The sequence below is a fragment of the Pezoporus flaviventris genome, unplaced genomic scaffold (assembly GCF_033815535.1).
Source record: "Pezoporus flaviventris isolate CSIRO_AGI_PZ_B2104156 unplaced genomic scaffold, CSIRO_AGI_Pfla_v1 ptg000006l, whole genome shotgun sequence".
NCBI lineage: Eukaryota > Metazoa > Chordata > Aves > Psittaciformes > Psittacidae > Pezoporus > Pezoporus flaviventris.
Genome location: NW_026892554.1, coordinates 14897076 through 15018971, shown reverse-complemented (window position 1 = coordinate 15018971; position 121896 = coordinate 14897076). Strand labels below are relative to the sequence as shown.

General features: G+C 40.2%; 2 protein-coding genes and 1 long non-coding RNA gene across 7 annotated transcripts; 2 read left to right on the top strand and 1 right to left on the bottom strand.

The window, feature by feature from the left end:
- Nucleotides 1–216: 216 nt before the first annotated feature.
- AQP9 (aquaporin 9) lies at nt 217–26801 on the bottom strand. 2 transcript variants are annotated; one of them, XM_061447065.1, is made up of 7 exons: nt 26705–26801; nt 26293–26421; nt 15037–15163; nt 11373–11510; nt 8744–8862; nt 6935–7152; nt 217–1588 (listed from the first exon to the last, which is right to left on the bottom strand). In XM_061447065.1, the coding sequence occupies exons 2-7, from the start codon at nt 26392–26394 to the stop codon at nt 1426–1428; spliced, it is 867 nt and encodes a 288-aa protein (XP_061303049.1). In that variant the 5' UTR covers nt 26395–26421; nt 26705–26801; the 3' UTR covers nt 217–1425. The 2 variants fall into 2 exon arrangements, with proteins under 2 accessions (XP_061303049.1, XP_061303050.1); XM_061447066.1 differs by lacking the exons at nt 26293–26421; nt 26705–26801 and adding an exon at nt 26142–26286.
- Nucleotides 13514–30409, top strand: LOC133266024 (uncharacterized). Of its 2 annotated transcripts, XR_009742231.1 has the most exons (4): nt 13514–13661; nt 15381–15521; nt 22271–22376; nt 30337–30409. It is a non-coding gene; the product is annotated as an uncharacterized LOC133266024 (long non-coding RNA). The 2 variants fall into 2 exon arrangements; XR_009742230.1 differs by lacking the exon at nt 13514–13661 and having other exon boundaries at nt 15323–15521.
- Nucleotides 30410–35533: 5124 nt separating this feature from the next.
- ALDH1A2 (aldehyde dehydrogenase 1 family member A2) lies at nt 35534–91726 on the top strand. 3 transcript variants are annotated; one of them, XM_061447062.1, is made up of 13 exons: nt 35534–35659; nt 61596–61700; nt 61876–62016; nt 63621–63750; nt 68666–68727; nt 71465–71593; nt 71727–71840; nt 81140–81242; nt 84141–84325; nt 85069–85233; nt 85660–85817; nt 86612–86686; nt 90307–91726. In XM_061447062.1, exons 3-13 carry the CDS (start codon nt 61942–61944, stop codon nt 90377–90379), a joined length of 1269 nt encoding a protein of 422 aa, XP_061303046.1. In that variant the 5' UTR covers nt 35534–35659; nt 61596–61700; nt 61876–61941; the 3' UTR covers nt 90380–91726. The 3 variants fall into 3 exon arrangements, with proteins under 3 accessions (XP_061303046.1, XP_061303044.1, XP_061303045.1); XM_061447060.1 differs by lacking the exon at nt 35534–35659 and adding an exon at nt 36713–37232; XM_061447061.1 differs by lacking the exon at nt 35534–35659 and adding an exon at nt 37598–38206.
- Nucleotides 91727–121896: the final 30170 nt, after the last annotated feature.

Genomic DNA, 121896 nt, shown 5'->3' with positions numbered 1-121896 from the left:
TGACCACAGTGTTTCCCAAGCTGCTTCTGTGGATAGCACAGAAGAGCAGAAGAGCACAGGCTGTTACTGGCAATATGAAGGGTTCCTCCCTTCAGGAGTGAAATCAGAAAATAGTGTGGAATTCTAGGAAGTAGAGTTGAAGGAATACAAAGGGAAGAACACCCTAAAATGAGTGCATTTAACTAGTACTTTTGCCATGAAAATAGCTCAGGAGCATCACTGAATAGGATGTCTATTTATTCATGATCAGCCTTGTCACGCCTCCTCATATATATGAATATATATTAGAAATGAACTTTGATATAATCGGATACATGCAATTCACAATAATTAAGCAGAAATAAATTCGTTTTTCAAGGCTGGATATTTAGGAAGTGGTGTATGTCCAACCACTTCACTTTAGTTTTAGTGAGATAGAGCCCATACTTCAGAACGTGTGGAGTTGGCCTTCCTTGGGGACTTCAGATCTAGGACTAGTTCTGAGATCACTTTCTAATTTTAATTACTGCTATCAAAATAAAAATTACTCCCACAAAGCAGATGAAATCCTCCCTGACCCCTCCGGAAATCAGCAGCAGCAGGCCTCTTTAAGGCGTATACAGACAGGCCTTGTGCTGACCTCTGAGCAGGATAAGCTTCTGTTGCTGGCGCTTCTCCACAGGAATGAATTTTATCCAGAAAGAACAGCAGAAGAGGTTTGGGTTAATATTCTAGGTTGGGTTTTTAATATTGGCTAGCATAAAGGTCAAGTAAATGGTTTAAACATAACTGAATATGACTGCTATGAAGAACATGTGCAGAACTACAGCTTTGTCTCTTTGGTGTTGATCTTATAACACACAACTTCTACCTTTTGTGATCATATTCTGAGTTACTAAACCTCATCACTGAGTTCATTCCTTGCTGTTCAATTAGTGGCTCCATAAAAATTTAGTAAGTTATTTAAAACTACTTCAATTGATGTTAAGGTATTATTTTTAATTTTCAGATAAGCCATTCTTAAATAATGGCTATAAGAAGTGAGTAATGCTCTTGCCCATTAATTCAGCACTTTAACTGACTAATCTGCGTGCAGTTTTGTAACAATAGCTCATCTATTTTCAGGTAATTAGGCAACATGATTAAGATCACGTGTGGAATTAACAGGTCAGTACATCCTCTCACTAGTTTCATCTAGGAGATAATTTGATCTGAAAGCCATATGAAACAGAACAATTTACCCATTCTAGCCCCAAGTTCTCAGTTTTGAGTGTGGTCAGGCTGATATTTCATGGGAAGAGGTCAGCTGTGAACTTGACTTCTATATGGATATTCTCCTTTGAAATGTGAATTTCTAATTGAGGCATAAAGGTTTTATAAAATGGTCCAAACAATCATTTGCATAAAAATTGCATAACAAAAATGAGAAAGAAAATGCTTCACTTCTTACTCCATGTTGGTCAGTTCGTATTTATCATGCATGTCATTTTCTTCTCCTGGCTCAGTATCTGAATGATGAATTTCAATAAAAACAATATAGATCACTGCTCCAAGTATGCCTCCCAGCATAGGTGCAACTGTAGGGACCCACCACCAATTATTTCCAGCCCTGTAAGGAAAAAAATAAAACAAAGAATTAAAAAAGAAAATTATTGGTCTTCATTACTCTAGTGAGCGCCCTACCTTATATTTGGCAGTGAAAAAAATAGGGTGGCCTGACACTGGCTATATACTATAGACTTTTCTGTTTAGTCTCACTTTCTGTGTAAGGACGACACTCCTGTCTGTCCTGCCCATGTTGCGATTGAAATGCTAAGTACCAACCACCAGGCATGGTGGTCTATGTGCTGTACTCGCAGCTTAGAAAATCAGGCCTCTCTACTGCATGTGTGCTTTGGGGGCAGGGGATAATTTCTCCCTTGTGGAAAATGAGCTTCATTGACTTGCAATGAAATGAAATGAACAGGGACGTACCTATTGCACAGCAACCTTGACTGATGCTGTTGCCAGATGCTCATGAATAGGTTTTCAGGAGTGATTAATGCAAATGTATGTTGCAAAAATGGTTTATGTCATCTGCATTGAGATCTACTGCAATAGTATATACAGTCTTCCTCTTGACAAGTATAATAGATTATACCTGATTTTGAGTATATTTGCCTTAAGGAATGTAATAAAACACAGTGACTGTAAAGTGGATTATACTTGGAGTGGTCAAGATTCAGATTTCATGATGTTGTGTCTTATCTCTGTGTTTGAAATGTGGGGTCTTTCAGTAAGAGGTAAATAAGCATTTAGAAGTTTCATACACCTAAAACTTACTCTTTTTTACAATTGCTGTGTTTGGGAAGCAAGCCTGGCATACTGGCTCCACTGAGCTGTTTACATTCCCTTTGCACAATTTTAAATTTTAATGAACTTTTTTAAAGAAACAAGTCCACCATTAAACAGTATAAACAAAAAGTAACGGCCTCTATACAGGAGATCTGGGTGTGTAGACTTGCTCTCCCTTTCCCAGAGGTCCACATTCAGACAGTAAATTACCGAGTATTGGTTTCAGAGTACAGCCTTTCTTAACTGTACTGGTGAGTGAAGGTGTTTCGATTTGATAACATGCTGTATTAATTGAATATGCGAGTCTGCAGTGAAAACCCAGCCAACTTAATTTCATGCACATTGAAAATGGAGAAATAACTTTTTCTTCCAGAAATACAGAGATAAATTTGTCTGTGAGAGGAACTTTTAAAACTCCAGGAGAGCTTTTAAATTGTAAAAATGATTATTCAGCACTCAGTTGTATAGATTTATGCATAAGTGAACTTGTGGTTAATTCACAACACAAGAATAGAACAGGAGTAATATCACAGTGCCCTATTGATGTTAATGTCATTCCTTGTTCAGAAATGTCTTGGATGTGTATGTTTTGCCTTTGGAATTACTTATATTTTGCCCTGAGGATATAAAATAGCTCTTCACATTGTTCTACTGAGTTTATAGATCTGTTTGTTGTTGAGTCATAAATGTCTGTTGAGCCCCTGAATTTCTGGAACAAGCATGGACTAAGGTTTTATTGACTTACTCAGCACAACAGAATCTACAATCAAGTATTTGCATGTGTTTCTCTGTGCCCGTACGTGTACGTGGGCATATAATGAAGGTGTTTCTTGGCAGGTTTTTATCTCTGCTTGTCCCATGAACTGACGTGTGCCTCGTTGGCTCCTGCATAACCTCCAAGTCATGGCCTGTATTTGCAGCAGCTGCTGTCAGCTGCACTACAGATACCCTCTGCTAAGATGATTGGGTGTGAAGTCCTTATGGAGGGTGATGCCAAAGCTGAAATGAGATCAGGACCAGCTTAGTTACGAGTTTCCATGACACACAATGCCCTTTCATTGACACGGGAGCAAGAGCTCTTTGTGGCAAGCATAGATAGCTTCCTGGAAATAACCTTAGTTCCCTTATACCCTTGCTTTGCCCAAGCACACAGCTTTGCTGCTGAGTTAGCAGGAAAACATCCAGCTATACCTCTTTCATCATCAGTTGTTTTGCAGTTGGGGAGAGCAGGAGGGAGCTGGTTGTGAAGGGCAGGAGTGGCACTTGGCTGAACTGCCACGATTTCTAGGAAACTACAGTGTATAAGCTTCATGGGCTGAGAACTTTGGCCTGTTTTAGACTTGCAAATACATGTCTCACTTAGCCAACTACTGCAGGATGGTGAAATAACATTATTTGCTATAAGAAATGCCAGGATAATTCAGGCATTCCGCAGTGTGGAAGGTGCCTGGCTACCGTTCGACCGTCCAGGAAAGATGCAGCATATTTCAGAGGCCGCTTTGCCATTCTGTCTATTGCCTGTGCCGGCACTAGGTGCGTGTCCCGACCCTTTCCAAAGTGCAGTTCTGTCTAGTCCGGGCCCGGAGCCGCGGCCACGAGGTGTCAGCGTTACCGCGCCGGCGGCTGCCGGGCTTTGTCCGCCGCGGGGCCGCTCGGAGCACGGTCTCCACGATGGCGCGCTTCTGCCAGCGCGGGTCCGACCCGGCCTCGGCAAAGGGGCTACAGCACCCCTAATAAACTAGGGATGAGATATTCTATGGCTAGCCTCAAGTGCTGGTGGGAAATACAGTTCTGTGGAGCCGTTTCTCACTTGCTCATTGCTGTTTCGTGTTCTCTTATGCCTGGTATTTTTACTCAAAGCTCTGGCTGTTTTCTCACTACAGACAAAACTGCTATTCCAACAACTTCTCTTAAGCTTCCCAGGATATTAAGCATGTGATTAAGAGATTTCTAGGTATCTCTGTGGTTTTAGAGCAAATAATTAGAAACATTTAGGTCTCTAAAGTCAGTGGTTGGGAACTGTCCTCATTATTAGAAGTATCTGTGACACCTACTCTCAACAGGTTGAGGAACACTTTGTAGGAACCGGCCACAGCGTTAACTACATCTATTCTATGCAAAATGGCGCTCTCTAGGGTGCTGGTCAGACACTGCCCTTCCAGCTGCAGTGAGTCAGAACAGCTTCTGATGAGAGCTCTTAACTGAAACGAATGCAGTTGCTCTGGCTATGGAAACCACGCCACAGGCTGTGTCCCCTGGCTTGATTCTCGGGGAAACTGCTCCTTCAGGTAGGTGCCGTCGTGCAAAATGTCTTAACAGGAACACTTAGAAAAACCCCGCTCAACTGCCTCCTTGTGCTCTGGACAACTCTGTGCTCCAGCAGAAGAGCTTCCCTATGGTCTAGTCACTGTTCCCTGCCTGAAAACATGATAAAACCAGAATTTACTGGACCTACAAGCACAAAGAAGGATAGAGGGGATTTTTCTCCCTGTGAACTGATTATCTCAATGTTTACAGCATTTGCTTGGGATCAGGGTGTAGAGAATCTGATACTTCTGTATCTGATCTGTTCCAAAGTGAGGCTTTCCTAGTGGTCCCTGGCTGCCCTGTAGGCAGCACTCAGGGCACTCGCTGACCTGGACAGAGTGACTCAGTCAACCTTGTGAGATGTTTCCATTTTCACACCAGTGTATATTCAATGTCTCTTCAGTACTTCCTAGTGCTCGGTTTGTGCAGCACTCCCCTCATGTCACTGTGGACGTTTCATGCTTAGGTCCCACTTCCTGGGCATGCCTTTTACTTGACAGCTTGAGCACCTGTCTTAAGGTTGTGAATTCCAGTTAAGCTGAGACATCCAAGGTTGAGCTGTTGACTGTGGCTGCATCACGTCAGTCTCTCATGCATATGTAATGCCAGCAGAACATCAGGCAGTTCAGGATCATAGCTACAATCAGTCAGACTTCTCCCATGGCCTGTAACTGTTCCAGAGCTTCCAGCTACCTAATCCTGTTGTATCATTCTCTTGAACTTGGTTATAAGAGTTATAAGGCTGTAGCCTTATAACTGAAGGCAGGGAGGGAGACTTCTTCCTCAATTTATACACCCCTGAGACTGCTGTAAATTTATTCTGGCAATGACCTGATATTTAATCTCTTTTTTTTTTTTTTTTTTTATGTTCCCATTTTAAAATTTTCTGGTATGGCCCTTACATGGGGATGGGATGCATTTCTTCTCTGTATATAAATCCTAAAACTAAATTAGGGACGAGCATGTATGTGTTGGTACAGATGTGGAGTTTTCCTGTAACTTCTTAAATTTAAATGAGTAATTTAAATTACTTTTGGGGAGGAGGGAAGTTCACAGGTATTCTCTGACTTGACCTCAGTACAATCAGGCTTCCAACCTTTTCAGCAATGTAATAGTTCACTTCGTAATATTACAGATTACACACATGACACTATAATTAACATCATAGTTAACAACTATTTAGGCATGAGAGGGGAGAATCCTGAGTGTAGAGTGTCACTGTGTGCTGCTATTTGTTAAATAGTGCAGTCTAATGATACAGTGGAGAGAGACCTGCCAGGGAGGAAGAGTTTGGAGGCGAGTGGGCTGGTGAGTGACCTCCTGCTGCAGCTGTGTTACGGCCAAGCTTTGGCATGGCTGTGTGCCCATTTCTGCTGTGCTGTGCCGTGCCTGGCTTTTCTTTGTATGAGAAAAGCCTTGCTGCTGCTCTCCTCTACTAAGGCAAGTGATTGATGTAGATAGAAGTCGTACTAAATAAATACAGCTTATTTGTACTTGGTGAAGTAGCTAAAATGAAATCTCTATTAACCAGAGCTCTCTAGTGGTCTACAGTACTTCTGGGGATTCCTACTTGTAAATAACTGGAAAAACAAACCATACAAAAATAAACCAAAAGTTCTAGCTCCTGATGACAGAGTACTCTGACTTGGATATCCCAGAGTGCCTCTTACACTGGATATGTGTAAGCTGTGGATTTGATGTGCAACTAATTAGCTGTGCGTTTGGCCAGCCAAGAGTGTGTGTGTGCGTGCGCACATCCATGCACAGGGATTTGAGAGTGTGCTCTGAAATGTGGGAAAATGAAGGGAGCTTTCTTTTATTCACTCGTTTGCTCCCAGGCAGGAAGTCAGGCTTTTAGATTGTTGTATATTTCGGCAGTAACTCAGTAGTAATAATAGGCTAAATCAATCTGATATGTCTGTGTTTTTTTACAGCACCCAATAAATATTTCCACGTAACTCCTCATGATGATTATTATGTTTTCTTTCTGAAAGCTGCAGGACAAGAGAAGAATGCACTCTTACATTTTTAGTGACCTCTAAGAATCTCTAATATGTTGGGAAGGGTCTGCTTGGAACAGTGATTGATACTAGAGATAATGCATGTTTCATTTGCCTTAGGAGCAGGAAATCCTTTATAAAGCCCAGTTCCTAGAAGATGTCTGCCTTAAAGTGCATGAATAGCCTTTTCTGGTATGCAAAGAATTACCTGTATGTATATAAAGTATGACTTGGTACCATGTTGAATCAGGATCTTACTTTCCTAAGAAGCAATTTAACCAAAAGCGTTTTACTTCATATCCAGGCATACTTACGTGAATACTTCCATCCCCCATCCTGCAATGGCTGTGAAGAGCCTTGGGCCTAGATCCCTTGCCGGGTTCATGGCACAGCCACTGTTCATTCCCAAGGAGCAAGTAAGAACAATTATAAGAAGTCCTACTGCAATTGGCTCCAGGCCCTTAGGTACACTGTTATTTCTGCTGTCAAAAATAGCAAATATAGCCAGAAGAAGAACAGCTGTTGATATCACCTGCCCAATGCAAAGAAAAAAATATTGAATAAATATGTGCAGATTCCTTCCAATAATGAAAAGAGGGGTTATGGCAGCTCAGTGGATTGTGGTGGCTTAGACCTAGTATTTAGATTGACCCCACTATACAGAGTAGCAAAATTTGGAACCCTGTGCCTCTCTACTTCGTGGTAAGGTATCTGTGCTGAAAGAAAAAGATCAGAAATGTGCTGAGGACATTAAGGGGAAGGGGGGGAGAGGCAACAACCTAGTCTCTCCTGTGTGACATCTGATGCTTTGTTTCTAGTTATTTTTTCCCTATGAAATTAACAGTTCTGTTTGCGTGACTTTTGGTAGTTCTATCAGTTACATTGGTATCAAAATGTTGTATGTGACTATAGCTTACACTGATAATTTAGACTAAGTATGCACCACTTTATCCAGATATTGCATAAAGTAAGGGAAAAGTGAAGTCTGCAAAGTCAAAACCAAGCAGCTAAAACATTAGGAATTACCTAAATTAAGGTTGCACATGTAACTGTAACATGAACTCTGTATTGCGGATGCTAATTGAGCTGATAAAGGAAATTTTCTTGGCATTACTTTGATGGATGTGCTGCTTTGCTTAAACACCTTGTAAATATCGATTTTGCTAATAATTAACTTAGGGGGAAGCGGACAAAAGTTTCAGCCATGTCAAAGCATTTAATTTCTGTACTGATTTAAAGAAGCTTGAGTTTGGGTTTTTTATTATTATTTCAGCTGGTTTTAATTTTATTGTAAACCATCTGTGGGTAAAAAGCTCTCACAGAAAAGGCTGTTGGCTTATCCAAGAATCAGAATTGTCCTTCTTACAAAATTTCAAAACAATGTTTGCATTTTTTTGAAGCCAGATTGCACAGTCTTCAAGTCCTTTACGTGAGAAATTCCTGTGCCCCAGCAATCCCTAGTTCTTCGTATTTACTTATGTGGTATTTACTTCTTGTATGTCTGAAGAGGGCAGGTAAATTGTTTAGAAGTAGATAGAAGATACGAAACTCCATTTTTTTTTTCCCTGTTGGATAAGTGGCATTAGAGGATACAAATTGGAAATAAAGGGGAAAATTTTTTCAAATTCAGTCATTTCAAAACAAACCAAATAATACAAATCTATTTGCAAAGTGACAGTTGAAGAGGAGGCTTGTGGTAGCAGAAAACTCACTTGTTCAAGGTGTGTAAAACTGGCTGCTTAAGCTTTACTTAGGGAATAACAGGTCAACAAAATGGACTGGATTTTGAGGTAAATGGACATACCTCTGCTGAAGTTTATGGAGAAACATTGATTTATTCTGGGGAAAACCTCTTTCACATATTGCATTAAAGACATTCAGAGTACAAAAATTAATATGATGTATATGAAAAGAACAACTTTAAATTATCTTGCTTGTAAAATATGACTCAAATGTGACCCCTGTGAAGGGCACTGCATTATCATTGCTATTGTACACAGTGACATACAAGTAAAACAGGGAGATTCATCATACCTGTTAGAGATATGTGTATTGTTTCTTACTGTTTGGTTTTAGAGTTCTCAGTATGTTTATTTTGTGGACTTGAGAGTAAGTGCACTTACCTGATCTGCAAATCCATTTATGAGGGACAGATATGGAGCTGGATATGTTGCAAAGATATGTGCTGTTGCGTTGGGTCCTATGACTTCAAGTGTTCCATTGCTATATTCCATAAAGGCATCTGTAGAAAACAGCCATTACCTGGTTGCACTTCTCTGTGAACATTAGGTTTTCTAGAACTAGAATGGATGTGATATGTCTATGTACTTCATATTCTCCGCTGAAACTAGTTGTTTTTTCTGGGAACGTAGTTAACAGATTTGAGGTGATGCACTAATTATACCCTCCTGTCTCATCTCTCCTCCTGTGCCTTGAAGTACTTCTTTTATGTATCACAGCTTTCTAAATGTTGCTGTTGTTTCCTCTCCTCATTGCTCCAAACTCAGTGCCAAGGAGCATTTTCTGATTCTGAACACAGTTGCATTACTCTGGTAAAAGGTGCTGTATTTGACACAATGCCCTCCCAAAATGCATCCAGCCTCTTTGTACTGTTGTGGATTCCCAGCTACCAGGAATTACTGCTATTCCATTTGACAGCTGAGCAATAATGGCTTCTGGGAATGAACTCTCCTGAGAGACCTCCTGTTTTTCACTGTGTGGGCCTTATACCCTGCTATGCTAGTCATCCAAGGTGTGAGGAGAGATGCTACCCCCGAATCTTCAGTTCTTAGTGTATTTTTATAGATATTTTAAATACATGTATCTTTATATTTGTATATTTAAAGTATATTTCAATAACATGACTTCTGCATCAGAATAATTTGCTGCCTTGGCAAGCTCTGAAATGTTAGGAAGACATTAAGGTGAAGCACCCTAAAATCTGCATAGGCAGACATGAATAACGAATACTATGCCTATATTTCACTAGTGGATCCATTGATGAGGTGATAGTTGTGAGTAAAGAAACAGCTTCCCACCTACCGTGGTAAGCATGGTTAGCTTCTCTTGAAGCTAACAGGCAAATCTATTTCTCCTTGCCCCTGTTTTTTCTAGTTTTGCTTAAGGCTATGACATGGGTGCAGGGAACATTTAGTTGTTTACTTGGTTGGTCAGGCGCTCTCATTTGCAGTGTCAGATTATCTTGTTGCATTTAACTATTAGGGAAAAAATAAGGAAAAGAAAATGTCTCAGCTGTGAATTACTTTGTACACCTTTAGAAAAGCCTCATGTTTAGTAGTTAAACATGTATATTTCCTCACTCTTTCAGGCACACTGCTGAAAATGAAAGCACCTAGCTCAAATATCTGTATATGGGGAACATGGAGGTTTTGAGCTCCTATGCCTTTTTCTACCCATGAATTTTCAGTGGACCTTGATAAGTGAATGAACACTCTTCTTACAAGTTGCAAGAAGGAAAAAAAGTACTGAAGAGGGTTGGGAGTTAATAGGAACAAGAGGAAGGCAACATTGGTCTTGATCAGACATAGGGGTATGAGAAGATCCATCACTCCTGACTAACAAGAAGTCTCTAACCCTAGCCCGAAGTTCCTGATCTTGGCTTCCTATCCTACTGCTACCCTTTAGCAGAATGCAATGAATTTATTTCCAACCATATGTGCATGTTGACGTACTGCTGCGTCATGGCTGCAGCCCTAAACTTGGCTGTCTAGCTTGAGGAAGATTCTAGAAAATCCTGTTCTGGAATCCCACAGTTTCCAAATTCTAACGCTAACCTTAAAACAAACTCTTCCCCTTTCTCCCCATTCCAAATCCCAAACAAACTAACAAACCCCCCATCAAACTCAGGCCACTTAAACAGTTTCCTCAGTTCCTAAAGGTTTTTCTGTTCATGGCTAGTGCTAGCACTGAGTACCTAGCTGATACACAATGGGCATTTCCATTTTCATTTTTCCTCTGTTGCTCTTAGACCCAGCACTGTCTGCAGACATAATGCCCATCAGAGAGAGGCCTTGAAGGAGATGGGCTGGGTTAGTACAAGCAGTTTTGGAGTAGGTGGTTGAAGCAACTGATTGATCCAGCTGTGTGGATTCATCAAGTCAGGGAGTCTGTCACTATGTTTTTTCCTTCTGTGGCACTCTGTGTAAAATCAACAGCCTCAAGGATAGGGGTAACTTCCCCCCCCTTCTTTTCTTCCCTTCTAATATGTGACCCTTTTACCACTGTACCTGGAGTTCATTGCCTTGGAGAGCTACCTCTCTAGGGTGGCCTGATGTTTAGTCAGGGGGGACTTGATCTCATATCCTGTAACCTCGATGAACGATGTTGGTGATACTTGCCTACAGGCACTTGGATCAGGTCTTTAATGTTTCTAATTTGCTTGGAAGATGAATAGCCCTATATCCTGGCTATTAAGTAATTTAAAATCCTTACTGAGAAATACATGATCTCAAAGTATCTGATTTCCCATGAATAATTTTTCTAAATTTCAGAACTTTTCCTGAATTATTAATGTTTCACGAGAGTTGTAGGATACCCGGAATGTTTGAGCCTTCCCTCTCTTCCCCCTGCCCCCCCCCCCTTCCTTTTTTCTTCTTTATGGCTTTAGCGTCAATCCTGCCATTAGCCCTGTGTGAGCAGTTCTGTGCCTGCTTGGCATTCATTGAGAAATTGGGGCCTTAGAGACTGCCTGACCTCTAGTTTGTCCTGTGAGCATGTCTGAGGTGTACTCACCATAATAAATCCCAAAGACAGCTGCTGCTCCAGTGAATGCTCCCAGGAGTTGTGCTAATATGTAAATTGGTAATTTGGTCCATCTTAATCTTCCAGTCACGCACATGGCTAATGAAACGGCTGGGTTTATGTGACCACCTGAAAAATGAATCACAGAATAAGTCATATGGATGACTCAGATACATGAGAATAGGTGAAGGATTCGTAAAAACATAGATGCTTTTGAGCATGAGACTAGTACATGCTTTTCTAGCTATTGTTTTGCAATTATAGCCTGACTGCAATTAAACTGAAACAAATTACAGGGGAGAGGAGGAAAGCCACCACGATCTAGCTCCCCTCTTAATGTTTGCAGACTGTGCTATTTATCAAACTGCTGTCCTGCACTATATAATCTATAGACAACTCTTCTAGAAAAAGCTTAAGTCTGCCCTATTGGTTGTGATGGGAGGGTCCATCATTCTGCACATATTCTCTCTCCTTAAGTCTTTGGCTTTTTTTTTTTCAAGGGAGAATTGTGGCAGCAGAACATTCATTCAGTTTAGAGAGCGTGTATTAAGATTAAGGACTATTACTGGCTTGATCATATATCTTGAGGTAGATCTGGAGTACCTTGGGTTTAAGTCATGTTTATGACCCTGTCTTCAACCGGGGGTTACTTAGGAAGTCAGTTTTCATGAATATAAAACAATGTCAGGCCTGTCTAGCTTTGTGCTGACTGTTGGTGAGCTATGCCTAGGTAGGATCTGAGGACCGCAGTGTGTAGTTCTTCATCACACGTTTTCATCAAGCTGTTACACCCTCCAGAAAGGTCCATGACAAGAAAACTGGTAAAGTATTTGTGCTGAAACTGAATTATATGTCCTGTGGTGTTTTGGAGTAGCTACATATAAACTCACACATGGAGAAGATTTCAGTAATACTGGAATTCTTTGTGACAATTTTAGTTTCTAAAATACATCTATTATTACGTCATGTGCTGGTCACTTCCCTCAGTGTCTTTTATCAACACAGGAAAAAAAGTGTTGAATGCCTTTTTTTTTAATATATAAATATGTAGTTAATATTTAAGAAATGCAGATTGCCAAATAAACAGATGGAACAATACTCCAAAGTAAAAATACAGTAAACCTTAAGTTTTGCAAGAACATAGCAGATCCATTGCTTACCTTCCAGGTGAAGTCTCACTTTGGCCTCATGGTTATTGGAAAAAAAAATTAGCCTTTTTCTTTAATAAAATAACTAAAAGAGTATGACCTTTGTCTGTCAAAGGCTACTGATGGAGAAAGGGCCTCTATGTACAGTTTCTGTGTTTGTTTGCACTTCAGGTCAGCAAGTATTATATTATGAAATCCAGGCACCTTTGATACATAATGAACTGACAAACACAGATAACAAACTGGATAAAACCTTCTTTGTATCACTTCCAAAACTCTGACCTAGTGGCATCAGGCCTGAATTAATTTTGAATTCCTCACTGTATTTCAAATTCTTCAGCACAGAGCAAAGAGATGGCTGGCACCTTATTTAACAGCCCCTTGTGAATTTTGATGAACTGTTGTTTTGTCTTTTGTTCTTAACTCTGCCTGGAATTAATCATCTTCCTTTCTTTCAACACCTGATACTGTTCCCCACCTGTATGATGATTATGATGGGCAGGACAAGACATAAATAATAGAGATATCTAATTAACATTGCATCTGGAAAGGAAAAGTCTAGTTGAAGGCCAAATATGCTGACATAAGAGTTAAAAAGAGTCTTGGTTCCCGTGCCACTGATAGTGTCCTGGTTTAAAAAAGAACCAAAACACTTTGGATAGCATGTTCCTGCATTCTTTTGTAGCTCCAGTGATCACAGTGATCCAGACACAGAAGATTAGGTGGAGAAAAACAAAAAGGGAAATTTTTCTAGATAAGAGCTCAAAATCACCAAGTGTGCAGCCTATATATTTTATAGTACCATAAAGAACTGATGCAAACTATTTTAGCGACACTTAAACATGAAATGTCATGACCAAAAAGCCACAGAACTTGCTAACAAATTCTGTATAGCACCTGATATTCTGAAATGTCCACTAGTAATCATATGCTGGATAATCACAGCCTATTGAAATATCTGTTGCTATTCTTTTGCAAAGAAAATGCACTGTCTGCAGAATCCTTTGTCATGGGAAAAACACAGGAAGTGTAATACTGCAACATCTACAACTGCTCTGCCCTGCTGGGATTGAATTATTAATCTTCTGTATAATGGAGATTAATATCCCTTACAGATGCAAAGGTAGGGCAGGTTAGTGTCTATACAGGTTTGGGTTTTTTTCATGATACTGCATTAGAAGGGTTGTAGTTTAGTGTTGTAGTTTAGAGATGTTCAGGTAATAGGAATTAACTTCATGTTGTATTAAGGAACCATTCTGCTCTGTTTCAATGACAGGAACATGACTGCCTGTTTTTCAGTACCTTAAGCACTTTCTAATGTGAACTTAAAACTTCCTTGTGCACAGTGCCTTTGTAAAAGAATTTGTCAAAGAGAGGAGAAATGGCCGCACTGATTTCTGCTACAGCAGCTATTTATAATGGCCTATTTTTATCTAGTGATATCTGCCCAGATCTGCTTTACCTTTTTTTATGAAGGGTAAGAAATGCCTCTATGAAAGCTGGAGTACAAGGGCACCATTTGCTATAAGAAAGCAATACAAATTCCACATGCAACATGGAGTATTGTCTATTATAATACATAACACTGTAGTATTATGTAATGCATAACACTATTATACAGAACACTGTATACATTAGTATGTATTATAATGCATCACACTATATAATTCATTACACAACCCATCATTTTCTATTTTAAAGGGAGAATTTAAATGTTAAAACCAGTTATGCTAATGTTTCTGATATTAATTTGGCTAAACTGAATGGTGGAAATAGGAGAATAAGCACCATCCAGTATGGCACACATAGATACTGATCAGTTATCCTAGCTACAGGCAAAAGAAAGGCTCCCGACCCATATACACTGAGGAAATAATACAGCAGAAAGAAAGGGGCAATGACAGTACATTGACAGTGCATCGGAGTTTATCCCTAGTACTCGGTATTTTTTGCCTTTTCTGCTTTCTGTGATCTGCTGCTCTCTGAATCAGCAGACAAACAGGAGCAGACTTGCTATTGCCTAGTCATATGAAAGGAAGAGACTGCATTCTATAAGGTGAACCTTGCTCATTATACCCATTAGTGGGTCATTCTATGTTCTTCCAAGCTGGCAGCCATTTTAGCTGATGCCTCTACTGGATTCTGTAAGCTTTTCATGGTTATTTCCTTAAATGCAGTGCCTATCCTGTCCAGGATCAACTCTATTGACAGAATTTTCAAAGCAAGACCAAGCAGACTTCTGGCTTGCATAGACTATTTTCCATAAAAGCCAGACATGTGCCAATTTTGCACACTGTAGTTCAAATCAGAATTTGGTGGAAGATTTTGTCAAATGCAAAGAATAGAAGGAAACAAGAACACAAAAGATTTATGAGCAAAATTCTGATGCAGACTTTCCTGCTATTGCTGAATACATAATTGTTTATACCACGAAATGTAAGTAATTTAATAACATAGCCTTAAAACTGTGGCAATAAGTGCTATATAAGGAAAAAAGAGTCACTTACCAGAAACTCCCCCAGACACATACACTGCTATGGTGACTGCCATTGCAAATCCAACCGATACCGTCATAGGCCCACCATGGACTCCTCGGCTAAGGACAGCCTGGCCCACACACCCACATCCAAGCATCTATATTTTGAAAGAGAAATGTAAAACCATGTGTGTGTCTGTCAAATGTTGTTGGTTAGTTTGCAACTTCTTTTGCTGTCCAGATGTAGCTGAAAATTTTGTTAAATATTAAAACAGTGCTGGAATTTGAGATTAGTAGCATGCATGCCATTGTTGCCTTTGCTGCAATGAACATTTCCTTTTTTCCCCCTGCTCTGTGACCATGTTTGCTTGTAAGGACCTCTGTCTTCCCCGGAAAAGAGCTTTCAAGTACAATGATGGGATACAGATCAGAGTTTGGAGCCTAAACAAGATCTCACAGCCTCTACAACAACTCTCTGTATCTGAAAGTGAAGAAAGAATTAATTCTGTGTGGTAAGTTTTTTTGTTTCCAGATTGTTACAAGCAATGAAAAATTACTATACAACTTATGAAATACTGTTCAGAAAGCTTCTAATGTTTAATGCTGAAACTCTGGAAGGAGACAACTGTCTGGAAATCAGAGTATGTGTTACTGTTATGCTGCCTTGATATCATATATTACTTTATCAAAATATTTCACTGGCTCTGTAGCTTGAACAATTAATTGAAGTGGAGATACCTGAATAATTCACACTGGAGTATTCTCAGTGGATTTAAACTAGCTTCTATTTTATGTTGGTTCTCAGAATGAAATTCAGCAGCACATTTAAATGTATGCTAAAGATCCTATTTATCCTGTTCTAAAGCTTCTGCTTAGCTTCAGGTGTGCATTTAGGTCCTATTAAAGTTGGTAGGAAAGATTTTCAGAGTTACAAAAGCCTTCAGTTTAAGATAGACTAGCTGATCGTTTTCTGCCAGAAATCAGTTTGTGTCTTTGAAAATCTCCTTTTTAAATTTATGCCCGAGTGCTTTGTTGAAGGACCCAGCGCTCTGTGGAAGATATCAAATATCTGTAGTCAAAAAACCTTTGCTTCTTTGCAACTGTAAGTGATCTGAATTGTACTGGGACAATTCTGGGGTGGGACTAGATTTATCCTGAACCTTAATCCACTTTGATGTTAAATCGGAAATATATAGATAGGTATATAGATATATGTATCTATATGTGTATCTATGTACTTTGGTGGTACATGGGAATCTGATTTTTTTCTTCTTATAAAGTCATTCCATCTTAGTCTGTGTAATTGCTTTGGTTAATATCCTTGCTTTGCTTTAGTATTCTGCCATTACTGCCAAACTACAACACTGCTTGTCACCAATGCCTGTATTACAAATATTCTTTCTAACTCTGCATATTTAAATACATAAAATCTAGTTCTTTTAGAAATCCTTATTTTCAGTTGCAAGGTAGTTGCATTCAGAAACTGCAAAGTAATGGGAAGATCTCTCCTGCCTTAGAAATAGACTGTACCAAAAAGGTTTGGTGATTTAGGTTTAACAAGCAAGTCCTGCTAGAATAGCTGCAATTTAAATGGGGGGGGGGGGGATATCATATTTTTGTTCCCAAGGGTTTTAACTAACACCAAAATGTGACAGAAAAGCTCTCAATAAAATTATGCTCTTAACCAGCAATGCAGACAGAGTTTCTGTTATGAGTGCCCCAAGATTGTGTCATATACCCAGGTGCAGTTCTTGCCTTGAGGTTATAATTATGTAAGCAAACAAAGCACTGGCTGGTGCCAAAGTGTTACAGCTGTCAGGTTAAGTAAAGGTAGGGTGGAGGTAGATAGCAGTAGTTTATTGGACTGTATAATTGAAAGTTGCAAGACTTTGCAACTTGACTATGCCAAGCTGCAGTCAACTACTGTGCAGAGGATGACATATGCACTGTGTACACTGAGATGCAGCCTGCATTCAGGCAAGCAGTTAGATCCGCAAGCATGCGCTTGTGTTCTAAAATGGCATAGACAGTTGCAGATACAAAGAAAAGGATATTCTTTTGAAAGTATTACTAAGGATGTTATAAGAAATAGGAATAGGGGAGATGGGTATAAAAAAGGGTAAGGGACAATAACATCTCTGTGTATCAACTACAAATTCACAAGAAGAGGGAAGGAAATAAGAGAGGGAGGCTCTGGCCTCCCTTCCCTAATTACCAGAACTGAGAAGAATTGTACAGAAATAGCTGTGTGTCACTCTTGCATAATAACTTCTGCTCTGCATGTCATAGGGAAATACGCAACTACAGATGCTCCATTTTTGTGCTTAACTAGCCTCAGAAAGCTCAGTCTACAAACAAGAAAGCATGCAAGCCAGCTCAAACACAGCTGCACTGGCTTCTTGCTTGGTGGATGTTGGTGACTGCCTGCTCATGAACACTATTGCAGGTCCAGTCAGAGTGTGCCCATTTTGGGATGGGGAAACTGGGCACTGAGCCTATAAATTTGAACCATGTGACACTAATATTTTCTCCATCTGCTGTCATTTTTAGGAAGAGAAAACTTTTTCTCATACCTACTGTAGCTAGGTTGACATAACTGGAAACTATCGCCTAATCATGTAATTACAGGGGCAGCAATTTAATACCCTGTGAATCTCTGCTTGGCTGAGTTAAGACTGACTAGATCATCAAGTTGTAACTAATATTCTAAGTTTCTAGGCCAAACTCAGCCATCAGCTGCACCCACACAAATTCATTGAATGAAGCACAAGGAATCAGTGGGAATTTAATTTACAGTAGAATATAACCAGATCTCTTTATCATATCTTAGGTTACTAGGCTTTCATCTTATCAGTTGTCTATAGCCTGACCTGCTTAAATTGAGTAGAATAGCTTCAGTACTAACTTTTGTTCACAAAGTAATGATATTACTGTCATAAATAACACGTTTGGGTGTGGAATAGCTGTCTGCACATTCCCTGCCAAAAAATCTTGCTTTGTACACATTAGAGCCTTTTCTTTGTCATGTGTAACAAGGATAATGTTAGGAAAGGAAAACAACTGGCCTCCAATGAGCATAATGTCCTGTTACTCCCTGAAAGCTTACAGAATTTTATCTCTACCACATTCATCAGAGCATCTAAAGATCATTTTGTTTCCATTTGTGCTATTTTCAGGATTTTTGTAAATGCTTGTAATAGCATTTTTAGTGTAAATAGGATTTCCTGCCACATTGGAATGCAGAATTTTAGGTAATTTATTTTTCTACATGGCCTATAAAGCTTTAGACATCTTAAAGCAGAATGCTTATATAAAAATAAGTTCCCTTCTGATCAAACAGATCTGGTGGTAGTGTGCACTCATAGCCATACACTTAAACATTACAGAAGCAGTCAAATCTCCTGCTTTTTAACAGTGTGGAGACAATGACAAGTTTTTTGTTATATCTTGTACTTCACCAGCTGTCAACTTGTGGTGAGGGTACCACAGATGTCCCTGCAGGCAGATACAGCCTCAGTGGCCACACAGCTGGATGTTGCTCTACATGAATACAAGAACTCGGGGTGCTACATGGAATACAGAATCAGCAGTTACCAAAAAATAATGATAAGCTGTTACAATTTCAATTGGGAAATCCTAGAAAACCAGTTCACAATTCCCATTTCAGTCAGTTTTCAGGACTCCCTCCACCAATTCACAATTTTGTGAGGATGCCTTTGTTCAGGTAAGGCAGCAACCCTGCCCCTTTCCCATGTCACGCTCCCACCTGTGTTGTCCTGCTGTTCCCCAGATGGGCATTTCCTACTAGCCTATTGCCTGCTCCCCTTTCACACTGGACAGCCCTGAAGTACTGCTCTGGATTCTGCCACATGTGCTTATGTTTCTGCACAGTGCTGGGAAGGGGATGGACCCTCAGGAGCAGTGCAGTGAATTAGGCTCAAGCTGTGTGCTTGCAGTGAGCGTCCTGCTATCCTGAAGCCACCTGTTCCAAGTATGCCCTAGTATTTCACTTCTTAGGCAAACCTCTATGACTTCTCCAAGCAGCCAGACTTTAAATGGCCTATTTATGCCCTTAAAAGCAAGAATAGGGGTAGGAAGAGTCAGAAAGTCCCTTGGAGACTGGAAGAAGTGATTGTTTTCCCTTCGCTGCAGGTAGGGATCTCTGACCAGAATTGCCCATGAAAACTTTAGAAGTTATTTGTGATTGCCTCTAGCCTTTTTTCCCCTGCTCCCCCTTAATATGCCCATATACAGTTAGTTTGAGTGTTGCCTACAAAAGTAGTAAGTAAACTTTTCAGATATGAGACAATTTCTAAATTGATGGTGTCCTCCTAAAGGTCTTTAATTTGGAGTGTGTTTTAGAATTCACTTTCATTTCCAACCTCTTAAATTCTGAAGCAGGCTTGCTTTTTAAATAATCTATTGCATTTCATAATAAGGTATTTTATAAAGGATTAGAAACTTTCCATACAGAGCCATATTTTTGCTATGTTTGCGTATTACGTAGGGCCTTGGTTCAGACTGGGCTCCTAAACACACTTTCAATAGAGATGGTAAGGCTAACAGCAATGTGTTAGATATATGAAAATTCAGGCCTGTAGCTGAATGAATTGAATGTGCAAGCTTTCAATTTGCAGGAAGCTCCTGTTCTTCCAGGAAAGAGCAATCTTTATCTAATTTCATGTTTAATATTTGCTGTCTTTTGTTAAATCAGTACTAAGAATTTTAGGTGAGATAAGATAGAGTTTACCAGTCACGTAGCTGTTAAATACTTTAAAAGCACATGCCTCTTATTTTATCATTAATTAAATATTTTGGTGGGGATGGGAGGATTTCTGTACATTATGATTTAATCAAACTTGAAGTAATAAAAAAATCACTATATCCATTCTCCTGATGATCTAGTGGGATATAACCAATATCCTCTGGGGTTCAAATGGATTTCCCTTTTGAAACCATTTTTTAATGACAGACAGCATTACTTCTTGGAGACAAGAATGTAGATTTAGTAAGGTTTTGGATGAATTGTGTATATAAAGCTTTTAAGACACACATAAAGATCAGGCTCAGATTGCTCTGTGGGAAAAACACAGTGAAAATATTGAGGCACAGACTGTGCTGTGGTATATAAGCTGACACTTTCAGATTTTTATTATTCCTTTTGCACGTGCAATAGGAGACAAATAAAAGTTTGAAATCACCTAGAGAGAATGCAAAGGTCTGTATTCTCTTGTATTTTATTATGATTAATATTGTACTCTTCATCCTGAAATGCTAAAGTGCTTTTCTTTCCTGAAGTCTATATGGCAACTGGTTTGAGTCAGTTTCTTCAGTGAAGGTTATTTTTATTTTCTTACTATGTTGTAGGAATTCAGGAGAGAAAGCAAATGAAATATTTCACATTCAGATGCAAGCTTTCAGGAGTGAAATGTGGCCCCTTGCAAAGGGGCTAGGAAGAAATGGCTAGACAAGGGAAGAAATTCTTACCTAGTGTCTTGAGGAGAGAAAGAACCTATTCACGTGTTGCTTCCCTCCCAGGTTACTCATTTATTCTTGAGTTGAGATGTGCCTCTCTGCTTTGCTTCCTACACCAACTGAAAAGGTTAAAATCTTCCTGTACTCTTAAAATGTGTTTAGTCTCTGTAGCAGTGCTTGGGGTATTATCTGTACTATTCAGACATAGTGCAGGAGCGGGCAAGGCAGCACGGCAGTTTCTGAGAAATAAGGTTTTCTGTCTCTTAAGAGTGTAAGGGTACATGTAGCTTGTTTTACTCTTTCCTTTGGGTGCGGGAACCGGGTGGTGGGATCTTTGCTGTGTCCTTGCGGTTGGAGGTGCATGGTTATGGGTAATTAAAGCCTCAGCATGTTGTCTTCCTAAGCTGTTTTCTGTTAGGAAAAAAAACCCACCTTGAATGCTTTTAATGTTAAATAACCCTTTGGGTCAGAGAAACTGTGTTAAGTTTGCCTTGGACTGGGAGAGCTCGCAAGAATTCTCTTTTATCCAAAATGATTTATTGAACTGTTTTGATCGCAGAGATACAAACTCTCTGTATGGCATGAACTGCACTTACTGTCTTTCATTCTGTTCCCCAGCTGTTTGTCAGTTTTTAAAATTATTACTTTTATTATCTTTTTTTATTTGGCAAAACCTGAAAAAGCATTCTATAAATTTGTGTCTAAAACACAAATACACGTGGAAGAGGATTGTTTGTGGCTGTGCCCTTGCAGTTGAATGTTGGAAGGATGCAAGTGTTCTGTAGGGACTTTTAGCTGAGCCTCAAACTTCATCCCTATAGGTGCAAACTTTCTGGGGAGGGGGGAAGTATCTACAGAAAAAGATCTTGGAAAACTAATTCCAGCATGCTGGAGCCCTGTGGTTAAATGAGAGCTGAGGGTAGACACTGCTCATTTGTAGCATTATATAATATTTAAAAAGCTGTTGAGTGGCTTATCAAAATACCAGTTTAAGTTTTAATAACATTTTTAACTAGTTTTGACAAACTGAAGTTCACTGTCTAAGAGGCAATTATATAAGATTCTGTACTCCAGGAAGTTCATTGCTGACGGCAAACAAGGTAGCTGTCAAACTGCTGCCATTCAGTTTTCTACCTTAAACAAAACTCATTGTTTAAGCAATTTCATCCTATACAGAATCTTCCTTTCACAAAAACTTAGAACATGGAATTTATCTTTTTTTAAAAACTTAGTATTAATTTTTTATTAAACACTTACTTAAGGAATGAATTATCGAAAGCTACATTTGCTTTCATGTAATAACATTGTGTAATGAGGATTCTAATGTATGCTATATTACTGTGCTGTATTGTAATTAACATGCACTGGAATGTAAGGCCATAAAGAGATATGGAAAAGTTGCGTAAATTTTAATCTTCTAGACTAGGCAAATCCATGGAATGTCATATTTACAAGATTTTGCAGGCAACACCCAAACTCCACAACAAAGCAGGAGTGATACTTACAAAACTAAGTAGTCAGAATATGAAAACAAGATAAAAAGGTTTTGATGAGCAAAAGATAAATAGCCTTCCTTCTCATTAGTTGAATTATTTGCAATATGGGGTGTCATGCATTTGTTTCATGCTCAAGCACTACACCTTTACACACGCAAACAAACATTTGCTTCAGTGGGAGTTTCGCAAGAGGCTCCCCACCTCCAGCTGGAGGCTAAGCTTTAGGGTAGGAATACTTGCACTACCCACCTGTCTTTACATGCTAAATGGAAGCCCATGTTCTGTTTCAACAAGGAAGCATACACTGTTCTGGGCTCAGGAGACACTGGCTCCTGTGCAGCTTCTTTCTGGGAAACTGTGTTTGGTAAGATGCTCTTAAGAGAGACAACGAAATAAACAGGTGAGCAGAACTGGTAAAGGAAGCCACGTGGCCAATTTGGCATCTCTCTTTTTTTGGATACACTTAATGGCATAAGCCAGAGTAAATCCTGTTTTGTTTGAGAGCAGTGCAGCCAAATTCCAAAGTGTAAATATGGAGAGAAGGATGATTAAAAGCAGAGAGGCAGTTGAATAGGTGAGTTGCAGGCAGGCTCACTGAAAATTCACATAAACCATCTGCCTGGTGCAGCATGGCTTCCTGACACTCTTGTGCCTGGCACCCAGATGTTGTCCCGCAGAGGAGCCCCAAGAGGAAAAGCACTGAGCCAGGAGGCATGCTGGAGAACAAAAAGCTCTCCAGAGAGCTCTTTCACAAGGTGGCCTCAGGCAGCCCCAGATACAGGCTGAGGCTATATCAGAGGCTGGGAAATGTGTGTGTGCACAGTGGCCTCTCAGACACCATGAACAAAAGGGGTGGGTGTTCTCCCACCTCAGGAATCTATTGCCTAGGTATAGCCTCGGGGGGGGGGGGACCAGTCCCACAAGTTGTTTCCAAACACACTGTGTATACATTGTCTATAAAACAGTTGTACTGTTTTCAAATGTTCATTGAAAACTCTGTGCGTAGATTGTTGTGGGGATTTTGGTTCGGGTTTTTTGTTTGGTGTTTTTTTTTTGATATTTACCCTAAACTACAAATGGTACAATTAAACTTTAGGGGTTTGCCACGTGACATCACCAAGGTAAATACAAGAAAGGGGCAGAAGTTCACAGATCATTTGCAAATACCCAGCATAATACATGCTCCCTGTTGCCTGTACTGCAAATATAACTTAGTGATGTTAGAACTGCATTGCTCCATTTGTTTCATAGAAATCACATAAGAGGTGAAGTGTAACATTTTCTCAGGTTGATGGAACATTATAAAGTGAACACGGTATCCAAAGCTCATTGTAACCAAACTTACATGCAATTTGCATCTGGTTATGGACTGTATAATTTGGGGTTCCTGCCCCGGTTCTTGTTCCAGAGTGTAATTAGGGAAGCTGTGCTATGCTTGGGGAGGCTTGATGCTGAAAGAAATACGTGTTTCCCAGCAGAATGTCTAAGCGAAATAGCCTACTCACCAGCAGGATTACCCAGGCAGGTGGTAACAGCAGCTGCTCTGTATACCATCAGATCTGCCTATACAGCAGGGCACTTCCAGGTTCCTAGGGTTTAGTGTTTCTCACTGAACCCTCAGGGGTTGAAGGCAGGTGCTTTGGTAAGCAGAAAGAGAGGATCACACACATTATCTGTATTGTCAGGTTGTGCAGCGCAAGCAGCTGGTTCAGATAACCTGACTGTGACATCTCAGGAGGGATTACTCGGGAGCATCTCCAGTCTGATCCACTGAATTGAGTATCCATTAATGGTCAGTACATTTGCTGTGATTCTGGATCTCACATTCCACTTTAGTTTCTTCTGAAAAGAATTCAGTTTATGTGCTCTGAAACCATGCTGCAAGGCAAACCACAGCATATTAAGTAGGGATGACCAAGAAATGCTACCCAAACTGTAAACCCACTGACTTTCTCCAGGCCTGTTGTCTCAAGTCTGTTTAAGATCAAGCAGAGTCCTCCTCACCCACAGGTGAAGGCTTGAGGTTTGTCTCAAGTGACTGATTTTATTTTCTATATATCCTGAAATTAATCTTAAAGTTTCTACGTTTTCCAGTTTGGGGCAATAATGTTGCAAGGTTTGGGTTTCCAAAGATGGTAGTTCAAGCTCTACTCAACATTACAGACCACAGGCTATTAACAGTATGTGGTCTGTGATTTTGTTCTCCAGAAAAAAATAGAAATAAGTGATTTGGAGGACAGAATTACACCCAGCTAACTTCCAGAGGTGCTAGGTTGGTGACAGAATTAGGTATGGTCAGTTAGCATTGAATTCCAGATGAATTCTGTTGGTAATAGAAAGGCTCATCCTTGCCTCGCTCCCTGGCATGGGTGCTCCCCACAGGCTATAAAACCCATCACAGTGACATAAAATGGATTTCAGCAAAGATCTGATTCAACTGTGCTGTAAGCTGTGGACTCTGGTCTCACTTTCACTTTGTAACAGGAATAAGACATAGTAATAGGATGGTGGAAGAAAATTACCACTTCTTTTGCATACACAGTATCTGTTTTTCAAGGATTTCTGCTCTCTGACTTACCATGTGCCCTTTTCATTAGCTCCAGTCTAAGTTAAGGGTTTAATATTTATCTGTTCTTAAAGAGAAACTACTTACTAGCTGACAGAGACTGAAAGCAATAGCAGTAAATAACAGCAAAGTCAGTTCATTCACAATAAATGTTTTGTACTGCCACTAACTTGTGCAGTCTAAACACACATTGAGATACCCAAGCACTGAAAAAATTGCTTTTTAATCCATGTGAGGCTCTTCTCTGTTTTAAACCAAGGTTGAAATCAGAAAGGGTAAACCAGAATTGAGAAACTCGGATTGTCAACAATTTTATAGCTTCATTTTCTACTACATTTGTGTGGTGAATACACTAGAAAATGGACTCTGGATTTGCATTTCCTTCTAGTCTTGTGCTGCAGGACATTAAATAATAGCATTTGTGGTCTAATCTGCACTTTAATATGTTTTCTTTACTTGCTTAATTGTATTGATGGACAGAGGAGGATGATCTTGCGTTGAGGACAGAGTACTGGAAGTCAGGTGATCTGGGTTATATTCAGAGTTCTGCCGCAGGCTTCCTGTGCAGTCTGCTGTAATCAGGTTTGCTAATATATCAAATGAAGATAATGACATTTCCCCTCCTTACCAGGGTGTTGTGACACTTAATTCATTAATGTTTGTAAAGTGCTTTGTTCTCCTTGCTTCTAAATGTGCTCCTTACTGTAATGATGTCTTATGGATGGTATTAAATTTGAGAATAATGTTACTTTAGTGCCTGTGCACTTCAGCTGGCTGAAGTGTAGTAAAGACCATTATTTTCATGTATTTTATGAGGTACTGAAATTTTTTAGATGACTTACTTGAAATTTAGCTAAAATATAGTTACAGTTGTAAAACACACTGTCAGTGCTATGCCTGCTTCTTTTTATTTCCTTTTTCCTCTCTCTATGAAATATTTAGCAATAAGCAACACTGTTTTGTTCAGACTGAAAGGACGAAGAAAGAGTTTGGCATGAATACTCTAGCTGCTCGACTTCCAACTCTGCTACTGAATCTGCTCTCTACCCTGGTAAATCACAGGGAAAAGCTCTGTGTCCCATTGCAAAATACACAGAAAAACTGAGCAAGAAATTAAGTAAAACTAAATCTGAGTATATGAAAATGAGGAATTTTGGCATTTACCTAAACTGTAGCTGTACCACAGGACCAGGAAACTGTATAATTTATGTAGTACAGTTAAACCAAAAGCCCTCTGAATGTTTGGCAGTGCAACTTCCAATAAATTCACTGCAAATCACACAGCTAACTTTCTATATTGCATGGGAAAATAACTTGGCTAAAATTCTCTTAATGTGAAATACAATGTATTTGTTAAAGCACATGGAAGTTGTGCACAGAAGTGGAACTAGAATAAACTGCTGAGCTTTTTCAAAACAAAAGCAAGCATATTATTAACATTCATTGTGCGTACTTTGATTTTTCACAATGTGGTAGCTCACTGAAATTTTGCTCCTAGATGAAATCAAATGCTTATTAAACAATTATAATAAATACAGCTATCTTTTTTTAATAGCCAGTGATAATTACATCAGATGAAGAAAGGAATTACAAACTTACCGTAAATAGAAGCAGTTCATTCAAGGCTGTACAATGTTTGTCAGGCAGTAACCACGCTGCTGGTACAGTACAAGAAAAAGCATACATGTCCCCTTACAAGCACTGCCCAGCATTAGATTAGTAGGAAGAAAGGAAAGCAGCTGACACTTACTATCAGTATAAAAGTTCCCAGGAATTCTGAGAGGGCTTCTTTAACCAAGCTGTTCTTCAAGGCAAATTTCTCCTTTAAACTCCTTTTGCTTTTCCGGCTCATTTTGGCTTCCTCTATTGCTCTGGTGCCCTAGTTACAAACACACACAAATTTTGTTCTGTATTTGTCCCTGCTTCAGCTGAACTTTGACACTTTTACTTATACATTGAAATATGAGATATCATCTTGTACAGCCAGTGAAATCATCTGACTGCAGGCATTGACAGAACCAACTCAACATGCCCTAACAATTCATCATGAGTTTTCCATCCTGTGTCTTCTGAGTACACTTCTATTTTTACTGGCTAGATAATACCAGTAAGTTCACAACCAGAACTCTTCTTTTTTTCTTGGAGAATGGATTAATCATTACCTTTTCTGCTTTCCGGTAAAAATGAATAAAATGTTGCTCCTGTCACCTTGATCAAAAAGAAAGGCAAAAAGAGAAATCACAAAGTCAGACACCAAAATAGGGTTGAAAATTTCCCTCTGACCTAGATTGGGATTTAAACCATGCTCTTATTGGCTGTCCAAAACCTTTTCAAGGGGAGGTTGTGAAAGAGTGAATGCTTTAGAGAATGCTGTGCTCTAGCCTGTAAACAAACACTTCTATCTTGTCATTTCTGCGGGATTTCAATGACTAATGAAGAATCTTACCTTGGCCTGTAGTATGTTGAAATTGCGTATCCACCCACAACCCTCTTTTTGGATTAAATGCCTTGCTCTCTAGTGACCCGTCCTGTTTACAGAAGAGCAATGAGGCAGAATAAATTAGGAACATTTAATGAAATCTCCTTCGGTCCAGCGGCTCCCTATAATGCAATATAGGCAAGTGAGGCACTATATGTCTCCAATATGTTTAGCTTAAAAATGCATAGATGCTATAGTATGAAGCATGATAATATTATGTTCCATGATCTTAAGACGTGAAGTTGCTGAATATATCAAAGAATCAGACCTTCTAGGAAAAAAAAAAACAACTCTTAATCTCTCAAGTGTCTTGTATGGTTTATCAGATGTGATACTGACTTGACTAACATGCTGTCTGGGTGATTTACAAGTTGTTTTTGTCATTTGACTCGACACCAAAACCTTAGCCCAGTTTTGGTAGGTTGTTTTGGCAGATGTAGATGCTCAGTGCCTTGGTTTCTGTGTTTCCTAAACCTTTTTCTCTTTGGTGGTAAATGTGTTCAGGTCTGTCAGTACTGCTGTCTGCTGTGAATAGGATGGAGCTTTACAGGACTGGGCAAATGGGTTCACTTCTGTTACCCCATCAGTGCTCTTCCTTGCCTCCAACTAGGACCTGATGTGTGTTCCCTACATTTACCACCAGTTCCATTTTTTAACCATCCAGTTCACCCCAGCACCCAATTTTAATCCTTAATCACTCTTCTGTGTCCCTCTACTCACCTTTCTCTGCCTCCACGTTTAAGTACTGCCCTGCCTTTAGTGACTGAGAAAATGATGGCTTTGTGGCAAGCAAAGCTAATGTGTTATGACTCCATTTGTACGAGTGCTGCATGAGCCACGTGAGCACCTGTGCAGCAGCAGGGATGCTCTTGGGCAGGAGTGCTACACGTCCTGCCTGTAGTGCAAGTCAGCACTTGCACAGACAGCTGAGAGCTGACTCTGGGAAGCCCCTGAAAATAGCCTGTGTTGTACAATGCTTTCAAAACCTTTACCCTACACCACTGCAAAACAAAGATATTATTCAGGATGTTAATTGTCACAGCATGCTAAAGTATATGTTTATTATGTCTGTGAGAGAAGTCTTTCAGAATTATGTATACAGTAGGGCTGAGGGAGGATGCTAGGGAGGCCATTCATTACAGCAGGAATGAGATAAACCACTTCCTCTCTTCCAGGAAAATGAGAAATAAATAAATATGCTTATAAAAGCAATTTTTAGTTGTATGTCCATAGCAATTCTTTCTTTTTGTGCAGATGTAGGTCTCCCTCACACAGCAGTATGCAGATACCTCTTAGTTTAGTTTCATAACAGGTGTGAAGGCATTAATGCTATTTTTCAACTAACAGTAGGGCAATAACATGTCAGAGACATAAAGCTTTACTCATTTGTCCAGATCATGTTAGCTTCCTTACAACAGTTGTCTTTAAAGGGTTGAGAATCGGCACAAATACACATATTTTACATTTGCTTCCTTCAAATTTTCTTCAATGCTTTATCGAATTCGTACGATTTAACTCCACTAATAAGAAGCATGATGCTAAGTTAGAACAAAGGTCCTTCTCATTTCCATAATCAGATTCAAACAGGTGCTGTATGAAAGTATAGGACATAGTACATAGGAGATGATTGCTCCCTTGGTAAATCCTTCCAGCTTTTGCCAATTGTCAATTTAAAGTCTCTGCTACACTTTGGACCCATTTTCAAATAGAAAAGGGGACAGAACAGGAAATTTGAATTAAGTTTCTTCTTTTATTGTATTCAGAAAAAGGTTCTCAAGACATCTCCCAAATCTAACAAATGTGTACCTAGCATTACAAGAAAGACAAGTAAAATGTAAATATAAACACTGTGAAAGCTTTGTCCTTAATTACTAGCCCATATGATCCATGCTCTGTGTCACTGCCTTTTAGTCACAGGCAATGGGCCACCTGGTTGAACAATGGAAAGAAAATACACTGTGATTACTGTTTCCTACTGATCTCCCTCACCTGGGCCCTGCTCCCAGAGCCATAAAGGTAAGGACAGTGGCAATGCCACCCATAAACATTGACAGCTATGTTTTCTGAGGGAAGAAAATGCAGATGTTCTTCAAAAATTGAAGTTCATGTAAGCAAGGAGCATAGGAATAGGATGAGGTCTGTCAAATGCAGACCCACAACAGAGCTGACCAAGAAGATTTTAAGATTTTGCCGAGAATGTGGAAGAACTAACATAAACTCTTTTCAGAATCTATCACTAGAGGAGTCCTGCAAGAAAGTAGGTAAAGCAGCAGAGGCTGAAAATGTAGAGGAAGTGTTCAAGGTGCTTAACTCCACAGCTAAAAAGCTGGAAGAATTATTTGCCCTGCTAAAGAACCAAACGTTAGGTGGACTGAGGGTGAGGAACTGTCCTCAAATGAATTGTCAATAAGAAAGACTTCAAGAGAAATTGGTAAGTTAAACAGTAACCAATTGCTGGAGCTGTGTAATGTTTCCACCAAGGATTCAAATGTTCAGCTACTGAAGTGCTAGTGCCAGTGGGTTGTTTTTTGCTGAACCTCATCCTAATGCCAGCAAAATAGAACATAGGAAATGTACCACTGATCCACTGGTGTTTCAAAAGAGCCCTCCAAGGGTGATCATGGACACTACAAAACGGTCAATGTGACTTCTATGACAGGAAAATTAGAGGAACTAATGTCAAGAATAAAATCATTAAGACACACAGATAAAGCTCTGTAGAAACATCCAAAGGATTCCATTAAGGGAGGGTGTGCCTCACAAATCTATTGGCATCCTGTAAAGACATCAAAAAGCATGCTGATGATATTGTTCATGCTTTACATGTGATCAGTGTAACCTTAGACTGCAAAACTAAGACCCTTGGGATCCTTACCCAAAGGCATTCTGGACTGAACTATTTCTTCTCTTGCCTGTATTCAAGCAGAGCAGGAATTCACACAGTGTATATAACCTAACCATTTTTATAGTAATCTTCACTCCTATAGAAATAGCAAAGTAGAGAATTATGCATATAGCTCCCACAGTTTAAATCCCATGGGTAGCAGCATATACTGTGCAGAATTTTTAATAGCACATTATTCAGAGTATCACATAAATTGTTATTACTGATGTAATAAAACCTAAACCAACACAGCTGGAGAGACCAAGGCTATAAATACACCATTTATTTTTTTTGTATTGTGACAATATGGGCCAAGTTATTTTTAAGCTTAAATCTGATTTTAGTTCAATTGGGCAAAGTCTGACTGTGTACATCTACTATAATTGACATCCCTGGTCAAATGCCTTTACCTAATTTATGTTTTCATACAGAAACTGCTGCAAGGTCCTTAAAGGATGTTCTATGGCTTATGGACTGATGCTGCTGCTGGAGGACTCAAAAAAAAAAAAAACAAACAGGTGAGGAAGTTCTGAACACATTGTAATTCAGTGTTCTAAGGTTTTTGAGTATGTTAACCCCCCTATTTCTTTAGTTCTTGTGTTTTCTGATCATCCCTCTGTCTCTGCGGTAGTCTGTGGTGAAAAACTGCTCATGGGGGCAAACATTTGCAACATGCAGCTCGGGTCTAGCTGAGCACACCTTGGAGGGCAGACGAGATGACCTCTTGAGAATTTCTTTGTTCTTTCTTCTCTGTGATTTCAGTGTCACAATAAAACACTTCAGATCATGAATATGAGATCAAAACCACACAACATACGTATGTTCCAGGCTTTTTGCCAGTGATCTTTTAAGGCCCATTTGAGAGCTTCTTGAAGTCCACTGTTGCGGACACTAATTTCAGGGAGAATTAAATTGGGCATTTTCTAAAGCAGGACCCAAAACTTTTCTTTGTTGGCAATTGGCTGGGCACATTATTGGGCCTCAGTGCGTAACTGATGTTACTACATGTGTATTTATGTTGCCTATAGTTATATAACTGAGGACAGTAAATTGTCGGTATATAACATGGGCCCTGAGAGCTTCCAAGCCAGTATAATCTCCGTGATAGCTGAGCTTGCACAGTGGGGCACAGATAATATTCCACACCAAAATGCTGCAGGACAGGACTGTCAGTGCTGGCAAAACGTGAATGTGTTAGCGAAGTGCAGTACAGATGTTGCGGGCACCAGTGTTACGTGCTGGGCTCTGCTTCCTTCTGAATTTGCTGGGTATGGCTCTAGTATAAACTTATCTGGTAGGTTACAGTATGAGAACGTCTGACTTTCTGAATGCATCTGGAAAAAGATCATTCCAGTACAAGAAGAATTCTCTTTTAAGGAATAGATCAGTTTTGTGCAGACAAATGCTTTGGTGCAGCCAGTTCCCTGTTTTTTTTCTCTGCGTATTCCCTCAAACAGTAATGTACACAAGCAGTAAATGTAAGGGAGGATTATTGACAGCATGTTCTTTTTAAAATAACTCCTTCCTTTTCCAAATTCCTTACAAAAAGTTCTCAAAATAGAGATAAAAATTTAAATTCAGCTTTGCTATTAAAAGCAAAAGATATCTTGGTAAATATATCTTTGCAGAGTGGAGAAAACCTCAAAGTATATCCAACACGCTTTGCAGTGATTGAAGACCTACTGTTTTCTTAACCCAAGTGGGACAGATTATCAAAACCTTTCATCTTTCTACAGGGCACAGATTCCCTACAGCAATGAGACTTATGGCTACTTGTAGTGTTGTGAAGAGCAGGAGATCTGAACCTACCTAATTAATAAAAGAAATTTAACATGAACGCCAAAGATAATGACAGATTTGACTCCACTGATAGGTAAAGTATCAGTGTTTGGCAAACAAACAGATGTAGCTAAACAAGACAGCTGATTTGTGGTTCTGAAACTTGTTTGCCATCAGGAAAGTGACAGTTTCCTGTATCTTACCAACCCACCTCCCTGCAGCTGTCTCCCACTGACATAGCCCCCTAAGGATGCCATCCAGTCACGTTTTGAGTCTCTGTTGAAGAAATACTTGCTGTAAGAGCTGTTGTTGCTGGTGCTCTGTCCCTTCTCTCCTACAAGAGTTTGTTTTGCCTCCGTGCTCCCCTCATCCCTTGTCCTTTAGTAGGTGAGTTGCCAGTCTGCATGGTTTTCGTTCTTTTAATTCCCTTTAATTTAATTTCATTTAAACATTTGAATGTTTAAATTCTCGGTCTTTCCAGAAACATAAGCTTTGCTTCTTCTTACATACTAAATACTAACTATATAGATACTAAATTTATCTCAGGCTCATGTATAAGGCTATTGGATTGCCAGGTCCAGTTCCTTAGAACTCACCAGTTAAGATTTTTTAATAAAAAACCCTGTTCTGGGTTCCACAGCCGACCCCTTATAGGGTGTACTTAGGAGCAGACCCAGGCAGCAGTCTTCTGTTACTTCTGTGTGGTATCTATATTCATGAAGGTAATGAAGCTATTAATTGAATATGTAAGTTCAGGTAATTAAATATAAGACTTATTTCTTTAGTTTAAAGGGTAACAATAAAAAATTTAAACTTGCAAACTAAATCACACATTTAGTGATGATGAATGTGATCTAGAAAGTGCAATATTCCAATATGAATTAGTTAATTGCATCCATTCATTAGGTGATATACATTAGCAGAAGGTCAATCCATTTGAAGCTTGATGTGTTTTACAAATAATAAATTCAAACAGGTAAATTGCAGAGAAATTCAAAATAAAAAGTTTTTTTTATACATTTAAATTCAGAATAGAATCCCCACAACCAAGAGCATATTGCCTGTAACTCCTCAGTTAAGGGCACACGTTCTTTATCAGCCGTCTCCCAAGGCAGTGCCACTCACCGCCATGCATACTCTGCAGGAGAAGAGGGGTGCTGTTTTGCAGAGGCTGGGTTAAACCACCCCACTCACAGCTGTGAGTTGCTGTGTATTGCTGTGTGTCACTGTGTGCAGCGTGGAGACCAGCCGAGGAGCAGCATTGAGCTGGGTGGTCTCAGGAAGCCTCAGACTAAAGGAGTGGTACCTCTGGCTCACTCCATACATGGCAAAACCAGCCTTCTGCACAACAGCCTAGTAGTGACATGGTACATTTCGACTGGATACTTAACCTAACTTTTTAAACCAACCCAAGTATAAAGTGAGCCAAACACTGACAGTTTTTCCAACTGTATTCACTTGATCACTGTCACTGGAGTATTTGTGGCTTCCTTAAATCCTTAAATTTGAGTTTTAATTTAGGACTGACTTAACCATAGCAGCAATCAACACTTCTACTGGGTATAAAATGGCCAATATCACAGGTAAAAAAACTTATCCATTTGACTCATTTTTAGGAAAAATTATGTTAAATGAAGTTTTCTTCTTTAGCCATTCCTGGATGTTCAGTAATAAAAATGGGGTTTCTTGTTATCAGCATTTATTAAAATTTTATGTTAAAGGTAATGTAGAAATAAGGAAAATAAAAGTAGATTTTCTTTTGTTCCTTTAGAACTTAAAATATGTCCAGACTTAATCATTAATAAGATTTAGAATAGTGAGACAATCAATTCACTGTGATATCTGAAAAATGTCTGAAATAATATTTTATAGGATAATCACAGTATTGGGGGGTTGCTTTACATACAGTATTGCTTATGTGTATAACAGTATTTTTACATTATATATATAAAGCATCTGTCTGGAGTAAGGACTGATACCATCCTGCACACAATTCAAGGGCCATAATTCTTAAGAGATTTCAAACAGTGAGCTGCTTTCAAATGACCAGGCTTAGAGACATTTAGAGAATTGATTCAATTAACCTAGAGGGAAAAAGTGCTATAATGTGTGATTTATGTTTGCAGATAAATTAAAATACAAGTATCTCTTGAAGAGCATTTGCTGCCATCATGGTCAGTAATGAAAATAGCAGGCAATTAAAATTGGACACCTGAGGCTGAAGCTTTTACTGTCCATATCAGAAAATGAAGTTGAGATTTTGTAAGTGGAAATCTGAGCTGAAAAATAACTTAGAGGAAGTTTCTTTTCAGTCCCTATTTTTCTTCCAAAAGTGGTTTCTAAAGTACATAAGAAATAGGAACAGGCATTTACTGAGGCAGGAGGCAAAGGGTACAGAAGAGCAAGCTCTCTCAATCAACACTGAATTTGTATGAGGACCTAGGGATATCCTTGCTAAATGGCAGTGGGCTAGCTGAGAGAAATATATATAAAAGAAATTATGGGTCAGATTGAAATAATTTTAGAGCAGGTTTTGAAGCTGATCTTGAAATGAATCACTGGAAGTGTCTGACAGAATTATGTGATTCACTTCATGTGGGTGACAAAGTGCTTGGAGTCAGGAGCTCACTACAGAGCATAAGAAATGATCACAGATTTGAAGTAGCAAGAATGAAGAGCTCTGTCCATTTCCATGGTGTATCAGAATACACTTTGGCACAGCTTCTCTGCCCAGAAGAGCTATGTGAGATACAAATAGTTTCACCCAATTCTCTAGTGTTACAACTTCCTTTAGGCAATGGGGACACAGTAGTATAGAGCAGAAAAATACCAGTACTCTGAGCAGGAATGCCTTGATTACATCTGCATTGTCTTTGAAATCACAGCTGTGTCTTTTGCACCCTCTCTAGCTACCAAAGGTCCTGTTTCCATCAGACATTGTTTTTATAAGCAATGTCTAGGTCCTTGTCTATAAATAATAACGGTTTCTGAGGGTGAGTTGAGAAACTGAGACCTGTGAGTGAAACAAAGATGTTTCTTCAAATTATGCATTCACATTGATCTAAATATAAGAATAAAACTCTTCCAGAATGATTGTGATCTTGCCTTATATACTAGCCTAAATTCTAATACTAAAGTAAGAAACAATTGCTTGGTTGTTCTTTATTTTTTTGACAGCTATTTCCTCACAAAGTATGAAGGCAGCAATATCTTTGCCATTACAGTCTGGAACTGAACATATTTGTTTCCTGGTTCGCTAAGTAGGAGTTTAATTAAACCCATTCAATTGAGTGAAAATAAAGCCAGTTTGACTCAATTGCCAGTCGATACAGTATTAACAATTCACAAAAAAAAAAACAAACCAACAAAACAGAACAAAACAACCCCAAAACCAACCCGGAACTACAGGAGTGCAATAAGAATAAGTGGTTTCTCTGTTGTACATCGGTGTTTAGGGACCGCAGAACTCGGGCTGAACCTGGGGTGTTGTTCCTGTTCTTTCTTTTCTTGGCAATTGTTGGACTCACTTTTTTTATTTCACAAATCAATTAGTTTACTTCTGTATTCATTGTTATTGCTGAGTTATTGCCCTAATGTCCAAGGGCGGCCATCCCTCCCACAAAGAAATTGCACTAAATATCATTCACTTGCAGGATTTGAAGCCATGACTCAATCTGCCATCATAAAGTAGGCAGAGTAGTGCTGAATCACTGAAGCAGCTCAGCAAACTGGACCCACCAGTGTGACCAGCATAGTGTTACAGACCTCGCTCTTAAGTCTGTTCAGTTAAGTTACTGTTGTACTTAATGAGAACTCACTTGTAGCCTTTGTGCTAAGGCCTCCATCATTGTCTTCCAGGATGGTGGAAGAGGAACTGTGTTTGGCCACTTGATGTCAGGAAGACAGAACAGCATGGCTGGCATGTTCTCCTGGGGAGCCCCCTGAGGCTGGCTGTAGACCAGAAGCCTGCAAACAGTAAGTGCAGTGCTTTTCGTCACTGGGGAAGGCTAGTGAGGTGTAGGTAGTGAATAGCCCAACCATAGTCTGCTTTAGTGCTTTTGCAAACTGAATTGCTTTTAGATGTAAGAGGAGTGTGGTTTGTACGGCAAGTAGTTGATGGAGGTTGACAAAGCAGCTCCAGATTATGTGGGTTTGAACTGCATCTCCACATGCACTGGAATCCCTTCTCACCAAAATCTCCTGAACCTCACTGACTTGATTCAGTAATGAAGCTGTTGCAGGGTTTCCTCATTCCTGAATCTGGTTGAAACACAGTCATTTTTTAAAGAAGCACATCCTCAGGCTGATTTATTTTACAAGAGCTTTCAGAAGGTGTCACCCTCGTGATGAAGTGCTGGGTCTGTGTTGCCAGGGTGCCATTAAAAATTGAATTTCTGCCGTTTAAAAGTCTCACTCATCCCCAGTGTCACAGTTCGACAGCTCTGCTGTCAATGTCTGTAATGTCGCATTACACACAGGACTGTGGATCCATTTCCTGTCAGGGAAAAAGGAAAAAAAAAAAAGATGAAAAAAGAGAGAGCAAAACCTGCAGCCTCCTTCATTACTGTGCTGGAGGTACACAGAGGCGTTTAACCCTCAAACAACTTAAATGGCACTCTGTATCTTGTGAGGTCTTTCTGGGCACAAGCAACCTTTGTCCCATGCTCCAGTTCAAACACTCAGAGAACAGTGGGACAGACTTTTCAGTTGTCCACGAGCTTGTAAAACACAGAACAAGGAATATCTATGGAATCAGCAAACTGATACTTAACATAATCAAAATATGGCCCTTTCCCATTGCTTACTCTTGGCTGGGTCAAAAGAAAGTCGTGTGGTGTATTTGTTTTGCTCTGTTTTGCCAGCTTTAGACGGCCGTAACTTTGGTGTCTTTTCCCTGTTGATCTGTCTGCGATGATGGTTGGCAGTGTTTGCGTCCGTAAGCAGAACCTTACTGATTTCGCCTCAAGTAACAGAAGTGGTCTGGGCTCTGTGATTTCTGTCAGGAAGTTTTGACCAGGGGGAGCACAGGGCTTTGTCCATGAATTCCTGATGTCCCTCAGCCCAGCCAGGGAGCGAGCTCCAGCCACGAGACAGTGAGTGGTGGCTCCAGCTTGTGTTTGGCTGCTGACCCGCAGTAACCCACTGCAGGACGGTGCCCAGCCTCTTGCATCAGTTGGCCTCCTCCTACCAGGGCCCCCTAGAAATAATGGCTGGGAACGGGTGGCTGCTGCTTGAGCAACTGATTCTGCCCTTCGGACCTCTTCCTTTGGCAAAGCGCTTCCCAGCGGGCAGAACGCCTGAGCCGGGCCGCGGGCCCTGCCCCTGCCCCTGCTCCCACCTCCTGGTCGCGTCCTTCCCCGAAGGGAGCCTGGAAGCAGAGGTGCCCCCGGGCGCCCCCGCCGCAGGAGTCCCGCGCTCCGGGCTGCCCGGCTCGGGAGCGCGCTCTGCGGGCAGGCGCGAGGCGAGGGCCCCCTGCCGTGGTGCTGGGCGGAGGTCGCGCGGCCGACAGGGGGCAGCAGGCGGACGGGGATGGCGCCGCCGCGGGCAGGTAGGGCTGGCGCGGGGGGGGATGTGCCGCCGCGGCTGCGAGCGGGACCGCGCGGGCGCTGCGGTGTCAGCTGCGGCCGAAGGAGAAGCGGCGCGGCCGGGGAGCAGTGGGCGCGGCTGGAGGGGACGGGAGGGCAGCGCCGGCGCCAGGTGCTGGCCGGGGAGCGGGGTCGGGCGCGCTGTCCGCAGGCGGAGGCTTCGCCCCGCCGGACCCGTGCCCTCGCCGCTTCTCGGGCTGGGACCTGTGAGGGGCCACCCACCCACCCGGCCCGGCCCGGCCCCGCCGACTGTGCAGCGGCTCCGCGCCCGGGGCCGCGCTGGGAGGCAGTGTCGCTGCCGGGTCTCCCCCCCCCGCCCCGGGCCCCGTTAGTGCTTCCCGAGTGTTGTCCAGACTCCCCCGCGGCGAGGGCTCCTCACGGGATGCCCCGGTCGGGGCGGCGCGGGGCCGGCTCTGGCCTCCCCCGGACGCGGCGCCTCCCCGCCGGCACGCAGCAGATGGGGGGAGGACACCGAGGCTTTGGCGGCCCCCGCTCCCCGCCCGCGCTGACCGGGCTCCCCAGGCCCGCTCCCTGAGCGCGTCTCCCCGCGCGCGGCGGGGGAATCCCCACGCGGGGGCTGCGGGGCGCCGCGGCTGCGCCGCTCTGCGCTAGGTAGGACGGACCTGCCCCCCTGCCTCTGCCCTCATGTCCAATAAGAAGAGACCCGGCTTGACACCTGCCTATATACAGAGGAGGAGAGCAGCATCTTCAGCGCCGGTCTTTGGAGGGGGGGGTGGGGGCACCAACCCAAAACACATCAGATCAGAGCGGGGGGCTCGGTGATACTATATAACCCCCCCCCCCCCCCCCCCCCGAGACTATGACTTCCAGTAAAATTGAGATGCCAGGGGAGGTGAAGGCAGATCCTGCAGCTCTGATGGCATCTCTGCATCTGCTGCCTTCTCCCACTCTCAACCTTGAAATCAAATACACCAAGGTAAGTTGTGTTCGTTTGTTCTGGCAGGGAAGTTCACGGCTTTCCCTCCAAAGGAGGGATTTTACTTAAAATCAGTTTTATTCTGCCCTACCCAACTTGAGTGTACAGATGAAAAACTACTAAAAGGCTGCCTTGCATCTGTAATAAAGGAAACGGATTCTTAGCCCTGTAATATCTGAAAAACCACAGGATAATAGAAGAGCAAATTAGATCTGCTGGGACTGGCTTTGCCACTTCTCTTTAAATGCAGTATTTTCTACAGAGCTGTTGGGGTTTCTTTTCAGTGCAAAATCGGTATTTCTCAAGTGCATTTCAGTGGCATTTGATGTACTTCAGAGGAAGTTACTGTGCGTACCTGTATGTCTCAATCAGAAAATAAAAACGTTTTCTTTCCTGAATTACCCTGTGTGCCCAAGGGACTCCTTTTCAGTTCCTGGAGGACTTCTAATACTACCAGGTTGTTACAGCACTGGAACAGATCTCTGCTAACTTCTGTGATGCTTGAGTACACCCTTGAACAATATTGCAAGAGGGCATATTTTTCCTACTAACGTTTAAGACTGATTTTCGTAAAGAGAAGGTTAAGAACAAACCCATTGGGTCAATGTAGAAAAATCTGCTGGTTTTCTATGGTGTGTTGTGGGACTGAATTGTGGTTGTTAATGAAAATGGACTTTAAGAGCAGTCATTGGTTTTAAATGTAATCTGAATTTTTAAATTTGTTTCTATATTTTGGATCCTTGCATCTTTAGCATCTGTAGTTAAAGCCTGTTTTCGTTTCTGTTGGAGAAGTTTCAGATATATTGTATAAACAGATTACAATGTGTCAGACAGACTTTGTTTCTAATTACTGAGTAACTTAATAGGAAAATAAGCACATCAGCACTGGAAAAAGGTGATAACATTTTTATCTACTGGAAATACAACTTCAGAAGCTTTAAAGCTGATAGCAAACTCATTTTGGCTGATGTAGTGTATTTCTTTCCTCTGTATCATCACTTTAAAAGCTTTTCATCTTTTCTTGTTTTTTTCAAGCGGGTGCCAAAACCAATTTGTCCTCTAATTTGTTACAGCAATTCCGTGTTCTAGAAGAATGTTCTGAGGAAAGTGAACTCTTTTAGGTTTCATTATGTTTCAGTGCAAACTCCAATATGCAAATTAAAACACGCTTAATGTTTCTTGAATATAATTTCTTTGAAAATGGTTTAAATCTTGAATGGAGTTACTTGATGTTGTGTGGTGTTACACTTTGGAAGGAGTCATACTGTGCAAACAGTGTTTGGCATGAATTTTGCTCCTTGCTGGTTTCAGTGTGAGTTGTGCTTCAGGAGCATTTGGTGGATACTCAAGAGTAGTATCACAGTCAGTTTGTACAGTAACTGTGCTTGTGTTTCTCTGTTCAAATAATAGAATTGGTTCTAAAAATCTTGGGAAAAGATAACTTATCAGCCGTCACATCTTCTGATCAGTGAGAACATAAACTGCATAATTCAGAATATATAGTGCCATCATCTCCAAAATATGCAAGATGTTACACATTTTATACTAATGAAACAAGGAAAAGAAAGTTGTTTTATTTCAGTATTAAGCCAAAAACAACAGCAGCAAGATTCCTCTGAGCTTGGTTTTGAGATATCTAAAAAATAACTCCTGGTTGCTTTTGACAGAAATTTGGTTTAAGACAGGTATCAAATATTTCACTTTGCCGAATCCTCTGTCTCTGTTTTCCTGTCTCTCTCTTCCCTCCTTTTTCTCTGCAGGAAATACAAGTGATTTATAGATAATTGGAGTCTTCAGCTTGGAGTCTTGTCTTGGGCAGGACTTTTATCCAGGATCCACTTTCCCACCTATTACAAAGAAAAACAATCAAAAATGAAATAATGGATTGTAACTCGATTCTTTCTTTGGGGGGAGTGGTCGCTTCATGTCTTAAATGACAAACAACTTCCATAAACAATAAATAACATTAGACTAAAGCACTTCAGCAAAAAAAAACCCCTCCAACAACCCCAAACCTTGTAAAATCAGACATCTGTAACCATTCCTAGAGCCTCTCTCCTGCTTGTTAGCTGAGAATTTTAAATACACAACCAGGACTCAGAACGCTCAAACTCTTGACTACAGCTGTCTCTGAACGTAAAACCTTAACCATTTGGGAGTTAATTCTTTATGAAAAATAGAGGTACCTGTGAACACTTGAACTGAGTGAAGTAATTTTAAGATATGTTTTTCCAATTAAATTCCATTTATGGAATTCTGAAATTGGGAAATAGTTTTGTTAGGATAGAGAATGTTAAAATTCCATGAAATGAGATTTGTTAAAGATTTGTCCTATGTGAAACAGAAATGGAGAAAAAGTAACTGTATTATTCATTAATCTTGAAAATACTGCGTTTTCTATGGGATCGCTGTGAGAGCATCTTCCAAGAACACAGATAAAACAACCACCAAACGTGTAATTTTCATTTGTTCGATTATTTGGCACAGTTACTGAAACTTGTGAAACATTCCTCTGGTGGGTTTCCTGACTTGAGCAGAAAATCGTGTGTGTTCAGCCCTTCTGATCTGTGCACCTGACGGAGCCGCAGAGGTGATGTAGTTTTTCAGTGGTCAGAAACAATACATTTGGTGATAAAAATTGTTTCTATGCAAGATGTGCAGCAGTATCTATTGTGACCTCAATACTGGCAATCAGCCTATGCTGCTTTAAAAAACCAACCATTCAAAATGTTTTTCCTAGCTTTTTAATACCTTGGCATGGTCTCTGTGAAAAATAAAGTGTGTGAGATGTGCGTGATAAGAATTGGTGGACAGGATGTGAACCAGACATGAAGACGAGTGTTCAAGCACACAGGGTTAAGGTTTTTTTGTGAGGCTGGCAAGTACTGAAACTGCTACATGCAAGATTGCCTCTTTTTTCATTGGAATAACTCTTTAACTCTCCACTTCTTAACATTAACTTTTGGGGAGGGGTTGCATCTACAGAACGAGGCATCTTCCAGTATTGCACGGAATTGGGTTATTCTACAGCCCTGTGGCACAGCAAGCCCTCCTTCAGGCTTGTCAGGACTGTGTTGGCAGTGCTGTGCTTTATGTGTTAGCAAGCATGCAGGTGGGAAGGGGATCCAGCTCTCTGGCAACAAGTCCGACTTCTACAGGTGTCATCTTGATGCCAGGAACTCTCAGAATGGGCTGCTCCAGGTCTATCAGATGGGTGAGATAAGCTGTAGCATGATACCCAGTAAGGATACGTTGTTAGCATGTTTTGTACAGGAAACGCTCCTGAGCTGGTGGCTCTGTGAACCTGATAGATTCTGTGGGTGATAGGAGGATTCTCAGTTTAGGATTATATTGATGCCTTCCTCCTTGATGCTCTTACAAAAACTCCATTCTCCCTTCTGAGACCTGATGGTCTCCCAAGTGTATGACAGTAGATGTGGAATCAGCCTTTGCAGTGTTTTCCTCCTGCTATCTCTGTTTGAGGGGCTACAGGTGTTTCCACAGAATGTAGCTATCCTTCCTTTGTTATGGCATAATCAAATCTGCATTACAAAGTATTTTCATAGTGGTTTTAGTAAGTCACATTGACTTCAAAAGACAGCTTGGTTTAAAACGAGGACCCTAGGGCTCTGTCCTGTGCTAGCTGTGCCTCTAAATCATGTAACTGAATGAACAGACATCTTCAGTTTGCATCACGCTGGGGACACTAATCCAGCTGGATGTTTTGTTTCTTGCATGCCAACTGATTTAAGTCTGAGAATGAATTGAAGAATTGCAGTCTTGAGAGCTTTTTATGAAGAGGTGCTCTAAAAGGGTGAAGTTACAGCGCTGTGGCAGTGAAATGTACAGGAGCGTTTCTGTCAGGAGAGCCTGTGAATTGACTGACAACTGGGGGGGTTGTCCTGTATAAACGTGTTTGCCTCTACTCAGACTTCATAAAATCAAGTCAGTCTAAAACCAGATGAAGTCTAAACTCAGACCAGGTAAACTACCCAGCACTGCAACAGAAAACTGTATACAGCAATGCGTACAAAGTGTAGGCAAACTCTTCTGGGTAGACAAGAACTAACAACTACATTTCAAGTTCTCATATGGTAAGTTTTTGGGCTTAAAGTGTTTTGTTACTAAGTAAGTTTCTGTATTTTCATTCCCATTGTGCTTTCTTGGCATTAATGCTGCGGAATGCTATTACAAAGTCTTTTTACTAAAATTTCCAGTACGTATTTTCCAGATAAAATTCTAGACTGATATTAACATAGGAGGCAGGAAGTCTATTTTATTTAGAATAACATAGAGAATCCATGTGAGTTTTTGACAAGCTTTGGCAAAACTCAGGTAAGTGATGAATACATGCTATTTCCCATCTCTTTCCCTGAGTGAGCTCACTACTTTAATGCCTTCTGAAGTTAGATTCAGTGGCTGATAGCTGAAGAACTCAGTGAACCTTTTGGGTCAGCTCAGTGAGCGCTGTCCAATTGCAGAAGATGGGCACAGAAAAATCAGAGATGTTTGCATGAAGAGCAGACAAAGAGAACAGCTACTTTTCCCCTTTATGGAACACTTCAGCATCTGATGCAGACACTGGGTATGTCCCTCTGTATCACCACGTGTGACATTTTAGGGTATATACTGTGTTTAGGTTTATTGCTGTTTAAGTCTACAGTTGAATTCTCTTCTAGTGTATTCATACTTTGTGGATAGTATTACAATCCATTATCCCATGTAGCAATTGCAAACTATTTACGCACTTCTTTCCAGTAACAGCCTGGATATAGGATCCTTTCCCCCCAGACCTTCAAGGTCTTCAACAGAACCCCAATGTAACCAGCTTTTGCATGAGGGATCAAGAAACAATTGTAATCTTATGTGTATTAAGTCCCCTGTCTTTGCTTACTCTTCTGCTTCTAACTATGTTAATTCAAAAGCATTAAAAATACTGAATCTACCAGGCTGAAACTGGCAAGAGCTAGGTATCTACTGCAGATAACTGCTGCATTACTGAGTAGGTAACAATTGGAGCAGTAACCTCTCACAGTGCTGAATTTTTAGGGAAAGACTAAATTTTTAGGGAAAATGCAATCTGGTTTAATGCGTCAGGCTGTATGGTACTATACTGATGGGTAGGGGGAAATTTTCCTCTCCTTGTCCGGTTTGTAAGGTCAGGTAATACACTGAAAGACAAGAGTTGCACAGTTAGTGTTTTGCTCATCTTTGCAAACGTGTATGATTTCAAGTATTCAGATACAAAAGATGCATATAATTACTTGCACACCAGAAGCAGAAGGTCAGTAATAATCAGAGCACTTGCATGAATTGAAGAGCAGCCAAATTCGTACTGCTGCTCTGAAGCAAAGAGAGCAGAAATGTGACTACGGATCCCTACTTTCTGATGATGGATAGGTCCCAGTTTTGGATGCTCTCTGTATTTGGCTGTCCCTGGAAAGAGTCTCATATTCCCTCCTGTTGGGTAATTCACTTGGAAGTATTTATGATGCCTGAGAGACATCAACTTGATAGCCCAGTGGGCAGGACACTCATGAGGAGAAGTACAATTCACATCTTAGCTCTGGAATACTCATGATGTTGGACAGAGCAAGGATTTGTTCCAAGATCTATGGCTATCTAAGCATTGACCCCGACTGTCGAGCTGTGATAACGTCTTGAACACACACTTCCATTTTGACAAAAAAATTAATTCCCTTCTTTAAATCTCTATTCCATTCTGTCCTTCAGAAACCTCTCCCATGGAAGTTCACCAATCCTGGTACATTTCTATATCAAACCTCTCTCTTGATGTGTCCACATTTTCTGATAAATCCCAACAGCCCATAATTCTTGATGATCTCTGCTCAGATTGTTCATCTCCCTGTCCATGCAAGATTATTCCCAACAGACCTTAACGGGCTCTGCCAGTGTGAAGTTGTTCACTGCCATCAACGGCTTTGGTTTTGGGAGCACCACACAATGGAACCACTGTATCCATTTCTCTTCCCTTCTTTACAGTGCTCATTAACAGTTGCCTTCAATAAGGTGTCCATAGACACTGCATGTCACCAGGGACATAGAAGGATCTAAAAGTAATTTGAACCCTTCCTTCCAACAGGTTTTGCTTTGTATTTACTATCTTTGGCAAATTTCATCTACCCTTGAGTTGGTCAAATGCTTTTTAACCTCAGTCCTGGTGCTATTGAGTACTCAGATCAGTCTGAATATTTTTATCTGCAAACTATGTACCTTATATTAATGATCTGCAAAAGCAGGTGAACCAAGATATTGATTGCTAGGCACAGTAATGAAGGGGCACCTTGCTATTAACCTCTTTCCAGGGAGAATTATCCATTTATTTCCAGTCTTTTTATCTTATCTCTTAACCACTTTTTAATCCATGGCAGGACTTTATCTTTCACCATATGGTTACTAACTTTCCTTAATAGCCTCTTGCTAAGGACTTTATCATCAAAAGCCTTTTTAAAGTCTAAATAAATTATATCCACTGATTCATCTCGGCTCCTCATTTGACTATCTTCCAAGGAATCTCACAGGTTTACAGAGATAATTGACAAAAGATGAGATCAGTGGTCTGGATCGTAAATTCTTAGATTCTGCATAAAGTCACATTCTTCTTTTCCAGTTTTGCGGCTAAGCCTGAGCTGTAACTTTGTGCTATTTGTTTTCTGGAAATTGTTTCATTTTCTTCACTCCTAAAAAACCACAACTTTTTAACTGTTTGTTTGGGGTTGGGTTTTGTCAGTTTGCTGGTTTTCTTAAGATCAGAGCTCACTCTGTGAAACAAGAAACCAAAACATCAGTTCAGCTGAAAAAGATGTCAGATGAAAGATGCACTTATGCAGAGGCAACATTATAAGGCAGTTATGAGCACAGGCTGTGTAAAGGTTTAAGGGATCTTTGGAAAGTTGCAGTTCTGTGCAGTCTTCTACTGAGGAATCCTCAGACAAGCATTGGTGTCTGTACTCAAGCACAAACAAGCGCATAAATAGCTATGTGAAGACTTACTGTGTGAATACTTATTACTAAGCATTACATGGAGAAAGGTGAAATCTAAAATGTGATTGTCATCTAAGGGTCTAATGTTCATTACTTTTGTGCTTACTCAGATGAATAAGAGGTATTCCCATCAGTCTGTGAACACCTTGTTGGTTTTCCCCAAAACACAAGTTCCATACTTCAGAACTTGTCTAAAAACATACCAGCATCTCCTGTTACTTTTAGTGGCAGTCTACCTTTGTGACATGAATGCCACACATCAATTTTAAGTTATGCAGTATAACTAAGCTTTAGGAGCACTTCATTACTAAAAGTATGATCTGTGAAGCCACATCAAAGAGTTACTGTGATAGCATTGCTCCAACTGACAAAAGGAAAAAAGGGCTTCATACTTGCTCACTTGAAGTCAGTTCCTTCCCCAGCAACCCTCATGAACTAGATTTTTACCTCATGGCTTGAAACATAATACATTCCAGCTTTGCTGGACTGAAGTGGGAAAATACATGCACATCAAATTCTGTGACCCAAATGAGAATGTTTAAGGTCAGCTCAATCTCAGCTGACCTCAGCTGGAGATTAAAACACAAGGACCGCACTGACCACTAAAGTATATAGACCTTAATCTTTGAGGGATTCATAGGTAATGAAGGTGTTGAACTCGGAATCTAAAGGGATACCAGTGGGACAGCTGTGGAGAGGCCTACAGCAGGTGTTGTGGTTATAGAAAGGATATACTTTGCTAATTTCCATGTGGATTTCCAGTATGCCCCAATATCAAAGATGTGAGTTACAAAAATCCATTTGGAAAGCCATAGAAGAACAGGCTGCAGCCTAGTTGCTGAACTCAGATGAGGAGAGGATGCCAGGGAGGCACTGTCCTCTGGTTATCTAGCAGTGATTACACAAAATCCCTTAGTTCTGACCCAGAAACTATCAGAAAGTGCTTTTCCCTGCAGAAATTCCAAACACATGTGTTTGTTTGCACACGTAAAGGCTTCCTTCTAAAGTGAGACTGATTTATTTACAAAGCAGAACTATTTACTATTTCAGGTATGTACAGGTATTATTTAACTGGCATGTAAAAGGTGATTTTACCCTCTTGTGACTAGGTCAGCATGACTTAAATTTGGCCTCCTAGAGCTGGTCAGAACCTCAGCTCTACATTTCATCTGAAATAGATCTCACCAACTGGAAGTTCCTTCCAGGTCTGTGCTATGGCATGCTTCAGTGGGAAAACCACCCCTTAATACTTCATCATCATCACCCACCACCTTGGTATACCTTTAGTGGCTTTTGAGCAATTCCTGATGCCTCAGCTTTTGAAAAGTGCAAGAACTGAGATGCATTAGCGTTTGGGATTTCTTTCAGGAATGTTATTTCAGCTCTTTGCAGCACAGCTGGGCCTGGAGCACCCTTGTCTTGGACATGGCCTTTAAATGATCTTCAGTGTACTGCTGGTGTTAGGTTTCTGGTAAAGATGATTCCCTAGAATAAATATTTTACCTGTCATCTTCTAGTGTTCGCACCAGTGGCTCTGCTTTTCTTCCCTTGGCCCTACAACACATACTAGATTTTGGCCAGAAATTTAATCTACTTTGGTACAGCCAAATTAAGATCCCTTCAAATGAGCTGCCACCTCTAGAAACACCTTCAGTCTTCCTTCTATACCTTTCATAGCCAGGTTGGTTTTGGAATCCACCGACTCTCCCCCAGCTTATATATACTTATTTATTTAACTTAGGCTTCTCTGGGCTGTTTTAATTGTGTTACCTTCTTGGTATTTTTCTTCAGAATACTTAGTAGCAATTTTTGATTTTTATTTTGTGTTTCTCTGCCTGTTAAAGTTAGCACTTTGGTCCTTTTTTTGCCTGTATTTCCTCTTTTATCTTCCTGCTTAGCCACCCCATTTATTTTCTTGATTGTGCTTCCCGTTTTTAGCCTTGGGAATGCAAATCTTCTTTGACTCTTTCACATTCTTGAGCCTCCATGCTGATTCTGTGGATTTTAATTTCCTAGCTTCAAGCAGGGAGTTTCTAAGTTACTTCCTCTCTTAAAAAAATCTGCTTCTTGAAGTTTAGTATCCCAGAGAGTTGGGCTTCTTCATATGTTTCTCTCCTGCAATGAAGCTGAATTTATTTATATGGTAACCACTTCTCAGGGGTTCAGAGACAATTTTTAGTCCTTGACAGGACTGCGTCAAACATTCATTAGGTTGGAATACAGAAAACTCTGTGTTCCTTGGACACTATCTCAGTGCAGCTCTCACCGGACTATTACGCAGTTACTTCTGCACCAGTCTTATTACCTTCATGTTCTTTTTCCACTTTAGTACCACTTCAGTGTCATTTCAGCTGCTCTTATCCAGAAGTCAGTACTTCACTCCTGCTGTTATGCTTCATGAACTGGACTGCCTCTATATCTGTGGGTCTGCATTATCTGTTTTGTTTCTCTTCCAGGAAATAACCACGCAATTCCTTGCACACAGAGCTATTTGCCCCTCTCTGTGGCCTGACTTTTCCTCCCTACGTAGCTTGCACCTAGAAATCATGGTATGCCTCTGATAATTCTCATACCCTTATGTTCAAAAAATGCTGTTTTTTTCCTGTGATACAACCCAGCTCACCCATACTTAGATTTCTTATGCTGGTTTACAGGCACTTGTCCTTTTATTTCGTAGCTCATGAAAATTGTGATCTAGTTAGTTGAAGAACACTGTAATCTTTTCAGCTCAGCCAGTAAAGCACTTCCCATGACATTGAACCTCACTCTTATTTACCACTCTGTGAGTGTAAAAAGTCCTTAAAATAGAAATTAAGTTTTAAACTGCCTTTAATACTTCTTTACACTCTCAAATTGATTTGAGAAGGCATTTATGTAATTGCCAGTTGGATATACAGATCTATTTATTTTTCCTTTTATGGAGCCACTTCATTTTGGTTTTGGAAACATATTTAGAGTTTATTTTAAATATTCTTTGCATCACACATAAAAGCAGTGTCCTGATTCCACTGGGTGTTTTCAAAACTTACACATTTTACACTTGCTTAAGTGGGTTTTTTCAGCTGTAACAGAAATAGTTGAAGTTTATTCTCGAGTAGTTAGAAATTGCCAAGAAATGACCACCTGCCTTTCCAAATCAAGGGCTGTTTTCTTTTTTTATTGTCTCATTTCTTCAGTTGGGATGTTTGGTGGCAGCAGTCCTGTACTGGAATGGCCTGCACCAACTTTGGGAAACATGCATGTGTGTTTTTGAGGATGTCTGGCTAAGCCTTCACCCTCTTTTCCATCACTGCTTGCTGTTTTGATGGTCTTCCTCTTTTTGTCCTTATCACACTTTCATTTTCACAGCTACTTAATGGTCTCTTCTCTCTTTTGTGATGGCTATGTGATGCTCTTTTGCTGGAGATGAGCATCAAGCTCTGCTTTTTCACTTGTCCATCTGAAATTGTGATGCTAAGACTAAATGGGGTAGCTGTGCTGATGATGACAGTCTTGGTGGTCCAACCCTTTGACAGAGACTTTAAAATCCATTTGCTGCATTACTAAAGATGTTTTTAGCTAGCGTCACTCAACTTCAAGTGTTAATATTCTGCTCCTTCTATCAAAGCTTTTAGCAAGCATTAATTGATTCAGTCTCACTGTAAAACTGGTGACAAGGCTCCTTCACAGATGGGGGAGTTTAAATTTGTGGGAGTGTAACCATGACTAACTCAGACAGTAGGTCAGTGTCAGAGGCAGGATCTTTTGCTAAACCAGCCAGACTACTAGAAGATTAGCCCTCTTTTTCTGTACCTACTATTCTGTGAAATTGAAATACAGATGAATTTCAGAGCCAGTCTACACATGGGTGCATGTCTACAATTTTGTGTGGTATTCATCGCACACTTCTCTGTGTGCTCACCTATACATGCACACAGTATAGATGAAAAGATCCCTTTCTTTGTGCTCTTCACTCTCCTTGTGCCGCTTTATCATATGTCTCTGCTGTTATTCCCTCAAAAGTCGCCTGGGAGGCAGTGCCCTCCTTGCTGGAAGATTTGCACGGTGAGTTCAAATGCAGCTGGAGCCTGCGGTGTTGCTCCCCTCGGTATGTTTCTGATAGGAGGAGTTTTTCCATTGGTGCAATGCAGTGATGGTATTGGAAGTCCTGGTTGTTGTCTCTGTTACTATTTCTATTCACTTTTCAAAGGCTCTGATTTAGTAAGGCGCTCTAACGTAGAGAAGGCCTTGCTATTTAGATGACAACCAGGAACCCAGTGCAGAACATGCCCAGTGACTGGTGCAGCACAGCTCTTCCTCCCATCAGCCAAGACAGTTTGGATTCTAGGTGAACCACAGATGTGTTCATGCTCTTGCTCTCTGTCTCAGTTTATTTCTGTCTTTGAGGGAGCAACAGGACAAATCCTTGATAACTTATTTCCTGCTTGGAAGCCTTTACCTGCTTTCCTAGAGTGGTTCCCTGTGACCGGGAACCTTTGTAGTCAGCTCTTCCAGCTGTTTGCCTAAATGGTCTTCAGGGAGACTAAAAGCAGTGAACCTGGAATAACAACATTTGACTTCAGCTAGGTCCCATGAGAATTTAGTTATTACTTAATGGATTGAATTGGCGACATACCTTATACCGGATAACTGCCAGAGGTTGCATGAAATTAACCTTCACAAATGGCTAGTTATTGGTATACTCCTCGCAGAAAGCTGGGCATTGGGTGACATATGTTCTCTGTAATTAATATTGGGTTTTATACCTTTACGTGCCAATAGTATTTGCAATGTCTGGGTGAAAAATCTCTCAGATTGAAGTCTCAATGGTGATTTTAGCCATTTAGTGATCATGTGTCATTGTGTTCAGTACACTGAGCATAAATCCTGTCTTGTAAACAGCAGGGAGACTAATGAGGTTTGCCCACATTCTGGTATCATTACAAGGGGTTCCAGCAGAGAAAAAGGGAATTTGGTTAGAAAGGGGAAAAGAAACATGAATTCTAAAGGAAAGTTGGGGGGGAAGAGGGGGAGTAAGTGGATCCCAGGACTTGCATATATGAGCATTTGGTTTTTAAGGAAGGTTTTTTTTATTGACAAGACTTATAACCTCCTTTGCTTATTTAAGGAAATCTCTGTATAGTTACATTTTGGTTTTGCCTTAGTCCATGTTTTTAGTGCTACATGTTTGGCAGAAGTTGAGGGTCATGTTTTTAATTTACACACTCAAAAGTTACTAGTCTGCTTCTGTTTAAAGGTAAATAGAAGAGTTCATTTTTCATGCAGGCCCACATATCTCTACAGAATAGCTTGCCAGTCCTATAAAAATGCTCAACTCTATTAAATATTGGCATTATTTTGCCGTTTTATTTGCTTGGGACTGTAATCAGCCCTTGCAAGAACACTTCACATCCAATTTTAGTCTTAGCACCACAGTGTACTTCGGGGTGTAAATTTGTCAGGTATCCAAGCACAGCAGGATACTTTGACAGCTTAAGCTCAGTTCTCCCCAATCAGCCTTATGAATAATAAAAAGTGGAATGACCCATTCCAGTTTTATATATGTAAAGGCAATGGCTTATCAACAGAAAGAACTGCAGAAGTCAGAACTGAACTCTGAGGAAAGGGAATCCAGCTAAAGGTTTCCTCTCCAGAAGAATATTCTGAAGTAAATAAATCAGTGTTTCCCAGGGCTTTTTACTGAAAAGAAGTTCCAGCCTGAGAGATTTCATTGCAGCATTGAAAGAGAGGAGAGGTTTTGGGCTCCTTTGCATCTTCTTGAAGAGCAAAAAGGGTTTATAAATCAGACTTCTGGGGATTGTTCTCTCACAGCTTCTTCTAACAAACACAACAATTTGTTTTAAAGGCTTTCACCACAGATGTCATAAGTGGTAATCCCTATGTTGTAAGTGGGTACTTAATGTGATTTAACTTAATGCTGATGATGCAAAGCTATTCTCTCCCAAAGCCCATTAAGAACATCCAATTTTCTGGTAGACTAACACTCCTGCTTACTATCGTAGAGATAAGTGACTGTTTAACCAGAACAATAGGAATAGTTTCAAAGCAAGGCTGCAAAACTGAGTTGCCACAAAACCCGATCTCTGTGAAAACTCAGACTTTGAATGACAATCCAGTCACAAACTGGATTTTTTTTAATTATTTTTTAGGGGTAGTTTGAATTTCTGCATGTACAAATATGTACATAACAGGCACTTTCAGTCACCTTAATAAGCATTTGGTGAATATAATTTATGATATTAGTAAGCATGGTCTAGGTAGAAAAGGGCCCAGTGCAAGCTATTTATGTAAATGAAATAAGCTGAAAAATACTGAGTTTTATTCCACATCACCTGAAGTGCAGATAATTCTAAGAGTTTATCCAACATAATGCTTCTCATACTGCATGCTTATGTATTTGTTTGATTTCTTGTGGATTCTGTACATGTAGAATGACGGGAAAAGAAATGTCAGTGGCATCATTTAGCAAAACATGCTAAGAGTAGTATTTGAAGATATTAAGGATGCAAAGCAGAAGTTAGGGCAAACTTTCCAGGAGCCTAAGGCTGCTCGCTTGTGTCCAATATAGAGTTAGCACTTTGCAGGTCAGTGGCTCTGCTATTTGTCTCTGACCTAAAAGATCTGGAGTTCTTCACATCAAAACCAAGTCTTGCTGAGCTGAGATCAAACGTGTTAAGGTAAGGCTCTTGCCAGTGATTTATCGTGCCAGGGAGGGTGATCAGGCCATAAGGGGCCACTGCAAATGAAGCTGACATTCCAGAAATTTCTCATGTGTAGTTACAAAGTAATTTTCTCAGACAGAGCTTTTAAGGCAAAATAGATTTGTCCGTTGTATTTTTCTGTGTTGCCTACCTCTGAAATCTTAGTAGTATTTACTTATGCAGCATAGCTAATTTCTAAGTAATGCCTTGCTCGTTGGTGCTAAACATTTAAAATGGCAGTTACCTACGAGTGATGATCTGCTAGATACTTTTAAATGGCAGAACATGTACAAATAAATAGATCACGCTGTTTTATGTCACGCATAGTGAGCCCACAAGATTTGCAATGCTCGAACAATGCAAAACACAGGAAAACTATACAGAGCAAGACTGGTTTTGTTTGTGCAAACCCCTCCTCATTCCCCTCGTTTCAAACGAGTGGAAGGGTTTCCAGGATCAAGTTCTTACCAGCCACAACTTCATTAAAGGCAGTGACAGCCCAATAATTGATTCTGTAAACAAATACTCCCTCCTCTGCACTCCTGGGGGGATGGATTTTTAGAAATCTTTCATTATTTCTTCTTTTAAGTTGCAGTGACATCAAGGATCATAAAAAAACTTCATGAAAAAGCACTGCCATCCTTACCCAAATCATTCGGTGATGGCTTTTCTTTGTCATTAATGGAAATGTAGAACGTACTTAATCTTTAATCATTGTGGCTTCAGACACAATGTTTTCTGGTGCAGTTAAGCAAGACAGTAAATGTTCTTCTCCAGCAATTAAAGAGAGTCCCACAAGTGAAAGGATAAGTAAAGCTTAGGAGCTTAGTTCCTTAGGAATACATGAAATATTACCCAAGCTATGGGAAAGGGTTATTGCTCCTGTATTGTGCTACTAACAGCAGATAAATTCTTCATTAACTGAAAAAAGGTAGAAGTTACTTTGAGGAAAGCTTTTATGTGCTGTAAGTGAAGTTTCTTCCCACAGGTTTAATAAGGCAGCCAAAAGGAGTAAAATGTTTGTGGCGGGTATAGTTCAACGGGCAATACAATGTGAAGTTTCTTCTCTTTAGATTAATTTTCTTGAACAACCAGAAATAAATTTAATCCCTTTAATGAGACTGAATAAAATAACGGATGCTGTATCAGCATGTGGCACAGTGAGAAACTGAAATCGAAAAGGGTATCATCACAGTTTGGCAGCCTGGGTTTTGTGCAGGAAATATTTTGGGGGCTGGGGGAGGGAAGTAAGCATGCTACTGCATGTTGTTAAGATTTATTTAATCTTCTTAACTAATTACTCACACTTCCTAATTCAAAATCATACAAACAAAAACGTTTAGATAAGATGGGAGTTTTTTCAAATGGGTGCCCCCTACAGTTTAGAAAATAAACAGGACAGGTTTCCCCGTCTGATGTGCTGCCATTTGCAAAAGAACAGACCCAGCTCCCAGAAAGACAGAAGACTAATTAAGACAGGAAGACAGGCAGGTCAAACATTTGGTGTGAGGGATTTGGGACATAGGGGAGAAAAAGTCATGTTACATTCCACTTTCACAGCAGACTGACAGAAGGTTTCAAGCCCTTTCTCTGATTCCATTTGCTGCTTAGGGACCCTGGATTCCCCCAGCTTTTCCTCCCAGGCACACCATTCCCCAGACCTCCAGCAGCTCTGAGCTGGCTCAGCGGGGGCTCACTCTATCTGCCTTTAAAAAGCACCCAAACAAGGTGCCTAGATGAATGAGCCGGACAAGCCCTTACAGGGAGAGGGTGACTGAGCACGCTGGAGGTGGTGGGTCCTGTCCTGAGGGGGGTACTGCTCCTTCTCCCACCCCACCGGGACTGGGAAGAGTCTGAGCTCTGCATTAGATGCCGCTGTTAGGTGCTAGATTCTCCCACAGCTTATGTCTGTCACGCTGAAGTCTGGCTTCATTTGCACATGCTGAAATGTCACTGAGATCTTGATGTAGTCACCTATTTTAAATACTTGGCTTCTGATCCAAAGTCCACTGATGTCAAGGACTGTTTCTGATTTCAGTAGTCTTGGCACAGGCCTTGCTGCTTGGAAGTTACATCCAGAGAAGCTGAACACTCCAGTCTTCTCATCCAGACGTGTACCCTTGGCACAGGACTCAAGTTGCGTAAACTCAGTTCTACTAGATTTCAACGTACTGCTGTGCTGACAGCAAACCAGAGCAGCCTCATTCACTGCTTGTGCATTTTATTTCCAATTCCACTTCTTTATCCTCCTGCTGTAGTATGCTTGTAAATGTTTAGAATTCTCCAACCCTCTGAGTACAGGTTGAAGTTTGGACTCTAGATTTCTTAAGTGAATTTTCAAGCTTTGGTTTGTGAAGGAAATCCCCATTTATGACAGACCATATCTAAAAGCTATGGTATTATCTTCCGGGCTCTGAGGTCAACATTTGAGGTCCAAATGAATTAAAACCCAAACACCCCCAAACACAGCTTTAGAAAAGGGCTCTTCCTTTTCAAATCTTTGGGGTTCTTTTGGCAGATGGGGGAGGTGTGTGGTGAGGAGAGGGAAGGGGTCAGGACATCCCCCCAGCAGCCAAAGAAGAAAACTAAAAAACAACATGTTCTGGGGTTGTTTGGCCCTCACAGCCTCTAGAGCAGGTGTCAGGTTTCCAGCAAAACAGTTTTGTCCCCCAGTACAAACACCCCTCTGTTGGCTGTTGCCACTGCTTTCTTTTCATGTGCTGGGCCCCAACTCAGCTCCCACTGAAACCAGTTGGATTTTTCCTTTCATTTTCCTTGGGGTGGGATTGGACCTCTAGTGGCTGAAAACCAGCTCCATCCGCAGCAGCTTGCTTGCTCAGTACAGCATTACTCATGTACGGGTGGTTCACTGTTAACTCTTAAAACAATTACATTTCCTCCACAGTTGAAAGGCATCTTATTACAAGAACCAGAATGTGGGTAACTTCAGCAGGACTAATGATGCTCTGTGGTAACTATAATGAAGGACATGATAACCATTTCTCCTTGCATGCTCGAGCCAGCCTGCTCTGATTTATGTAGGTGCATTGTTTGCAAGTGATGCAGTCATTGGCACTGCCCAGTGAGAAGCAGGAGAAACATCTTCCACACTGAGATGTCTGGGGAGGTTGGCATCAAAGTCTGTGGCCCATTACTCATGACTTGTGAACTGCAAGCAATGAGCAGTAACTCTTGCTGTTCACCTGAACAATCCCCTTCTTAAAATAAAACCAAACAGCACTGCTGATGAATCGCTGGCCAGTCAGCAGTCAGTCTGCTGGGGTTGCCTTTTACTTTCATAATGCCTAGATATAAACCAGGTTTTCTACTGATTCCATAGCCAGCTGTTGGTTTCTAGTCACTCCCAGGAGTGCCCTACTACACGCTCTGGCTAGAATGTGAGATTTGTTGTATCAAGACAGCCATAAAAGTGAAGGAAAACAAAGCTTGAGAAAATAAACAAGCTGCACCTCTGATTGGCAATCCCATCTACTTCATTCCCTTACAATCGCGCTAATCATTAGGACTCTTGAAATATTTCCAAAGGAGAGGAAATGAAGTTGCCGAGATGGGAAAGGATATGAAATTTCCTGACCAGACTGAGGCACAGGTGCCCGGTATCTGTGATGTTATGCAGTATTTACCAAGGGAAATGCTGCTGCTGGATTTTTTGCATGCCTCTAAAATTGTTGCTTGTCCCCCGCACCAAAAAAAGTGTCATTATGTGTTTCTTAATGCCTCCAGCTCTGAGAAGATGCTGAGGGCTGAACAGCTGTGATTCTTTTATAAACTACTTTGGCATCTGATGCCCCCTCCCCCATCCTTGTAGATTTAATGTCAAAAGCTCTCTAAGGAGAAAGTCACATATGAAAAAAAGATCTTTGATGGAATGAAACTATAACCAGCTACTAAATCAATTGAGTTAGGAAATTCCTATTCCTTCCTCCATTCATCCAGAACCAAATCTCCTGTGGAAAGCCATTATTATTTGGATGTTAAAATCCTCTTCCTGTACCAAAAAAACATTCGTGTAGCTGCAGCAGCACAAAAACCTTGTTTACTAAATCCATGGGAAAATAATTCCACCTCCAAAGAGCTGAGCACGAGGCCACTGTCTGTCCTGCGGCCCAAGTTCCTACTTGGACATCTGGGGAGCCTGAAGAGAACGGCTCATGACATCACCACGAGGCAGTATCGAATTTAGAATGTAGATCATCGTTTCACTCACACATCATCTGAGAACATTTTCGAGAAAGGAAATGAAACGTTACATTGTTGCCACCTGTGTTGATTGCTTTTACCAGTTACAGGAGCACAGATTACTGTTTTCGGTATGTTTTAAGGGAGGACAATATAAACTGAGGCAGCGCGCAGGCAGGAAGCCCCAGTGAGGGAAAAATCAGTGCCATTTTCCAAGTCCAGGGCTAGCCCCTGGGTGAATATCAGTGGCAGTCTGCAGTGCCATGAAACCAAATCTCATTCAAGTAAGAGCTGCAAAGGAGGTATAAGTTCTGTGCTCCATTTTAGTTGATTAATTAAATCAGTTGGTAGTTGTTTAGTACTTCCTCAGAGATAATGAGTGATGAAAACACAAAATCCTACCCATTTTCTCCCTATTCTAAGTTTTGCTACTACTGCATTGCAGATTAGATTCAGACTGGTTTTGTATACTCTTTGAACACTTATCACTCCTATTACCTGTATGGTTTGAAATGAACATGAAGTTGCTAATTATTATTAAGCCAACTGGGACAGATGGCTATTTAAACAAGATACTGTAGCTGTTTATTTGCAAAGCTTAATTTGCTTTGCTTTATGCTAAAAACATTTACTCTTGGCTTGGTTTCAAAACTGGGCATCCAAAAATGCTATTGAACTCAGTGCATAATGCTTTTGAAATGCAGATCTTATGCAAAATGCAGTATATGATTTCCTTCCAACTACATGTCAGTAGGACCTCAAGGTAACTTGAATTTTTACATGGTAACTTTGAATTTTTCTTTTCCTTCGCATGCTTTTTGTGTGATGCAGTATCTCAAAGGCTCTCAACACTCCTGTGCCCTGTAGGATGGGTCAGATTGCTTCCTTGATTAGTCATATGGAACTCAGTTACAACAGCAGGTGTATGTAATAGACCATGGGCAGAATTTGAACCTAGCAAATACATGGTGGGAGCATTTTCTTGCAACATTCTATGAAAAGGTCTGTGAGAACAAGTGTGTGTGAGGAAGAGGCTACTGTCAGTGCCAGAGGGATGTGCCTGTATTTTTAAGAAAATGCCATGCCCTCTCCATCTTTCACTTGGGAAAGGAGCAGAAATTATCAAGACACCTTTAGGTTAGGATCTCATGGGAATGATGATACTTAGGGCACGTTCACAGGGGCAACCAGGAGCTTCCAACCATACCTGCTATGTGGTATGGAACTTCCCATCCTGCACACATACACACCTCACTCACCCACTGCCTTAGCTGCTGCCCTGTTCTGCCTGTTGCCTTAGGCAGCATTGCTGGGGAACAAAGAGTATCTCATTTCCTGCTTAGACCACTGTACACCAACTACAGTCAGATTCCTCACTTACAAGAGGCATTCTGTGTTTTGGCAGTTGGGTTTGCACTTGGCCAAATCACTGTACTGACAGGGACACCAGGAAGGTTTGCCTTCTCTCTTCCTGCTCTGACATTACTGCAGTTATTGGCTCTACTGAGAGTAGATGGCAAACTAAATGTTCATATGCTCCAGAATTTTTCAAGTGTTCCCTTCTTCTTTCCGTTTTGACACAGTTTTGTTGACAGCACCCAACTGGCCAGATTATTTAACTGCTCACAGTACCACATAACAAATACATGGCATACAATATGCTTTTCCTTACTGCAAATCACAAAAGGTAACATTAGGACTCAAACAAAAACAAATTACCTCAGTAACTCCTGGAAAACTCGAGTGGTTAATCAGTTACCTTTTATTTACATATATATGCTTAATGCTGAATTAAGCTGTAAAAACCAAAGGCTGATTTATAGCCCCAGTCAGCCTTAATTAACATTGATTCCAGGGGAATAGTAAATGTGAATAGCCTTTGCAATTGAGGTTGAACAATGAACTCACTGGGTGTTGTCCAATTTGTAGCATGATTTACATGGAAGCAAGCCCTTCTTTTTTAATAGGGTTACCCCTTTTTCATGTGTTGTTTAGGTTGGGTTATATATAATCCATAGATAGGAAGATTTGCTGTCAAATATTCTCCCTGATTTAGAGGTAGCCTTTACCATGGTCACTATAAATAAGGCAGAAAAAAACCCAATTTGAGGCTTTGCAGGGATTCCTTGTTCTTGCAATGTGTCATCACTTGTCCATTCCATGGCATATTTACGAAGTGGCCATAATGAAAGTCAGATTAAATGTACAGGTTATATACATTTAATCAACAGCCATTGGAGTCAGTAGTGCTGGAAGAGTTATAAAAGCCCCTGTGAATGCAAATTTATTGCAAAAGAATCTGCGTCTTGGTGGTAGGAATATCTGCTGAATGGTACTACCTGACACAGAACACCTAAAACTTTCAAAAGTGAATTATTTAAGTGTAAGGTTTTGCTTGTAAAGCCGCCAGCTGCTGGATTTCAAGACTTGAAACCGTTCCAAAACATGGGACTAGGTACTTTATTTGTGCACTGGAGTAAATACTCTGATTTTACTGCCAATTTAAATGTGCTCAGTTTACAGTAATGAGCTTGTATAGGCAATACCTTGTTTATAGAAAGTGGAACAGGAAGAAACTAACATTAACCATTAACAGTAGCAATTTTTCTTGCCTTCAACTCTAGCTTTATGCCAAATAGATTCTTCCCATGTCCTATCTGAAATACCTGTTACTGTTCTTTTTCTAGATCTGGGGGATAAATGCAGTGTTTGATAAAATAATACACTTTGTAGTTCCAGTCAACTTGAATTGCAACACTCTTTGTAATTCCGAGGCATTATTTTAGTCCTATGGTCAAATGTATTTTTAGAACAAACACATCCTGTGTATTAGCAAGCCTGATGATAGGTGTTCATCCCAGCAGAATGTAGTTAACATTTTAAAATCTTTTTTAAAAAGAACAGACCACTTCTATAAGGGAAGAGTACTCAATTGCAGTTGCTACCACTTCTCAATTTCTTATTATATTCTTATATATAAACCTGGTTTATTCTTTCAAGACAGATCACACAAGGAACCTATGTCTTTATGTACATACTGTAACCTAAAACAAACATCCTTACATCCCCTCTGGCCATCTGCTTCTGAAGCTTTTCTCCCTTTTCCTCCCTCAGCACACCCACGCATGCTCTGGGCCTGGAGTTAACTTCACCAAAAGCATGACACTAAAATCCTTCCACAGAGGTCAAAGATCTCAGAGTTTCCTGGTTTCACTTACAGTTTAAAAAGTGACAATGATACACTAGAGGATTTTGGCTTATGGTATTAGTCACTAGAAATCACACTGGTGATTCTTTCTTTATTTTACTCTGGCTGGGTTAGTTCCAGAATGTCCTGATGGGGACCAGTACTTTGGTTTGCAGAGCAGTATAATCACTGAGCAGGAAGATACCACCCACGGACCTTACCGTCCAAGAACATGAACAGGTTCAAGATAAATGCAGTGTACAAAGAAAGTGATAGATGGGTAATGGTGTGGAAGGTCCTGGGTGCAGCTACCTCTGAAAACCAAAACAAAAGGAGAGGAGCAGGGGTAAAGAAAGGACAGACTCTGAATGGATGGAAGGGCACACAGCAAAGTGGCTGAGGCTAGAGGCACAGGAAAGATGAGGAAATACAACAGAAACAACCATACAAGTAAAAGCACATGTAATTGTTGGCTCTGTGCACAACCGTTACATTGCCAGGCTCTTTTCTAGGCAGGCACAGGTTCCTTCTGCCCATGTCCTGACAGCCGGACATGAGTCAGCTCTGAACCAGAAGCTGTATCACTGCAGTTAGTGTGGCACTCAGCCTGAGCTAATAAGCCCTACTGAGAAGAACACAGCTACATGACTTCTATTTGGCTTGGAGAGTAGGTTGAGCAAGCCCATGTCTGATAACAGAAAAATCTATAGACCCATCTTTGCCTTCATATGCAAATTGTGTGCAATTTCTTTGCTTTCTTTAAAATACAGAGGCATTTTAAAGTGTCCTCACCATGGTCTTTTCTTTTACCGTCACTTCATACCCTTTGGTGTTGCAACTGTTCATCTTGAGCTTTCTGACTGTATTTTCTCTTGGCTGCTTTTTTTGCTCCATTAGTTGGGGGGGTTCCCAGTTCAGTTTCTCTTCATCATGACTAGCTGTCTACTTGTTTCCTTCTTTCCTTGCAGGTATGTTAAAGCTTTGGTGATCCTCTTTCCTTAAATACCCAGCATGTGATGTTTAGTCTGCCTGATCAATGGGACAGTTTTTTGTCCCAGCATTGATGGTAGTTTTGTGGGGAAATTGGACCAATATTTAATTTGTTCCTTAGCCATGATCTAAAAAGATAGGTCAGTTTCTATAACCTGAGTATCTCTGACTGGAACTGAGTCTCCTGAATCTTTCAAAGGGTTTCCCTTTGCTTTCAACTCATCCACACTCACAGGATCTGTATGGGGCATGGGACTTTGCTTTGCTTTAGCCAGAAAAAGGTTCCTGTCTCTGTAAATACAATGTAATCCCTCATGCAAAACAGGGTGGTGAACATTCTTTCTATCTAGGGATAGATAGAAAGATATGGATAGAAATTCACTCCTGCCTCCAGTGAAGTCAGTGGTAAAATTCCCATGCATTTCAATGAGGCCAGAACCTCCCCTTACACATTTAAGGGTGTATTTCATGGAATACAATGAAAGAATATTGATACCTCAACTCCAAGGAATCTGTATGGTGCCTGGACTTTTTGAACACTTTAGTTCTTAGAAAGATTTCAAGGACAGAAAAAGCCTGAATACCTGGAAAACCTTTCACTCAGCCATTTCCTGGGGTGACCTTTTTCATGTTTGCTAATAAATAATTGCATCCTGTTCCTGAAAGTCATTCAGAAGAAAATAGCTGGCACATATGCAGCTACCAGTAAAAAAATCTACTTTAAATAAACTCATTACCTCTCTTAAGACAGCTCTTGTCAGCACCATTAAAATTCAAGTTTAGCTTGCCCATGACAACAGAGAGTGAATTTAACAATTTCCATTGTTCCAAGCAGATAAACAAGTTAATTCTGTGCTGCAAGCCATCACTGTAGCCATAATCAACTGACTGTGTATTGAGGAACTGTGATGTTTGAGATTATTCAGTCTTGACTGGGTTGTATCAGTGACCAAATGTTTACTTACTGAGCTGAGTGATTACTCCAAATCCTTGTCTTGTCTCCAGCAGTTTCAAGGCTGTTTCTCTGATATAGGTAGTTCTATTTTGAGTTTGTATGTTAGAGTTTTTGAAGCAAATTTGAATGGCAACCATGTTAATTAGAGTTTGATGTTTCTTCTATAGTGATACTGCCACAGAATACAAAAAAAAAAAATCACCTTTAGCCTGAACTCTTGAACACTGTAATTTTCACAGGCATAAATAAGTTTCAACTCTTGTGTTAGAATCTGCATTTTTTTCCCCAGGAGTTGTTAAACACTTCTGTTTGTGCATGCAGGAGAGCTGATGGCTTTTCTTCCTTTTCTAGATTTTCATCAATAATGAGTGGCAAAATTCTGAGAGTGGGAGAATATTCCCGGTATATAATCCAGCCACAGGAGAGCAGATCTGTGAGATCCAGGAAGCTGACAAGGTAATGAATCCCGTGAATGGGCAGACATGTATAAATGGATCAAAGCAACAGGTCCAGAATAGCACTGTTGGACAGTATTAATCACGATTCCAAAACCCATCATGTGATCAAGCAAATTTTGTGAGCCTTTTACTGTTTCTTACCTCAATGCCTTTGTTTTTTTTCTTCTTAACAGGTTGATACAGACAAAGCAGTGAGGGCAGCTCGCCTTGCTTTTTCTCTCGGTTCAGTCTGGAGGAGAATGGATGCATCAGAAAGAGGCCATCTTTTGGATAAGCTAGCAGACTTGGTTGAAAGAGACAGGGCAGTTCTTGCTGTAAGTGCACATGAAAAACAACAGCCCAGTCACCTGTCAGTTTTATCTTCTGAGAGCAACTAGTTCATAAATGTATTAATGTGACTTGTATTTGAAAACTACACTCAGCTTGATGGCTAAGATGGCTGTCTACTTAAGACCTGATGCAAAGCTCATAAAAGTCAACAAGAATCCTACAGTTGACTAAAATGAGCTTTAAATTGGACATCAGACAAACAAATGGGTGTGCACACATGTGGGTACCTGTCACGCCTGCTTGTAACATCTCTGAGATAAAAAATGGAAGGCTAAGTGATCTGTGCAGGCATTAATGAAATGGCAGGTGAAACACTTACTGACAGTCAACTGGTAACAGCAATACCGCACTATTTCACTCACATACGAAGCCGTCTAAACAGTGGCATTGTTAATGTTGTTTTCCGCATGTCAAGTGCTTTGAACTAAGCTGGTGAACATCTTAATTCCAGCTTTGTCAACACTTAAATCATCTTACCACCAGCATATACTGTAAAATCACCACAGGCAGAAGGAAGTGCACAGCAAATCAAGTTTACTCTGCCTGTCATTCGATTTTTATTTCTAGAGCCAAGTTCTTTACTGAATTGCACTGCAGGCAATGCTATTAATTGCTCTCGGGGATATAAGTCAGTGCAGAATTAGGCTTCCATTCTTCTCTATAGAAACTCATTTGACGGTTGGTGTGTTACACATGGGTGTACTTTACCCGTTCTTAATGATTTCTATTAGACAGCAATTGAGAATGAGTTAAGCTACTCAACATCTTAGGATATTTTATTGGATTATTTTTGCTAAATGATATTAGGAACCCCTAAGAGGATCGCTTATAAGATACTTTCAAAAATAGGTATATTAACTTAAAAATAAGGACATTAGCTTGTTAATTTATGAGCTTCCCTAGAGGAGGGTTTGTTTATTTGATGGCAATAAATAAACTGGCTGTACAGTATAGATATCTCAGACCTCAGCAGGAGTCTTGGCAGCCATATAGAGAAAATTTTATATTCACATCAATTATATAAAGAGGGATATGTCCATTCTTCTCTTTATGGATTCAGATCATTCATATAGGGTTACAAGGAGCCCCTTCTCAGCTGTTATCATTAACATAACAGAACTGAGTTTGACAGGCATTTTTATCTTGGCTCCTGATTAAAGCAATCTAGCAATTATATATCTGGACCAAACACAGTGGCTGTTAGGTCCAAAATACACACAAGCACACGTACATGTATATGGATACACACACAAACCCACAAGACGGACACACACACACATAAACACACACGCACATGTTCTTAAAATCACAGTCATTCCAGAGTACTCCAGAAAAAAACAGATTTACTTTTTTATGGAAAATGGGTTTGGGTTGTTTTCTTTTCATGTTTGTTTGCAAAAAGCACCAACAAAAGGGATCATATCATTGTTCTGAACCTTCTGAGTGAAGACTATGCCAAAATATAACTGGTGGGTCTTCATTAAAATCTTTGTTATGATTGAAGAACTGTTAAGATGCTGAATACTTAAGTACAATATTCTAGAAATACTACTGTGCTTATATCTCTTAACTTTTTCTTGTCCTCTAGACTATGGAATCACTGAACAGTGGCAAACCTTTCTTGCAAGCTTTCTATGTAGATCTTCAGGGAGTCATAAAAACCCTGAGGTATTACGCTGGTTGGGCAGACAAAATCCATGGAATGACCATTCCTGTAGGTAAGGGAAATTAAAGCACAGGTATGCACCTAGATGTTCTCATGGCCAAATGACTTAGAATTACAGCTTCTTGAAAGGTGGAAGGGAACCTTGTTTTGGTCTTAAAGTGTGTAGTTTGTTGCTGAATCAAATATTTAAAAGTCAGCAAAGGCTGGACTCAATGACCTGCTATTGTGCCCTACATGCACATCCCAAAGAGTGTTTTTTTCTTTTGTGTGTGTCCATCTGAGAAGAAACTATCTCAATAGCTACATTTAAATATTGTTACACTTATAAAAATGGATGCAGTATAACCTGACAGATACCTTGGAACACATGAAAATAGCATTAGCTGTACGTTGAAGAATGGTATGCTTATATATATATATATATTTTATATATGTATTCTTACTGCCTATACAAATCCTTTTACTTGGGACTAACACTGGATACAAATTCATTTATAGTTTGAGTTTGTAACATTACTATAGAGAACTCTGCGTACTTATCAGATATATTTTGTCTTATTTGCTTCTTCCAGTTATTCAGTGGGATATATTTTATGTTGTATGTGTGAGACAAATGTTCATAAGTGCTAGGAAATTTGTTATTCTGCTCTTATTTTTTTTTTTTTGTTAAAGAGATAAGAAAAAATCCTCACAATTACTTTTATTTAACAAGTCTCTTTGTCCTGCCCCTCCCTCCCAGCTGTTTTACAAATACAGGCTGCATTTCTGTTGTGAACATATTCATTTGCAGTCTGGACTAGATGTACCAAGTGCTGTAATTATGCAAAATGGCACATCAAAGAATGATTTTATGCAGGTGCAGTCTTTAGGATAAATGTGCTCATCTTTTACCTGCATAAAATAAATCTTTGGGAAAGCGGTAAGGGAAATTAACATTTATTCTATGGATTCTTTCTGCCTTTGTGGTGCATCCTGTTCACTGCACATGCATGTTTATTACACTTTACTGAGGGAGACCAGCAAGTAAATGAACTTTGCTGTTGCCCATCTATTTCCATACAATTTCATCATGTAACAGCCCACTAGCTAGCGTATTTGCAGTCCACTAGCTTTGCCTCTGTGCAGCAAAGCACAAAACTGTCAAAGTTAGAAAATCAGGTAAATTAAAAATATGGCCCCAGAATTTTCAGGAAGAAAACAGATCCTGTAACTCTTACTGCAGCATTACTCATCATGGTGTCTCAGTTATTAAAACTATAGTGTGTCATGATGATGTTTATCATCACTGGGAGATTTTCACCAAAGAAATGACAATTTTTCAGGTGTAGACTCTCTTGTAAGGACTCCTGAAGATTTCCACAGTTATTTTGGCTGAGATACAGAAATCCTGGTTTTGCTGCTTGCACTTCCCATTTAACTTGCAGAAATGCAGAGCACCCCATAAGTTAATATATACAGCAAATTTCCTGTTCCCTAATCTCTTTCTCCCTGGTCAGTGAATGCCTTCTCCTCACTCATTAGCCCTGCAGGTACACAGAATTTAGGTCAGTCACCAAAATGCATTGCCAGGTTAAGGAGAATAAGTATTTTCTGCTTATTTTTGTCTTCAAGTAGTGTATCAGATGAACCCCCTTATTTTTTTAGTGAAATAGGCTACACGGGGGAGAGGAAGACACATTTTCAGCACGCTTTCCCAAATTCAAGCTTCAGTGCTAACAAATCCAGCTATCAGTAGTGTAGAATCCTAGTCCAGTCGCAGATTTTCAAGGTATCAGTTCTTTCTCCTGGTTTAGTGCTTCTCTGTATGCTTCTAGTTTCATGCCATAAATTTGTCATTCTCATAAAGCTATTTTAAAGCAAGGTGGGTGTTAAACAATGGGGCTCTTTACATTCATTTACCATCAGCTCATCAAAAGAAACCAAACAAGACAACAAAATCAAACTAAAAATCTGATTTAAATCACCTCTTTCTGTCCAGTGTGCTACTAAATCTGAAACCTTCCAATATTTCATCTGTTTTTGTTGAGGCTTCCTTTTCCTCTAAAATAAAAACAGGCAAGTCATAGACAAGTAGAAGAAGAACAGTGTGTTTTACAGTCACATTCCTTTTGGTCCCAAAGCTGCTGAAGCCTTCAGACTGCCCTTTGCTTGCTCCCATGCACAAAGCCTTGATGATTTCAATTAAAACAGAATGAGGCTAGACTAAAAACTGTTAAAACTAATAAACTGAATGCAAGCAAATACGTATCTTTAAAACAAGCTTCCCCACCCACTTTTTTGCTGTGTTCTGGTACATGAGGCATGTGACTGTATTATGACTGTTATGCAAATAAAATATCTGTGACAGAGACTCCTGATGGAAATCTGACCAGACACATCTGTGGAAGGTATTGCTTGTCCCAGAGTGAGATCCCTGGATAAACAGGGCTTTCTTTCTGATTAAAAAATAAAAATCTTTGGGCCAGGTGCTGAGCAGCTGCAAATTGATCTGGCTCTGTTAATATCAGCGAGGACTGAAGAATGCCAGTTTACATCAGCTGAGAATATTAGAATCAAAAAACACTCTTAAGACACATTTTTAGATTGGGTGTGGGATCAGACTGTCAGATCCCTCTCAGGCAATGTTCTGTCTGCCAGCTAGTAGAAGGATAAGAGCAACAATCATCATCGATAGTATCTTAGAATAAGTGTCATTAGCATAACTTGTATAAAGTAATCTTAAAACTCTAGAACGTTTTGAAAGTCTCCTATTTAATTTCTGTGCGTAAGGGTGCTTTCTATGGTAACTATTCAGAAAAAGTGATTCACTTCATCAACCTTGAGTTATTTTGCCATGGTAACAGCTTATTTTATATTATGGACAAGGAGGCTCTTAAATGCATCTTTGGCCTGCCCAGGGTCATCTGAATCTTCTGAGTAACTTCAAGTTGCATATGTTCACAAAGATATTGTTAGAAAGTAACTGCCAAAATCCCATCTTAACAATAAGTCTGCGGATGGTGAACTTTGGAAGTAGGTGTCAAAAAAGGGCAGCTGTCTAGAGTCTAGTGGAAGAAAGCAGGGCAAGCAACTCTGCATGGGAAGTGTTGCTCTGTGGAAAGAACTTTCTGCCTACACTTGGTAGAATTAACCACCACTTGTCTGACTTGGCAAGCAGGTTCAGGTTATCTATAACTTTATGTCATGAAGCATGCAGACATGTGGCAATGATTATGCAGTGACAAACTAAAGTCAGACAGTGCTAACGTAACTGTGTTACTGTTATGTTGTCACCATCCTTCTGGCTGAGAATCCACCTCTCACAGTACTACTGAGTACAATTTGGTATTTTTAGCTGACTCCCCTATGTGCCTCTTGAGCACTTAGTTCTGCCTGTATATACTTTTCTGTACTTTGACTTCTACTTTACTTCTGTCTGGTCTGAGTCGTCTTCCTATGGTCTGTGAACCACTGTTAGCAGCTGTGAAGGATAACTTAGAAAATCTAACTGATCATCTCAATTCATGAAACAAGTATTGTCATCTCCACTGGGAAGTTTTAAAGTATCTAGAGATCAAAGCAGTACCATGACATTTTGTCAATGCAGAACAAACTGACTTACAACTATTTTCCTTCTCCTTTCCCTGATGTGAATCTCTCTTTTCTCTCTCTCCCTCCTTTATTCCCTCTGTTCTATCCATCATCTCTGTTGCAAGACTACTGTTACCTTTCTCATAGTATTTCTGTATCTGGCCCCCAGCTGATGTATTAGCTGCTCTAGCTCAGGTTTTTATTGAGCAAATACTGTAAACTAGATGTATGTAAATAAGCAAACATGAAAATAAGTTATCTCTAATCAAATTGAAGTTGAAGATCTGTTTATTTTGTGACCTGACTGAGGCTGCCCCAAGCTCAACCATACTTTAGTTCAGGACTGCAGATCTAGTGTGGTCCTCAGTTTAACTAATGATACCTCTCACCCCTGGAGGTTTTTTGCCATTTTCGTTCACCAGGGTCTTAAAAATAATGAACAGATGAGAGAGTTCATTGAGTGAGTAATTCCCTCTAGTCTCGTACCACCCACACCTGCTGTTTGTGAACATGCAGTCTGCTTTTCCTGTACCTTGGTGTCAAGCTCATTCTTTGTCCCTGTTCTTGTATTTGCCAAAAGTTTATTGAGAAAAGCCCATAATTTCCAAGTTTCCATTCACTTGGTCCCTTCATTTATTTATTCACCTCTGCCTTGTCCAAATGGTTTGCAAAAACTTGTCTTATTTCCTGTTGTCTTGTTTTCTAGCTGCATCCAACTTTTCCCTGTCACCTTAAACTGACTGCCTGTTTAGCTTGAGGCCATTTCTGACACCAGCCTTGATCTACAAGTCAGCTGTAAGAGAGTGGCTGTATGACGACCCCTGTATTCTGCTTCGTGTTGTCTCCTACAGTAAATTATGCTCAATTACACATTAGTCACAGGCTTCCTATTTTCATTCCGCACCTAGAGAGTGTAGTGTATCATTCAATTACTTCAAAATGCCTGTTTCTGCAATACAAGATGAGTAAGATGTACGTTACTTTATTATCCCACCTCTACTTGTATACTGCTGTGTTCCAGTCATGCCTCTCCGAAAATTGTCTTTGTGACACTTCCTTCTCTTCTATCACCCTGAAATCAGCAGAGGACAGTAAGTGGCTTCATTGCTACTGCCCTTTTCTGTGCAGTACAACTTGTCCTCTTTCCAAAAAGGATAAAGCAGGTTACTTACTTTCTGATAGTATGCCTGCTTCCCTTGTTCTACCAAAAAAGCACTTAGGTTGATCCTTGAGCCTAGGTTTCCCATGCTGGCTCATGAAAAAACATTTCCATGACTTCTTTATTTCTTTTACTGCCATCAAAGGCTGATCCTTGGAGCTTTATTCCCCCTCTAATTTTTTTTTTTGTTCTGCCAAGTCAAACTGCACTTGAGAGTAACCATGCTCATCTGTTTCAGATGGAGATTATTTTACGTTTACAAGACACGAACCCATCGGAGTGTGTGGACAGATCATCCCTGTGAGTATCTCTACTAGCGCTTTCTATTTATTTTCATTTGAACCAGCTCTCTTTAAAGACACATAAAACATGGTCCTCAGCTATGTGTGTTTTCCATTACGAAAAAAGCTGAGCTCATATTGTTGACATATCTTTAACAGCCTCCCTGCAAATGCTTATTTGAACATGCTAATAGGGTTTAGGGTCTGTTATTAGGAGTTAAGTTCTCAAGTCATAGAATTCTCATGATTAAAACAAGCAAAGCAAAACACAGTGTTAATATGCTGTCAGTGGTTATGGATGTTCACACAACTTATGGAAAATTGATGCTTTGCTGTGGTAGTCTTTTTATTTATTTAGTTTTTACTGTGATTTAACAGGCTCCTCAATTCCTGGGAGAATGTGATGCATTTTAATTCCATTCTTTCCTGCCTATTTCTTTTACAAGAGTGGAGGAGAAAAGGAAACTCCAGGAGACAGATCATTACAATTAACATTGCGTAGCTAATAAAAGACATGAAATGTTTGTTTTATTTGTTCTGAGAGAAAAGCACAGCATTTCATCAAATCTAATACTCCCCCTACACCCCAGTACACATTCTTAATATACTCTTGCTGAACAGTGCATGGGAATTGCACTGAGAGGCTAACTTTTTCAGAAGAACAAGTTAACCAGCTTTGGCAGAAGTTTCAATGGGAGGCTCACATATAGCTATTAAAATACTGTGTGGAAGCCTTTTTTCCTTCCTAAAGCACTGGGGAACTAATCAGGACATTCTCTGAAATTTCTCTTGGTGTTTTTTTGTTTTGTTCATGTTAACCACAAAGCCACTAAACAGCAACATGCAGCAATTCCATTAACGGAGGAGCAGCCAGAAAAGATTACTTTAACAACGTTAAGCCCTTTTTCCCTATTTATATTTGTTGTTATTTCATGTCTTTGTTAGGGGGTGGCTATTGTGTTTGGCACTCAGAGAAACATGCAAATGACTCAGAGAGTCTGTGGCTACACCCATCCTGCACTTAGGCACTCACAAGTGGTCCTTACGACTGAAGGATTCCACAGCTCTATCCATTCTTCAGCCAAGCACATGGATAAGCATTTGCAAAATGGCAAGCCAAAGATCTAACCCCAGATTTGCTTGCCATCTCTTAGGCTTGTCTCATTGAGCTTAACTAACAGATCTGTTGAAGAAACTTGGCCACAGGCTGAAGATCATGCCAAAAGCAGGATTTCTTCAGTTTAGATTTGCAAAACCCTTTGTTCAGGGTACCCAGCCGTCTACCATGCTTGGTCATTCCTACCCCAAGTTTGTCTTCCAAAACTCCAACATGGCTGTCATACACATCTATTTCAATGCTGCTGATAATCTGCTACATACTGCCTCCGCAGCTACCAGTCACAGAGTAGAGCCCCTGGGCTGCTGCGTGCACTTAGTCATTACACTAGCAAATATGTTATTACAAAAATAAAATTTAAACAGCAAGCCTCACACTAAACTCCTCAACCTCTTTCACATCCTAGCTTCCATCAAAACATACGCTCTTTGGCAGCTTTTAGCATAAACAGGGCTATATACCACCCTATAAAACCTATCAGAGCTCTCCTTGCAGTACAATTAGAAGCACAGGCTGTTAGCACACTGTTGGCCCTATAGCTCCCCTCCCAGGTTTATATACTGGAGATGGAATTAAAACATCACTTTGTCTCCAGAGTTTATAAACAACCGAGGGAGTAAAAAATTGGGTGTTTGGTGAAGGAAAGACAGTTGTGTATTTTTCCAAGCTAGCCAGGGGCTAGAGAGATGTCCATGAGCATGGCAGCTGATATGCATCAGGCAATAACAAGTTCTGGCCAGTGGCTGACTCTTTGTGACTGATACTTTCTATTTTTCTTTCCAAAGGAGATTATTATATGCATTTATAAGAGTGATTGTGCAAAGCAGTTATTTTATTACTCTGGCATTTCCACTGAAACCAGGGGGGCTATCCACTTGACCTGTTAGGAACTGGCCTTGATACAGAAAGGCTTGTTACTCTTATCCATAACTTGTTTGTGCATCAGAAGGATGTAATTCACTACATCTGGTGCTGCAGTAACATGAAGTTGAAATTAATGATGATACAAAAATTTATATCAGCAAAGATATATCAGTTTTGCAACTTGGTTTTTGCTGTTCTATTAAAGTCTTACATATAAATTGCTCAGTAAGACATTTTGGAGAACATGAAATGCTTTGCCCAAGCATTAACATTTGGGGTTTTTACTGCAATCCCATCAATTAAGGGTTATATCATTTTGAGTATAAATTTTATATCTAGGGATGTATTCAGGGATAGAAAAATCTACATCCAAAAATGCTTCAGCATGAACAAACAGAATGTTTGTTCCAAATGTATCAGAATTCCAAATGTATCAGAAGCAAGAAGTATTTGTGATGGGGGAGTCAAAAGTACCAATTGCAAAACAGTAAATGAAATAAAAAATTGTGACCAAAACCATTAACAGGTAACAGGATTTCTTTACGAAGACTGCAGTTGGGGGCTGTATTTTATTGAACAGGACAGAAAGAACAAAGAGGTCACTATTGTCACTTTTTAATGGCAGCAATTAAAAAAGAAAAATCCTTGCTTTGTGCTGGGAAAGATTGCTGTTGAGGATCAGCCTGAGAAATGAGTGAGGTAGCAGCTTGACATCTTGAAAACAAAATACCACTGCAATATTTTTCCATCTATCAACTTTTATTTTTTCCTACAGTGGAACTTCCCCCTGCTGATGTTTGCATGGAAGATTGCTCCAGCTCTGTGCTGTGGCAATACAGTAGTTATTAAACCAGCAGAACAAACACCACTCAGTGCTCTCTATATGGGAGCCCTCATCAAGGAGGTAAGAATAAACTGACAGGAATAATGTCTCTGTCTCTCCTTGTGGGGAAGGAGCTACCAGCACATGCCTGGTTTAATGTGTTTTGTTAGTTTTCGTAAATCATGCTTCTCTTCATTCATTCCTATTTTGACAGGCTGGCTTTCCACCAGGAGTTGTCAATATTTTGCCAGGATTTGGTCCGATTGCTGGTGCAGCCATAGCATCTCATGTTGGCATTGATAAAATTGCTTTTACTGGATCCACTGAGGTAAGAGGATTTATAGATATGTTACTGTAAAACATGACTAAATACTTAGGGAGACAGCAGTAAGTTGTGCTACATTTTTCGCTGTCACTGCATAGAAGAGCTACATCTAAATAACAGTGGTCTGTCCTTCCCAGCTAAACTTATGTGTCACAGCACTTCCAAACCAGAAATGGCTCCTTTCCTCCAGTCCCTGCTGTGCTCGGCACCTCAGCACAGGAGATACGCCTGGAAAAATATTGCTGGGATTTCCTGTGGGCTTATGAGGATGCGAATCACATGCAAGTAGGCAGAACATCCCGTGTATATCACAGCACACATAAATGCTGCTTTAGCATCTGTCATTTGTGTATCTTGGCGTACTTGGAAAAAAAGGAGAGGAAGGGGGAAGATTGGGACAAATGTACTTCAACTTTGATGCTGCATTCAAGTATATTGAAGATGAGGAGGAAGTCCAAAAAGGAAGGAGTGCACAGAGAAAAGGAGATAGATAGTCCGAGGTGTCTGTTCCCAAAATATTGGAAACAAGCTGTCTAGAAGATGAAGGAAGTCAGTTGTCTCCTGGATGCCAAAACATCTTACTGTGAGTCTATGATGCAGATGTTACAGAGGAGGTTTGGTCTTCAGATGAAGGCTATAATCTACAGAAAGAGTAACAAATCCCTCAAAACTCTGATCACGTCTTGCTCTCAAATACGCACAAAGCTGGCTGTTATCAGGGTTGGGGCAGGGATGACAGAGGTACTCCAGACTGAAGTCACAGGAAAAGGGGCCTTATCTCATAGTCTGAAGGCAGACAGAAAGGAATCTCAGTAGGAGTTTCAGGGCTGGTTATATTTAGAGAGTGCTAAACCCAGCCCCTTTTCAATTCAAAATTTGGCAGCCTATTGTACGGAGGGAGCTAAACCCCAAGGATTCAGTCTGACTTTTGTATGTTTGACTCCCACTCGAGGCAGTGGGAGGCTTTATGTATCCCAGGGGTACTGCTCTTCACAGTGAGTCAGTTTGGTTTTGATTTGAGTTGATAAATTCACAGACCAAGCAGCCATATTAGATAGGTGTGGGCATCTTCCTGGTAGGCCCAGGGAGTGCAGAGACCAGCTCAGTTATTTCAAATAAATTATTCTGGTGGAATTAGCCTGTAATCAAGTTTGAAAGTCACCATTCCCAAGCTTAAATTGCCAGTAAAATGTGGCTGCGGTCGTATGCCTGATTTGCACAGGTACAGTTCTGCAATTACTATGTGCCTATACATGATTTTTTTTATGGCAGTTTTAGATTATAATATACACAGGTTCCATTCAAAGTCAATGGCAACATCAGATTTCAGATTATTCTATGGAATTACTCTAGTCATTACTTCTCCTGTAACCAATTTATATTAGCATCCTGGAATACAGAAAACTTTAATATGAGCTGATTACCCCCCATAAATTGAGTTGAAACAATTGTTTTCATAAAGATATGTGGTCTCTGTTTAAGATAAATATTCTATTATACAGGATGTTGCACTGTTTGGAGGAGGAAAATACAGATGGGTTAGGTTTCAAAGTTGTCTTTTGTAGCCAAAATAAATTTTTATTGTAGTTCCAGACAGCTTTAGTTTTAATAGGCGTTTAAACTCAAAAGCTGTGGGTTTTATACTAACTCAGTGCCTACCTTTAAAAGCCTTACTAATAGGAAGTGAAAAGCATTACTGAGATGAAAAAGCAGTTCTCTAAGAACCTAAAGCAAGAACAGATGGAACGTTTTAATGCAGAGTTAGTGTAAACTATTCCATATTGTTTCTGATTTCCTGTAACACTGAATTTTTGTAACAGCAAGTCAACATTGTAACATTTTAAACACAATGCTGTGATAAGAGCTGTACTATTGAGTCTCTGACTTCTCCAAAACAGATTTCAGTTTTTAATGAAGTAATAATTGAAATATTTTGTGTCTCTGGTCTTGTCTGAGGCATGTCCAGTGATGTGCATTTCCGATAGCCATTAGATACATAAATGCCACACTATTAACTTCCATTCCCATGTTTCATCCAGGTGTTAGTTAAGGCAGTTAGTAGTTTCAACTTCAGCAAGTTAATGATAAAACCTATCAGGACAACAGCAAAGATCTTCAAGATTAGACGTCTGAAACAGGTTTTTCTCAAGTTTTTACTGTGAGGTTCTTTTGGAAAAAATACAGTTTCTTTACAGTTTTTAAAGTTTTAAGTATGTGCTTATGGCTAATGAAGACTCCCCATTTGCCTGTAAATATCACAAAACCCCGGCTATTTTTTAAAAGAAAAGGGTTCTTTCAAAGACAGAAAACAGGCTGCTCTTCCTACAAAAAGAAAATAATGCTAATGATTTCCAAAATTTGTAGAACACAGTCCACAGAAATGTGAGCCAAAAGGCCAAGTTCATGACCTTAACTCAATAAAGCCTGACGTAGCCACACCAAAGATCCATCCAGCCTAGCACTTTATCTCGCAACATGACCAGTAACAGATGCTTGTAGAAGAAGAGAGCATGTGTAGAGTGATCCTTTCCTTGCTGTAGCCTCACAGCTTCTGGTAATCGACAGCTTAAAGATTTCCTGAGCCCGAATGTGCATGTGAACAATTGTGTTTAATAGCAACTGATGGCCTTGTCATCTGTGCATTAGTCCCGTACCTCTTGAAACTTCTGACCAGTGTGAAGCCTCAAGCCCATGCCTATGCAATGACAACACATAAATGACTTCTAATTTATGATACTGGCTTCTAACTTATGATGCTGGTCCAGTTTGCACTCTCCATTCCTTTTCTGTTTCTTAGATTCTCTAGTGCTATCAAAATCAAGTAAGTAATTCAAGTAATTTAAGTGTTTTAAGTACTCCCCCACAAATAATACGTGAAAAATCATGAAAAGCTCTTTTTTTCTGTAGTACCATCACTGTTTGATTCCACTTCTCTTTCCTTCTGACCCTTCCTTTATGGGTTAGCTCACACACATTAACAGAGCAGTCTGCCAACTCTTTCATCCCTTAGCCTGCCTGCTTCTTATGAAACACCCTCCCATGAATCACCTCCTCTCTCAGTCCCCTAGTGCGTGGCTCTCAAAACTCTTCCCTCCACAGCTCGCTATGAAGGGTTCTGCAGACACCCAGCAGGCTATGCATTTCACTTTGACAACTGTCACACTGCAAGAAAGAAAATCATACTGAGTAGGAAAGTAAGCCTAAAAATATAGTGCCGCCTCAAACTCTAGCAGCTTGGCTTTTCTGCTTCTTTTTCTACTTCTTGGCTTTTCTGCTTGCTTTGCTTCATCCTCTTCAGCAGCTTGTTTGGTGTAGGCATTTTAAGGAAAGTGTTTATTTTTACTGTGTTGTTTTCAGTGAACCAGGGCTAATCTATGATCCTCCTTAACTGAGATAATTCCTCTCAGGCTTGACACATTTTTTCCTCATTTTCCACAATCTGATGAAACTTAAAACTGCCAAAACCAATCTTTCTTCCACTCAATCTGACCATGTCAACACTTGCTCCTATCCCTTCCCTACCTTCTCTTGGAAGCCCATAATCAATTTAAATAACTCCTTACATTTTACTGTATTTCTCCTTGATCTTTCTGGTCCCAAGGTGTAAGGTGAAACTCATCAGGACCTCAGGAGTGGTTCTGTAAAGCTCAGCTATCTCCCACACTGTCCCAGTTGTACATGCCTTTCTCTTTTACTCTGCCCCTCTCTGCCTCAGCTTCTTCACTGTTCCACGTATACTTGTCTGTTTGAGCTTATTTTGAGAAATTACTAGCAACAATTTAATTACAATAAAACTCAGTCATTTTGTATTTTCTGAGCTTGCAAATAGATCCAAACTCAGGATGTCTGGCTTACCTAGACATTGGGTATACATTTACTCAACCATTGTCTACTGTTGGGCTGCAGAGCTCAGAAGTACAGGAGAGGTTATACAAGACTCTGTCTTTCTAGGTTAAATGAAGAGTGGGGCTTATTTATTTCCAAGACAAGTGCCAATGAGGAGACAATTCTGACACAACAGAAATGCATGGAGGTTTGGTATATGACTTTCTTATTTGCTGAAAGAACTTTTTCAAAGCAGCAAAAGGGAAAGGCCTTCAAATAGCAGAGAAAGGCAGCCATCAGGAGCTGCTTTACTCTTCATTTGCCTTTATATCCTCTTGGATCTGTGAATTCAGTTACAGGCTTTGCAAATACAGCCCCCAGCAGACTGGGGGCTGTCTGCCCTTGTATGTATACATACGCTCCATTTCAACAGGAACTGTGTACCCTTAAGGTCCTGGTGCACATGGAATAGTTGGGTGCAGTATGTTCTGGGTTTAAGATTAGAGATGATTATGGAGAGCAAGAAGTTATACATTTTAAAATATGTGCATTTAAAGCAGTGGCTGCATTAAAAGATGTATTTTCCTTATTGCAAAAGTTTAATGATTTCTAGTAACTTCTGTTCAAAACCAAATGTGTTACTTCCAAATCAAAGTGGCTTAGAACTCTCTCCAGTTGTTAAATACTCTCAAGATGAGAATAATAGATAGCACACAAAATATTTGAAGCCCTGGCCAACAAGAAATGTATCCTAAGTGGCCGGTTTCCACTTTGTTCAAACTACAGCCCATTAAAATGCAGACAGACTAAAGACAGGAGTCAGGTCTGTGTTCGTGCAGTTCTGTAGAGTAACCCAAATAAATATCCAACAAATTGGTTTGGATGCCTGTGTAAACAAAAGGTCTATAAACAACTGCAATAAACCCCTGGCAAAAGAGTCTGCATTTTGCTTGTCAGAATGTTTTCTTTATGCACTTAGATTAACAAACCATGATCTCATCATTAGTCAACGAGATACTAGAGAGACTTTCAAAGCAAACTACAGGAGAGTCAAGATTGATTCATGCCAAACAAATGTTTGTAGCTAACAGCTGTATTATCACTGATTCTAATTTACTCAGCAGGATTCTCATTTCCGAAGCAAGATGAATGTCACAATGCATGATTTAGACAGAATGTCTACCTACTGCATGAGCAATGAGTTGTGTCAGCTCTCCTGCATCACAAAATCTCTTGCTGGTTTGGGGTATCATAAAGAATTGCATCCTGGCATTTTTTACTTCAGCAACAAGAATCCTAAAGGTGATTTTACCTGTTCTGAGATGCCTGTCAGCTTCCAGTGCTACACACATGCCCTGCTCAATAGAAGGACGGTTTAGGGAAGTTGCATTATCATTCACTCCTGCTGAATCTTTTTGATTGCATCTTGAACAGCTTGTGCTTCCTGAATGAGAAGTAGTTGTTTCCCTTTTCCCTTTCTTGGTGTTTTTGGTAGAGTTGAGGGAGCTCTCCTTAGACAAATATCGTGCCTCTTTGCCTGTAAAATCTACATGTCAAAAGAATTCACCTTCTTAAAACTGAAACTAATAGGGTGGTGTTTATCAGCCCTGTCAGAGTTAACAGCATTTAGCCACGGATTTCCATGGGGCCAGGATTTAACCAAAGAACAAAGGAGCCCTTTATTACTTAGGATTCTCTCTAGGAATTTCTGTTTGGGATTGCCTTTTTACTTGTGCTGCACCATTCACTATGCTGTTTTCAGGGCTGCTTCTCACACAGGGCACTACACAGTCAAATAAAGATGCTCTTCATGTCAGTATTTTAAAATTCACTTGGCTTTGCTGGAGACACACCTTGAACATGCCGTGAAGGCCCTAAGAAGTTTCTCAGAAAGATATTGCATACAATCTGGAATTCAAGAAAAAAATGAGGCAGGCTAAGCAAGCAGCAGCATGGGTTTGAAAGTTTTGCCAAAACCCTGACACGCTGTGCCTCGGTAGCTGGAGAGGGAAAACTGCAACTCCAAAAAACACAGAAAATTCCTGTCTGATCTCCCCAGAACTTAATCTCTTGTAACCCAAACCATTTACTGTTCTTCAGATGTTCTTTCAGTATCCAAAGAAAGGTATAGCAAAGGTGGGCAGTAACTGAAGATGTAGGTCTTCTCTGTCAATTTTTGCACTCTTCATGGAATCTTTTTATCTACGTATCTCTCTGTGCTGTCTTACCTTCACAGTCTTGACTGTAGCAGCATGCAAATAAATGACCTACTGTTCAGCTAGACTGCTGTTCCCCTACAGTCAGGTCTTCCCTAATGATTTAATGCATATCTGTGATCCAAAGGAGGTTCAGAGCAGAGAAGAAGCCAGGCATTCTGACAGAACTGTAGAGGAAGTATCACAAATCTTGGAGTTTTGCTTTTGACTCACAAGACTCCCAGTGCTTTAATAGTAACAGGCAAACCCACCTGTACCATTTAGAAACACAGATTTCTGTCTAAAAACAAAGAAAATTAAAAGAACATGAAAAGCAACAGACTTTTTTGTATTTCTGCACGAAGTATTTAAAATGTGACTGCATAAGCCTCTTGAAAGATACATTAAACTTCCAAACACAGAAGGCATAAATAAGTACAATCAAATGCTTTGTGCCTAATGTCATACACTTTACAGTCCAGAAGCAGACTCTTGCAGGACTGTTCTTCAAATCACCTTTTTGTACAGAGGCACCACAGAATGCTTCTTAAATCTACTGTTGTTGTTCTGAATAACAAATTGCTTTCTCTGAGGTGGGCCAAATTACATCTGCCTCACCCTCCATGCAGCTTACAAGGTTATGGTACTTCACAAGCTATCCAGGGATAGTCCTGATATCAATCTTGAAGCTTATTCAAAACAAGGATGGGGAGTCAGGGTTTTCTCTGCCAACATTCCTGCTGGATAATCGCACAGCTCCATTATCTGTGGGGGAGTCCTCTCTTCCAGCGTTCCCTCCCAAGGCTGTACTGCCTATTGGGAGCTTGCAGATACAGCTGAGAGACACCACAGGAAGCATGTCCTGAAAGACCATAGAGATTGCAACACTATCACTTATCCCTTTCATGCTGTCTCTCTCCAGAAAGAGAGGGTCAGACAAAAGGCTGCCTTTGTCACTAAATAATCACAGTGCCCGCTGCCTTCCCTAAGCCTTTTCTCAACCTGTAAGTGCATAGGGCGCAATAGGAACACAGTGAACAAAAAATGCTGAGCAGCATGAGCCCTGCCATCCTGATGTATGCACTAATTTCTAATGGGAAGGACAGAGTGAAGCTGTCTGTTAAGTTTATACTTGGGAACTTGACAACCACCTCCCTGTATTAACAATACTCTGGACCATATTTTTCTGAATTAGCACTACTGCCTCCAAGCCCTTTGGACTCCAGTATTTGCCACATACATATTTGTCATATACATAATAATTGGATTTGCGTATTTGTCAATCCCTAGTTTGTACAGAATCCTTTCCAAATCTTTACTTACACGGACATTAAAGTGGTAGAATGGAAGGCAGAGAGATGCAAGCTCAACATATTGCTTTGGCGTCCTTGTCTGTTCTGCTCTTTGTGAATTTTTTGAGTGGGAATAACTGGCAGTTGTTCTTTGAGAGAGGGAGGTTCAAGGCAGTGAGGGTGTGAATGGTATTGGCTGGCACTGGCTATAAACATGGCACTGTCACTGATTTCCAGTGTACATTTTCAGCACAGTTTGAGAGATTGGAATTTCCAGATGACATGCTCAGTGTATGTGGTGGGGGTGGAGGGCAGAAAAAGTCCTTCTTTTTCTTGTTCACTTCTGGCTGTCAGTCAAACATAGCAATAAAATCAGCTCCAATTAAGGGGATATGCAAGGAATTTCATGATAATGTCAACACTCTGTTCCACTGATACAGGGGTAAAGAAGAGAAACTAATTTTAAATTTATAGACCGGGTTTTTGTAAGAAATAACCAGTCACAGTTGACTGTGGTATCACCAGATAAACAGTTAATCACAAAGGTACATGAAGCGGTTGACAATTCCTTCATTATCCTGTGGGGTTCTTGCTTTGTTTTTTTTCTGTGGGGGCCCTGGTTTCTGTTTCATTTGCTTTCTGATTACTCCAGTGCTGACTTAACTTTCTCCAGCAGATTGCCTTCAGTTCTCTTAAGAAATTCAGCTTCTCATCCATTAACCCCTTACTGCAGGGAATTTCACTCACCTGCCCTCAAATAGGAAACAGCTAGAGAGATCAGAGTACCATGTGGAAAGTCTAGCTCTGGATTCACTCCCATCTTACATCTAACTCTCTGCATGATGACAGAGCATGTCCCAGTTAAAAGAACACATTTATCAAAGCTCTCAAACTTCTCAATATTCAATAGATACTTAATACTGTGTTTTACCATGTAGGGCCCAAATCTACCTGTGATTACTTCCATGGCTGTAAAATGGGCATAGTTACACTGCAACACTACAAATCTGATCGATTTTGGGTTCATTGATCCAGGGAGGTGAGAATTTCCAGGGAACACAAGCTGCCTCTCCATCTGTACTGATGTGGAAACAACATCAAATATGTAGCTGTCAGATTGCTACTCCATTGAACCTACCCTCATGTTCCTTGGTGAGAGCTGCAGTCTGTGGCTGCTCCAGCTGATCCCACAATCTACAAAGACATTTTGGAGGTGCTTTTGACCTCCTCAACCAATATTTAGATTATCTGTGGTGCAGCTGAGGGTCAGGTCTGGAATGGTGCTTTTGTAACTTCTTGCCCTACTTGATATTCTGCTATGTGCTCTTAGTCCTGCAGAAAAGGCTGATGATTTCATCAGAATTTGACATACTGTGGCTCATGATTTCATGGTCAAATTACTTAAATGTTTGGGCACTGTAAACTGTATTTAGAGGAGAACAAATGCCCTCCTACATAGACTGGCTAGCAGTTTAGTAACTATAAATAGTAAAGGGTGAAATAAACTATAAAAGCAGTGATCATGTGGGGCAACTATAAAGAAGTATAATAGCAGTTATTATTAATGAATAGTAATATGCTTAGTACATGCTCAGATATCAGATCTATTTTTTTTCCACTAAAAAAATTATATAACTAAATCTCTTAATAATAGTATCTAAAAGCTTGTGAACATGCCACTAGTTTGGATGGAAGCAGTTCTAGTTACACCAAGTTCAGATTTTTAATTCAGCCTTCTTACTGCACCCTGAAAGCAAGCCCCAAGCTGTTTCAGCATAGATACAACCGGGTGAAGGGTACTCTGTGCTCTGCCTCATCCCTTCCTGATTTCTAGCAAAAAAGCCTGGAAAACTGTCCACTGCTGATGAGAATCTGGATTGAAGAACCTGCTGGCTTATTTAAAGCTCTGTTCCAATGATAGCCAACATTGGCTGTTAAAATGAACTGTATGACTACATTCCCTGTAAAATGTGTCTCCATTTCCTTTCAGGTTGGGAAGCTGATCCAAGAAGCAGCTGGAAAGAGTAATTTGAAGAGAGTTACACTGGAGCTGGGTGGGAAAAGCCCAAACATTATTTTTGCAGATGCTGATTGTAAGTCAGCACTTCCATATTTTTCTTACAAATATGTTTGTGTTGTGCTTTTTTTTTCTTTTCTTTTTTAATTTATTTTAGGGCACATTTTTCATATGAAGTGACTTGGCCCAGTAGAGCTGTCTCTAATGGCACTTTTAATCTTACAGAAGCAGCCTGAGGGGTGATATTTTTTATAAAAAGACAATATTTGAATCCACAGATTCAGAAACAACAAAAAAACAGAAAAAAAGTTACAGCCAAACATATAGAAATGGCATTATCCACAGTCATGGTCCCATGCACATCTGTCATCCTCAGCTCCACAGAAAGGTGGTTTAAGTGCTTTACATTTGGAAATGCTATGATTTTTTTTTGGCTTCACAACATTATTAAAAGGGAGGGCTTTAATTTACCCTTGAATTACTAATCTGGTCAGTGCAATATTCCTTTGTTAAGGTGTTTTGATAGTAGGTATAAATGAAGACTATACCATGTTTTAAATTTTCACAATTGAAAAATTGTGTATTGAAATATCCTCATTGCCACTGTCAGCAGGGAACTGAAGATTTTGGCAGCTGGATGATGTTGTGCAGCTGAGATTTTTGGCACCTGAGAAGGTACAGGGCAGCTGTTTAGGACAAGATAAAAACACAAACTAGAAGTCTCTACCTAAATGATCAGCAATGAAATAGCTCAAAATATTGATATCTAAATAATCAGCAGATTTTGACATTAACACCCCACTAAGATGAAGGGGACAGTTCACACCTTGCTCTGAGCTCTTGTTTCAGGTTGTGTGCAAGCACACTGTACTCAGTGCCTTCTCTGAGAACTTTGTAACCCAAACAAATAGACATAGAAGGATTTGATCTTTTAATTTAGAGGGGAAGGCGAATAGACAAATGATTCTGAATAGCCCGAATTATGAGAGTTTATCACAAGCCTATATTCATCTTACAAACTTTCTGATATTTGGAAAACTAGGGAAAGCTGGAGAACTTTTCAGGAGCTTTTCTACATAGAAATGCTTCACCAGCTTGGGGATCTAAATTATAGCCAGTTGTGCTCATAAGCTAAAAAGGCTCTCGTCAGCTGGAGCCAAATGCAGATGTTACAGCCTTCTACCCCAGTTACTCATCCTCATCTCTCACCAGAATTCACCACATCCCAAATGTCCCTAAGCTACTAATTCAGACTGGATCATCTGAACGTTTCTAGTAGAGTAATATATGCTGGGGGGAGGTCTGTGTTAAGCTCCTGCCTGCCATACAGAGCTGTACTTTATCTGTGACTTGCTGTATTTGCCAAAAAAGGTTGAGAACCTTGGGAGAAGTTGCAGGCAATGGGGGAATAACAGAGTACAGTCTTCTTCCTGACTGTCTGTTCTACAGTATGTCATACTAAAGTTCTCTGGTCTTTCCATAATTACAACCACCAGTACCTGACCTGAGATTCAGACTTCAAAGCACCAATTATTTAAGAACAGCAGGCAATTTGCTCACCATTCCAAAGGAGCTGTTTGTTCTGTTTGAGGAACACTGCCAAAGGTTAGCAGAAAGCATGACAAAGCTGGTGAAAGTTTAGTCCACCCAAAAACCAGAATGGTTAGAGCCCCTTTGTGGTGGAAAAATTGAGGTAACAATAGAGGAAACATCAGTTAATCAGTTCTCTCCACTAGCGTTTTCAATCTCCATGGACTGAATTGGAATAGAAAGATATGATTATGGTCCAGGGAACACACCATATAATTTTTTTCCCCACACTGAGGGCAGAATAAGACATTTCTGTTAGATGGATTTGTCTAGAATGTGTTGAAAGCACTGTTGCTTTGTTTATTCCATTATAGATTGTACTTTAAGCAATGCTGCAAAGTGCTACAGCCGATAACATGTATTACAGTGCTGTAGGATATCACTGTTTAAGGGTGGCTTCAATATTCTTGTCTAGTCAGCTATTACACCCAGTGGGAGAATTTAGCTCTGAATGTCTAAATACAACTGGATCCTCTCTTGCTTGGATAGTAGATGAGTTAGTTGTACCTCCAAGGAAGTTAGAGTAGAAATCAAGGGTTGATTGTTCTATAATTGACTGTATTTTTAAAGCCTTGCCCAGTCGTCTGCATAGGCTGAAAAGCTGTTTCTGTCTTGCAGAAAAATAATGTGGCCTTTTGGGAAGGATAGGTGTTGCCATTATCAAAGTTAAATTCTCTCAACCACTTGAGATATACTCACGTATGCAGTATTAAATCGAGTGCAAACTTGCAGTCACAAATTTCCCCCTCCTCTACCCACCTGAGTCAGACAGACTTCTGTAATGTGGGGCACAAAACCACTTCCTAAGGTCTCCTATGAGTTTTATTTGATAAACTACATGCTGCTGGCATATAAGACACTGCTGAAGTTCTTGCATACCCTATTTCTATAGACTGCTAAAGTACTATCTTAGTGTAACTTGATTTAACTTTTGCAGTGGATATAAAGCAATATTTTGTGACTTGTATCATGAGATGGCATGTGGAATGTATTACTTATGGACCCTCTTTTACCTAGACAATGTCTGAAGTCCCAGGTGGTCCTTTGCAATCTAGTGTTTCTGAAACAATTGTAATATTCCTAATATCCATCCGGTATAGCTGTGTCCTGGGTGGAATAAACGACAAAACCATCAGCTTCAGACATGTTTAAAATCTCCATATGTTCACAGGGATTATGATGCAAAATGAAATGAATCACCTTAATTTATGACCCTACACAACAATATTATGTTTTGATTTGGTCACTCTTGTTTTATTTAACCAAACCCTACTTCTGCTTTGAAGTTTGGGGAATGTGGCACAATGTAATAGGCATGACAGTGGTGTAATAGCACCTGTGTCTATGACGTTTCAGAGCAACATATGCTGTCTTGTTTTTTTAGTGGACTATGCTGTGGAACAAGCTCACCAAGGGGTCTTCTTCAATCAAGGCCAATGCTGCACTGCAGGCTCACGGATTTATGTGGAAGAATCAATCTACGAAGAGTTTGTTAAAAGAAGTGTAGAACGTGCAAAGAGAAGAGTTGTGGGGAGTCCTTTTGATCCAACCACAGAACAAGGTCCACAGGTAAAGGAACAGAGCTTTGATTCTACAGTCCAGCAGCTGCTTGAAGTATTTAAACTCTTCTAAGACAGAGGTCAGTCAGTGCATGCTCACTTGCACTCCAGGGTACCTGACATGATAAGCATTTTAAAGATTAAAATTTTAAAGGAGTAGATAATCTGTGCAGCTGAGAGGTGCTTTTTGTTAAAGAAAAATTCTCATCTTAAATATCAGTAAGTTTGCCTCCCAGCTTTAACCACAAGGTTCTGGTCTTCAGCATCCAAGATACAGCTGTAAACTGTGAGAAGCTCTCAAAAGTTTCTGTGGACACTTACTTTCAAGAATTGTTTACAACCATTAACTGTGCTCATTGACCACTAGAAAGACAGGAATTCTAAGCAAAAAAATGTGCAGAATTACAAATAGGTCTTTAGAAAATGTTCCTGCCGCTAATAACCAGCTGGTCTGACACCATTTTCAGGAAGTTAACCTGGGACAGGAAATAACGATGTTTTGTTTGGGCTTAGAAAACCAGACTGCTTAGCAAGAATGTGGATTGAGCCACATACATGGGGGGACACATCCTTAAGAAGACTAAGCCCTAGGTTACAGTCAGCAGCTATTTGTAGATCTTTGGCATCTACAGCTCAAAGAGCAGTGAATACAAGCAGAAGTCTGCTCTCTGGGACATGATGCCTAAAAAAACAATCTTCACTTGATTGTCAAGTGTATGGTCTGCAAGTTAAAAAGCTGCTTCTCTCTTTCAGATTGATAAAAAACAATACAACAAGATCTTGGAACTGATTCAGAGCGGCATTACTGAAGGAGCAAAACTTGAATGTGGGGGCAAAGGGCTAGGAAGAAAGGGCTTCTTCATTGAACCAACGGTGTTTTCCAATGTAACAGATGACATGCGGATTGCCAAGGAGGAGGTATTCACATACAAGGGCAAAATCACTTTAGAATGTCCTAAACATGACTTTTTTTCGTTTGCTTACTTTATAGACAAAAGCTTTAGAGTGAAAATTACCACTATACTTAAAAAAAAAGTAAAATCGTTAAATCTTTTCAGAACTCCTGATGCACACACAGCAACTGACAATATGAGTTGGGTAAAGAAACTATTTTTACACTGGCTATAAAGTCTCAGATCTCCAAGAAGAGATCAGGGAAGAATGGACGAGTTCCACTGAGAGACAACTGCTTTGGAAAATTCATGCAGTTTTACAGACACTATTAAATGATGCTTTGGGAATTCGTAAAGACAACAGGAGAGAAAAGAAAAATGCAGAATAAAACAGGAATAAAATGTCTCTGAGTGGGCTGGTTTATTTATTAATGATTAATCTTTCTTGCAGATTTTTGGGCCTGTTCAAGAAATACTGAGATTTAAAACCATGGATGAAGTTATAGAGAGAGCCAACAATTCTGATTTTGGGCTGGTAGCTGCTGTCTTTACAAATGACATAAACAAGGCCCTGACAGTCTCTTCAGCAATGCAGGCGGGGACAGTCTGGTAAGGCAGAAGTTATCACTCTCCTGCTCTTGGAGATAAAGACTTTGACTCATTATCGTTATGACACTTCAGTTTTGCACCCTTTGTCTGAAAAATGTTTATCAAGACCATCCTGGTGGTGAATCACTAACCAAGATACAGAACAGCTGTAGGGAGGTGTGACTGCTCACTGAGGGTGAAAACTGGAAAGTGCCGAGCTTGCCATTATCATGGTGACCACACTGCTGAATGGCATTCCTGAAAACAAACAAAGCAGAGTATGAACGATACTTTCTGTGGAGCAGAAGAATCCTGTGAGGTTTCTGCTAAAGGCACAAAATATCATGTACTTCTGCAACATTTAAGGAACTGAGAGGACACGTTTTCTCTCTAATCCTTAAAAATAAGTAACACCACTTCTACAGTTTCATAGCTTGCAATTTGGTATGTCAAGCCTGGGTATTCTAAAGATTGAGAAGAAATCAGGGAGAAAAAGGACAAATTAAAATCTAATAGCTCTGTGTTATAAACTGGCACTGAGGTTTGTCAGCACATTAACAGCTCATTACCGAAGTTTTGTCCAAGTATTCCGTGCTCTCCTCCAGTCCTCACAGGCCAAATCCCTTTCTAGTAATGAGTAAGGAGGAGAATATTGTGTTTTGTGGTATAAATACCTAATTTCTTTTCAACATGAGACAAGGTTATTATTACTACCAGGTGTACAGTGTCTTGAGCCCCACAAGTTTCAGCCCCTCCCCGAGTTGTTTAAAGGTCTCTGACAGTGCAGTTGGACTGAATACCTCTTCCTTTTACAGGATAAATTGCTACAATGCCTTAAATGCCCAGAGTCCTTTCGGAGGATTCAAAATGTCTGGCAATGGGAGAGAGATGTAAGTATTATGCTGCTGTCTTCTGAACTGTTTTCAGCTCTACTAGTTAGTAAACATTGGTGAATCCTTCTATGCAAATTAAGATCAAGAAATATTCCCATCTGGGGATTGAGGCATAATATAAGATGACAAATTGCAAGTGGTTTACATGATTTACTTGTAACCTGTGTTTTCTGAGATTTTTTTTCTTAGCCATATTACCTAGCACTTTTGCAGAAAGATTCTCTCTTTAGTACTGCTGTGTGTTTGTTGACTGGTTTGGTGGTCTTGTTTCAGAGTTTTTGCCATATATTTTGCCTCTCTTGCTATTTTTTTCTTTCTTTACTTTTTCTTACATTTATTAATATAAGTGAATCTGAGTTTTATTAAAATGTTATCTCTTCCAGATTTATAAACAAAGTTACATGAAATCAGGCCTAGAGAAGGCTAGAAAAATGTATTTACATCCCTTTCAAAAAATCACCTTCCATTTCAAAGCTTTTTATCTGTCTTATTCCATTTAGAACTAAGTGGCAGGTATTTTGAAATGGAGCTCCAAGCTCAAATACTGTCCCAGGTACCTAATTTAAAATCTTACCAGTTTTTAATTCTCATTACAATCACAAGGAAGTTGAGCAATTGCATCAGCCCCAGATTGGTTACACGTACAAAGGATTCAATTAATTTCTGTGCAGGAGGCATGTATACCAGATATGTCTCACCTAAGCTTTCAAAATAGCTTATGGCTAATGGCAAACTCAGCAATAAAACTAAAGTAAGGTCAAACTCTTTAAAACTTTAAATATGTTAAAGCATACAACTTGATCTATAAAATAAGCTCTATGTAGTCTGAAATATTTTCCCTCATTAGGGAGTACTTTGAATAACACATTCATACTAGTCTCCACATTCATGAGTTATGAGGTGATCTCACACTGGCATAAATATGTCAGCTCATCTAACTCTTATCATTGTGAAAATATTCTAAAACTACTAAGCTCCATAGAGCGCATGAGTAACTTGACACCCAGAAGTGACCCCGTTGACTTCAGGGAGGTTAACTGTGCAAGCAAGATACTCACATATTGATAGCGAGGAGTTTTTGAAAGTGGAGGAAACCAACCAGGCAGCACTCCAGATCCCATGGAAAAATCTACAGTACTTGTATACTTGATTCCCAGCTAGAGCTTTGAAAATATTCATCATAAACAATAAATGTTTGGAATGGCAGTAATCTGTATCTTGCAAAGATGCCTAAAAATCTACTTATGAGTAATTATTCTATTGCTTTCAGAACCTCTTTGATCAGATATCACCTTCTAATTCACCTCCTCCCCCCTGGATTAATATCTGCTTACTTTTTATTAAAATGCCACTGTTTCTTAGATCTGTTTTTAAGGGATACATTTTATAGCGTAAATAATGTTGAGTCAGACAACTAAAGAAGAAAAAAATCACACCGAAAGAAACAACAACAACAACAACAAAACCAAACCAAAACCAACAAAAGAGATAGTGTCCATACATATGTGTGTTATTGCTAAGCTAATACTGTGTTACAGTCAAATCATAATTGTGTCACTGTGCTGCCTGTGCTAGCACTGTATTATTTGGGACTTGGTTTTTTCCTGCATTTAATTTCACAGATTTTTATAACACATGGGGGAAAAAAATGAACACAGGAAGTTGAGATGTGCTGCACTCATTTCACACTCCCACAACATGTAGCAGGGTATGCACATAGCAGTAGAGCACCAGAACTTACGTACGCAATACAACTGATTCACATTAAAACTACTTTAAGAATACAAGAATATTGTAAGCAGTCTAAGAGGTTTTTTTTTACATTTACACATCTTCAAGGGAAGGAGGTGTCATTCTGTTGTCTGAATTGCTCTGAGATACAGGAGTGCATAGTTGCATTCCCAAAAAGAAGTGCAAGTCAGAGAATGGCTTGGAGTTGTAATTCTTTTCCTTATCTTTTTTGTCTCTGAGATGGAAGAAAGTGTGTAATACTTCTTTTGGAAGAGCAGTTTGTTTCCTTTCCCTTACACCTACACAACCAAGAGATAGCATCATGCAAACTTGACCCATGGCCTCCTTTCTTTTCACATACACAACCCTTATTATCACTCTGATACCGAAGTGCCATCCAAAAAGACACAAAGCAGCCATAGAACAGGATGTTACTGCTCCCTACTTCCCTGTATAAGGCTGTGGGGACAAGTGAGACCTTTAATTGAACACACACAGTTTCTTCCACTCTGTATGTCTGGAGTAACCCATCTCCCTGTTCAGCAAGAGCAGTTTTTTAACTTTTGAAGAATACTTGCCTTAGAATTCATCACAGTTGTCCACATCAAAACTTTTGGCCAGGAAAAAAAACATGTAAGGCCCTGAAGCCTTGAGCTGAAGAAACAAACAATAAATATATCTAATTTTGTTTGCCAGGCCAAGATTAGAAACCAGCTGGCAGTCAGAACATAGGTAAAGCATACTGTGTATGCTAGGTAATCTTCTGACTTGCAGAAATGCATCCAGCAGATGTCTGGAGCTAAGCTGCAGCCCTGCTGAATCAAGCAGAAGCGTTCACACAGACATACCAGCATTAGTTACTGGGCTCCACGCAGCTCCTAATGACAGCTTTCACTGAGCCATATGGGAATGGTTCTGTGGGTCAGCCGAGTCTGATAAACAGCTGAAGTTTTTGGTCATTCTTTTGAGACAAATCCAACACTTTCTACTGAAAGGTGGGGGTGGAGTGGTCCAAGTCAATGGGATCCTTTCACTTGTCATAAAATCTTTACTAATGTATTTCCTTGCATGTATGTAGTCTCTGAGAAACCTTAAAATGCCTCCTGAATCATCAGTCTGAGTTGAACATCAAGCGTTGTATCACACATGAGGTTGGTTGACTGAAATGGACTGGTAAATACTGGTATTCCTGCCCAAATGAAGTGATTTTCTTTCCTGGTGTTATATTTTGTTTAAAATGTATGGTGTAGAGATAAACGCAAAGTAGGCTATGCAACACCAAGAGCATACAGAAGGGCTTAATGGCTTTGAACAGTGGCCCCTCACTCCATTCTGAAAGACACACTTATTACAAAGAGGTTCTGAGGAATTCCCCTGAAATAATCTGTATGGTGAAGTTAGCATTAAATTCTGCACAGTCAAGTTCATCTTTATCCAGGGTTGTGAGGAGGAGTTCATTTTCCATAATACTCAGTTTGGACCTTCTCTTTCTTGAGTGCAAATATAAGCAGTAATTTTACTGGCCAGTGGTGTAGGTCTTGGGTGTTTGGACATTTTCAAGGTCTGGAAAGGACAGAGGACAACACTCCCAACAGTTCCATCAATGAACAGTGAGTATTTCTGGGTTTAATGTTGTTCTGTATCTCCTTGTCAAATGCTGGAGCCCATCCATTGGAGGGGGGTGGGAGTTGACCTAAACTGAAATCTTCAGGTTTTCTGGAAGATGGCATGAAAGGAAAACCTGTGCAAAATCAGAAAACAACAGAAATCTATGCCAGGAGTTTTCGCTCATATCTTAACTTTACCAAGAAATCACTTTGCAGGTTTTTGCTTGATAAAGAATTAATGTCTGGTGTAAGCTGATGCTACAATTTGGTTTCTTTTAGGGGTGAATGTGGATTGAGAGAATATTCTGAAGTTAAAACTGTGACAATAAAGATCCCTCAGAAGAACTCCTAAAATGATGAAGAGCACGTGATGCCACCCTCTCTATTGCTTATGGAGACCAGCACTCAGGAATAAAAAGCATTACACAATATATATTTAAAAAATTAAGTTGCAACTTATATACTGGGCACATAACTGCATCCCTAAAGCAAACCAACTCTGCATGTTTTCACAAAACTCTCCTGAGAACCATTACATCTTTATAAAACAAATCATAACAAGAGATAAAATTGCTATTGGGCATCATTTAATAACGGTTCTAGCTAGAAAACTGTTAAATGCAAATGCATGCACACACACGTTTATCTCTTCCTTAAATAAAGAAGTTTCACTGCTTTCAGGTTGCCTTCTCAAACAGACCTGCCTTGTACTGACATTCTAGATTCAATCATGGCTTTACAAGCCAGATTCTACCCAAAACACGCAATGAACAGCATAAGTAAAATTGATGTTCTCAAAAAAATCAAAAACTCTGAGCAGTAATGAGCCAAAAGCTGGTATATTGGCAACATTCCAATTAGCATGCTCACATAAAGAGATCAGACTGGGGAGGGAATCAAACCATTATATGAATAACGAAATCCAAATACTTATCAGTGAGATTTGAATTTCACAACCCTCAGTGATTTTGTTTTCTGAGCTTATTTTCATAATTAGTTTTTGTCTTGCATTAAGCAAAAATCCTCCTTCACTTACAGCAACTTGAAAGGTTTTACCTGACTGCCAAAAGAGCTTGGCCAGACAGGGTGGGAGGGTGTTAAGGAGGACAGGAACAGATTCCCAAAGGCTTCACAGATAATTTCAGCTTTCACTGCTTGTCTAGCTTTGGTGTTGCTACTGTTGTTTTCACTTATTTTAAACAACTATATATGCACATGCAGACTCCTTTTGTTTGTTTGCTGTTAAACTGTCCATGGTAACACTGGGAATTAAGTATTTGTTACAGCAGGAAGAACCCAGCAAAAGCCCACCTGACAAGAAGTAAGCTTGACTTTATATTCTTACTAAATGAGGACTTGCAACCCTTACCATGCTTGTGAGCTTACTGGCTGGTACTGACTTTTCAATTTTATCTGTTCTCTTTTTTTTGGCCCAGGACAAAAATATGTGCAAGTTGTTTTAGAAGTGAGGTGTTTAATACCTATCACATTATTACTTGCTGCCCATAGAATCTCTTCCAACTTGTAACTAACAAACTAAACACCATCTCTTTCTCCCTCCCAATGGCAGAGCTCATTGATTCCCTGTACCTTTTATAAAGAGTTTTCATTTTATGTTTTAAATTATAATTATGAAAATTTACTTTAAGAAGTACAGTAAATCATCTATGCTGGGTAGCTCCATTATCTGGGATGTAAGGACAGAATTATGGCCTCAAGTGTAACAGTTACCGTAGCTGCAGAGTCTGTACTACGAACTATTGAAAACTCGAGATCTGATCAGCAAATCACTTCTGCATGTTCTTAACTTCCTTTACTCTCTGAGGAATTCCTCATAAATTTGAAGTTGTGTGTGTCCTTAAACTTACTGCTGGATCAGGACAAGAGTATCCAGCACTCTGTAGTGTGGTGGCCCTCAATATTTTGTATTTTTAACTCATGTCAAACAGTATGTTTTTAAAGCAATATGTATACATAGTGTTATTCAGAAATGACAGTACATTTGCAGACATGGAGATGAATCAAAATATTCCTGAGTTGTTAAATGCAAATGCCATATAGTTTGAAATGTAGTGTACGTCAGAGTGAAGAAAACCAAAATACAGCAAGTAAGAGATTAGTTATCTTTTAAACTGCAATACAAAATCTGAAAAAGGAGATTTTACTTCTTTTCTCCTATTTACTTAAAAAAGACTCTTCCTGTGCTAACAGCATTTACACCGTGTACTCTTTTGTATTCTTTTTGTGTATCTCGTATGTCTGTGCTCTATTCCCAGTACCTTCAGGTAAATAATATAGAGTTGCCATTTTTTTCAACACTGTCACTGCAGCTCCTTTTGATGCACATGGATTTGTGAAATCCTTATTTTAAATGTACCATTTGCATGGATCCAAGAAAACATTTTTCCAGTCCCCACAGTTTTTTGTTACAGTTTTTAATCATGTATATAGTTATATGTTATTAAAAAAGTAAAAGGATATTTTCTATGAAGTTTTTTCCATTAAAAAGGTTTAGAGAAAGACTTTAGACTGTGAGACTCCTTTCTTGTTGACAGAGCTATAAAAATATTTAAAGAAATATTTTCTTAGCAAAAGATCTGCTCTCACAGTAGCTTTATTTTCATTTGCAAAAGTGAATGAAGTAAAAGGCCAATTACATTTTCTGGAATATTATTCCAGCTGTATGAAAACCACTTGTGAGTTGCAGATCTAGGTCATAGCCAAAGTTCATCCTCACCCTCATGGTCATAAAGTTTAGCTATTGAGGAAGGTCTGAAATCATCAGAACCAGTGGGGTACCCTTGCAAACTGCTGCATCACAGCTTGAGTTTTGGATAATGTTTAAAAAAATCATGATGCCTTTTCTTTCTGTACTCAATGAGTCACAGAGATGATTAAATTAACACTCAGATCTTTTATGGAGTGATATTCTACTTTAATTTCAAAATGCTAAAACGGGAGGAAAGGATGGATGAATGTTATTTGACAGCCAGTAAAATTCACATGGCCAGGTACTGTGCAACTCTCATCCAAACTATTCCTTTATCCCAGCGTTACTTTCATTGCCAGGACCAGCATTCCTCCTTTGAAATGGTGCCAATTTGGATAAAGTAACTTACTTGGTTAAAAAAGCCAAGCTACTTCATTGTATGGCAAGCAACAGTTATACTTCAGTGTCACAGAATAATACTGTTGGTTTAATCAGCACTCTACAGGCAACCACACTAGACTAAATAGACTAATAAATCATGACAGACTAAACCAGATGGGATAAAGAAAATAAAACTTCATAATAGCAGTGAAATTGCATTCTCGTAAAACAGTAGTGTTCCTGAAAGTCTGGGTTATCAGGAATATGTTAAGTAGAGTTTAATTTCTACTTAATTAGTGGCATGGACAACACTCTCACAGGCCTGGGAGTGGACAATTAGGACTTTCCATATTCTGTGTCTCTCTGACCTGTTTGCAACTTGTCTCACCACTCCAAGCAGTCACACAGGCACAAGCAATGGGGTGTTTTTCTGAAAGCGAAAGGAAGGAAGGTTGTATTGGAGCTCACTGAAAACAAGTGTTGTCATTTAATAAAATGAGCAAAGTTCAGTCTGTAGTAAATAAGCACTCCGTGGAGTCCCAGACCATGAAAGTAAATATGTCAATAAAAGTGTACACAGGTGTAGTAAAGGGAGAGTTTGGAAATAATTGTGCATTTCTTATAGGAAAAGGATGTGAAGAAAGGCTAAAAGAACTTCAGTTCTGTGGCCTTTAGACAAAGCAATGGATACTCATATTACCTGAATAGCATTCACACTATATTGGTGCCCTGTTACAAAGAACACTCTTTCTCTTCCTCCCCACAGAGCTAGGATGAAAAACCTTGCCTTGCAGATGCAGAGGCACTATGCTGCAGTGCCCTCTTATTTCTCAGTTCTGTCCTGGAAAAAAAAACCACCATAATAACACTGAATTCAGGACACCAATTTAGCGAGAGAGCAAGTCAATGATGAGCAATACACTGTATTGTTTACTCATGACTCTCTGCATTGTCACACCTACAGTTCTGGAGAGCTACATTTACAACCATCTTACATTTGCCTCCATACATCTCCATTTACTGCATGCTGAGTCCATCAACACAGGAAGTTATTTTTCTTGTAACAACTTCATACCACAATGACTGATACTTACAGTGCTACATCTATCAGGAAGCAGCAAATGCCTCTGCGGCTATTTGATGCCATCAGCATTCCCAACCCATTGAAACAGACTTCCCGCAGCACATCAGACTACAGTTGCATAAAATGCATCTTTCTGCCTCATCCTTGTTAAAACACAGAGTTGACTAATTCTTTTTGTATCTTCACTCTATCTTCTGTGTCTACTGATGGCACACAGGTATTGGGGAACTATGTGTAGCTCTGCCAGGAAGCTCAGGAACTTCTGAAGCAAAGTGGGCGGCTTCATGAAGTTGGGCCATTTATACGGACAGATTATGCTGATTTGAGAGTAGTGATATCATTTCATGTGACTAAAGTGTGGCTAGAATGTGCTACTACTAGAGCTTGGAGTCCTGCTTTCCTCTTCTACACAGCACAACATGGAGTGCTGGGATGCTGGTTTCAATAAGAACTTGCCTAATTCTTCTCAGAGGACCGGAACTGACAAACTGAAATTCAAGGTTAACACAAGCAACAGATTATTGCAGCTGGCTGAAGTGCAAGTTCAGTCATTTTAGTGGTGAAGAGCAGGTTAAGCTGTCTGTGCAGCCACAGCTGCTTCACTGGGGCAGTGTTCAGCGCCGAGTACTTGGCTGTCTAAGAATGAAGCCTAGAGGCTGTACACACACATATGACTGAGAATCTATCCCAGCACAGTGAGTGGCATTACAAAGGTGACTTGAGTCTTGGTCTGACTGAATTAAGTCACCAGAGCTGTTGCATAGTGTCCCTAATTCCCTTCACTTACTGTTAGAGGGGGAGAAAAAGCACTGAGTGTCCCTGGTTCATAAGAATGGTTAATTCTAAAACAGTTCAACCATCTGAGTTTAAAACCTGAAACCTGACTAAAAGCCAACCTTAACCCCCTAGCACAGGTGCTCTAGAACCCAGTTGCACCGGTAAAAGCACAGCTCTTTTTTTCTGACATCAACAAATTTAGGCCCATTCAAGCCACTGAATAGAGGGACTGCACTCATGATCCAGTGCTGCTCTATGGGGAGCGTCTGCACCATTACTTTTCATGGGTTTATATAGGATGAGTTTCATCAAACAGCAGAGTTGCCCGGTACTGGGCACATACACAGCACATACATTTTTTTGTCAGGAAGCACTCCAGGGAACATTATTTCACCCGATTTCAGGTGACATTTATAAACACATTACAGAGGGCCCTTGCCATCAGCTGCAATGCCCCAAAGACTCCAATGCCAGGAAGGCCGAGACATCTGCTGAGACAATTCACCTTAAGGATTGATGAAGTCTGCATTACTGCTATGTTTCCCAGTGCATTACTGTAACCATTCCTTGTATTGTCATTTAATCAAAGTACCTAACATAAAATCCCATTATTCCAGGCTGGTTGTGAGGTGGTTTTATCTGCCTTTAGTCTCCTGATAAGACCTGCAAAATAAACCTGGATTGTGCATCGCCAACAGCCACAGACTGTATAAAAAGCCCCAGCTGCAGAGGTTGCCAAGAAGGCTGTGCACGCAGCAGGCTGAAGTAACCCAAAAGGGTGCTTGCGAAATGTTTGTGCTGCTGGCAGGCAGCACATTGCCAGGACAGATCACACATCATGCATTTGCACATCAAATGAAGCTGCACTGGTTTGAGAGCATGGGAAAGGCCTGTCTTGAACGGCATGTGTCCTACTTCCTAAACATGTATACTTTACACTTTACACTTGGTTATTGGCCAGACTGAAAGTATCGCAAGTTCCCCAAAGCTTGCCGTTTTGCCTTTGAAGTAGAACTGTTTGGATAATGTTTCCTTTGGCAATTTATCTATGTAACAAAGCAGGAACTGGCCTCGCAACAATCCACCACTAGCTTTTTACAAAGTATTCACACACTTGTGTATATGCATTCACACACAATTTGTCCATTTTCATGACCTTGCTTAGCCCTTCTCCTTCTCCCTTGTAGTTCGTGATGAGGTTGGTGCAACCTGTGCTAATATTAACTCAGTTCATTTTGGGGTTTTTTCCCTGCTTTTTGTATGCCTGGCTCAGTTCCCATTCTCTACAGCAGCTTAATTAGCAAGACATTTGTGTGCAGTTCACTCTTGCTGCCCAACAGAAAAAAACGTGTCTGCACTGCTTCCTCTGGCAAAAGGGCTCCATCTCAAGGTCCACTGGGTTTCTCAGACTCTCCTGGAACCAAGAGATGGGACACAGAGCATGGTCTTTTGTGAAGCATCTGCTGTTTTCTGCTTTCTACTGGTCCAAAAACCTCTCCCAGTCTTTGGCACTTGACATCCAATCTCAAAGCACAGTCAGTGCCTGGCAAGAGAGGCCTCCTTTTAGCTTTTAATTCTGAATTTCACAAACACTCAGGTTTCTGGGGAGGATGCTGAATGGTAAGGGACTCCTCACTCCCACCAAGAAACTGCAGATTAAGGACTAAAGCTAAAGCATTATCCTTGTATCTGATGGTCCTGCCACTTGCCAGAACTCCCAGCTCATTCATTCATCATGACAGAGTGGCTGTCACTCAGAGCTGGCTAATGGGATGACCTATAGCCAGGCTGCACAGCTATGGGGGTGAACCAGGCAGCCTTTATTCAAAACAAGCATTCACCCAGAAAAATCACCAAATACTCTTCAGCCTTATTCTTCCAGCATCATGTGCATATTCTCTCTTAAATACATCCTGGCTGTGAAATTAAGGAGAAAAACATGCTGTCTCCAAAGAAATGGGCATATGTACTACTACCATCTGAGGTTCCTCAGTAGCCTGGAACTCCTGAGCAGTACAAGGAAAGCTCTTACACTATGATGTTGCATTGCACCAGGATTGCCTTATCGCAGTGGCTGCCACATCTGATGTAGACAAAGAGACAAGTCTAGTGAGGCTGCTGAGAGCACTTTGTTCCTTCTGTCCTGGCATGAATCTTAACTGGACCCATGGACTTTTTTCTGAGAATCTGTTCTCTGTTTCTCCGCAGTGCATACTGCACACCTTAAGTCACAGGGAGCCATTGCTAGAGAACTCCTGGGGACTGTCAATTTGGCCAGGCCCCTGTTCACATCAGTATATGCAGAACCACCTACTCCCACAACTGAAACTGCAGCAAAACCCAGAGCAATTCCTGCTCTGCCCTTGCTACAGCCCTGCCTCTCCAGCAGTTTTCTCCTTGCAGCATTTGCCTCCCAAGGACAAGCACAATTTGCCAGACATTTATGGGAAAAATGCCCAGGAAATGCCACTGGTACAACACACTTCTACAGGAGTTCCCTTCGGGAATACATAACATTTGACCTTCTCCGTGATTCCCATTAGATTTCCCTTTGTGAACCCTTCTAACACCACCATTTCAGATTGCTCTAATGGGAAAATGGCAGTAGACTCCAGCTGCCCAATCCCTTTCAAGAAGACCCAGAAAGATGCTCTCATCTCCTGCATCTGTAGTGACTTCATAGCCAAGGCTCTGGGACAAATGTTTTAAGTTAATTTCATATTCTAGCAGCCATAAAAAATACAATGACAAAATCACCACAAATACTGTTCTCAGTGTTTCAAATCACCTTTCCTGTGCAAAAGCCAAAGCTGCTTTCTTCCCCGTAGTGAACTGTGACACATATTCCCTGTAGCATGCACTGTAGAAGAGCTGGTGCAAAGCTCTGCTAAAAGACTGGGTTGCTAGTTGGTTTCTATTTTAAAAACACATAGAACATCCTAAGCAATTTCTCAGGGTTCTGGCAAAGAGGCTCCTTTAACTGACTGCGTTCTTCGGTAGAACAGCAACAAATGGGTCAATGATTTGTTTTTACAATGTCCTCTCTGGGAAAGACTAATTACCAGCCAGCCTTCTAGCATGCAGTTTCAAACATTTGGGGCCCCATTCTTTTTCAAGCAAAATTCGTACTGCGGATTGCAGAATCTGTCTGAGTGGGGGCATTTTGCTGAAAGTTTCTAAAAGATTTAGGATAATGGGCTGGCCAAGAGACTTCATGACGCTTCTAGAAATTCAGTAGGAAAAAAATCCTGCTTTCCTTTGTATTACTATTTCTCTCTTTGAGGTAGTAACACAGACACCAAACCGAAGCCACTGCAAGTGCTGTTCTCAGCTGTTTTGTACACAAAGCTCAGAAGAATAAAGGTAGATCTCATGCGCTAGTTGAGAAAGCTGTGTTCAGCAGCAAGAACCACATTGCACAGTGCAGTACAGTGTGTTGAGCCTCCAGCAGATTCTACCTGACAAAGGAAAACAAACTGATGGGACTTCTTCCAATTTGTCTCTTTTACACAAAATTTCAGGACAACCAACTTTTCCTCCTCATTATTCTCCCTCATGGTCTCTCTAATTCCTACTCCTCTTGGAGTAAATGGTACCTCTCTGAAGTTCTGGCTGAGGTAAAGCACTGAACATTTAACTGTACTGTCCATATAATCTCTGCCAGTATTTTCCAGCTTTGCCATTGAACACTGGTCATTCTGGGCCGTAACTCCTCAGTCGACTATGTTCCTGGGTGATTCAGGCTGCAGAACCAAGGCAGCAAACTTAACTGACATTTTGGACTCAGTCTCTGTAGCCAGTATTCTGTAAGTCATTATCAGTCTCATCTGCACAAGCCTATCTCAAACCATCCAACATGACTTTTTTCCAATTATAGATATCAACCTTCACAGCAAATAATTCTGTAATCTTTTTTAACTGTGAAATTAGGCAGCAGTGAAAGTATTGTATGTTCAGAACTCACTGTTCAAATAAAAAGTAAACAGTCACAAAGGCTTGCTAGGTTTCTATCCATAGTTCTTTCCCTGCTTTGAATGGAAGACATGCTTGCTTACTTTAGCTTGAGTCATAAACCATCTCCTGTTGCAATCACAAGCAAATTGGTATCTGAGCAACTGCAGATGCTGCTGAGCCGAATAAAACTGATAAACCAGGATGAAACTTACAGAAGGGAAGGGGTAGTGGGAGGCTTAAATGGACTTCTATCCCCCCTCCCCCCCAGTACTAAGGACACCTCATACTACCTCATGCCTCAGTCCCAGTCAGGCACTTGATCACATCTCCTACACAGCTCCTCTTCTACAACCTTCAGCAATTGTCATTTAAGTGGCATTATTTTTAGAAATGTAAATGGAAAGGTTCCTCTGTGTATAAGAAATCAAGTTACATAAACCCCACACAGCACTCAGAATTTCCAGAATCTATAGAAAATCCAAACCCATGAATTTGCTTCAGCTGCTTATTTATGTCAGGGGTGTTCAGAAGTTCAGACCTGGAAAGAAACTTGTCCTCTCATCATAAAAATGCAGATATGGGCACTTCCTATGGAGTATATTTACAACATAACTAGGCTTTTGATGGTCTACAAACCAAAGTTACAAGAACCAAGGGAGTTACAGTTACAAGGTAAGCATCCATTTTGCAACTGTTATTTAATAAACAAATAAAATCAATAATAAATTTAATAAATAAATAAAATCAAGTTATTTCAGCTGTGATAGCCTGCAGGGACAACAATATTTGCTTTCTTTTGCAGTATCTTTGTCAATCCTCCTTCATGGCACAGAAAAAAAGGGAAACAAGTGATAATTGATCACCTGATTATTTATATGCAGTTGACCAAAACCATGACCCCACTGTCCTCTACGAACACGACAGATTTGGTCTATGGCTTGAAGGTTTTAAAACTAAGATGAAAAGACACGCAAAAAAGGAAAATCTTTATTACTACCATTTTATAGACAAGGAGCTGATTGAGTGAAACAAATGCAGCTACTCATTCAGAAAGCTCCTGCAAAGGCTGGGACCAAGCAGAGATCTCCTGGCTCCCAGCACAGTGGCCTACTTGGTACTGATTTTTTCCTGAGCTGTATTTCTTGTATATAAACACTGTAATTATACTGTTGTAAAGGAGAGATTAATACATGCAAACACATAAACAAAGAACTGATGAGACTCTTACAGAAGTATTCTCTTTGACTGAAGATCTGTAAAATTCATATATTTTTCATTTCTGACAAACTGAGCTGGGAAAGCCCTTGAAATTCTTTGGAACTAATGATCTTTTAAGACTTTTCAAGGTGGGGGGAGATGTCTGACTTTTCTTGTTACACAGAGACACACCAGCCATTCATTTTTACATATCTAGACTCAGTGTAGGATCTCTCAGCTAATAAATAATACCATCAACTTCTACCAGGGCTTGACCATAGACAAATTAGCTTTTCAGCACCTGTATCAGTTTACTGCGGTTCTGGGGTGTTGTTTCCTGTTTTTCCACAACCAAGTGGAAAGCACTGTACTTAGATATAACTCTTAAGATATTTAGTGATTTTCGTTGTGTGCTTTCAAGCTGCAGATTTTTTTATTTGGATGCACTCAGTTCAATCCATTCCATTCCCTTTCTGTCCCCATTCCTGCTCCAGCAGGGGGATTGGACTAGATGATCTTTCAAGGTCTCTTCCAATCTCTAGCATACTGTGATACTGTGATTTGCTCTCCGCAGCAGAAGGTAAGCTTGCAGAGGAGCTAAGGGCTATTCATCCCTGCTGAGTTCACTGGGAACTGACAGTGTTCAGCACCTCTGAAAACTTAGGTTATATAGGTATTTAGGTATCTGCAAGGCTTTAACTGAAGGAAGAGGTTAGGCATCAGTTTGCGGCTGGCTGTGCTGGACATCAATTTGTAGTTGCCTGACTAAAAGTCTTTGAAAAGCCGAGTATAGAAAAGGACCACTTCATGAGATTTCTCACAGAGGCCCAGCCAGCTAAAGCAGTGGCATACATAATTAGAGCTCTAGATTGAGATGAGCTGTTCTCTAGACTCTGTTGGCTCAACTAGATCTGTTAAGGCAGCAATGGGAGATCAGACCCACAGAGCAGGTGTCAACACCTCCAGCACGGACATATTAACTTACAGTGAGATTCATCTTGCCCAGGTTCCTAATTTAGGAATCTTATTTGAAAACTACACTTTTACCTAGATGAATTCAAGTTATGTTCAATGCTTCATTTTTTAAACTCAAAACTACTGATGATTTGATGACAAAGTTACATAATTGTGTATGCAATGTGCTAGGTTACCCTCAGGAAACCCTGATTACAGGCTCTTTAACAACTAACTCTGTTGTTAAACATCAGGGTGCCAATACACAACTGCACTGTAACACAGACACAACAATGCCTTGAGACTGTCAAAACTAAAATAAACTCCCAAACCAAATGAGAAATCCAATATAAAAACATGCATGATTTTGAGTAAAAAGCTATTATTTTAGAAAAATATGCAGAAAAAACACTTCAGCAGAAATAGCAGAAGTTAATTTTGAGTTCTTGATAATCACCATCCTAAACACCAATAATTCTGTAAACTGATCAGACAAGTAATGATTCATTTTTTTCCTAAACTTTTGTCACTTTTTGGTTCCTTATTCACCTAAGCAGGTATATAGTGTTTATATAGATTTATGTCAGCCTGTATGTTATTTTTCTCTGCTCTTTTATTCCTAGTCTCAGTATTCTTTTTTGCTGCTAACACTGAGCAAACTACATATAGTCAGCTTGTTCTCAGCTCCTGATACTTTCTGTTTATAGTGTAGTACCCTCTTAGAAGGTACCAGGTACTACAGATAATTCAGCTGCCTTCATGACTACAATAATATGCTCGAGCCAGTGCAAACAAGTGACGCAATGCAAGCTGTGATCTTCCCAAGGGTGGAGAGCATCCCCCAGCCAGAATCCCAACTTGTTTCTTCCCAAGGAGAACAACTTGTAAGGTCACTTTTGAACCCTTACTTCCCATGGGGTGGGAAAAGAAAATTAACTTCTGAACTATCTTTGGTCATGTACAGAGTACATGGACTAGCAAAGAGCAATACATAACGCTAACTAATTGCAGCTTCAATTGAAAGATTTTTCTAAATAATCTGAAAAGATAGAAAACTGCTGCTGAATTCTTGTGACCTTATCTGGAAGCTTGAATTAGATGGTGGCAACTCGATGTGTAAGTTGTGTATAGCTTTCAAATGCAAGAGCCTCAGTTATCTTCTTAATGTTTCTGTAAGAGCTGCTAGTGATTCCCATCTAAATTGATCATTCAGAAAATGGTTTAACTACAAGAAAACTGCCACCATCTAAATATGCTACAACCTCTATACTTTTTGCCTTTTAAAGCATTGTGGAAATAGAGAACACTTAAATATAATAATTAGGGTAACAAAGGACTTGACAGGATTCAATTCTTTAGTTATTAATCATGTTTCTTTATATAATCATCATTCATTGTTTGACCACCTAATATCTACATTTGTTACTCTAATGTATATAAACAGCATTTTTTAATTATGATTATCTCCTTTAAGCAGCCAAAATATGTATCACTGAGTTGGCCCTTAATGGGATTTGGACTTTCAGTAGTTTTTTCAAAATAGTGAGGATTTTAATACAGATTACACAAATAAAAGTCAATCCGTATTTCAAATGTGTAACTAGACACAAACTGCAAAGCATTTAAAAGGCAGCATACAAGTCAAATGCATGAAGAAGTAGTTTGAACTTTTGCAAAATATTGATCGTCCCTTGAACTCTCAAGGCTAATCCAAGTACACCTCTTCTTGTTCATTCCCTTGCTTCATTCCTGTTCTGAATCTGTTTCATCTCTCAGTGCATCAGATAATTTTTTCTTGTCATGACTGCCTTTTTCCAGCTGACTCTGGTTAGAAATCTCTTCTTGTGGCAGCCCAACCTATTCTCCACACCAAAGAATGACGATAAGCAACCAGACTTCTGAAAGGCCAGACTAGTGTTCTTTCTGACCTTTTCAGACATTGCTTGCTTGTAACATAGAACAAAACACTTTCATACCAGCCTTTTGCAATTAAATCAAGATTCTCATCTAGCAGACTAAAGAAGCTCAAAATCCTGATATTTTGCCTTAAATTTGTACACATCCTAAAAAAAAGAATTAAAATAATCCAAACCAGAATACATCAATGCACATAGAAATAGACATGAGAATACACACAGCAGATGCTAGTTATTCTGTACTACTGGAAGGTTCTCAGACTGTACATGGTCTGGAATAGTCTGAAGGGAGACTTTTATGCCACCTACAAAACAACACTGTTGCAAGGTTTTCTAGCATCTTTCAAGCAGATAAACAGCTTTCTGCAGTGTTATAAAGGACCATGCTTGGGGCAACTTGGACTGTATTGGAGAGAAATTGTGCAGCTCCTGTACACAATAAAAAGTACAAGTTCTCTTGCACAGTGTAATACAACCTACTTAAAATTTAATCTTAATGCTTATGGCATCTATAGGAATTCTGAACCAAAGGTCAGACCTTCCAGTAGGTGACATCTGTTGTCCCAGTGATGTGTTCCACAACAAATAAGGGCATAACACTAAAGAAAACATGTGACATTGGTAAAGAAAAACAAACAAAAACACAGAGGGAGAAAAGACAAGAAAAGACATCAACTTTTTTTGAGCAGGGCAGAACAAATGTTTGACTGAAAAGTCTCAGGTCCAGCTGGGAGAAGGCCAAGACTAATTTAACCTTTGGTCAAATGGTTGGGAGTTAGCTAGTTTCCTTTTTCCTCTTACATCACTCCCAGAGATTTTGACAAAAATAATATGGCCCCGATTACATGACATTACAGTCTCTCATAATGCACTGGGGAGGACAGTGTTGAAACTCCTTGGAGAAAAATTAATCCCAGCAAAGCAACAGCTGTAGAGCTGCTATAAACAGGGAAAACAACTACGGTGTTTGCATCATATGTGATTTTAATATCACCTATTAATAGGATTGGAATATTGGATATTTTTTAACAAGTGTTATCATGAAAATATCAGGGATTGCATGTAGTTGCCATTAAGAAATGTAACTACTCAGTACAGTCTTTAAAAAACCTAAAGCAGACACAGGTATAAGATGATTTATATTGCTTTCAGAAAACTTAGGCAGTCAGAAAATACGTGATACACATGTACATTTAAAATATGCCGGAATGGATCACCACTGTTGTCATCATCTGCACCACACAGCCCCTGATCAGGTGAAAAGCACCTGCTCAGCTGCCTGCACCCTAGTCCACTGCTCCAGGAGCCACTGCAACAAGTCCCCTGCAGGCCTATTGCCAAAACCTTCTTCAGTGTTTGTGCTTCCAAAAACTTAAAGAATTCCCTAGTTAAAGAAAACACAACACTCCTGTCCCCTGCTTTCCAGTTACTCTACAGACATACCCCTCTTCTGTTACTCTTACAACTGCTGACACACTATTAAAGATGCTATAAAGCCCCTTTGACTGTAGCTCACATGCTCATTTTGGAAAACATCAACATGACCTGAACAAGGACTCCAGTTTAAGCCTCTCCTGGGCCCAGGCCACATATCCCTCTCATGTTTTGTGCCCAGGCCCATATGCTGCCTGTGAGCCAATGGCAGAGCTCAGCCTCCTGTACCTCTCCTTGGCCCTTCTCTGCACCTCTGCCATGGCAGTCATTCCTGAGGCCACATGTGCTCCAGGCCACTAATGAGCCTCCCAAGAGCAGCACAGTGGCATTTCAGTTCAGCCAGATTGCAAAGCATAGGCTTACACCTCCCTGTGTCCCTCACCCATGCACACCTCCTCCTTCCAGAGCACCACAGTGAACCCCGAGTGTGAGCCCCACACACTGAGGCAATGGCACTGGGAAGGGTGACACTTCCAGCACAGGATGCACGTGGGATAGGTGAAGAGCAACACCAGGCCAGGGCCACAGTGGAAAGCTGTGGCCATGACCTGGCACTGCGAGTCCATCAGCTGCACCAAGAACCACTTGCCATGCCCGCAGACTGGCATGGCAGCGGAAACCCCTGGCACAGCCTGGCCCTCCTCCTATCACCCTTCCCAGCACAGCAGCTCTTGCCCAGGCAGCTGGACAGTGCCATGCAGGAAAGACCTCAAAGAAATACAGTGTTTTCTCATGACAAAGCAGCCAAAGCTACCTCCCTGAGGTTATAGCAGCTGGTGGAAAGCTGTGCAGTAAGCAAGTTTTGACAACTCAACATGCGCTATGAGGAGACCGGGGGATGACTTTTTTTTTTTTCCAAACTGAGAAAATATGCTCATACGGAGGAATATTTTTAGGTGCTTTGTGTTGCTACTTTGAGAACAGGAGCTGGTTGGGGTTTATTTTTCCTTACTTGGTTTGGATTACATTTCTGTCTTCCAGGTTGGAGAAGTAAAGATAGATGTTCACGGTAACTGTGAAATATGACAATACATTCACTTTGAAGAACTGCTTTTGTATATTGTAAACTTAATTTCATCAGATTAAATTTAACACGTGACTGCAACTTTTAGTACATTTAACAGATTGTAGCCAATGTCATGACTATAACAAGAAGTATACAACAAACATTGCTGTGAAATTTAGTGCATATTGCAACTTATACATTTCATGAAAGGCATAAAGTAGTTTCATAAAAATATAAATTGCTTTTGAGTAAGCACAATTTTTCACATCAAATTATTCAGGTGGGATGAGATATGACTGGATATGCTGTTATTTTCCCCTATGTATTTACCCATTCTATGTGTTTACTTCATTAAAACATCATGACTTCATGGAATTTCATGACAGATTTCAGGAATATGTTGCAGGTGCTATACCTACACATGCTGTATCATTATATTGTATGCAATCCATAGGGGCTTAACATGTAAAAATCCACAGGGGTTTAAAAAAATACTTTCTTCTTACACAAATTTTAGCATAACATAATAAAATGTGTAAACTTGAGAACAAGTGATTAGTAAAACCAGTGAAAGTTGGCACACTATGTTGAAAGCTCAGCACTACCCACAAACTTAAAACTGTGAATGCCTACGTCTCTGGCTGCATGGTCTTCACTTCAGGTTTGGGCTGGGTTCCTGCCCATCTGAGGGCAGCCACATTGTGCCAGAAAGCAAAGCTTTCCCTGATAGCTCAGGCAGGTTCCTAAACCCCAAAGCTTCCAATAGCCTCTGCTGTGTTGGCGGGGGCAGAGGAGGTGCAGGTGGCCCATGGAGCGTGCTGCCCCTGCAATACCCAAGGCATATCCAGCTCTCTGTAAGGAGGATGAAAGGATTGAAACAGCATGTTATCTGTTGTTCTGTAATTGCCATTCACACTGCGCACAAAGTCATGGTACAGGTCTACTGTGAAATCAGAAAGATGGTGAGTGCTTCCAGGCCACATACACTGCCATGCTTGTAGTGAACACAGAAATGTTTGCTGTGCCTTGCTGGGAATCGGGCTCCAGCAGTCAGGGGCTGCCCAGGGACCATCCTGTTGGCCTGGCAAGCACGGCCTTCCTATATTTAGTGAGGACAGGAAAGTGAACCTGCTGGGGGACATGTTGTTTACAGGAGATCAGATAAACTATTATGTGTGTTCTTGTGGAGAGCATAGCTATCACATCCTAAGAGATGCAATGTCTCAAAGACAAAGGTCTCCGCTGTTACAAAAGGTATGCTTTGATGTTATTCCTCTGAATGATCTTCCAAGATCTATTGAATTGGAAAGGTATCTCTGCATATGATGGAAGAAACAGTAACATCTGTCAAGTAACAAGGCCATAATAGAGCTCCTTCCTTGAAACGTAATTGTTCTGCATGTATGTAAAAGATATACAAGTCTGCCAGGAAATAAATGAGGTTTTGCAAGGATCATTCCAAACCTGGAAAGGTAGAATGCTCTTGCTTTACAGAGGTCTTATCAACTTAGAGTATTTTCATGTATTTTCTGAAGAAAGTTTACAGTCTATTTAAAGTGTATGGCCTGTGCCAGGAAAAGAAAAACGGGGAGGGGGCGCATGGCTAAGTGTGAGCAATACTATAGAATATGCATCTAGGAGCTACATTTATGCCTTGCAGAGCTATGCCATCTTTTCAGTTCTACATTATGAGAGCTGCACTCTCAAGCAGGCACAAAATAAGTGAGCCAAACTAATTTAAACGTGGACCACAGTACAATCATCATAGATTTCTTGACCTGAAACTGACCTTAATACTGTGCAACTGTGAAGGACATAATCTTGGCCATCTACAAGCATCTAAACAAATAAATACCATTTGATCAGCTTTGCTTTAAAGTGGCAAGTAAAGAGACTTGCCTGTTTCGGTAAATTAATAACGTAAAGGAATGCAAGATAGTAGCAAGGAGACTGTTAAAACAACCTGCAGCATAACAAGCAGTCAACATGAATGTCAATCTTCACTAAGACTGCCATGAAAATTCATTGTTTTCAAACAGGACACTAGAATACTCACATACTATCTACTTGCATACTTCACCTCTAACTTCAGAAGGAAATATCCAGTTTGGCACTGGACACGAAAATAGGGTGTTGGCCACTCATAAAATCCTGCTGACCCCAGCAGTATAACACATTATTAAGCCAGTTCCTCAGCCTAATGGAGTAATTTTTGTAAAGTTGCTTGTTAAAAATATTGGGACCATACTTTTCTAGTAATTGCATGAAGAAACTCTTAGTGTTGTTTAGAGTGTTTCCCCTAGTAAGGGGAAACTAATCAACACAGTCAATTTAGAGGAGCAATGAGATCAGAGTTTGTGGCACTTTTACATTTCTGCCTTATTAATCACTACAATACGGAAAAAACATCCCTTCCTAGGATTGACAATTCAAGATCTATTGGGTGAAGGAAGGGAGAGCAAGCTGAGGTTGCTCTCCTGGATTTCTGCAGTAAAAGCTCTTTGAAGGATCCTGCTTTTGATAGAACATTCTAAAAAACTAAAAAGTAATTTTGCAGCCTCACTGCATATAAATGTATACATGGATATTGCTGGAAGATGTATTTTTACTTAACCTCTGAATACGAGAGCCATGCCAGTAGGCAGACTTCTCAAATGTCTTCCATTTCATGGTACACTTTTATGGTGGGAAGTTATTGACATCAGAAAGGAAGAATAATGAAACTAAGGTCACGGAGTTATTTACACTGGCGGGTGGATCCCACAGCATTCCTGTATGATTCGATTGTTTTGATGACCCTCTTTTTGGGATTCTGTCACACATTACGTCTGATATTTGGATCTTGGTAAGTTGAAAGGGACACTCAGAGGTTTGTTTGGTTACTGTTACCATAAGGTTAAAAAGCCTGTCCCCATTCAAGCCTACGGTGGAATTCCCAATGACTTCAGGAAGCTTCCAAACTCCCTGCCCCAAGGTACTAACAAGCCAGAAACAAGATACCAAGATGAGCAAGGGACACCCAGAAAAATATGACTGAATTATTGATGGGGGGAAGGAGAAGGAATAGTCATGCGTATGAAAGTAACTTTAAAAGGCAAGCTTTAATTTTGCTGTTGAAAAAGAATTTGCGAATTATTGTCTTGAAGTCTTTCATTTAGAATTGGGAACTGATGGTCCACTGCTGCATAAACCAACAAAAGAAACAGAGCACAAAAAGCTGTGTTTAGATCATAACCAGAAACCTCATAAACATCCCAGTCCTGAGATGAGCCTTTCCTCTGTTTTCAGACCATTCTGTAAAGCTGTTAACCTTCACAGATACTGCAGCTCAGTCTGGACAGCAGGAATTAAAAACACAGGTCACAGTAATTGGAAAAAAAAGACTAGTGACACATTAGCAACAAGGACGTGTAAGTATGGCTGTGAATAACATGGGTCTGATCCTAGTGCAGAAGCTAAGGGCTTCATTACATTTAATTACTTCCGGCTTTAAATCAAGGCCTGCTTCAAAATGAGGGTGGCTGCTATTAAACTAAATTACTTTCCCCTCAAGCTCGTATGGAAAAGTACAGTACTGAAGGAAGAGAGCTTCTATTAAAAGCAGTATGGTAAAGGTGCTGCTGCCAACCTGGAGATGGTTTGTGACTGGGAGCAGCTCATAAATGAAGTTTTATATGGTATCTGTACTTAATACTTTATGAGAGAGAAACCTTTTTATTTGGCTTGGTTCCTTTCTGCCTGTTTCTTTTTGCTGCTTATTGTATCACTCTGAACTGCTATATAATGACCTTTCCTAATGCAGAAGTTTCACATCAGCACACTGATTCTTTCTCCTGAGGGTTTTTCCCCCTTGCAGCATGGATACAGGGAATGACAGTACAATATACAGCAACACGAGACTTCCCAGAAATACGGTGTACTCCGAGATGTGGGCAGCTTGGATGACCATAAGTCTGAGCATAGATTTCAAACATAAACACATTAAAGTGGCAGAAGAAACCCTTTCCTGCAAAGGTCACAACACTTATATCCTGGACCTGCCTGGATGACAGGCCCAACTAGTACTGATTAAAAAAGCAGCAAGAAGCAAACACCAGCAACAGCCCTTGATAAAATAATCTGCTGTGGGATACACCATATTCCTAGTGGACAAGCTGAAATGAAAATGAGGGATGGTTACTTAAATCAAACCAAATATGAACTGAATGAAGGTCTACCCAAATCTTCTGACAGATTCTTAATCCCTGTTGTGTTTCTGGCTCTCACTTGTATTCAGCATCTGCTCTCTATCCTTGATCACTATCCGAATATTTGCTTCGTGCACTTAATTTCATTCTATTTCATTTTACAGCCTGCATGGTTCAGTTGTTCATTCTTTGATTTGCCCTCACATTTACTGAGCTTTTCATCTTTTCTGCTTTTTTCCATCTCCTGCTTTATTGTCTCTTTCTCTCTCTTTTTTGCCTCAGCCTATACAGCCCTACATTTTCCTTCCCTATTTCCCTGTTGCCTTCCTGTCACCATTTGTTTTCTATCACCCTCCTTTTCTGCTGGCTGATGTTGGAAATATTTCAGGAATTTCTAATTCACAGTGTCATGAGAACTGTTATCTTTGCATTTTCACTAGTGAAAGTGCTCTCAAACGGTGAGGACGATGATGGAGCAAGCCTGGGACAGAGAGGCTTCGGATGGACTCTTCCCTGAGCCCACTTGCCTCCGGAGTGGTATGCTCCAGTGTGGAATGTGTGAGAGGAAGCTGGGTCCATGGGGAGAGTGCGGGCTGGGGGCAGGGAATGTGTATTGAGAAAACTCAAATTCCACACAACAGAAATGACTACAGGAGAAACTGAAATGTAAGAGAGAAGCAGGATGAGGGAGCAGCTGGAGGGAGGAGGGGAACAGGAAAAAAAAATACACCCACCACCACCACACCCTGGCCTTCAAGTGTTTCTTCCATGCAGGTGCAGATGAGCAGCAGTACCAGCCCTTGGTAATAATCTCTTGCTCTGAGTAGCAATACTAAGAACGTCTCAGAGCTCAATCTATCCATTATTTCTTTCCCTGAGCAGGGTTAGGGGTCACCTTTAAAATAACAACTGCAAATGAAAGGCAATTACAGGGAATAAAAAATGATCAGTGACCAAAAGAGCCAGCCAACGCATGGACTGCTGGTAGCTTGTCACTGTAGTATGACAATATGCCAACGCAAAGTCACCACAGAGAGAAAAATAAATAAATGAGTAAAGTGACTGTATTCCAGTATCTAGAAATGTCTCAGGAAAAGACCATCAAAGGTTAAACCACCTACTTTGTTATTGCTTCTGCTGCTCCTGCTATTGTTATTTGTATTCTGGTATCACCAAGAGGCCTCAACCAAGATTGAGGATATCATGTTAGGCACAAGATAAATACGCACAGGAAGAGAAAGTTCCTGTTTTAAAAACTTAAAGCTTAATGGATGAGCAAGAAGTTGAGGAACAACAGAGATAAAGAGAAGTGAAATGACTCAAACTGAGTCACAGCAGGTCAGTCAGAGCTCTTACCCTATGTTTTATAGTTGCAATAAGAAATTTAATGGGAAGAAACAGCAAATATTGTGTATAGTTATTGTTTGTCAGAATATGTTAATGTTTAGAAATGTAAGAATTTCACAGGCTCTTACATCCACAGTGATGGAAGCCTCCCCTGTATATGCAGATAAAAGTTCACGTTTGCTGTTTGCTAGGTTGGTCCTTCACATGCTCACATACTGTCTTGCCATGCTAAATGTACATGATATTCATCATTACAGATCATGTATAGATGGTGATGAGACAAGGATATGTTCATGTGTTTTAAAATCTTCAGAAACATTTTACTCAAGTGCCACAACCTGCTAATGTAAGATAGTACAGAGATGTCCCTAACTGCTAATTGCAGACTAGAGACATACCAGGATGGTTGGATGGCCAAGCCCAAAGAGCAGTGGTGACTGGAGTTAAATCTAATTGGAGGTCAGTCACAACTGGTGACCCTGAGGGCCCAGTACTGGGGCCAGTTATGTTTAATATCTATCAGTGATCTGGACAGGGGGACTAAGTGCACTCTCAGTAAGGTTGCAGATAACGCCAAGTTGATTGGGAATGTTGATCTGCTGGAGAGCAGGGAGCTCTGCAGGGGGATCTGGACAGGCTGGATCGATGGGCCAAGGCCATTTGCATGAGGTTCAACAAGGCTGGGTCCTGCACTTGGGTCACAACAACCCCACAAAACGCTCCAGGCTTGGGGAAGAATGGCTGGAAAGCTACTCAGTGGAAAAGGACCTGCGGATGACGATTGATGGAGCTGAACATGAGGCAGCTTGTGCCTGGGCCAATGGCATCCTGGCCTGTATCAGCAATAGTGTGGCCAGCAGGGGCCAGGGCAGTGATCATCCCCCTGCACTGGGCACTTGTGAGGCCGGACCTAAAATCCCGTGTTCAGTTCTGGGCCCCTCACTGCAAGAGAAATATTGAGGTGCTGGAGCGGGTCCAGAGAAGAGCAATGAAGTTGGTAAAGTATCTGGAGCATAAGTGTGATGAGGAACAGCTAAGGGAGCTGGAGGGGTTTAGTCTGGAAACAGAAGGCTCAGGTGGGACTTTATCATTCTCCACAACTACCTGAAAGGAAGTTGTACTGAGGTGGGGGTCAGTCACTTCTCCCAAGTAACAAGGAATGGGACAAGAGGAAATGGCCTCAAGTTGCACCAGGGAAGGTTGAGATTGGATATTAGGAGAAATTTCTTCACCAAGAGAGCTGTCAAGCACTGGAACAAGCTGCCCAGGGAAGTGGTTGAGTCACCACCAATGGAGGCATTTAAAAGATGTGTAGACATGGCACTTAGGGACATGGTTTAGGGGTGGGCTTGTCAGTGCGGGGTTAACATTTGGACTCAATGATCTTAAAGCTCTTTTCCAACCTAAACTGTTCTCTGATTTTACAGAAGTGCCTATCACCACCATCTACATTTTTCAGAACTTTAAGAACTCCAGACCTTAAAAAAATTGCAGAATCATTCCAGTGCTAGTCCAGTAACTACAGCTACTCAACAGGATTTCAGGATGGATGAACTGTGGCTGGTAACATTGCAAGACACTCACAAGACAATTAATCATAAGCTTTGTTCACACAGGGTCCACAGGACATAGTGGTACCCATGTTTGTGAGAGACAAACTTGGTTAGCAACACCTGAAAAATATATGGGAAAAGATGCCCCAGTCATTGAAGCAGTCACTAGACCAATTACAGCTTCAGGCAGAAGACCTGTGACTATGGCAGAGAACCCATTAGTCTTTGTCCTCATGATTTCCCCAAAAATTCTATTAACTAGTTAGCAGTGACTGACAGTTACTGGAGCACTGATTGACTCCTGCCTTTAAAGCACAAACAAAAGTAGCATGTTTACCCAAAGCTGTTGAACAGTTAAAGATGGCCAACTGGAAATGAAACAAAGCACTGTTAGGGGGAATGAGGAGAGTTTTCTGAAACTGTAGCAGAAACAAGCAAGGGAAGGAACTTCCACGGAGTGTGCCTTTCAGAATGATGCATTCCTGAGCACCTATTTCAAAATTATTTGAGCCCAGCCTATAAAGACCAAAACCCAAGAACACCTAGCAGCAATCAGCTGAGAAAACAATTAGGACAAGACAGAGTTGGTTAAGCACTGCAGCTTATTTAAAGCACTGATAAAACAGAGGTGGTCCTTTGTTCTCAGCAGTCTTCAGGCACATCACCACAAAACCCCTTAAAGAGAATGATCAAATTCAAGGTACCTAATAAACCTCTTCTCAGGTTCTGTTCCAAATACTTTAACTTCATTTATAATCCTTAAGCACTGGTAGCCTCAGGACACAAGAAAAGGAGGGAGAAAGTCAGGAAAGTAGTCAGATATGAACCAAAATATGCCTGACTACAAAAATACTTCATCATTAGTTTCTAAGCTTTTGAAAAAATGAACCAACTTTGTTGAAAATACCAGAATGGAAGTGCTATTTCAGATGGTGTTCAAAATACAGCATAGGTAAAAGCAATGTGGACATACCAGACAAATGGAAGTTTACAGAATAGTATCTGTGGTTTATTGTGGATCACAAACTGAATATAAGTCAGCCTGTCACGCTGTTGCCAAAAGAAAAAACCTAAACACAACAGTGCAGAAACAGCAGCAGAAGCAAGAAGACATGTTTACAGGGTACAGTTACAGGCTGGAGATAGTGAAAATAATGAGGCTGATCAGTGATTCTGAAAGCACGATCACAGAAAGATGCAATGAAGTAGAGGTATACAGCCCAGTGAAAACACTCCCAGTGATGGGAGGCGGGAAGATCAGGAATGGTAGCAACCTCTGAACATCCAAAAGGCTATACAAAAAGGACTGGAAAAGTCTGACCTCCTGAGGAGAAATTCATGCTGGGCATTAGGAAAAATCCTTCTAATGTTCCTGTTGGGAACGACTGAGGTAGACTGCATCACCCCTTTGGGCAAGGAGATAGACTGGATGTTTGTTCAGCACAATGATTTTTCACGTTTTTTGTTCTAATTGGTCAGTTACCTGGTATGAGTTATATGGAACTCCCTTCTCTGGGCAGGGAAACAACGCTTGACTTCTGGTAATGCCCATATTCAAATCCCGCAGTTGCCAGACATTCGAATTAGAGAATGGGTTTGGAAAATAAAAAAGGGAAGTTATCAACACACCTTGAATGGTAATCTAAAAACCAGTGAAGGACAGATTGCATTTGGGGGTGTCCTCAAATCACTTCCCACATTGAGAAACCACAGTCATAATTTTCTGTGTAACCGACACAGTTCTGCAATAGCAAAGCCACCTTCATGTTAGCTCAGGTACTACGTCTTTTTATGTTGTCTGACGTAAAATTACTCTTGAATTTTCCTTTGGAGAAAAGAGAGGAAGGGCTCTCTCTGCAAGGCTTTTGGGCAAAAACAAGAAAAAGGTTGACAGGAGTTTTAAGCCTGATTACCCCTCCTGTTAGGTTCAAAACATTATCTTCCTTGTTCAACAAGTCAATCTGTTTGACTTCTGTAACAAAAATAGAGTCAGACCTGTGTATATTGTATTTCAGATGAGCCATTTTTTAAAAAACCATCTGTTTGGAAGTGTTAAAGTTCTGCTGAAAAACCTCACACAGATGTGGGCAGCATGCCATATTCTGAACAACAATAGACTCTGCAAACATCCTCTCAGGACATCCTTAAATAAAATTCCCAAAGAAGAATGAAATCAAAGGTTTTTAAACCAAAATTTTGTTTTGCTAGGCTGCACATGGTACCATACCTGTCCAGCTGCACGGAAGACCAAGTCAGCTGCCACCTCCTGGCAGTGCCATGTCTTGCACTATTGCTTTTAGTTCTATTAACATGGTTCCACACTCCACTACCCCATGTCTAGTGATCATACACGTTAGATAAAGGAGAAGAAAAAGGGGGTGAAACACCACAGAACTCAGAGCATTATGTTTTTCTCATTTCTTCCTTTTCTTTTCTTTTTTTTTGCCATTACAGTACCCTGTATGGGCTGAAGATTTGTCAGGATTCTCCACCCAAACTTCATGCTCTCAATTCTCCCATATTTTTCAATACTCTCTTCGGGATTCTCATCCCATTGTTTCTTTCAGATTTCATTTTCTTCTCCCTTTTTCTCTTCAGCTTTCTTTACTTTTCCCCCTATTTTTCACAGTCCCTCTCACCCCTGCAGGAAAGGAAAAAAAAAAATAAAGGAATGAAATGAACTGCATTTTAACAATCAGAATAACAGTGAAACAATGCTCTTGAGATCCCATCTGTTGCCAACACATCTCCCAAGACAGCAAATGATGGGCATTCCTGGCTAAATAAAGAGAATTTCCCACACCCATTAAAGATCTACACAGCAAAGACTGTTGTTTAAGTATTTACTTTTTATGGCATACAAGAAAACTACCTGGAATTGTAAATACCAATGACATATTGTTCACATCTCTACCAAACATGTGGTCAGTGGCCATATGGATAACTTCTGGGTGTGAAATGTCCTTTCTCTTTTTTACAGTGCTGCAATATCCTTGTGCCAGAAGCTTTTTTAGACGTTTAATTGCATAATTCTGCCTCCAGTGGGTGAAATTAAATTCTATTTACAAACAGAACCAACATCTCTTCCTACCCCAAACATCTACTAAAGCAAACTGTAATTCAGTTCATACGTCCTACCCAATAAAGAATTGTGGGGGGTTTATTATTATTAAATTCAAACATTCTTGGATCAAGACTTCGCATTTCTTTATCTGAAACAGCAACATTTATGCACACCATTTACATCCTCCATCTAATTCACAAAGAAGAGCAATGATTTAGAATATGACTGCCTTGGATTTCTAGGGTGGACTTATTAAAAATATCAACACTGGCATAACATTTCTCACAGTTATATATTTTACTAAGGACTTAAATAGAAACACAGTGAAGCTACAGCAGAGCATGTCCAAAGTGCCATTTCTCATTAACTTGCTAATGAACTTCTCCATTAAAAAGGAAAAGTGACAGACTTTTTAAGAGATATTGTGCGAGTTCTTAAGAATTTTCAGGGGAGTTGCCTTGACATCCCTACTGTTTCTGCTTTAGGTCTGCACTCTAGAGAAATGCAATTTCCATATGGTTAAGCAAATGTTTCTCACCAGCATATCTTCAAACCCAAGTTATTTTGTATCTCCTTTTTCATTAGAGTCATATCCCAGATGGTGCTTCACAACAATAGGTGTTACTGTGAAAATACTGAGGCTTCAGAAATGTAAAACCATGACAGAAAATCTGAGACAAAGATGGAAAGAAAACGGTGTAAATTACTATCACTTTATTTGCATCAGTGCTGAAGAGCTTTTTGAAAATGGGTGAAAATCCATGATCCTGAGAAACAAAATGAGGAAAAGACAAATATGGAAAAATGTAAGAATAGATAACAGGCCTCTATTAGTGGAACAGAGGGAAAAAGGGAGAAAAAGATTTCCAAACAGAAGGCTGAAATGATCAAGCAATGTTGGGGTTTTTTTGAAGCAGCTTGTGAGTTGAGTGGGGAGCTATTTGAGTTGTTCCAGGATGTGGGCAATATGGTTGTGCTCTCTTGCATATAAATGAGAGAAGCTAGACAGTGCTGTTCTGCACAAGCTAGAATTTGAAAGAGAGGAAGCATGGAAAGACATATAGAAAGAAACTGCATTAGTAAAGGTGGGAAGACAAAACCAACTGCAGATGAGATCATGGCTAAAGCAAATCTGAACACTAGCACGTATGTTTGGTGTGGTAGAGGTATGATAGATGGTGAGAGGAGGAATTCATTCAGAGTTCAAACAGAGGGCCAAATTCCTAGCTATTCAAAGTAATCAGAATATCTGAGCAGAAGAGGAATGCATTTTTTATGGAATAATATTGAGGAAATTGCTCTGCTTTTGAGAGATACTTAACAGAAGACATTAGCCAAAAGATATTTATTGAAGGCTCTGAACAGATTTACTGGTGAACCTGATTAGGATGAAAACAGTGTCACTAAAGCTATGACAACCTAAGGCACAGTTCATAGACAAGGGTCACATCTTTTATTATATGTAACTGATACATCCCACACAAATACAACACAGTCCATGTTTTGGAATAAGAATAAAGATAAGATGTCTGAGAGACAGAAGATGGTGGAAAAGACAGAGGCCTACACAGTATAAGGGTATATATGTTAGCAGAGAGCATTATCATTGCCTACTGAAGAGAAAGGGGAGACTACTGTCTGGATGATGTACATAAAACCTTGAAAGAAGGAGGACAGATGAAACATTACAGAAGGAGGAATTTGAAAGCAGAGTATATGAACTATCATTATCTTCCATACAACAAAACCCTTAAATGGAAATTCTAGAGGATAAAAAGACCGGTGCCAAACTATAATGTATCTTTCCAGCCTGAGTACAGACATCTCTAGCTCAGGATTTGATCCTTATATCCAGAAAATGTGTTTTTCCAATTAATGCTCTCTACACTATCATTGTAACACTACCAGAGATAGGTTATTGATAATCTGATCATCTGCTGCTGTGACAAACTACTTTGGAGATACATCAGGAAGTAATATAAAACCCAGTTCCTGCTTACACGTGATATGCTGGTTTTACTAATTCACTACTCAGCAAGTGCACAGTTGTATTGCAAAAACTGCTTGTGTCTCTTCCCTGTATTTAAATAACCATAGCCAGAAGTAAAAAGTCTGAGTTTCCTCAAAGTAAAAGAGGAAACAGGAAAGACATGTCAGGAGGAAATGGTCACACCTGTTTAGCAATGCCTGACTGATAAAATGGTGTGAACACATTTGTAAATGAGCTAAAATGCCTGAAGGATTTCACATTGTGGTTACATTTATGCTTCCTTGTCCATTCTGACAAAGTAACAGTCTCTCAGATTTCTAAAATACTGCCATAGAGGCAGGAAGCACATACAGCAGGTACAGCTTCATACTCCTTCCCAGTCGGAATTTGTTAAATCACTTTTGCCTGTTCCATTTTTCATTCCATGTCCCATTTCACATATTCACCTCGTGGTCTGTTCCCTTACCTGGCCTTGACTGTGGAATGGATTTGTACCTTGCTGCACATGCATATACTCAGTCTCTTATGCAAATCAAGGACAATGGATATTTTCCTTCTGTTTTTTGGGTGGGGAGAGCAGGAGTAGATTCTATAAGCAATTCTGAATGATTATAAATAGTTTCTGCTTCTCTTCTGTGTGACAAACTCAAGTCAGCAAGAACCAGCTAGCCTTATGCCTTCCATCTTTCCTCTCTCTGTGAGATAAAGAAATCCACAACCAATTTGCTACCTGAAAAAAGAAAAGGACATAAAGAGCACAGTTCTCTCCCAGATGATGAGGGATGAATTCATAGACTTTACTCTTTAGCAACAGCCATTGTTAATACTATCTCAATTATGCTTGATGATGATGAAAATATAATTAACATAAAGATCCATTACGTTTTATTGATGTTAAGTGTATGTTGATTATAAATGGGACAGGATGTATTTACTTGAGCTTCACTCTTCGAGGAAGGTTGTGAAATCAGAGTCCAGTCCTGCACTGAGAATAAAACCTGCACCTTTTATAATTGTAATTGTATCCAGATGTTCCTCTGTAACATAGATGCAGGTGGTGAAAGCAGTAAACCCGTATGGAGCAGATGTGCTCTAAGCACAGGTGGGACATGCTCCCAGTGCTACAGTGAATTTTGCACTCACTGATGTAACAAAGGAAGAGTCCAGAAGATATAAAAGTGTTATAAAAAAGTGATATAGAAATGTATGAAAACTGTTTCAATTTTGGTGACACACCTTGCCACCTAGACTAGAAACTGCAACAATCCAAAGAGACCAGGTAACTGACAAAAAGCTACGAGCAACTGAGCGTGCTCTGGTACAGAAATCCTGGAGGGTGTAGTACTTCATACTTTGTGGGATGTGTGTAATGTGCATCAGCTGCAGAGACTGTTTTTGCCTCATGCCACCACATAAATAATCACTACAACCATGTTTTGACTGTATATTAATTACCTAACTGACACTTGAGAATTATGCTCTTCTATACTGTTCTAGTGTGGTAGATCAGGGAAGATTGATTTGACTTTGTCAGCAAGCTGAGCCAACCAGCCTGATTCCTATAAACTTTTCAGACTGCATCTAAATAAATCTAAGTCTTCACTGTCATGTAGAACACACTGTTCCTGAAATTTTACACAAATGCTGAGCACCACTTGTACTTCTCTGTCATTACGGAACACATGCTCACAGAATATGTGCATCAGTTAGCCTCTATCTATGCCAGGTGTCAGACCAATTTATATCACCCTAAACAAGGGTAATCTGTGCCCCCAAAAGTACGGACACTGAGAGACAATTGAATATTGAGAGAGGAGATGCACTTGGAAACTGGGTATAACCACCTCGACAGCATTCCTATGGACTGCTCATTGGTATGTTTTCTATAGGCATATGAGCAAGGGAAAGTATTAAAGAGGGTGACAGTGGGAAGGAATGAGAGTGTGGTGGATGTTTGTGGAGTACCTGCCAAGTGTACGAGGCAGCATCAGAATATATTCAACAGATTATAAGAGATCTAGATATCAGAGACAGAATTTGTCCTCTGGATAAAGAAAGCCTAGGCTCTGAGTGACTGCAAAAATGAAATTGAAATGAGATCAGAAGTAGGAACTATTTGAGGGATGTCCTGACTTACCTGAAGGGTAAGAAAGAAGCCCCACAGACACACTGAGTGGATCAGAATGGTGCAAGACTATGGGTGTCAGAAACAGGGGGAAGAAAATATCATGTAGTAAACTAGCGTGGTATAACTTGGCTTGCAAAACACCTTCAATAAACTGCAATAGTTTAGTCACCAATGCACAGATTTATGTTGGGTTAGTTTTCATTATGTCCAAGTCATTATTTATACTAGATGCTCAGGGAAACCACCCAAAATAGGTGCTTTATAGACAGATAATAAAGAACCTGGTTCCTATCCCAGGGAGCTTGCAGTCTAGACAAAAACATCTCTGCTATTCCTAATCATACCAAGCTGAATCTTGCTGCTCACATTTGGAACCCAGATGAGACTAAGATTTCTGAGGCATGCCCCTTGACTACTTCCCCTCTGTGAGTTGAGTAATCAAGTTATAAAGCATACCACGATGAGCTTGGCAATTAAACATTCTCTAATTCACCTAAAGAGATTGCTATGGTAACAATTTCTATACCAGCTCTATTATTGGTCCCATGTCTTCTACCCTTCTTCTTTATTTAGGAATAGTCATTCTTTATCTTCTCTCTAACCATACAAGGTGGTTACCCTGACAGCAGCTGACATACATAGTCTAAGAATACTACTATATAAGGAAAATGTTATGGCTATGACGGGTCTGGACCACCTTTACAATGAGCAAAAGCATATTTCATGGAATGAAAGTTCTTACGCATTTCCATAATAAGCCAACTTATCATGTTGAGAGAGAGGAATAAACATCATACTCCAAAAGTACTGGTTGTAAAACTTTTCCTACCAGCAGAAGTCAGCCTCACGAGAAAGGTCTATGTCAATGTGAACCGTTTGGTTTTTAATTTACAAAAGCCTGCTATAGGGCAAAACTGACAGCCCTAGTGACTTAGCTGTTTCTTCTCTTCCATACTTTTAAAGGAAGGACAAATAAGAAAACAATTTGGAGTCAAAAAATCCAAGAAGGAACAAACAAGGAAAAGGCAATAATTGCTCTGCTTTGAGATCTGTGGATGGGCAGAACTATGCAGAGATAAGTATTATGAAGAAAGGGACAAGAGGAAATGACCATTTCATGAAAGACTCCCACCTGTTCCAAGCATCAACAAATTCATCCTCCGAAAAAAAATCAGTCCCTGAAGAAGGTAAGCACATTTTCTGCATGTATCTTTGTAGGTAGTATAGTTGATATAGTCTGGATATGATAAGTCCCACAACACTAAAGAAAACAGATACTCAAGATGTAGTTTACTCACGTAATAGCAGGCAAACTTGTCATAGGAGTGAGTAAGCAACAGCACTGCAGAGTTGCAAGAACGCAGGCACCACTGCTGCACTATAAAAATCAAGGGAGGCCAAATTTCAAATTATTCTGTTAACTTGAGCTGACTACAACATTTGCAAAGTTACTGAAATTTTAGCCCAGAAAATCAGTTTTGAGTAGCATATGTACCTAGGTCCTAACCCTGTGAAAAACTACAGCTAATAACTAGTCTTGTTTTGGTATTTTCACCTAAAAGGCAGCCACAGAAGGCAGAAGTACACAAAAATCTTAGGATTAAAGCTTAATAAAGATCTAAAGAGTTCCAATACAGGTAGATTTCAGTTGGAACAATTAATTTTTACAGTACAAAACATGAGACAGTTTGGTTCAAGAATGCTGGAAGTCAAAATCAGCATTACAGTGGAGAAAGTTGTTTTTTATATTACCACCATACATATGAAACAGTGTGTTTATTGGATTTTGTTTCCATCGTGGCTAGATATGATGTCCATTGCAATGCAAATTTTTTTTAAACTTTATCACAAGTACCCTCCAAATCCACTTTTTTTTTTTCCTAACCAAAGCAAAAACCAAGTGGTGCAGATCTGTTTTCCTACTCTCAATAGGATCTAAGCACTAAAAATAATTCACCTATTCCACTGATTTTTCAAGGCTGAGTTTCAGCTCAGTGTGAATGTGAACATACACAATGTGAGGGAAACTGATAAGAACAATGATAATGTGACTTGATCCACATGCTGGTGCCAAAAGAAAATCACAGCATTTCTTACCCTTGTTACTGCATTGACATTGACTGACTTCCTAAAATAAGCACTATAAGTAGAACACATACTCATGCTGTTCTTTCTATCCAGATAGAT

What these genes read in the sequence shown, in the direction of transcription:
- ALDH1A2 (XM_061447060.1), top strand. Translation starts at nt 36,891, where the DNA reads ATGGCTGGGAACGGGTGGCTGCTGCTTGAGCAACTGATTCTGCCCTTC. An exon ending in GATGGCGCCGCCGCGGGCAG is followed by an intron (nt 37,233 to 61,595) that starts GTAGGGCTGGCG and finishes TTCCTTTTCTAG; the next exon opens with ATTTTCATCAATAATGAGTG. An exon ending in TGGAATGACCATTCCTGTAG is followed by an intron (nt 63,751 to 68,665) that starts GTAAGGGAAATT and finishes CATCTGTTTCAG; the next exon opens with ATGGAGATTATTTTACGTTT.
- AQP9 (XM_061447065.1), bottom strand. Translation starts at nt 26,394, where the DNA reads ATGAGCCGGAAAAGCAAAAGGAGTTTAAAGGAGAAATTTGCCTTGAAG. An exon ending in TGGGAACTTTTATACTGATA is followed by an intron (nt 15,164 to 26,292) that starts GTAAGTGTCAGC and finishes TTCAAAATATAG; the next exon opens with ATGCTTGGATGTGGGTGTGT. An exon ending in TAAATGGATTTGCAGATCAG is followed by an intron (nt 7,153 to 8,743) that starts GTAAGTGCACTT and finishes TGCATTGGGCAG; the next exon opens with GTGATATCAACAGCTGTTCT.